The sequence below is a fragment of the Haemorhous mexicanus genome, chromosome 30, assembly GCF_027477595.1.
Source record: "Haemorhous mexicanus isolate bHaeMex1 chromosome 30, bHaeMex1.pri, whole genome shotgun sequence".
NCBI lineage: Eukaryota > Metazoa > Chordata > Aves > Passeriformes > Fringillidae > Haemorhous > Haemorhous mexicanus.
In genome coordinates, this window is record NC_082370.1 from 4,814,748 (window position 1) to 4,922,725 (window position 107,978).

General features: G+C 64.3%; 19 protein-coding genes across 32 annotated transcripts; 9 read left to right on the top strand and 10 right to left on the bottom strand.

Annotated features, from left to right (window-relative positions):
* The first annotated feature begins 323 nt into the window (after positions 1-323).
* ADD2 (adducin 2) lies at positions 324-11,190 on the top strand. Its single transcript, XM_059870465.1, has 14 exons — positions 324-523; positions 1,224-1,362; positions 1,869-2,020; positions 2,457-2,537; positions 2,610-2,759; positions 3,563-3,706; positions 3,780-3,878; positions 4,695-4,880; positions 5,482-5,730; positions 6,326-6,445; positions 6,547-6,636; positions 7,735-7,885; positions 7,964-8,053; positions 8,822-11,190. The coding sequence occupies exons 1-14, from the start codon at positions 350-352 to the stop codon at positions 9,118-9,120; spliced, it is 2,124 nt and encodes a 707-aa protein (XP_059726448.1). The 5' UTR covers positions 324-349; the 3' UTR covers positions 9,121-11,190.
* Positions 11,191-11,628: 438 nt separating this feature from the next.
* On the top strand, positions 11,629-14,387 carry SNRNP27 (small nuclear ribonucleoprotein U4/U6.U5 subunit 27). Of its 3 annotated transcripts, none has more exons than XM_059870520.1 (6): positions 11,629-11,824; positions 11,883-11,992; positions 12,661-12,781; positions 13,117-13,226; positions 13,353-13,432; positions 14,074-14,387. In XM_059870520.1, the coding sequence occupies exons 2-6, from the start codon at positions 11,956-11,958 to the stop codon at positions 14,356-14,358; spliced, it is 633 nt and encodes a 210-aa protein (XP_059726503.1). In that variant the 5' UTR covers positions 11,629-11,824; positions 11,883-11,955; the 3' UTR covers positions 14,359-14,387. The 3 variants fall into 3 exon arrangements, with proteins under 3 accessions (XP_059726503.1, XP_059726502.1, XP_059726504.1); XM_059870519.1 differs by having other exon boundaries at positions 11,629-11,822; positions 11,853-11,992; XM_059870521.1 differs by adding an exon at positions 13,515-13,579 and having other exon boundaries at positions 11,635-11,992.
* A 704-nt stretch (positions 14,388-15,091) lies between these two features.
* MXD1 (MAX dimerization protein 1) lies at positions 15,092-23,688 on the top strand. Of its 4 annotated transcripts, none has more exons than XM_059870513.1 (6): positions 15,092-15,234; positions 15,318-15,414; positions 18,361-18,390; positions 19,370-19,484; positions 20,948-21,107; positions 21,186-23,688. In XM_059870513.1, exons 1-6 carry the CDS (start codon positions 15,162-15,164, stop codon positions 21,371-21,373), a joined length of 663 nt encoding a protein of 220 aa, XP_059726496.1. In that variant the 5' UTR covers positions 15,092-15,161; the 3' UTR covers positions 21,374-23,688. The 4 variants fall into 4 exon arrangements, with proteins under 4 accessions (XP_059726496.1, XP_059726497.1, XP_059726498.1 ...); XM_059870514.1 differs by having other exon boundaries at positions 21,189-23,688; XM_059870515.1 differs by having other exon boundaries at positions 20,951-21,107.
* A 716-nt stretch (positions 23,689-24,404) lies between these two features.
* On the top strand, positions 24,405-28,223 carry SFTPB (surfactant protein B). Its single transcript, XM_059870511.1, has 7 exons — positions 24,405-24,711; positions 25,386-25,531; positions 25,726-25,794; positions 26,373-26,453; positions 27,211-27,585; positions 27,949-28,053; positions 28,137-28,223. The coding sequence occupies exons 1-7, from the start codon at positions 24,663-24,665 to the stop codon at positions 28,170-28,172; spliced, it is 861 nt and encodes a 286-aa protein (XP_059726494.1). The 5' UTR covers positions 24,405-24,662; the 3' UTR covers positions 28,173-28,223.
* Positions 28,224-28,334: 111 nt separating this feature from the next.
* Positions 28,335-34,530, bottom strand: USP39 (ubiquitin specific peptidase 39). Of its 2 annotated transcripts, XM_059870470.1 has the most exons (12): positions 34,196-34,530; positions 34,029-34,098; positions 33,846-33,940; positions 33,341-33,477; positions 33,108-33,260; positions 32,068-32,293; positions 31,805-31,882; positions 31,664-31,731; positions 29,413-29,744; positions 28,839-28,974; positions 28,673-28,759; positions 28,335-28,583 (listed from the first exon to the last, which is right to left on the bottom strand). In XM_059870470.1, the coding sequence occupies exons 1-12, from the start codon at positions 34,527-34,529 to the stop codon at positions 28,536-28,538; spliced, it is 1,764 nt and encodes a 587-aa protein (XP_059726453.1). In that variant the 5' UTR covers position 34,530; the 3' UTR covers positions 28,335-28,535. The 2 variants fall into 2 exon arrangements, with proteins under 2 accessions (XP_059726453.1, XP_059726454.1); XM_059870471.1 differs by lacking the exon at positions 31,805-31,882.
* A 103-nt stretch (positions 34,531-34,633) lies between these two features.
* Positions 34,634-36,783, top strand: C30H2orf68 (chromosome 30 C2orf68 homolog). Its single transcript, XM_059870530.1, has 4 exons — positions 34,634-34,840; positions 34,938-35,056; positions 35,658-35,797; positions 36,580-36,783. The coding sequence occupies exons 1-4, from the start codon at positions 34,728-34,730 to the stop codon at positions 36,700-36,702; spliced, it is 495 nt and encodes a 164-aa protein (XP_059726513.1). The 5' UTR covers positions 34,634-34,727; the 3' UTR covers positions 36,703-36,783.
* A 470-nt stretch (positions 36,784-37,253) lies between these two features.
* LOC132339833 (protein bassoon-like) lies at positions 37,254-40,322 on the bottom strand. The gene is made up of 3 exons (XM_059870351.1): positions 40,047-40,322; positions 39,556-39,687; positions 37,254-38,477 (listed from the first exon to the last, which is right to left on the bottom strand). Exons 1-3 carry the CDS (start codon positions 40,320-40,322, stop codon positions 38,253-38,255), a joined length of 633 nt encoding a protein of 210 aa, XP_059726334.1. The 3' UTR covers positions 37,254-38,252.
* An 867-nt stretch (positions 40,323-41,189) lies between these two features.
* Positions 41,190-42,725, bottom strand: VAMP8 (vesicle associated membrane protein 8). The gene is made up of 3 exons (XM_059870532.1): positions 42,636-42,725; positions 41,919-42,098; positions 41,190-41,395 (listed from the first exon to the last, which is right to left on the bottom strand). The coding sequence occupies exons 1-3, from the start codon at positions 42,636-42,638 to the stop codon at positions 41,252-41,254; spliced, it is 327 nt and encodes a 108-aa protein (XP_059726515.1). The 5' UTR covers positions 42,639-42,725; the 3' UTR covers positions 41,190-41,251.
* GGCX (gamma-glutamyl carboxylase) lies at positions 42,637-50,152 on the top strand. Its single transcript, XM_059870352.1, has 15 exons — positions 42,637-42,643; positions 43,119-43,331; positions 43,892-44,050; positions 44,753-44,918; positions 45,417-45,495; positions 45,569-45,675; positions 46,079-46,242; positions 46,502-46,761; positions 47,001-47,132; positions 47,800-47,951; positions 48,222-48,391; positions 48,652-48,782; positions 49,180-49,327; positions 49,704-49,893; positions 49,961-50,152. The coding sequence occupies exons 1-15, from the start codon at positions 42,637-42,639 to the stop codon at positions 50,115-50,117; spliced, it is 2,235 nt and encodes a 744-aa protein (XP_059726335.1). The 3' UTR covers positions 50,118-50,152.
* Positions 50,153-50,557: 405 nt separating this feature from the next.
* MAT2A (methionine adenosyltransferase 2A) lies at positions 50,558-55,533 on the bottom strand. The gene is made up of 9 exons (XM_059870499.1): positions 55,398-55,533; positions 53,904-53,981; positions 53,704-53,826; positions 53,513-53,625; positions 53,291-53,434; positions 52,996-53,214; positions 52,527-52,709; positions 52,305-52,438; positions 50,558-51,951 (listed from the first exon to the last, which is right to left on the bottom strand). Exons 1-9 carry the CDS (start codon positions 55,486-55,488, stop codon positions 51,849-51,851), a joined length of 1,188 nt encoding a protein of 395 aa, XP_059726482.1. The 5' UTR covers positions 55,489-55,533; the 3' UTR covers positions 50,558-51,848.
* A 1,217-nt stretch (positions 55,534-56,750) lies between these two features.
* LOC132339902 (histone H2A.V) lies at positions 56,751-61,134 on the bottom strand. The gene is made up of 5 exons (XM_059870524.1): positions 60,931-61,134; positions 58,156-58,233; positions 57,485-57,598; positions 57,280-57,409; positions 56,751-57,072 (listed from the first exon to the last, which is right to left on the bottom strand). The coding sequence occupies exons 1-5, from the start codon at positions 61,117-61,119 to the stop codon at positions 57,011-57,013; spliced, it is 573 nt and encodes a 190-aa protein (XP_059726507.1). The 5' UTR covers positions 61,120-61,134; the 3' UTR covers positions 56,751-57,010.
* Positions 61,135-63,526: 2,392 nt separating this feature from the next.
* PURB (purine rich element binding protein B) lies at positions 63,527-68,523 on the bottom strand. The gene has a single exon (XM_059870502.1). The coding sequence runs from the start codon at positions 68,506-68,508 to the stop codon at positions 67,504-67,506; it is 1,005 nt and encodes a 334-aa protein (XP_059726485.1). The 5' UTR covers positions 68,509-68,523; the 3' UTR covers positions 63,527-67,503.
* A 1,354-nt stretch (positions 68,524-69,877) lies between these two features.
* LOC132339906 (cytochrome c oxidase subunit 5B, mitochondrial) lies at positions 69,878-71,373 on the bottom strand. 2 transcript variants are annotated; one of them, XR_009489738.1, is made up of 5 exons: positions 71,218-71,373; positions 71,042-71,115; positions 70,478-70,577; positions 69,996-70,178; positions 69,878-69,941 (listed from the first exon to the last, which is right to left on the bottom strand). XR_009489738.1 is itself a non-coding variant. In XM_059870531.1 (4 exons), the coding sequence occupies exons 1-4, from the start codon at positions 71,309-71,311 to the stop codon at positions 70,066-70,068; spliced, it is 381 nt and encodes a 126-aa protein (XP_059726514.1). In that variant the 5' UTR covers positions 71,312-71,373; the 3' UTR covers positions 69,878-70,065. The 2 variants fall into 2 exon arrangements, 1 of the variants encoding a protein (XP_059726514.1); XM_059870531.1 differs by having other exon boundaries at positions 69,878-70,178.
* Positions 71,374-72,600: 1,227 nt separating this feature from the next.
* KCNIP3 (potassium voltage-gated channel interacting protein 3) lies at positions 72,601-75,529 on the top strand. 2 transcript variants are annotated; one of them, XM_059870516.1, is made up of 8 exons: positions 72,601-72,798; positions 73,691-73,815; positions 73,901-73,970; positions 74,053-74,123; positions 74,363-74,470; positions 74,549-74,653; positions 74,730-74,792; positions 75,099-75,529. In XM_059870516.1, exons 1-8 carry the CDS (start codon positions 72,696-72,698, stop codon positions 75,144-75,146), a joined length of 693 nt encoding a protein of 230 aa, XP_059726499.1. In that variant the 5' UTR covers positions 72,601-72,695; the 3' UTR covers positions 75,147-75,529. The 2 variants fall into 2 exon arrangements, with proteins under 2 accessions (XP_059726499.1, XP_059726500.1); XM_059870517.1 differs by lacking the exon at positions 74,730-74,792.
* A 614-nt stretch (positions 75,530-76,143) lies between these two features.
* On the top strand, positions 76,144-78,451 carry LOC132339896 (fumarylacetoacetate hydrolase domain-containing protein 2-like). 2 transcript variants are annotated; one of them, XM_059870510.1, is made up of 8 exons: positions 76,144-76,211; positions 76,644-76,825; positions 77,246-77,462; positions 77,557-77,616; positions 77,687-77,849; positions 77,986-78,094; positions 78,162-78,249; positions 78,327-78,451. In XM_059870510.1, exons 2-8 carry the CDS (start codon positions 76,647-76,649, stop codon positions 78,387-78,389), a joined length of 879 nt encoding a protein of 292 aa, XP_059726493.1. In that variant the 5' UTR covers positions 76,144-76,211; positions 76,644-76,646; the 3' UTR covers positions 78,390-78,451. The 2 variants fall into 2 exon arrangements, with proteins under 2 accessions (XP_059726493.1, XP_059726491.1); XM_059870508.1 differs by lacking the exon at positions 76,144-76,211 and having other exon boundaries at positions 76,447-76,825.
* On the bottom strand, positions 78,452-85,420 carry GPAT2 (glycerol-3-phosphate acyltransferase 2, mitochondrial). The gene is made up of 22 exons (XM_059870464.1): positions 85,350-85,420; positions 84,754-84,813; positions 84,104-84,220; positions 83,959-84,032; positions 82,989-83,099; positions 82,731-82,859; positions 81,993-82,092; positions 81,788-81,921; positions 81,612-81,711; positions 81,322-81,528; positions 80,999-81,109; positions 80,731-80,813; positions 80,545-80,639; positions 80,366-80,436; positions 80,017-80,260; positions 79,563-79,711; positions 79,391-79,468; positions 79,185-79,310; positions 78,987-79,107; positions 78,835-78,885; positions 78,674-78,729; positions 78,452-78,597 (listed from the first exon to the last, which is right to left on the bottom strand). The coding sequence occupies exons 2-22, from the start codon at positions 84,766-84,768 to the stop codon at positions 78,481-78,483; spliced, it is 2,289 nt and encodes a 762-aa protein (XP_059726447.1). The 5' UTR covers positions 84,769-84,813; positions 85,350-85,420; the 3' UTR covers positions 78,452-78,480.
* Positions 85,421-86,071: 651 nt separating this feature from the next.
* ELMOD3 (ELMO domain containing 3) lies at positions 86,072-91,685 on the bottom strand. 4 transcript variants are annotated; one of them, XM_059870495.1, is made up of 10 exons: positions 91,212-91,667; positions 91,004-91,073; positions 90,649-90,711; positions 90,352-90,443; positions 90,125-90,248; positions 89,425-89,547; positions 88,713-88,843; positions 88,136-88,212; positions 87,512-87,639; positions 86,072-87,024 (listed from the first exon to the last, which is right to left on the bottom strand). In XM_059870495.1, the coding sequence occupies exons 5-10, from the start codon at positions 90,132-90,134 to the stop codon at positions 86,870-86,872; spliced, it is 624 nt and encodes a 207-aa protein (XP_059726478.1). In that variant the 5' UTR covers positions 90,135-90,248; positions 90,352-90,443; positions 90,649-90,711; positions 91,004-91,073; positions 91,212-91,667; the 3' UTR covers positions 86,072-86,869. The 4 variants fall into 4 exon arrangements, with proteins under 4 accessions (XP_059726478.1, XP_059726479.1, XP_059726477.1 ...); XM_059870496.1 differs by having other exon boundaries at positions 90,649-90,742; XM_059870494.1 differs by having other exon boundaries at positions 90,125-90,443; positions 90,649-91,685.
* A 390-nt stretch (positions 91,686-92,075) lies between these two features.
* Positions 92,076-98,328, top strand: RETSAT (retinol saturase). Of its 2 annotated transcripts, XM_059870468.1 has the most exons (11): positions 92,077-92,320; positions 92,709-92,891; positions 93,416-93,660; positions 94,170-94,371; positions 94,685-94,882; positions 94,976-95,095; positions 95,569-95,707; positions 95,853-95,962; positions 96,216-96,382; positions 97,012-97,171; positions 97,558-98,328. In XM_059870468.1, exons 1-11 carry the CDS (start codon positions 92,146-92,148, stop codon positions 97,701-97,703), a joined length of 1,845 nt encoding a protein of 614 aa, XP_059726451.1. In that variant the 5' UTR covers positions 92,077-92,145; the 3' UTR covers positions 97,704-98,328. The 2 variants fall into 2 exon arrangements, with proteins under 2 accessions (XP_059726452.1, XP_059726451.1); XM_059870469.1 differs by lacking the exon at positions 92,709-92,891 and having other exon boundaries at positions 92,076-92,320.
* Positions 98,329-100,958: 2,630 nt separating this feature from the next.
* On the bottom strand, positions 100,959-106,443 carry TGOLN2 (trans-golgi network protein 2). Its single transcript, XM_059870484.1, has 4 exons — positions 106,289-106,443; positions 104,332-105,731; positions 103,727-103,810; positions 100,959-103,207 (listed from the first exon to the last, which is right to left on the bottom strand). Exons 1-4 carry the CDS (start codon positions 106,356-106,358, stop codon positions 103,202-103,204), a joined length of 1,560 nt encoding a protein of 519 aa, XP_059726467.1. The 5' UTR covers positions 106,359-106,443; the 3' UTR covers positions 100,959-103,201.
* Between the last annotated feature and the right edge of the window lie 1,535 nt (positions 106,444-107,978).

The following is a 107,978-nucleotide window of genomic DNA, read 5'->3' on the forward strand; positions in this document are numbered from 1 at the left end:
GGGTCGGTTTGGGGTCCTCCGGGGGTCGGTGGGGCGGGGGGCAGGCTAGAACGTCCCTCCGTGTGGCGGCAGAGTGGGGCCGAGCCCCCCACAGTGGGTGACCCCAATTTGGGGGAGCGCCCATGGGTGCCCTGCGCTGTGCCCGTTCTCAGCCGTGCCGCCCTCACGGCGCTGTCACCCGGCCCGGGCAGTGTCCCCTCCCCGGTGTCCCCAAGCTGTCCCCTCGTCCCGGGCAGGGCGTGTCCCCGCTGCCCTTATCAGCGGGCCGCAGCCGCTCCGTGTTTTCGGTGCTTTCTCCCCAATCTGTTCCCGGGGGTGCCGACGCCGCGTGTCCCCGCGTGTCCCCAGGATGAGCACGGCCGCCAGCCCCGAGCCCCTGCCCGAGCCCCCCGCCCCCGGGCCGCGCTGTCCCCCCCCGGAGGACCCCGAGTTCCTGCGGGCGCGGAGCGGGGCCGGGGACCTGCGCCAGGACTTCAACCTGATGGAGCAGAAGAAGCGGGTGACAATGATCCTGCAGAGCCCGGTGAGTGAGCCCCGGGCCCGCGCTGGCCCTGTCCCCAGCCCCGTCCCGCCTGTCCCCAAGCCCTGCCCTTCGTGTCCCCCCCCGGCCCAAATCCTGTCCCTTCTGTCGCCAAGACCCTCTTGTCGCTGGCCCCTTCCTTTGTTGTCCCCGCCCCATCCTCCTGTCCCCAAGCTCATGGACGTCACCACACGGTGTCCCCACCTGGCAGTGCCACTGCCACCGCGGTGCTGCTGTCACTGATCTGCCAGTGCCACTGCCAGCAAGGCAGCGGTGACACCGACACCAGGATGGCAATGCCACCATCACAGTGCCACCAATCCGGTGGTGCCACCATCACCTCTGTGGCACACAGTGCTGCTGCCACCAAGCTGGTGATGCTGGCACCACCAGTGAGCCACCAAACTGTGGGTACTGCTGATGCCAAGTCAGCAGTGCCACCCTCACCGTGCCACCAAGCTGGTGGTGTCACTATTGCCACATCACCGAGCTGGCAGTGCCACCACTGCCACGCCACCAGGGCAATGCTGTCCCTGACACCAAACTGCCAGTGCCACCTGCACCGTGCCACCATCACTGTGCCACCAAGCTGGCGATGCTGTCCCCACTGCCACCGCCATGTCACCAAGCCCGCCATGCCACCCTCGCCCCGATGTCCCCAGCGGTGCCACCAGCCCGTTGTCACCCTGTCCCCGTGCCGCAGTCCTTCCGGGAGGAGCTGGAGAGCCTGATCCAGGAGCAGATGAAGAAGGGGAACAACTCGTCACACGTGTGGGCGCTGCGGCAGATCGCCGACTTCATGGCCACCACGTCCCCTGCCACCCTGCCCACCTCCCCCATGGGTACGTGGGGCCCTTTGGGGACGAGGGGCGGGGTGGGAAAAGCCCCGAAACCTGGGGGACACCAAATCTTTGCGACTTGGAACCTGCAGATCTCACACAAACCCTTGGGATCTTCAGGGGCCTCAAAGGCTTTGGGACAACCAAACGTCAGGACCTTGAGGACCCCAAAAACCTTTGGGGTCATCAAACCCTTGAGACCACCAAACTTTGGGGGCCCCTGAACTTTTGAGATTCTGGGGACTCCCAAACCTTTGGAATCATCAACTCTTTGGGATCTTGGGGTGCCACCAAACCCCTAGGATCCCCCAAACCCTTTGAGGCCCACCAAATCTTTGGGGCCATCAAACCTGGGGGACCACCAAACCTTTGATGCCCTGGGGACCCCCAGATCTTTTGTGGCCACCAAACCTTGCCAGCCACCAAACCCATCCCCACAACCCTCCACCCCCAGTGAACCCCCCACGATTTGGGGGTCCCACGGCTGACAGGGGGTCCCCAATCCCCAGGGCTGGCGTCGGTCACCCCCATCAATGACCTGCACGGGACAGAGGGGCCAGCCCTGGCCAAGGGCGAGCGGCTGATGCGCTGCAAGGTGGGCAGCATCCACCGGCTGCTGGACCTGTACGGCTGGGCACAGCTGGGACACGCTGCTGTCACCGTGAGCACCCCAAAAATAGGGGGATTTGGGGCTAGTTTGGGGGGATTTGGGGTTGTGTGGGGGGGTTCAGGGAGCTTTTGGTACCTGCTGGACCTGTACGGCTGGGCACAGCTGGGACACGCTGCTGCCACCGTGAGAACCCAAAAAAAACCCAAAAATAGGAAGATTTGGGGCTGGTTTGGGGGGATTTGGGGTTGTTATTTTGGGAGGTCTAAGGGGTTCTGGACATTTGAGGTGGGTTGGGACTTTGAGGGCTTGTGGGTTGTTATTTTGGGGGGATTTGGGAGTTGTTGGATTCCTTCGGGGTTGGTTTGGGGGGACTGTTGGAGGTTTTGTCATGGTTTAGGGGTGGTCAGAGGGGTGTGGGGCCTTCGGGGGATGCTCATTTGGGGATTTTTCCGGGCTGTTTCTCACCCCACCCTGTCCTCCGCGGCAGCTGCGAGTCAGCAAGGAGCAGGAGCACTTCTTGGTGGCCCCGCAGGGGCTGGCGTGCAGCGAGGTGACAGCGGCCAGCCTGGTGAGCCCCCCGCCTCCCTCCCGGGGCTGCCCGGGGTGGGGAGCAGCCCCCTGAGCCCCCCGTGCCCCCCAGGTGAAGGTGAACGTGCTGGGGGCCGTGGTGGAGCAGGGCAGCACCGGCTTCGCCCCCGACGCTCGCAGCTTCAGCCTGCACGCTGCGATCTACGCGGCGCGCCCCGACATCCGCTGCATCGTGCGGCTGCACACCCCGGCCGCGGCCGCCGTACGCGGGGAGCGGGGCCGGGGCGGCGGGGACAGCGGGAGAGGGGGAGAGGGAGGCAGGGGAAGGCGGGGGAGATGGGGTTTGGGGGCATTCAGGGGCTCGGGAGGCAGGGGAATGCGGGGGAGATGGGGTTGGGGGGCATTCAGGGGCTCGGGAGGCAGGGGAATGTGGGGGAGATGGGGTTTGGGGGCATTCAGGGGCTCGGGAGGCAGGGGAATGTGGGGGAGATGGGGTTTGGGGGCATTGAGGGGCTCGGGAGGCAGGGGAATGCGGGGGAGATGGGGTTTGGGGGCATTCAGGGGCTCGGGAGGCAGGGGAAGGCGGGGGAGATGGGGTTTGGGGGCATTCAGGGGCTCGGGAGGCAGGGGAATGCGGGGGCGTTTGGGGGAGAGGGGGTTTGGGGGGATTTGGGAGTTGGGGGAACACGGGGGCTTTCGGGGGAGATGGGGTTTGGGGGGATTTGGGAGGGTGGAGAGCTGTTTTGGAAGGGTTGGGGGATTTGGGGTCTGGGGGGCCGGGGGAGATGGGGGAGGTTGGGTCTGGGGGGATTTGGAGGCTTGGGAGTTAGGGGAACTTGGGGGGGCCCTTGGGGGAGGTTGGGTCTGGGGGGATTTGGGGGCTTGGGGGGGAGGTTGGGTTTGGGGAGAATTTGGGAGGGTGGAAGGGTGTTTTGGAAGGGTCGGTGGGTTTTTGGGGGGCTGACGGTGGTTTTTTTAGTTGTTGGTGTTTTTTGGGGCTGATGGTGGGGTTTTTGGGGGTGTTTGGGGTTCCTCGGCCCCCTGCCCTGTCCCCCCCGTGCCCAGGTGTCGGCCATGCGCTGCGGGCTCCTGCCCATCTCCCGCGCCGCGCTCCTCCTGGGGGATGTCGCCTACTTCGACTTCCGCGGGGAGGTGGAGGACGAGGCCGACCGCGTGGAGCTCCAGAAGTGCCTCGGGCCCACCTGCAAGGTGAGGGGACACCTGGGGGGACGCGGGGGTGGCCCCGCAGTGCCCCGCCCGCCCCGCTGACATCCCGCGGCAGATCCTGGTGCTGCGGAACCACGGCGTGCTGGCGCTGGGGGACACGGCCGAGGAGGCTTTTTACAGCATCTTCCACCTGCAGGCGGCCTGCGAGGTGCAGGTGAGTGCGGGGCTGGGCTGGGCTGGGCTGGGGCCGGACACGCGCTGAGCTGGGCCAGTCTCGGCTCAGCCAGAGTGCCCCAGGGCCACGGCGTGAGCTGTGCCAGGTGTCTGCAGCCAGGCCAGTGACCATGCCCTGAGCTGTGCCAGGTCTGAGCCCCTCATTTCACCCCCTGTGCCCTGAGCTGTGCCAGTCTCAGGTCAGCCAGAGAGCCCCAGGAGCATGGCATGAGCTGTGCCAGCTCTCTGCCCCTCATTTCCATCCCCGTGCCCTGAGCTGTGCCAGCCCTCAGCCCCTCATTTCCTTGCCCACACCCCGAGCTGTGCCAGCTCTCAGCCCCTCATTTCCATGCCCATGCCCCGAGCTGTGCCAGCTCTCTGCCCCTCATTTCGCCCCCTGTGCCCCGAGCTGTGCCAGCTCTCAGCCCCTCATTTCCATCCCCACACCCTGAGCTGTGCCAGCTCTCAGCCCCTCATTTCCATGCCTATGCCCTGAGCTGTGCCAGCCCTCAGCCCCTCATTTCCTTGCCCATGCCCCGAGCTGTGCCAGCTCTCAGCCCCTCATTTCCATCCCTGTGCCCCGAGCTGTGCCAGCTCTCAGCCCCTCATTTCCATCCCTGTGCCCCGAGCTGTGCCAGCTCTCAGCCCCTCATTTCCATGCCCATGCCCCGAGCTGTGCCAGCTCTCAGCCCCTCATTTCCATCCCTGTGCCCCGAGCTGTGCCAGCTCTCTGCCCCGCTCCCCCATGTGCCAGCTCGGGGGTGGCCGCGGGGCTGTCCCGCGCTGTCCCCTGCCCAGCGGTGCCCGGTGCCCGCAGGTGTCGGCGCTGGCGAGCGCGGGCGGCGCGGAGAACCTGATCGTGCTGGAGCGGGGGGCGCAGCAGCAGCGCGGCCCGCAGGGGCTGAGCGCCGTGCGCCGCGCCGGAGCCACCTTCGGGCCCCTGCACAAGAGCCGCCTGGGCGAGCACGAGTTCGAGGCGCTCATGAGGATGCTGGACAACCTGGTGAGCGCCAAAACCCGCCCCAAAAGGGGCGGCGATAAAGCAGATTTAACAGGGCTCGGTTTCTTCGTGCGGGGAAGGCCCCTGCTCTATTCAGAGTATATATAAAAATCTATTTTGTGTATATTAATATAAATATATATATTTATAAATAAATTTATTTATTTAATCAAGATATATTTATATAATTTATATATTTAAATATTTACATTTTATATAAATATATATTTATATATTATATAAATATATATTATATATAAAAATATTTTATATATAAATATCAGAGCGCACTGGGTTGAACCTAACTGGTCAGCACTGCAGTGAAACCCAGTTCAGTGCTTGGTAGGGGCTAGTGAATATAATAATATTTTCTCTTTATGGATATGTTCACATATCTTGTTCACTGCCCTACAGTTCATGCAGGTGCCAAAGGTTCTCTCACTAAAATAGGTTACTGTGCCTGCTGTTTTCTCATTCCTCTAAGTCTTCTTTATGGGAGCTCATAAATCCTTTTCTTTATAACATGCCTACCTGTCTGTGACACAAACGTGCTCCCAGCCCTCTGTCTGCCCCGTGTCTGACTCCCCCCTCTGTGCCTCCCCAGGGCTACCGCACGGGCTACACGTACCGCTACCCCTTCGTGCAGGAGAAGAGCAAGCCCAAGAGCGACGTGCTGATCCCCGCCACCGTCACGGCCTTCGTGTTCGAGGAGGAGCCCGCCGGGCCGCCCGCCCTGCGCCAGCACGCCCACAAGCAGCAGAAGGAGAAGACCCGGTGGCTCAACACCCCCAACACCTACACCAGGGTCAGCCTGGCCGAGGAGGCGCAGGGCAGCCAGAGGACAAAGACCACGGTGAGGGGGCAGGGCGGGCAGCAGGGGCTTGGGGATCGGTGGAGGGGGTCCTGGTATGGACCCCGTGAAAATCTGGGGTGTAGGGAGGCCTGGGCACCACCTGCATCCTGTAATAATGATTATTTTGAAATCCCACCACCCCGTTCTTGTGGGGCCGAGTGCTATTGGCTTTATTGGGGTCTCCCTCTGTGCAAGATGCATTTATTGGGGTCTCCTCATTTACTGAGGCCTTCCTTCTGTGCAAGATACATTTATTGGGGCCTCCCTCTGTGCAAGATGCATTTATTGGGGTGTCCTCATTTATTGGGGTCTGCCTCTATGTCACATTTATTGGGGTCTCTGCTTTATTATCAGAGTCTTCCCTCTACACAAGATGCTTTTTTTGGGGTCTTCCTCTGTTATTGGGGTCCTCCTTCTATGTGTGATGCATTCAGTCAGTTCTTCCTTCCATGCAGGGAGAGTTTATTGGGGTCTCCCTGCATTTATGGTGTTTCCCCTCTACACTGGGGTCTCCCCTCTATACAAGTTGCATTGGTCGGGGTCCCCCTTCCATCCTGGGGGTCTCCTCTTCCCCAAACTGTTCCTGGCTTTGCAGTGGCTGCGGGCAGACGAGGTGGAGAAGGGCAGCAGTGGGACCCCCATCCGCATCGAGAACCCCAACCAGTTCGTGCCGCTCTACACGGACCCGCAGGAGGTGCTGGAGATGCGCAACAAGGTGGGCAGGGCTGGCCTGGCCGGGGGGACAGCGGGGTCTCGGGGGGCTGGGGGGGCTCAGCCCTGTCCCTGGAGGGGATTTAGCCCTGTCCTCCCCCACAGATCCGCGAGCAGAACCGCCAGGACGTGAAGTCAGCCGGGCCGCAGTCACAGCTGCTGGCCAGCGTCATCGCCGAGACCAGCCGCAGCCCTGTATGGCACCGTGTCATCTGTGCCACCCCGTGTCCCCAGCCCTCTGTCACCCCATGTCCCCAGTCACAGCTGCTGGCCAGCGTCATCGCCAAGACCAGCCGCAGCCCTGTATGGCACCTGTGTCACCCTGTGTCCCCAGCCCTGTGCCACCCCATGTCCCCAGCCCTGTGTCACCCCATGTCCCCAGTCACAGCTGCTGGCCAGTGTCATCGCCGAGACCAGCCGCAGCCCTGTATGGCACCTGTGCCACCCCTTGTCCCCAGCCCTGTGTCACCCCATGTCCCCAGTCACAGCTGCTGGCCAGTGTCATCGCCGAGACCAGCCGCAGCCCTGTATGGCACCATGTCACCTGTGCCACCCCGTGTCCCCAGCCCTCTGTCACCCCATGTCCCCAGTCACAGCTGCTGGCCAGCGTCATCGCCGAGACCAGCCGCAGCCCTGTATGGCACCTGTGCCACCCTGTGTCACCCCTTGTCCCCAGCCCTGTGCCACCCTGTGTCCCCAGTCACAGCTGCTGGCCAGCGTCATCGCCGAGACCAGCCGCAGCCCTGTATGGCACCTGTGCCACCTGTGTCATCTGTGTCACCCCTTGTCCCCAGCCCTGTGCCACCCCATGTCCCCAGTCACAGCTGCTGGCCAGCGTCATTACTGAGACCAGCCGCAGCCCTGTATGGCACCTGTGCCACCCTGTGTCACCCCTTGTCCCCAGCCCTGTGCCACCCCATGTCCCCAGTCACAGCTGCTGGCCAGCATCATCACTGACACCAGCTGCAGCCCTGTATGGCACCTGTGCCACCCTGTGCCACCCCTTGTCCCCAGCCCTGTGCCACCCCTTGTCCCCAGCCCTGTGCCACCCCATGTCCCCAGTCACAGCTGCTGGCCAGTGTCATCGCCGAGACCAGCCACAGCCCTGTATGGCACCATGTCACCCTGTGTCACCTGTGCCACCCCGTGTCCCCAGCCCTGCCTCCCCAACCCTATGACACCCCATGTCACCCTGTGACACCCTGTGTCCCCATCTCTCCGGGGGGGTTTGGCACTGCCCCAGGGGGGTGACATTGCCCCAGGGAGGTGACACCCCTCTGGGGTTTGTTTCAGTCCACCGAGAGCCACCTGGGGGACGCAGAGGCCAAGGAGGGCGGGGAGGAGGCTCCCCCCGAGCCAGAGCCCCCCAACCCCTTCAGCCAGCTCACGGACCAGGAGCTGGAGGAGTACAAGCAGGAGGTGGAGAGGAAGAAGCGTCTGCAGGGTAGGAGAGACCCCCAAAGCCCCCCAGAGCCCCGGGTGGCACCGAGGGGACCCGGGCCAGCGTGTCTCTCTGTGGCAGGCGAGAAGGACGCGGCAGCAGAGGAGAGCGGGGCTCCCCCCCCAGAGCCACCCCCTCCGGAGCCCCCGGCGCCCGCGGAGCCCACCGAGGGTGAGTGGGGTGACGAGCACCCCAACACGAGGGCCGGGGTCCCAGTGAGCAGCAGGAGTGGGGGGACAAGGGTGGCTGTGGCCAAACGGCGCTGAGATGCAGCCGGCTGTCACCTCATGTCACCTCGTGCTGTCACCCCGCTCCAGAGGGGCCGAGGGGGAGCGTGGCAGGAGGACGTGAGCTCTGCCTTGGTGGTGGCTTTGTGGGGTGCAGGGGACAGCCCTGTCCCCACGCTCCGTTCCCACTGTTCCGACCCACAGCGGGTGCCGGGGCGCGGCTCGGGGCTGCTGGCTCTGCCATGGTGTCTCGTGGTGTCCGTCTGTCTGTCTGTCTGTCTCCACAACGTCTCCTTTCTCTTTCCTCCCCGTGTGCCTGTCACCCAAGGAGTTATCCCTGAATCCCTGGCGCCGTAGTAAGTACGGAGAGGCCACCCCGGACGAGGGACAGGGGCTCGGGGGGATCTTCGGTCTCCGTGGAAATCCCTTAGGAAACCCCCTGGGGACCCCCTCCCTCCTTGGTGTTGCTTCCTGCTTCTCCTGCTGCCTCCTCCCGGCTCTCCATCCCACATCGCTTGTCCCGCAGGGAGGGGGCGGCTCGGGGGGCTCGGGGGAGCGGTGCCTGCGGCAGGACAGGATCAAATCCCAACCTTCTCCACTCGTGGAGGCCAAATCCTGCTCCTGCCCAGGCCCCCCTGCACATTTGGGGGGATAAACCCCCATAACAGCAGCGCTGCTGCCCCAATTCCCCGTTCCCTCTCCCCTTCCCAAGGTGATAAGAAGGCCGATGGTGGCCGAGCCCCCCCTGATTCCACTGCCAAGAAGGAGCCACCGGCCGTGGTGAACGGGAAGGATGAGGAGCAAAGCACCGAGGAAAACCTTGGAAAGGGGGGGACAGACCGGACAACCACCAACGCCGACCAGGACGCCCCCAAGGAGAAGGAGACAGTGACCAGCAACCCCGTGTCCCCCGACGGTTCACCCTCCAAATCACCCTCCAAAAAGAAGAAGAAATTCCGGACCCCGTCTTTCCTGAAAAAAGGCAAAAAGAAGGAAAAGATCGAGTCCTGAGTGTCCCGAGGCCTCGCGCGTGGCCTCCCCGGGCATCCCCGGGATCGCTGAGACCCTGAGGCCCGGCTGCTTCCCGGGCCCTCCTGGCACGAGGCACCTCGTCCCCCTTGTCACCCGCCTCCGGGGGCTGTCACCGAGCTTAGAGAGACCATGGTCCCCGTCGGGGAAACTCCCGCTGCATCCCCCTCCCCCTCTCCCTCCTGGGCTCCGGCCCCTTCCCACCACCGTGGGCCGAGGCTTGGATTTTCTCCACCAGAGCCCAGATCTGCTTGATTTGAGGAAGAAAAGGGTGTTCCGTGGTTATTTTCTTCACCTTCTGTTTCAAGCTCTGCTGGAATGGCGCTGGCTTCATCCCCAGGGAAAACTGTCCATCGCTTTGCCAGGAGAACGGGATCGAGCTGAAGGCAGGGGATCGCTTTTCCTGAGGGAGGAGCTGAGGTTTTCCCTCCCTGGATTGTAACCTTCCTCTCCGTGGGCTCAAGAACCACTTCACCCCCTTCTCCTGGTACTCCCAGGCCGTGTTTTCCCCACCCAAGGAAGAGCAGCAGGATTTCCCACCGCTGGAAAAGCCCCCACCTCACTGCACGACCCGCACCTGGGAAAATAGGGAAAAACCCCACCCCTCCGGGAATTGTCTGTGTTGTTTAAAACTGAGCAAAACTCACTCACCAAGTGCTACTTCGGGATGAACACACGCTGCCAGCTCACAGCGACCCCGGCCACGCCGGCCCCCTGCTTTTCCCAGCTCTGGAATTCCCAGCACAAGTTCCATCCTTCCTGGCGTTCCCTTCCCTCCCAGAGTTACCTCCTGGCCACCCCCTGCCCTGGGAGAGCCCCAGCCCTGCCCGTGCTCCCCACAGCCCTTCCAGCGCTGGGATTTGGGGATATGTCAGTGGGATCAGCCCCAAATCCTCCCCCTTTCCTGGGGTGCCCGTCCTGAGCCTTGCTGTGTCCATGGAGCCCTGCCCAGGAGGTCTGGAATGGCCCTGAACCCTCAGTTTGGGGTGCCCCCAGCCCAGCAGGGTTTTCCCACGTGCCATCACTGTGGTTTCAAACCCTTTCCCTGCTGTGAGACAGCTCCTGGGGGTTGGATCCCCTCTGGAAGGGCAGGAAGCCCATGGAACGGGGGGTGCAGGAATCAGCAGGGAGAGCTCAGGCAGGGATCTTGCCGGAGCCCCAACCCGAGCCTGGAGTTTGGGAAGAGCCTCTGCCCTGCCCAGTGTCCCCCCAGAGGTCCCCATCCCACTCCTGCAGGGTGGGGGGCACCGAGGGGACACTCTGAGCCCCTAAACCCTGTCACTGGGGGGGCCGTTCCTCACTGCCACTGATTCTGAGGCTCTTTGAGGCCACTTTTGTCACCTGGGTGACTCAGGGTGGCAGAGCCTGCAGAGACAGCCGTGTCACCTCCCTGGGGTAGCACTGTCACCCCTGGGGGCAATTCCTGAATGACAGCACTGCCAGACCCCCAGACCAACCCGGGGGCTCCCCCAGGGGTTTTGTCCCCGCTTTGTCCCTGAAGGTGTGTCCCCAGGGCCTTTGTCACCCCTTTTCTCCCAAGGGTGTGTCCCTGGGGGGCTCTGTCACCCCTTCTCCCAAGGGCCACTGGCTTGGCAGGGGACCCTGGGACTGACCTCCCTATCCATGAAATTCCAGGTAGAAAGGGACGAAGGCTCCAGTGCCACCATCATCACCATGATGGAGGTAAGCAGAGCCAAGATCGCACCCCAGGACCACCCATCGGGTAATCCCCCCAGCCCACCTCCCTGGCTCCCCCTCCCCTCGCTCCAGCAGGGCTCAGGGTGGGGCAGATCCCTGATCCGGGGCCTCCACATCCACACCTCCGCTGGAAAACAGAGGCTGCTCCCACCCTGGCAGCGGGGAAGGGCGAGCCCAGCTGGGCTCAGCACCTCTCCTCGCCCCCGGGGCTGCCGGTGCTGGGAGCGGGTGTTGGAGCCCCGGAATGGCACCGGGAGGAGGCCGGGGTGTGTGGCATGTCCCCCCGCGTGTGACAATCGCGGCCGGGAGCGCGTGGAACGCCGGTGTAAATAAATAAACCCCGTGTTTGGCACCCGGCAGCGCTCGGAGATGGTGTAAGGGGATGGAGGTGGGGATGGGAAGGGGATGATGGGGATGGGACAGGGCGCGAGGTGGGAATGGGACAGGGATGGGGCTGATGATGGCACGGTGCCACGGTTCAGGAGCGGGTCTCCCTGCGGAGCCGCTGGCGCTGGGTGTGCCGGACACCGGGAAGGTTCCAGCAGCTTCTCAGAGAAGCCCCTCGTGAACTCCCTCCACTACCGAACCGGCACAGCCGCAGCGCGCTCGGGAGAGGGCCGGGGCCGGGGCCGGGGCCGGGGCCGGGGCCGGGGCCGGGGCCGGGGCCGGGGCCGGGGCCGGGGCCGGGGCCGGGGCCGGGGCCGGGCAGAGCAAGCAGCGGCCTGCGGAAGGTGACGGCGACGGCCCCGCCTTCCTCCCCTCCTCTTCCTGCCCTCTCCTCTTTCCAGCCCTCCTCTTCCTCCCGGCCGTCCCCTCACACTCCGGCCTGGGCGGGCTCTCGGGGCGAGCGGCGGGACCGGCCCGGTGCGTCCCGATGCGGTGCTGACCGGCCCCGCCGGCCGCCTTCCCTCAGGCCGGCTCCCCTCAGGCCCGATCCCCTCAGCTCGGTCCCCTCAGCTCGGTCCCCTCAGGCCCGATCCCCTCAGGTTCGGTCCCCTCAGGCCCGATCCCCTCAGCTCGGTCCCCTCAGGCCGGCTCCCCTCAGGTCGGTCCGCTCTGGCCGGGTCCCCTCGGGCCGGCGGCGCCGTGGGAGCAGCAGCGCGGGGCTGAGGGGCGGCCATGGGCCGCAGCCGCTCCCGGTCACCGCCGCGGCGGGGTGAGGAGGCACCGGGGCACCGGGGGGAGCCAGGGAGGGACGGGAGCAGCGGGGAGGTCAGGAGGATCCCGGGGGACCGGGCTCGGGGAGATCGGGGTGGAAGGGCCGGGGGTACGGGGGACTGAGACCCTCAGGGCGGGGAGGCCACGGTTCCTCGCTCTGGGGGAGAGCAGGGGCTGCCTCCCTCATCCTCCTCTTCTTCCTCCCCGTCCTTCTCTATTCCTTCTCTTCTTCTTCTCTGCTTCTTTCTCCTCTTCCTCCTCTCCTTTTCTTCCTGCTCCCCATCCTTATCTTCTCCTCTTCTCTTTCTCTTCCTTTCCTGCCACCCCTCTCCACCTTGCTCAGGTTTTGGGGACCATCACCCCCTCCCACCCCTCTCCACCTTGCTCAGGTTTTGGGGACCATCACCCCCTCCCACCCCTCTCCACCTTGCTCAGGTTTTGGGGACCATCCTCCCCTCCTGGCTGATCCCCCTCGGGTGATTCCCCCCGCTCCAGCTGGAGATTTTTCCTGCTGCTCCTTCCCTCCTGGGGGTGCCCAGAGGGGTCCCTGAGCCCAGACCTGTCCCGGCGGGGTGGGAAGGGCAGTCCCGGGTCTGTGCTGGGGTTTTCGGTGGGATTCCCTTTGGGAAGCGGGCAGGGAGCAGCAGCTGAGCCTTCCCCGGGCAGAGCGGCGGCGCTCGCGTTCCACCTCCCGGGACAGGGACAGGCGGCGGCGGGAGCGATCGCGGTCCCGGGACAGGGACAGGAGGAGGAGCCGCTCCCGCTCCCCGCACCGGAGACGATCCAGGTGAGAGCGGGGACCGTCCAGGTGAGGGTGGGGACTATCCAGGTGAGAGCAGGGACGTCCAAGTGAGGATAGGGATCATCCAGGTGATGTTAGGGATGATCCAGGTGAGGGCGGGGATGATCCAAGTGATGGCAGGGACATGCAGGTGATGTCAGGGATGATTCAGGTAAGGGCAGGGACAGCCAGGTGATGGCAGGGATGATCCAGGTGAGGACAGGGACACCAGTATGGGGTGGGCACAGCTAAGTGAGGGCACCCTGGCTGACCTGGGACAGCAGGAGCTGCAGGTAGGGATTCCAGGTGGGGATTGCAGCCCCAGCTCTGTGCCCCAGCAGGTCCCCGCGCCGGCACCGCTCCAGCTCCTCGTCACCAGCACGGCCCAAGGAGCGCCGGGATGAGGAGAAGAAGGAGCTCAAGGACTCCAAGAAGGAGCGGCAGATCACAGGTGAGGGGGGTTTCCCTCCTGGAGCACCCCCAGGTGCCCCCTGGGGACAGGACCAGCCCAGGGACACCTGGATTTCTGGGAATCCCAACATCCATGTTTGCTCAGTCCCCGATTTTCTTCCCTCAGAGGAGGATTTGCAGGGCAAGACAGAGGAGGAGATCGAGATGATGAAGATGATGGGTTTTGCCTCCTTTGATACCACCAAGGTGAGCGCCACTCCAGGGGCTCAGCGGTGTCGCCTGCCCTGTTTGGGGATAATCCATGGGATTTTGGGGCGTTTCTCCTCAGGGGAAGAAGGTGGATGGTGCTGCCAATGCCTATGCCATCAACGTGTCCCAGAAGAGGAAGTACAGGTGTGTCCCCCCTGCCTTGGGATGGAGAGAGGAGTTGGTTTGGTGAGGTAGCTGTGGCTGCAGTCTCACCCTGATCCAGCCTCCAGGCCTGGGGAAAATGGAAATTTGGTGAGGTTTAGACTCAAAAGCAGAGGTGAGAGCTCTCCAGATCCCCCTGGGAATGGGGAAATGAGGAGGATGAGGAGTGAGGAGCAGCTTAGGAACAGCTGGGATGTGCCCAGGGAGGCCTGGACAGGACCAGAGCAGCGGGAGGCGGCGCTGCTCCCCTGGCTTGTCCCCAAAACCACCCAGATTGTCAGTGCTGCTCCCTTTCTGATGGCACCTGGGCTCCTCTGCAGCAGCTCCTCGCTGGGAGCCTTCCTGCCCTCCTTTTGCTCAAATCCCTGGGGAATTGGGTTCCCTGTGGCTGCTGAGCCCCATTCCCAGCCTCCCCTGGGTGTTTTTGTCCCAGTTTCCCCAGATTTGGGGCTGACTCTATCTCCATCCTCGCCCAGGCAATACATGAACAGAAAAGGAGGATTCAACAGGCCCCTGGATTTCATCGCCTGACGCTGGCACAGGCTCCCACCACGGAAGGATTTCTCTTCCCTGCACTCTCCTGGGTGGCTCCCGTGCTGGATTCCAGTGGAATTTGGGTTACTCCCAACAAATCCCACACCCAGAGCCACCATGAATTCTGTTTCCCAGATATTTGTTTGTTTGGTTTTTTTACAACAAAGGTCAGTTTCTGGCTGGGATTTTGCTGTGTTCTCCCTGGTTTTGGTTTGTTTCCCTGTTAATAAAACCCCGGATGTATTTTTTCCTTTAATTTTTATCATTCAGCGATAAAGCAAGGCGTCCATTCCTCCTACCACAAATCCTTGGCGTTGACTCAGATTTTAGGGCAGTGGGATCTGGGGTGCTCCCAGTTTTGGGAGGGGATTTGGGTGCTCTGAGCCCTGCCAGGGGCTGGGGGTGGTTCTTGACTTGGGGGGCCCAAGGTGCTCCCTACAGAGGGACCCTGCCCGGGGCTGTCACTGCCCTGGTGCGGCAGTCCCTCCCAAGGAGCGTGGCTGCTTGGAGGGGCGGGGTGAGGGTCCTGGCTCTGTGGGGGTGTCTGTCCCCATGCTGGGGGTCCCTGTCCCCATCTCGGGGGTCCCTGTCCCTGTCGGTGCTTACGTTGCCCGACGTAGCCGAGGCCCCGCCCCCTCCCCCGTCCGGCCTCGCCATTGGCTGAGCGGCAGGAAGTGAGTCAGGGCAGAGCGTGCGGCAGCGGGGCGGGGCCGGTTGTGTGGGCGGAGCGCCACCCGGGGGGGGGTCGGGCCAATGGCAGGAGGGCGTGGTGCTCTCGTCCAATAACATCGAGCGGGGGGCGTGTCCTCAGGCGCGGCCACGCTCCCTCTCCTCCGCTCGTGGAGGCGCTGGGCGGGGCTTCCCCCTCATGCTCCAATCAGGGGCGGGGCTGGGCGGGGCCGGTCCCGGCCTGGGCCAATGAGCGGCGGCGGGGGCGTGGCGCGCGCGGGGTCTGGCGGAGCGGCGCTCGGGGCGGGCAGAGGCCGCCGCTCCCCCCGCGCCGCCGGTCGCGGCCCGTCCCGGCCCCGCCATGGCCGCCCCCCCGCGCCTCGGCATCCAGATGCTGCTGGAGGCCGCCGAGTTCCTGGAGCGGCGGGAGCGAGGTACCCCCCGCGCCCCCCGCGGTGCCCCCGGCGCCCCCGGCCGGGCCCCGCGGTGACCCGCGCCCGCCGTTGTGTCTCCGCAGAAGCCGAGCACGGTTACGCCTCGCTGTGGCCCAGCGGGAAGGACGGCGAGGCCCCGCGGCGCCGCGCCAAGGCCCGGAGGAGCGGCGGCGGCGGCAGGTGACGGCAGCACCGGGCGGGGCGGGGGGACCGGCCCGGAGGGGCCCGGCCGTTGTGCGGCCCGGCCGGGGCAGCTCCGGCCCCGCGCGGCCCGGCCCGGCCCGGGGAGCCCCCGCTGTCACCGGGCGGGGGGACAGGCCCGCGGGGCTCCATGTCCGGTGAGGCCGCTGCTCCCGGGCCTCCGGCCGGGCCGGGGTCACCGCCCCGCTCCCCGGGCGCTGATGGGGCCCCGCTGTCACCGGGGCTGCGACAGGGCCGGGGCTCCTGTCCCCAGCTGTCCCGGCTCGGGGAGGCCCCGCTGGCACCGGGCCGCGCCGCTTCCCCGGTGCCCGGGCTCTGGTGGGGCCCCCCCGCCGTCCCTAGGGGTGCCACAAAGCCGGAGTCACCCTCCTGTCCCCAGGTGCTCCTCCTGTCGCGGGGTGTGTGACAGACTGGGGACCCTGCTGCCGGCGGGTGCCCCGGCTCAGGGAGGTCCTGTTGTGGCTGGGTGTGTGACAGCGCTGGGTGGGGCTCTGCTGTCACCAAAGTCCACCTGTCAGCGGGTGTGACACCGTGGGTGGCACCTTCCTGTCCCCGGTGAGCGGCCCAGAGAGCTCCTGCTGTCACAGAGCCTGCCAGGGCTGGAGGGGACCCTCCTGTCACCTCCTGAGTTACCCACCCCAAACCCACCGTGTCCCTCTGTGCTTGCTCCCCCCTCCTCGCTGGTTTGAAACCCTGAACCCCCTTTGCTCCCCCCTGAAGAACCCACGCGGAATTCCAGGGGCAAACCCCACGCCTGGAGCCTTCGTTCCACCCCTCCAATCCCCTCCACACCGCCGGCACCCTCGGCTGCTGTGGGCAAGGGCCGTGTCCCCAGCCCGGGGACAGCTCCATCCCCACACGTCCCCAGGTGCCAGGGAGGAGCCAGGTGCTGGTGGCAGCACATCTGTCACCCTTTTCCTGCTCGGGAGCGCTCCCGTCTGCGCGACGCCGCCGCCCCGACCTTTGGCAGCCGCCGGGACGGAGCCGCCCGCGTTTGCGATCCCCCGGTGCCGCGGGGCCGCTCCCACGCCGCCGTTCCGGGGCTCGGGAGCCCCTCGGGGGGCAGGATCGGGCGGGCTCCGGGGCAATCCGGGCGTTTGTCCTGCCCGGACTCACTCTGGGTTTCCTTCTGGGAATATCTGGTTTGCTTTGGGTCAGTCTGTTGGGGTTTTCAGGAATAAAAAAGGAGATTCCGAAGGGAAAGCTGGTGATCAGCTGAGGTTCAGACTGCTGGGAATCCAAACCTCGGGAGAGGATGTGGGAGCCACAGATGGGGGAGCTCCGGGGTGAAGCTCCCTGCCATCCCCTCTGTCCCTGTTTGTTTTATCCAGAATTAAAATCCATCAATTCATTCCTTTTTTCCCTCTAAATATTGGTGATGGTGCATGCAAGTCCTGAAGAGAAAGCAGCTGTTCCAGGAAGGATCCAGGCAGAAAAGAGAATGGATTTGTAATTAGGGGCTGTGCAAGTGATGGGAGCTTCACCCCTGTCTGTACCCATGCTCAGGAAGTGTTTGGATTATTTAGAATTAAGGAAAAACTGATAAAGCTGCAGCCCATGGCAGCCCCTTGGTAAAGGGCTGGGTGTGAAACATTTATCCAGGAAAAATGGAAGGGAGACCCTGCCCAGGAGCCCTGCCAGCGTGCCAGGAGAATCCCTCTGGAGTGGGAAATGTCTCTGCTGGGTTGGCACATTTCTGGGGACATGGGAAATGTGCCCCAAATGCCACTGGAGCAGGGTGATCCAGCAGGAAAGGCTGGGGAAGGGAGGGAGACCTTGGAGAGCATCTCCCACTGCTGTGGCTGTGGTGGTGACAACCCTGGCTTTCCCTTTGGTGACATCCTTCATTTCCCTTTGGTGACATCCCTGTTTTTCCTTTTGGTGACATCCCTGTTTTTCCTTTTGGTGACAACCCTGGCTTTCCCTTTGGTGACATCCTTCATTTTCCTTTTGGGGACATCCCAGCTTTTCCCTTTGGTAACATCCCTGGCTGTCCTTTTGGTGACATCCCTGGCTTTCCCTTTGGTGACATCCCTGTTTTTCCTTTTGGTGACATCCCTGGCTTTCCCTTTGGTGACATCTCTGTTTTTCCTTTTGGTGACATCCCTCATTTTCCCTTTGGTAACATCCCTGTTTTCCCTTTGGTGACATCCCTGTTTTTCCCTTTGGTGACATCCTTGTTTTCCCTTTGGTGACATCCCTGTTTTCCCTTTGGTGACATCCCTGGCTTTCCCTTTTGGTGATATCCTTTATTTTCCCTTTGGTGACATCCCTGTTTTTCCTTTTGGTGACATCCCTGCTTTCCCTTTGGTGACATCCTTGTTTTTCCAGCACTCCCAGACCCCCCAGGGCCACCCCAGTAGAAATCCTCATCCAAACAGCCTCTGGGCTATTCCCAGTTTGTGTTTCCAGGCACAGAACAACGTTTTCCCCCAAACTGGAGGTGTTGGGAAGTCAGGGCAGGGAAGCAGCTCCTCCCTGGGACTGTGGCCTCCTGGGGCTTCCTCCTGCATTTCAGTGGAGGGAAGGCCAGCCCGAGCTTGTTCTCCACCTTTTCCCAGCTCCGTGGAATTTGGGAGCTTCAGGGGGATTTGCTGGGGGTTCCGTGTGTCTGGGCTCTCCTCCAGAGCTGCTCTGTGCTGGTGGACACAGGAAAAGCTTTTTCCATTCTGTGTTCCTGGGCTGAGGGGCAGGGATGGGCTGTGGATCCCAAGCCCAGCTCCAGAACTCGGGTCTCTGGTTTCAAATCCCATTTCATGGTTTTCCTGACCCTTTTGTTGGCACTCACCATCCCGGGTGTGGAGCTCTGGAAGCCCCCCGGGCCTGCAGCTTTTGCAGGGAGCCTTTGCTAATTCCCACATGTTAATCCCAGCTGCTAATCCCTAATCAGCCAGAGGAGTTAATGACTTCTTCCTTCTCTTCCAGGTCGACACACAATGAGATGGAAAAGAACAGGTGAGTGCCAGGGGGTGTCAGGAGCTGGGCTGGGGGAATTATTGCCTTATTGTTTCTCCAGGGGTGTTCCACCACCCTGAGATGGCTTGGCAGGGAAGGAAGGGGATAAAGGACACCAAGGATTAAAGCATTCCCCATCCCTGGTTGTTGGGAATCGTCTCCATCTCCACAGCCCTGCTCATTCAGGAAAATTATCTTTTCACAGGCTCATCTTTGAGCCAGCTGGAGTTTGGGATTTACCCCGAGTAAATCCCACTTTTTCTGGCTGTGTTGCCATCCCGAGGCCCTTTGGGTGAGGAAATCCCTGTTCCCTCCCAGCAGATCCCAAACAAGACCAGCAGGTCGTTGCAAAATCCCTTTGGAGCTGCCCGGGATCAGGTGTTTCAGGGATGGGTGTTCCAACCCCTTCCCAAGGACCTGACCTACATGTTGGGTTGGGAATGGACACAGGGAAACTGGGATCTGCTGCTGTTTTCAGCAGAAAAAGGGATTTCCTCAAGGAGCTGGAGTTTCCCTCTGCATTAACCTGTTAGAGCAGAGAAAACCCAGATGTTACAGGAAGAGGGAGGATTCCTGGAGAACAGCCAGAGCTCCTGCAGGGGTCTGGGGTTTTTGTATCCCAAACCACCCTGTTCCTACTAAAAACAGGGAAAGGAAGCACTCCCAAGGGATTTGCAGCTGGGTGTTAGCCTGGGCAGCTTCAGCTCTCAGCAGGAACCACACAGCCCTCCTGAGAGGGAAGAGAATGACCAAAAGTGGATATTCTCACCCAGAATCCCGAGTCATTGGCATTTTGCTGCCCGGGATCCCCCAGCAGCCAGCAGGGTTTATCCAGGAGCTTTTCCTTTTGCCTGGCTGCAGTTCTCTCCCAGTTTCTGGGAGCCCGTGGGGCTGGAAAGGCTCCTGGTGGGGTTTTTCCCCCGCAGCGGGGTAGGAATGCCCTGCGGGAAGCTGAGCCAGCTGTGTGCTGCCGTTGCAGGCGTGCCCAGCTGCGGCTGTGCCTGGAGAGGCTGAAGGGGCTGGTGCCTCTGGGGGCGGCGGCCGGGCGGCACACCACGCTCAGCCTCCTCACCAGGGCCCGCCTCCACATCCAGGTGAGCCCAAAAATGGGATCCAGCCCCGGGCTGGGAGCTGGGAGCAGCAGCCAGGAGGGGGCATGGCCTGGGAGAGCGCTGGGATGGGGCTGGGATAACTGGGAGAGCGCTGGGATGGGGCTGGGATAACGGGGGAGCGCTGGGATGGGACTGGGATAACTGGGGGAGCGCTGGGATGGGGCTGGGATAACTGGGAGAGCGCTGGGATGGGGCTGGGATAACGGGGGGAGCGCTGGGATGGGGCTGGGATAACTGGGAGAGCGCTGGGATGGGGCTGGGATAACTGGGAGAGCGCTGGGATGGGACTGGGATAACTGGGGGAGCGCTGGGATGGGACTGGGATAACTGGGGAAGCGCTGGGAGGGGCTGGGATAACTGGGGAAGCGCTGGGATGGGACTGGGATAACTGGGGGAGCGCTGGGATGGGGCTGGGATAACTGGGAGAGCGCTGGGATGGGGCTGGGATAACTGGGGGAGCGCTGGGATGGGGCTGGGATAACTGGGGGAGTTCTGAATTGAGCTGGGATGACTGGGAGGGTTGGAATCCCTGCAGCTCCACATCCCAAATGTGCTGAAGGTGGGAGCCCCTTGGGAGCCGGGGTGGATTGGGGGGGATGCCAGTTTGTTCCGAGGCAATCCCGGGCTCAGGGTGCCCTATCCCGGGTGGCTCCGAGGGAATCCCGGGCTCAGGGTGCCGTGTCCCGGGTGGTTCCGAGGGAATGCCGGGCTCAGGGTGCCCTGTCCCGGGTGGTTCCGAGGCAATCCCGGGCTCAGGGTGCCCTGTCCCGGGTGGTTCCGAGGGAATGCCGGGCTCAGGGTGCCCTGTCCCGGGTGGTTCTGAGGCAATCCCGGGTCAGGGTGCCCTGTCCCGGGTGGCTCCGAGGCAATCCCGGGCTCAGGGTGCCCTGTCCCGGGTGGCTCCGAGGCAATCCCGGGCTCAGGGTGCCCTGTCCCGGGTGGCTCCGAGGCAATCCCGGGCTCAGGGTGCCCTGTCCTGGGTGGTTCCGAGGCAATCCCGGGCTCAGGGTGCCGTGTCCCGGGTGGCTCCGAGGGAATCCCGGGCTCAGGGTGCCGTGTCCCGGGTGGCTCCGAGGCAATCCCGGGCTCAGGGTGCCCTGTCCCGGGTGGCTCCGAGGCAATCCCGGGCTCAGGGTGCCGTGTCCCGGGTGGTTCCGAGGCAATCCCGGGCTCAGGGTGCCCTGTCCCGGGTGGCTCCGAGGCAATCCCGGGCTCAGGGTGCCGTGTCCCGGGTGGTTCTGAGGCAATCCCGGGCTCAGGGTGCCGTGTCCCGGGTGGCTCCGAGGCAATCCCGAGCTCAGGGTGCCCTGTCCCGGGTGGCTCCGAGGGAATCCCGGGCTCAGGGTGCCGTGTCCCGGGTGGCTCCGAGGCAATCCCGAGCTCAGGGTGCCCTGTCCCGGGTGGCTCCGAGGCAATCCCGGGCTCAGGGTGCCGTGTCCCCGCAGAAGCTGGAGGACCAGGAGCGCCGTGCCCTGCACCAGATCGAGCAGCTGCAGCGGGAGCAGCGGCACCTGCAGCGGCAGCTGGAGAAGCTGGGCATGGAGCGGGTCAGGATAGACAGCATCGGCTCCAGCCTCTCCTCCGAGCGCTCCGACTCGGACCAAGGTGAGAGCCCGCCCCGGGGCGCGGCCCGAGGCGGGCCTGGCCCTGCCGGAGCCCCAACCCTTCCCGTTGCCCCGGCAGAAGAGATGGACGTGGATGTGGAGAGCACGGACGACCTCCCGGCCGACCTGGACTGGAGCAGCAGCAGCCCCAGCGACTCGGACGAGCGCGGCAGCCTGCAGAGCCTGGGCAGCGACGAGGGCTACTCCAGCTCCGGCGGGACCAGGGCCAAGCTGGCCGGCAGCAGGAAGCTTCCCGTGGGCGTTTAGGGAGCAATTCCCACCGCCGTCCCCTCGGGATCCCGTCAGCCAGCACAGCGACCTCGCCAGCGTTCCCTGCACGGAGCCCCCGCCGGCTCCCGGGGCTCCCGGGGCTCCGCCGCCCTGCTCTGCCCGGCCCTGGAGCACCCGGGAGTGTCCTGGCAATAACAGCGAGCTCAGGAGCCTCCCCTGGCTTCTCCCCAGGCTGTCACTGCCCGGTGTTCCCCATCTCCTCGGCCTCGGCACGCTGCCCGTCCTCAGGAGCCGGAGAGCTGAGGTGTTCCGGGAGCGGTCCCGAGGGAGAGCCGGTGCTCTCTGGGGTTTCCCTCCGTGGGGCCGGGCTGGGAGCGCTTGGGGCACAGGGATCAGCCTCAGTCGGGGCTTCCTTGCCCGACTCTAAACCTTCAGGGACCCCAGGCCAGCCCTGCCTGCCCGGAGCATTCCTGGCTGGCTCAGAGCCGTGCCCACCCTGGGCTCCGAGTGCCCGGCCTTCCAGACTCCTGGAATCCCCCTCCCATCCTCTCGGGGACAGCTTTTTCTACCTCGGAGGGAGCCCAGGGCCTCTCTCCACCCCTTCAGCACAAAGATGATGCCTCTGCTCAGCAATAACCCCGCGGGATTTTCCGTCTCCGTCCGCCCGGGATCGCTCCAGGCTCCTGGAAGGTTCCAGAAGCCACCACAGGGAGGGAGGGCAGCCCGGGGGTTCCCAGTGCACTGGAGGGAGCATTCCCAGCCCTTCTGGAGACGTGGAGAGCTCTGCTTCCAGCACCTTCCTTTTCCCCTGGGGCTGGTCCGAGGGCATTGCCAGCCCCGAGCCTCTGCCGGTGCCGGGAGGCGGCGGGATGCTCCAGGGAGTGCCAGGGCACGGAGGAGCAGCCGGAGCCCACAGTGCTCTGTCCTTTCCTTTGTCCTTTCCCTTTTTCTTTCCCCTTTTTCCTTTCCCCCTTATGCCTTTCCTCCTTTCCTTTCCTTGTTTCCCTTTTTTTTCCTTCTCCTCCTTCTTTTCCTTCCCTTTTCTCCTTTTCTGTTCCCCTTTCTCATTTTCCCCCAGTCCCATTCCTGGCTCACGTGGGGAAGTGGGAATTCACCCACAGGCCCCACAAGTTGCCCAAATCCCCCAGGTTCTGGCTCTTTTTTCCATGTGCTGGCTCATAAGAGAGAAAAAAAAAAAGAACAAAAAACCAAAAAACAAACCAAACCCAAACCACAAGGAATTTTCCTTTAAAGCTGCTGGAATTTTCCACCCTCTGGCATTGTCACAGACCCTGGGCACCTGAGCTCAACCCCTGCACGGCCAAAAAGAGGGAAAAAAAGGCAGAAAGATGGAAAACACAGAGAAAAAAGAGGAATAGCAGCTGCTGGGGGCCCTGGCTCAGGTGGCTTTGCCTTCACCTGGGGAATCCCACCTGTGGGCAGGTGGTTCCCAGCACTGGGAGGGCCCTTCCAGAGGTACCAAACGTTGATTTTCGGGTGGGTTTGGACATTCTGAAGGTCTGGCCTCAGCACAGATGGGGGGTTTTGGCAGGTTTGTGCCTTTCTGAGTTCCCAATGCCTTTTTCCCCCTTTTCCCCCCTCCTAGCCCAGCCTGACCCTTCCCAGCCCTTTGCACTGTGGGGCTGTGCACGGGAGCCCCAGCACTGCCCTGACCTGGAATCCTCCAGCCTTTTCCTGGAATTCACTGATCCACCAGCATTCCTATCAAATAAGCTGCAGGAAGGACTTTTTTATAGGTTGTGACAAAAACTCCAGGGAGTGGGGGGAGTTGGATGGGGCAGGGGCGGGTGGGAACCACAACCTCCCATTTTTGGGGCTGGTTCTCCTTTCTTTTTCCTTTTGGAGTGCAGATCCCAAACCAGCTCCCAGGAAGCACCAAAATGTTCTTTTCACCCTCGGTTTTTCCAGCAGGGTCCCCCGTCTCCACCCAAGCTTTCCTTTGTTGTTCTTTGGGACACCTGGTTTGTGCTTTCTCTCCTTTTCTGTTCGTTCTGCTCCCCAGGCAGTGGCTCCAGCCCAGCCCGGCTCCCTGGGCAGCTGGGAGGGGCTCAGCTCCCCTTTCCAGCCCTTCCTGCTGTAAATACCCCACGCAGGGCTGCACCCGTGGCAAGCCAATAGAATGGTGCTTTTTTCCTTTTTTTTCCCTTTTTTTCCTTTTTTTTTCCTTTTTTTCCTTTTTTTTTCTTTTTTTTTTTTTTTCTTTTATTTTTCTTTTTCTTTTTTTTTTTTTTTTTTTTTTTAGGAATTCCGTGTTTTAGGAGATCTTTGCTGTGTCCATGGATATTTCTGTCTTGTTTGATTGTTAGGAAATAAATTATTTGGTTACGAAAGAGCCGGGAGTGCTGCGGGAGGGGAGGGGACAGCGAGGGTGGAGGTGGCACAAGGACGGGGGTGGCACCGGGGGGACAAGGACAGGGTGGCACTGGGGGTGGCACACGGGGGACAGAGGGACAGCGGGGGCACAGGGTGACAAAGGGGCACCTGGGAGCCATCCCGGTGCCTCACCTGCGCCAGGTGCCCCCCCCGTGGGGCCACACCTGCCCTGAGGGCCCTCGAGGGACAAGTGGGGTCAGGGGGTGACCGGGGAGGGACCTGCCGGGAAGGGGCTGGGGGAGGGGACAGGGGGCACAGCCGGGGGGTGGCAGGGCACAGGGCTGGGGGATGGGTAGGACAGGGGGGGACAGGGGGGTGTGGGGACATGGGGGACACAGGGGACATGGAGGGCACAGGGGACATGGGGGGCACAGGAAAAAGGGAGGACGTGAGGGTTTGGAGCTTTGGGGATTTTGGGGGGACACAGGGGGACATGAAGGGGAGCAGAGGGGGCTGTGGGGGTTGCAGGGTGACAGGAGGGACATGGGGGGAACATTGGGGTGTGGGACCGTGGTGGCACAAAGGGGACACGGCAGAGGGGAGGGGGATGGGATGTGCTGGGGGACAGGGGGTCTGAGGGGGTGTGGGGAGATTGGGGACAGGGGGACAAGGGGGTGTGGGGACTTGGGGACCCAAATGGGAACAGGGGACCCCAACAGGGAACTCAGGGACAGCAGTGGGGACTCAGTGGGGACACGGGGACATTGCAAGGGGTCCCTGCTGGGGACACGGGGCCCTTGAATGGCCCGGGCGTGGGGCCAGCAGCAGAGTGGCAGGGCGGGGGTGGCAGCCCCGCAGTGTCCCCATGGGTGTGACACACCTGTCCCCGTGAGCTGGCACGGCCCCAGCGGCCACATCCCGCCTGCCCCCCGGGGCTTTAAGAGGCCGCGGGCTCGGCCCTGCCAGCGCTGTCCCCAGCCTGTCCCCAACCATGGCCCTGGCGCTGCCGCTGCTCCTCGCTCTGCTCGGGACCACCCCAGGTAGGGCCCGTGCCCCCCACACCTGGGGGAGCCTGGGGCTGGGTGTGCCTGCAGGGCTGGGCACCCCAGAGATGGGTGTCCCCAGAGCTGGGCACCCCCAGGGCTGGGCACCCCAGAGCTGGGCAACTCCAGAGCTGGGCACCCCAGAGCTGGATGTCCCCAGAGCTCGGTGCCCCCAGAGCTGGGTACCCCTAGAGCTGGGCACCCCAGAGCTGGGCACCCCCAGAGCTGGGTTCCCCCAGAGCTCGGTGCCCCCAGAGCTGGGTACCCCTAGAGCTGGGCATCCCCAGAGCTGGGTGCCCCCTTCAAGGACCCTGTGCTGAAGTGACGGGGGCACAGACCCTGGCAAGGGGGGAAGGGGACCCTTGGGTGGGGGTCTGGACCCCCCTTGGGGTATGGGATGGGGTATGGGGGTGTCACTGGGGGGGGGTCCCTTCCACCCGGGTCCCCCCAGGAGGGCGGGAGTGGGGTTTGGGGGTGCTGAGAGGTTTGAGGGGGGCTCACGGTGCCGGGACCCCCGGGATGGGGTACGGGAGGGGGAGGGTTCATTGAGGGGTCCCCCAATCCCGGGTCCCCCCAGGAGGGCTGGTGTTGGGGTGGGGTGACTTGTGGGGGGTGTGCTGGGGGGGTCCTGGGTGGCCGGTCCCCCGGCCGGGTGCTGACCGTGGGCACAGGTTTGGGGGCGCCGGGGGGGGGCTGTGGGGTGCCCCCCTCTGCCTGGTGCCAGGACTGGGTGACGGCGCTGCGCTGCGGGGCCCTGGGGCGCTGCCCCCACCTCAGCCAGGGACCCCCCGACGCGGTGAGAGACCCCTCCAATGAGGTGAGAGACCCCCCCGTGTCCCCATCACCCCTCTGATGTCCCTCCACCCTTCCCTCTGTCCCCCTGGGCCCACAGGGGCCTCAGGCTTCCCTCCATGGTCCCACACCAACGAGTCCACACCCATCCCCCTCGGTCCCCATGTCCCCATTGCCCCGTGTCCCCGTGTCCCCATGTCCCCCTGTCCTCTCCTGCAGGACACCTGTGCCCTGTGCCAGCAGCTCTTTGACCGCCTCCGCCGAATCTCCAACCAATCGGCCGTGGAGGTGCCACCGGGGGTGGGGACAGGTGCCACTGGGGGAGGGGACAGGTGCCACTGGGGGTGTCACCACGGGGGCCACAGGCACAGGTGCCACTGGGTGTCATGGTGGGTGCCAGCAAGTGCCACTGGGCACAGGGAGGTGCCACGGTGGCTGATAAGGTGGTGGGTGTCACTGGGTGTCACTGGGTGTCACTGCGGGTGTCACTGGGTGTCACTGTGTCCCTGTGGGTGTCATGGTGTCACTGCGGGTGTCACTGGGTGTCACTGCGGGTGTCACTGTGGGTGTCCCTGTCGCTGTCGCTGTCGCTGTCGGTGCCCTGGCGCAGGTGGTGTAGATCAGGTGGTGGGGTTGGTTTGCTCTCATCTCCCTCACGCGGAGATCCCGGGCAAGGACCAGGCTGAGCGGATCGTCCATCCCCTCCCCTGTGACATCCAGCGCCTCCAGAGTGGCACTGGGGCACACGGGAGGGGCTTTGGGGACGCTGTGGCCCCCAGGGACACGCGGGGACAGCGGCACAGTGCGGCACCGAGGGCCACCCCGGGGGGCTGGGGGCCAGCTGGGTCACGCTGTGTGCCCCGCAGGAGCCCCAGGTCTGTGCCGAGCTGTGTCCCGGGGAGCCCGGGGCCGCGCCCGCCCTTGAGGGGCCTGGCACCCCCCTGCAGGTACGGGGACACGGGGACAGCAGGGCTGGGTGGCACGGGGCCACCCGGAGTCCCCAGCACCAGCTGCAGTGTCCCCTGTCCCATGAGTGTCCCCTGTCCCCTCCAGTGTCCCCTCTCCCTTGCAGTGTCCCCTGCAGTGTCCCCTGTCCCATGAGTGTCCCCTGTCCCTTGCAGTGTCCCCTGCACTGTCCCCTGTCCCCTGTAGTGTCCCCTCTCCCTTGCAGTGTCCCCTGAGTGTCCCCTGTCCCCTGCAGTGTCCCCTGTCCCATGAGTGTCCCCTGTCCCCTCCAGTGTCCCCTCTCCCTTGCAGTGTCCCCTGCACTGTCCCCTGTCCCCTGTAGTGTCCCCTCTCCCTTGCAGTGTCCCCTGTCCCCCTGCGGTGTCCCTGTCCCCTGCAGTGTCCCCTCTCCCTTGCACTGTCCCCTGTCCCCTGCAGTGTCCCCTCTCCCTTGCACTGTCCCCTGTCCCCTGCAGTGTCCCCTCTCCCCTGCAGTGTCCCCTGTCCCCTGCAGTGTCCCCTTTCCCTTGCAGTGTCCCCTGTCCCCTGCGGTGTCCCCTGTCCCCTGCAGTGTCCCCTCTCCCTTGCACTGTCCCCTGTCCCCTGCAGTGTCCCCTCTCCCTTGCACTGTCCCCTGTCCCCTGCAGTGTCCCCTCTCCCCTGCAGTGTCCCCTGTCCCCTGCAGTGTCCCCTTTCCCTTGCAGTGTCCCCTGTCCCCTGCGGTGTCCCCTGTCCCCTGCAGTGTCCCCTCTCCCGCAGGGCTCCGGGCTGTCCCCGCGGGCGCTGCCGCTGCCGCTGCCGCTGTGCTGGCTGTGTCGCTCGCTGGTGGCGCGGGCCGAGGCCGCTGTCCCCGTGGGCTCGGTGGCGGCGGCGGTGGCCGGGCTGTGCCGGGCGCTGCCGCTGCCGGTGGCCGGGGCCTGCCAGTGCCTGGCCGAGCGTTACGCGGCGCTGGCGCTCGAGGGGCTGCTGGGCCGCCTGGGGCCGCGCCTGCTCTGCCGCCTGTTCCTGGCCTGCCGCAGCGGGGACAGCGGGGACAGCGGGGACAGCGGGGACAGCCAGCACGCGGGGACGCTGCCACCGCCCTGGGTGCTGGAGGCCATCGTGGTGCGGCTGGCCGAGTGTGTCAGGGAGGAGGTGAGGGGGGACACGGCGGGGACAGCGGGGGGGATGGTCCCCAGGAGGTGACAGGGCACCCCAGGGTGACACAACACTGAGGTGACACGTCCGGGAGTGTCACAGCCCCGAGGACACGCCCCTGGGTGTCACGGTCCCCAGGAGCCATGCCAGGGACACAAATGCTGGTGCAGCCCCAAAGGGACACATCCTGAGTGTCACAGTCCTTGGGGACACATCGCAGGCTGTCACAGTCCTGTCCCCAGCCAGTGCCACCCTCCCTCCAGAGGACAGTGCCAGAGCCCACAAGCACACCCTGGGGAGGGGGCTTGAGGGGTCCTGGGGATGGCCCCAGCTTCCCCCTCATGGTTGTGTCCCCCCCAGGACCCCAAAGGTGTCCCTGTCCCTGCGCTGTCCCTGTCCCTGGGCCCCTGTGCCCTGGGCCCCATCTTCTGGTGCTCGGGCCCGGAGGCCGCGCGGCGCTGCCAGGTGAGGGGGGACACGGGGGACACGGGGGGCACGGGGGGCTGCCACCCCCCTGCAGCCCCGCCTGACCCCTGGGCCCCTTGCAGGCCGTGCAGCACTGCCAGGAGCACGTCTGGCTGTAGGGGGGCACCAGGACCCCCCAGCGTTCCCAATAAAGCTTGGATGCAGCTCTGCCTCAGCGTTTGGGGGATTTGGGGCTGGGGGCTCACGGGGTGCTGGGGGTGCCACGGGAAGCAGCAGAAACCAAACCCCCCCCCAAACCCAAAGAAGAGAAGAGGTGAAAATGAGCTACAAAAATAGTGGGTGGCATTTACTGGGATGCACACATCTCCAGGGGGACTGGGGGTGTCCCAGGTGGCACTGGGTGTCCCTGCGAGTCTCTGGGTGGCCATGGGGGAGCTGGGGTGCTCCTAAGGGGGTCTCAGGGTACCCCTGAGGGGGGCTGGGGGTGTCCCCACGGGGGTTTCTGGGCGTCCCCAAGGCTCTCAGGCGCCTTGCTGGTTCGTCTCGTCCTCCTCGCGTCGCTTCCATATCTGCAGGAGAGGAGGAGAGGGTTGGGGGAGTCAGGGGACATTGAGGGGGTCTCAGGGGACGTTCTGGGGGCACCCCCTGCCCCCCTCACCTGGATGTAGGCCTCGGACAGGGTGATCATCTGGGGCAGGATGTCGGTCACCTGCAGGTCCTGCAGCTCGTACCACTTCCCTGTGCCCTGCCAGGACCCGGGAGGGGACGGGGTGACTCCGGGGGTCCCCGTGGCCCCCCGAGCCCCCCGGGGAGGGGCCACTCACGTGGTGCAGGACGTGGATGCGGTAGGAGCCCTCCGAGGGCTTCCCGTCGTGCACGATGTTGGCGATCAGGTCGTAGGTGGTGTGGGAGTGCGCGGCCTGCACCTCCTCCGACAGGTACTCCCGCAGGTCCACGTTCCTGGGCACCCCACGGCACCCTCAGACACCTCCCGGGGCCTCCCGACCCTCCTGCACTGCTGCAGTCCCCCCAGACACCCACCACTCCCCCTCAGGTATTTATGTCCCCCTCCCAGAGGTTACAAACTCCCTGACACCCCCAGAAACGCCCCCCGGGTGCCTTCAAACCCCTTTCTGATGCCTAAAAGCCACTCAAAGCCCACCTGGATACCTACAAAGCCCTCCCAGACGCCCACATACCACCCCAGATACCTTCAGATCCCTGGACCCTTCCACTCCCCTGGCCCAGGTGCTTCCAAAGCTCCTCTGGATGTTTCCAGCACCTCACAGACGTTTACAACCCCCTCGAACTGCTTTCCACCCACCCCCAATCTCCTCTTAGACACATTTAACCCTCCCCAGAAGCTCCCAGCCCCCGAGCCCCCTCCCCAGGGCTCACGTGATGGGGAAGTTGACGATGGTGGGGTTCTTCTCCACGAAGAAGTTGTTCTTGGTGAAGCGCTTGATGCAGAAGATGAGGTAGGGCGGCAGGCGCGTCAGCTGGAAGCGCTTCAGGAAGTTCTCCTTGTAGGTCTTGTACTCCTTCTCGGTGCTGCCGTTGAACTTGGCCAGGATGCTGAACAGGGGCACCTGGGGGATGATGAGCTGCTCCTTCTCGTCCTTGTAGAGCGGCGCCGTGGGCAGGTCCAGGGTCAGGTACAGGAAGGTGGACTCCACCATGCGCTCCTGGTACTCGCTGTTCTGCAGCAGCTGCGCCTTCTCCTCGGCGGGCTGGGGGCACCCCAGCCACCCCCCCGTCTCTCATTTATCACCATCACACTCCTCGTTTGTCCCAAAGCCCCTGTCAGAACTCCACCACTCCCAAACCAGCCCCCACCAGCCCCCACACCCCTTTTTCTGACCCTGCCATTCCCACTGCACCCCAACTCCCCCAGTTCCCCAACTGCCCCCCCAGATCCCACTGGACACTGGCACCCCACACTGCACCCCAACACCCAGCCCTGCCCACCATGCCCTGGCACCCCCCTGCACCCCAACACCCAGCCCTGCCCACCATGCCCTGGCACCCCCCACTGCACCCCAATCCATTCCTGCCCACCATGCCCTGGCACCCCCCCTGCACCCCAACACCCATTCCTGCCCACCATGCCCTGGCACCCCAACACCCATTCCTGCCCACCATGCCCTGGCACTCCCCAATGCACCCCAACACCCAGCCCTGCCCACCATGCCCTGGCACCCCAACACCCAGCCCTGCCCACCATGCCCTGACACCCCAACACCCAGCCCTGCCCACCATGCCCTGACACCCTAACACCCATTCCTGCCCACCATGCCCTGGCACTCCCCAATGCACCCCAACACCCAGCCCTGCCCACCATGCCCTGACACCCCAACACCCAGCCCTGCCCACCATGCCCTGGCACCCCCCTGCACCACAACACCCAGCCCTGCCCACCATGCCCTGGCACCCCCCTGCACCCCAACACCCAGCCCTGCCCACCATGCCCTGGCACCCCAACACCCATTCCTGCCCACCATGCCCTGGCACCCCAACACCCATTCCTGCCCACCATGCCCTGGCACCCCCCTGCACCCCAACACCCATTCCTGCCCACCATGCCCTGGCACCCCACTGCACCCCAACACCCATTCCTGCCCACCATGCCCTGGCACCCCAACACCCAGCCCTGCCCACCATGCCCTGGCACCCCCCTGCACCCCAACACCCAGCCCTGCCCACCATGCCCTGACACCCCAACACCCATTCCTGCCCACCATGCCCTGGCACCCCCCCGCACCCCAACACCCAGCCCTGCCCACCATGCCCTGACACCCCAATCCATTCCTGCCCACCATGCCCTGGCACCCCCCACTGCACCCCAACACCCAGCCCTGCCCACCATGCCCTGGCACCCCCCCGCACCCCAACACCCAGCCCTGCCCACCATGCCCTGACACCCCACTGCACCCCAACACCCATTCCTGCCCACCATGCCCTGGCACCCCCCACTGCACCCCAACACCCATTCCTGCCCACCATGCCCTGGCACCCCCCACTGCACCCCAACACCCAGCCCTGCCCACCATGCCCTGCCCACCATGCCCTGACACCCCAACACCCAGCCCTGCCCACCATGCCCTGGCACCCCCCTGCACCCCAACACCCATTCCTGCCCACCATGCCCTGACACCCCCCACTGCACCCCAACACCCAGCCCTGCCCACCATGCCCTGAGACCCCCCTGCACCCCAACACCCAGCCCTGCCCACCATGCCCTGAGACCCCCCTGCACCCCAACACCCAGCCCTGCCCACCATGCCCTGGCACCCCACTGCACCCCAACACCCATTCCTGCCCACCATGCCCTGGCACTCCCCACTGCACCCCAACACCCAGCCCTGCCCACCATGCCCTGGCACCCCAACCCATTCCTGCCCACCATGCCCTGGCACCCCCCTGCACCCCAACACCCAGCCCTGCCCACCATGCTCTGACACCCCAACACCCATTCCTGCCCACCATGCCCTGCCCACCATGCCCTGGCACCCCAACACCCATTCCTGCCCACCATGCCCTGCCCACCATGCCCTGGCACCCCAACACCCATTCCTGCCCACCATGCCCTGCCCACCATGCCCTGGCACCCCCCTGCACCCCAGCACGTCCCAGTTCCCCCCAGTCCCACCAGGTCAGGGTGTGGCAGCTTCTTGGTGAAGATGCGCATGGAGCCCTGGAACACGTCGGTGACGATGGCTGGGGGGACAAGGGGGGCTCAGAAGGGGCACAGCAGCCCCCGAGGGCCCCCCCAGAACCTCCCTGCACTCACTCTTCTTCTTCCTCTTGGTGCCGCCCAGCGCCGCGTGCAGCGCGTTCAGGAACCAGGACAGGAACTCCACCCCATCCCCTGCGACAGCAGAGCTGGAGCTGAGCCTGGACTGCCCTGCCCCTGAATCCAGAGCCCCCAGGCCCAGCTCTTCCTCTCAAACTGTCCCCCAGACCCAGCCCTGCACCCCCGAACCCAAAGCCCCCAGGCCCAGCTCTTCCCCTCAAACCCAGCACTGCCCCCAGCCCTGCTCCCCAGAAGCCCACCCTGCTTGGTGATCTGGAAGTTCTTCTTGCTGCAGAGCACCACGGCCTGCAGCATCTCGTGGGGGGACACGTGTGCCTTGAAGTTCCGGGGGTTCCAGAGCTTCCTCATGAGCTCCCCGAAGCGCTGCACCAGCAGGAACATGATGTCCCCGGGCGGGCGCTGGATGTGCCGGTAGTTCTCCTCCTCCAGGAAGTAATTCCTCAGGGGAGGCACGTTGGACAGGGCCTGGGGACACAGCAGGGGGGTTCAGCCCCGGGACCCCCCTGGGGGGGATCTGGGGGGGCTTTGGGGCAGACCCTGCACTGCCAAGGGTGCAAAATCCCAGAACAGCCTGAGCTGGAAAGGATCCAGAGATGGGGATGATCCCTGCGGCCCCACAGAAGGGTTTGGGGCAGACCCTGCACTGCCAAGGGTGCAAAATCCCAGAATAGTCAAGAGCAGGAAAGGATCCAGAGGTGGGGATGATCCCTGTGGCCCCACAGAGGGGTTTGGGGCAGACCCTGCACTGCCAGGGGTGAGGAATCCCAGAATAGTCAAGAGCAGGAAAGGATCCAGAGGTGGGGATGATCCCTGTGGCCCCACAGAGGGGTTTGGGGCAGACCCTGCACTGCCAGGGGTGGGGGATCTCAAACAGCCTGATCTGGAAAGGATCCAGAGGTGGGGATGACCCCCATGGCCCCAGAGAGGGGCTTGGGCAGGGTTATGGGGGGGCTTTCACCCTAAAAGGCCAGCTGCACCCCCCTGGTGTAATGCCTGTAGAAGAGAGGGTGGGATTCACCCCCCAGAGTGGGATTTTAAGAGGATTTCAGAGAAGATTCAGCCCAAAATGAAGGCAGCATCCCCCATGTGCACAGGCTGTGGGAAAAGAGGTGGGACTCATCCCTGAGACCCCCAGAGCAGGATTTTGGGAGGGTTTCAGCCCACAATGAAGCCTCAACACCCTCAGCCCATGAGAGGAAAGGTGTGACTGCTCCCTGTGAGACCCTCAGTGATGTTTTGGGGGGTTCACCCCAAAAGGAAGCCTTGACCCTGGAGTCACCTGGAGCACAGCGTTGGCGTAGTCGTTGGCCTTGATGTTGTTGAGCCCCACGATGCCAGGCAGGTACGTGGTGCCATCGTAGGCCCGGGACAGCTTGGCCTGCTTGTCCAGGTGGGCGATGTGCTGGGCTGTGAAGGTGGGCTTCAGCACGTACTGTGGGGGAGAGAGCCCTCAGAGATGGGGACCCCACCCCGACCCCCTCAGCTCCGGGGCAGCCCCCCGGTGCCCCTCACCGTGATGTCCTCGAGGGAGGAGTCGATGATCTCGTAGTTGTCGGGCAGGCAGTAGAACTTGAGCGTGTGCAGGTTGAGGAACACGTGGTGGCTCAGCTGCACGCTGTGGATGTAGGCGTGCGACTTCAGCCCGCGGCCTGCGGGGACACGGGCACCGGGGATGGCACCGGGCACCGGGGATGGCACCGGGCACAGCACCGGGCACGGCACCGGGCCAGAGGCAGGGGCACAGAAAGGATCCCCCGGGCACAGAACGGGGGGCTGTGCCTGCTGCAGGCTCCCCGAGCTTCCCCAGCCGCCCCCCTGCCCCTGGGTGTCCCCATGGTGTCCCTCTCCAGGTGTCTCCTTTGTACCCCCCGACAGCAGCCTGTCCCTGGCTGCTCCCTGTCCCCGGGCTGTTCCACATCACTGCTGGCTGGTCCCATCCTGTCCCCCATCAGTCCTGGCCGTGCCCTGGCTGTCCCTGCTGTCCCCGTGCCCCGGCAGCCCCAGAGGGGGGTCTCACCCTGGAAGTACTTCCCGCAGACGAGGCAGGCGTAGACATTGATGTGGGACAGGGAGATGGAGCAGAGCTTCTCAAAGTCGAAGTCCAGAACACTCCTGGGGGGGAGAGCGGTGTCACGGGGCTGGGGGGCAGCAGGGGGGACCCCCGGGGCCTGGGGCACCCCAAAGCACCCCTGTCACCCACTTGTTGATGGTGTCCAGGTAGGGGCAGTGCCGGCTGCGCTGGTCCTCGGGGTCGAAGCGCCCATAACGCACTGGGGAGGGTGGCAGGGTGTGAAAAAGGGGGCACAGGACCCCACAGCCCCGTGTCCCCTCAGCCCCCCGGTCCCATCCGTTCCTCCCGGTCCCCACCGGCGGGCTCGGGCTCAGGGTCGGAGTCTCCATCCGGCTCCCGCTCCCTCTTCACCCGCACGGGCGCGGCGGGGCCGGCAGTACCGGAGCCCCCCCAGACGCTGCTGCCGGTGCCGGTACCCGGTTCCCGCTTGACGCGCGCGAGATCCACCGGCAGCGCCTCCGCCGCCTCCCGCCGCGCGCGCTCCCGCTCCGCGTCCCGCCGGCCTCGTGGGCGCTCTCCATCGCCGTCGCGGCGGCTGCGGGAGGAGGCGCGGGCGGGGGCGGCGGCGGAGGCCCCGCGGGGCTCCCGGGGCTCCCGGGGGTCGCGGTCCCGCCGCCCGCGGCTCGACATGGCGGCGGCGCGGGAGCTATGCGCATGCGCGGCGCGGGGTCAAACGGTCTGCGTTGCCCCGCGCAGGCGCGGCCGCCGCTCCGGGAAGAGGTGCTAGTGCGCCTGCGCGCTGCGGCGCCCCCTGGCGGCGGCGCGCCGGGCCCGCGGGGCTCTTAAAGGCGCCGCGCCCCGGTACCGACCCCCGCCGCCGGTACCGGGATGGAGGCGGCGGCGGCTACAGCGGCGGCCCCAGGCTGGCGCTGCCGGCCGGGGGGACGGCTGGACATGAGCCACGGCTTCGTGCGGCACATTCGCCGCAACCAGCTCGCCAGGTACCGGCACCGGCCCGCTCCCCCCTCCCCGGGCCCCCCGTCCCCGGTGCCCCGGGTCCCCCTCACCCGCTAACCCCGCTGTCCCGCCGGTGCGCAGGGACGCGTACGACCGCGCGGTGCGGCAGGCGCGGGGCCGAGCGCGGACGCGGCTGACACCGGGCCCGGCGCGGCCCCGGCGGCCCGACCAGCAGGTGTACCGGCCGCACCGGGGCGGCGGTGAGCGGGGACCGGGGGGACCGGGGGGGACCGGGGGGGACCAGCAGGTGTACCGGCCGCACCGGGGCGGCGGTGAGCGGGGACCGGGGCACCGGGGGGACCAGCAGGTGTACCGGCCGCACCGGGGCGGCGGTGAGCGGGGACCGGGGGGACCGGGGGGACCGGGGGGGACCAGCAGGTGTACCGGCCGCACCGGGGCGGCGGTGAGCGGGGACCGGGGGGACCGGGGGGGACCGGGGGGACCAGCAGGTGTACCGGCCGCACCGGGGCGGCGGTGAGCGGGGACCGGGGGGACCGGGGGGGACCGGGGGGACCAGCAGGTGTACCGGCCGCACCGGGGCGGCGGTGAGCGGGGACCGGGGGAACCGGGGGGGACCGGGGGGGACCAGCAGGTGTACCGGCCGCACCGGGGCGGCGGTGAGCGGGGACCGGGGGGACCGGGGGCGGCTGCGGAACGGGGCCGGGAGTGCGGGGGCTCCTGAGGGGCCGGGGCTGGGGGAGCCCGGGGGAGGGGGCGGCAGCCCGGGGGACACCGGGGGTGGCGGACCGAGGGCGGGGATGCGGCCCCCGGTGGCCCCGCTGAGCAGGCCCGGTGCCGCAGGCGGGCCCGGGGGCGATGCCAGCGCGGGATCGCCCCCCGAGAGCCGCGGGGCCCCCCCGGAACCGGCCCGCGGGCCGCGGCTCTTCTGCCTCGAGTACGAGGGGGACGACGGGCGGGTGACGGCCGTGATCGTGCACCAGGTGCGGGAGCGGGCTCCGCCGCTGCCGGGAGGGGGGTGCCCGGGGCGGGGGGGGCCACAGGCCTCGGCTGCCGTGGGGTGCTGCTGGTGGGGGTCCCAGGGGACAGGGGGGTCCTGGGGGGTCCTGGGGGGTCCATGGGACATGGGGGTGCCCTGGGGGGGTCAGTGGGACCGTGGGGGTGTCCCGGGGACAGTGGGGATGCCCTGGGGGGTCTGTGGGACATGGGGGTGCCCTGGGGGGTCCATGGGGCAGTGGGGGTGCCCTGGGGGGTCCATGGGACATGGGGGTGCCCTGGGGGGGTCAGTGGGACATGGGGGTGCCCTGGGGGGGTCAGTGGGACATGGGGGTGCCCTGGGGAGTCCATGGGGCAGTGGGGGTGACATGGGGGGGGGTCCATGGGACAGTGGGAGTGCCCTGGGGGTCCATGGGGTAGTGGGGGTGCCCTGGGGGGGGTCCATGGGGCAGTGGGGGTGACATGGGTGGGTTTGTTGCTCAGTGGGGGTGCCATGGGGGTCCATGGGGCAGTGGGGGTGACATGGGGGGGGTCCATGGGACAGTGGGGGTGCCATGGGGGTCCATGGGGCAGTGGGGGTGCCCTGGGGGGTCCATGGGACATGGGGGTGCCCTGGGGGTCCATGGGGTAGTGGGGGTGACATGGGTGGGTTTGTTGCTCAGTGGGGGTGCCCTGCGGGGTCTCTGGGGCCACCCCGGGGCTCCCCGGGGCGCGGAGCCGCGGCTGGCTCCTTTACCTGGTGACACGGGTGACACGGTGCCACTGGCAGGGGGACAGCGCCGAGGAGGTGACCCGGCGGGTGTGTGCCCGCAGCCCCCTGGAGCCCCCCCTGCGCAGGGCCCTGTGCCAGCGCGTGCAGGACGAGCTCAGCAAGCGCCGGGGCACCGGGTGACCCTGGTGTCACAGCCCCGGACGCTGCCACCCCCCGGGACCGCTGCCGTCCCCCCCGGAGTCAATAAAGGTGCTGCGAGGCTCTGGTGTCCTTCACTGCTCAGGGAAACTGAGGCACGGGGTGGGGGGAAGTGACACAGCTCCTGGCTCCCCAGGTGTCACATTGCCACCTGTCCCCTCCAGCAGCCCAGGTGGGGTGGCCCCGTGCAGTGACACTGGCTGCCAGGTCCCTCCCAGGTGCCACCATGTCCCTCCCTGGAGCGCCCACCCCCTCCTCAGGTGCCATTGTGTCCCCAGGGTCCCCTCTGCGTCCCCTCCTGCCCCCCGCCCAGGTTGGTGGCACCTGAGGCCAAGGCCAGGTGTGCCCAGGGTGTCCCCAGGGCAGGTCCCATGAGCTGTGGGGCGTCCCCAGGGTGGCTTGTGGGGTTTATTTGTTATTTCAGGGCTTTTTGTTGTTGTGGGGTCACCCTGGAGCTCACCCCACTGCTCTGTTCTTGTGGGGTCTTCCCAAAGAGCTCTGGGTGTTTATCTGTTGTAGGGTCATCCCAAAACTGATCCTGGAGTTTATTTATTGCAGGGTCATCCCAAAACTGATCCTGGTGTTTATTTATTGCAGGGTCAGCCCAAAACTGATCCTGGTGTTTATTGCAGGGTCATCCCCAAACAGATCCTGGAGTTTATTTATTGTAGGGTCTCTCCAAAACAGATCCTGGTGTTTATTTATTGCAGGGTCATCCCAAAACAGATCCTGGAGTTTATTTATTGTAGTGTCATCCCAAAACTGATCCTGGAGTTTATTTATTGTAGTGTCATCCCAAAACTGATCCTGGTGTTTATTGCAGGGTCATCCCCAAACAGATCCTGGAGTTTATTTATTGCAGGGTCTCTCCAAAACAGATCCTGGAGTTTATTTATTGCAGGGTCATCCCAAAACTGATCCTGGAGTTTATTTATTGCAGGGTCATCCCCAAACAGATCCTGGAGTTTATTTATTGCAGAGTCATCCTAAAACAGATCCTGGTGTTTATTTATTGCAGGGTCATCCCCAAAGCAGATCCTGGAGTTTATTTATTGCAGGGTCTCTCCAAAACAGATCCTGGTGTTTGTTGTAGGGTCATCCCCAAACAGATCCTGGAGTTTATTTGTTGCAGGGTCTCCCCAAAGTCCATCCTGCTGGTTTGTTACTGTGGGGTGTCTCCATGTCAGATTCTGGATTCTTAGCTCTTGCAGGGTCATCCCAAACCAGACCCTGTTTGCTGTGGGGTCCCCCAAAGTCCACCCTGCTGGTTTGGGATTGCTGGTCTCCCCAGAGAGCTCCTGCTGCTTGCTGTGGTGTTTCCCTCGAGTGGGGCTGGCTGGGTTTTTGCTGTAGGGTCTCTTCAGAGCAGATTTCGCAGTTTATTGGCTGTGGGATTTCCTGGAGGATGTCCCACTGGTTTGTCAGTGTGGTTGCAGGGTGACAATACTGGCCATTGTCATTGCAGGTGTCCCCAAAAGCCCTGGTGTTCATTTGCCATTTCTCTGTTCCTCGTGGTCCCGGGGGCTCTGTCCTCACGGGGTCCCCGCAGTGCTGGGCGGGTGCTTGGTCCCCCCCTGCGGGGTGGGGACAGTGCTGGTGACAGTCCCGGGGGACGACCGTGCCAGGGCCAGCGCCAGTGCCAGCCCCAGGATGAAGAGGAGGAGGAGGCCGAGGCCGAGGGCCACCAGGTGCCACCGCTGGTATCGCCTGCGCTGGCGCCGCGTCACCGAGCGCGTGGTGCGGGTGAAGGCCTCGCTCTGGGGGACAGATGGGGACAGGGGACAGTGCCACGGGCTGCACGGGGGCTGGGGGGACAGGGGACAGTGCCACGGGCTGCATGGGGGCTGGGGGGACAGCAGGGGACAGGGGACAGTGCCACGGGCTGCACGGGGACAGATGGGGACAGGGGACAGTGCCACGGGCTGCACGGGGGCTGGGGGGACAGGGGACAGTGCCACGGGCTGCACAGGGGCTGGGGGGACAGACGGGGACAGGGGACAGTGCCACGGGCTGCACGGGGACAGATGGGGACAGGGGACAGTGCCACGGGCTGCACGGGGGCCAGGGGACAGACAGGGACAGGGGACAGTGCCACGGGCTGCACGGGGACAGACGGGGACAGGGGACAGTGCCACGGGCTGCACGGAGGCTGGGGGGACAGGGGACAGTGCCACGGGCTGCACGGGGACAGACGGGGACAGGGGACAGTGCCACGGGCTGCACGGCGGCTGGGGGGACAGGGGACAGTGCCACGGGCTGCACGGGGACAGACGGGGACAGGGGACAGTGCCACGGGCTGCACGGCGGCTGGGGGGACAGACGGGGACAGGGGACAGTGCCACGGGCTGCACGGGGGCTGGGGGGACAGATGGGGACAGACAGACACCCCCAGCCCTTCTGCAACCTCAGAGCCTCTCCTCCTCAGGCTGGATGTCTCCACAGTGTCCCCAGCCCTGGGTGTCCCCACAGTGTCCCCAGCCCTGGGTGTCCCCCAGCCCTGGGTGTCCCCACAGTGTCCCCAGTCCCTGGGTGTCCCCCAGCCCTGGGTGTCCCCACAGTGTCCCCCAGCACTCTAGGTCACCCCAGGGCTCTATGTCCCAATAATTTGTCCCTCCTGGGGCTCTCTATGTCCCCCACAGGCTCGGTGTCCCTGGACTGTCACCCCAGGCTGTCTGTTCTTTACAGCTCCGCAGTGTCCCCTGGGCTCTGTGTCCCCAGGTTTGCATGTCCCCATAAAGCCCTGCTCCCCCTCCCTGCGGTCCCTGTGTCCCCAGTGTCCCACCGTGTGTCCCCGCAGTGCTACCCCCCGTGTCCCGGGCTGTCCCCGTGTCCCACCGCCTGTCGCAGGTCCTGGGCCCGGCTCTGCAGCTGCTCCAGGTGTCCCTCCCGCTCCAGCGCCTTCGCCACGTTCTGTCGCATCAGCTCCGCCACCTCCTCGGCCTCGCGCTGGCACCGCTCCAGCCCCGCCTGGGGACACGGGGGACAATGTGGGGACACCGTGGGGACACGGGGGGAGCACCGGGGATGTGGGCGCTGCGGCCAAGGGGACGCGGGGACACGGGGACAGGCAGGGACACCGAGGGCATGGGCACCGTGAGGAACGGGGACTGGGGAACGTGGGGACACCAAACCACGGGGACGGGGCCTGCGGGGACCAGGGACACCGGGGACCACCCTGGGGACAAAGCCTGACCGTGGGGACACGGGCAGCGCAGGGACAATGGCACCGCGAGGGGGGCACGCACGGAGCTCGGGAACAGGAAACCGTGGGGACGCGGGCATGGGGCCACCGGAGGATGGGGACCGGCGGGGACACGGGCACGCACGGGGACACCGGGACCGCGGGGCACGGCGGGGAACACGCAGGGCCGGGACACGCAGGGACACGCGGGGACACTCAGGGACACGGGAAGTCCCGCGCGGGCCACCTCCCACCGCCCCGGGGACCGCGTCCCTCCCTTGGGCAGGGAGAGCCCGGGGGGCGGCCCGGCACCGGCACCGGGACAGGCACCGGCACCGGGGGATCCCGAGCCCGGCGGCTCCCGTGGCTCCGAGCAAAAGCGAAAGCGAAAGCGGTGCCAGCGGCGGCCGGGACTCACCATGGTCCCGGTACCGCTGGCCGGGGTCGGGCTCGGTGCCGGTACCGGTGCGCCCGTTCCTGTACCCGTCCCGCCTCGGGCCCCAGCGGCCGCCCCCGCCGGGAGGGACCGGGACCGCCCCCCCCGCCACCCTCGAGTGGCCACAGTCCGGACACCCCGGCCGCGCCCCCGGACGGGGCTCCCCGGGACCCCCACTCCCCCTCCCCGTGTCCCCACGTCCCCCCGACCCCCGGACACGTGTCCTCGGCGCTGGCCTGTCCCCAGGGAAGGGCCCCACAGCCCCACTCGTGTCGGTGTCCCCAGGTCCCCGCAGATATGGGGCCACACCAGGACCCCGTGTCCGAGTCCCTGGGGACCCCCCATGTCCATGTCCCCGCCCCTCCCCGTCTCCCCCCACCTCCCCAGCCTCTGAGGGTGGCAGTGCCACCACAGTGTCCTTTGTCCCTCGGTGCCTGGCACGGCCCCCGCCGCCCTGGCACGGCCCCCACGCATCCCCTCATGCCAGTGTCCCCACACGTGTTCCCCTCGTGACCCCACGTGAGCGTTCCCACATCCCTGGGGCCTGTCCCCGCCGTGTCCCCACGCCCATCTCACCACCTGTGTCCCCCACCACGTCCCCATGTGTCCCCCCCTGTCCCCACACCCATCTCACCATCTGTGTCCCCCCCCATGTCCCCCTGTGTCCCCCCATGTCCCCACACCCATCTCACCACCTGTGTCCCCCCCCATGTCCCCATGTGTCCCCCGTGTCCCCATGTGTCCCACCACGTCCCCCTGTGTCCCCCCATGTCCCCATACCCATCTCACCCCCGTGTCCCCCCCGTGTCCCCCCTGTGTCCCCCACCCCACACACACACACACAAGTCCCTCTGGCTCTCCCCCCATCTGTATTTGGGCCCTGGGGTGGCCGTGTCCCCGTGGGGACAGTGGCTCTAGGTGGGGATGGTGCCGGTGGCCAGGAGGATGATGAGGATGAGGATGATGACGCCCACGAGGCCGAGGATGATGAGCAGCTTCACGTTCTTCCACCAGTAGCGCCGGGCCATCTTCTGCGACGTGGTGCGGAAGTGCTCCGACTGCAGGGACAGTGCTCAGGGACATGGGGACAGCCCTGACACCCTGGGGACAACACTGCCACCCCAGGGACAGCCCTGACACCCCGGGGGCCCTGACACCCTGGGGACAGCCCTGACATCCCAGGGACAGCCCTGACATCCCAGGGACAGCCCTCACACCCTGGGGACAGCCCTGCCACCCCAGGGGCAGCCCTGACACCCTGGGGACAGCCCTGACACCCCAGGGACAGCCCTGACACCCTGGGGACAGCCCTGACACCCCGGGGGCAGCCCTGACACCCTGGGGACAGCCCTGACACCCTGAGGACAGCCCTGCCACCCTGGGGACAGCCCTCACACCCTGGGGACAGCCCTCACACCCCGGGGACAGCCCTGACACCCCGGGGACAGCCCTGCCACCCTGGGGACAATCCTGCCCACCCTGGGGACAACCTGCCCACCCTGATAGCCCTGTGGCCACCCTGGTGACCCCGTGCCCAATGCAGGTACCCGTGTCCCCCTCACGCCCCCCGTGTCCCCTCACCGTGGCCTCCAGGTCCTGGCTCTTGCTGTGCAGCTGCTCCAGGTTCTCCCCCCGGGCCAGGATCCTCTCCAGGTTCTGGCTCATGATGCTGGTGACCCCCTGCACCTCCTGCTGCAGCGCCCGCACGCGCCCCGAGCCCCCCGCGCCGTCTGCCACGGGGGACGCCCCCGGGACCCCCTCCTGTGGCACGGGGCAGGGCTCAGGGGGCACCCCCGAGACCCCGCGTGTACCCTGGACCCCCCTCGGCACCCCATAAACACCCCACGGCTCCGCACAGACACCCCCTGTATGCCCAGGGCACCCAGCACCCTTCAAACACCCCAGCCCACCAAAGGAGCTGCCAAGCCCCCCACGGGCACCCCAAAGGAACCCACCAAGCCCACCACGGCCATCCCGTGGGCGCCCCACATACGCCCCCCGAGCGCTCCCCACAGACACCCTACAGGTACCCCAAAGGTGCCCCCACGGCACCCACCAGGCACCCCAGAAACCCCAAAGAGACCCCCGAGCACCCCAGCGGCGCGCCCACCCCTTACGGACACCCCCTTGCACCCCACGGACACCCGGGACCACCCCCGGCTGCTCCGCCACGCACATCCCGGAGCCCCCACACATCCCGGTACCCCCCGCACCCCACCCGGTGCCCCACCCGTGCCCCCCGTACCCCCCTCCGGTGCCCCCCGCGCCCCCCGGTGCCCCCCGGTGCCCCGGCCCCACCATGGTCCGTCCAGCCCCGCTCGGCTCCGCTCCCGCGGCGGCCCCGGACCCGCCCCGCCCGCCCGGGGCTTCCGGGAGCGGCGGCAGCGCCGGGGGGGCGGGCCCGGGGCGGGCCGGGGGCGCGGCGGGGTCAGGGCGGGGTCAGGGCGGGGCGGGGGTCCCGGGGGCCCGGGGGGTTTGGGGCAGGCCCGGGGGTCCCGGTTCGGGTCCCGGTTCGGGTCCCGGTACGGAGGTCCCGGGGGTCCCGGGGGTGGGGCTTAACGGGGGAGAATGGGCGGGGGTTAACGGGGTGTGGTCACATTGCCCCGCCCTCCTGGCCGCTGATTGGCTGCCGCGGCCGTCACGTGCGGCGGGCGGTGGCGGAGCGGGGCCGCGGCGATGGCGGCGGCGGCGGCGGGTGCGGAGCGGGGCGGGGGGCGCGGGACCCCCGGGGACCCCCGGGAGCCCCGGGAGCCCCGAGCCCTGACCTGTGACCCCCGGCAGGCCCGGCGCGGCGGCGGCGGCCGGAGCGGGGGGAGGCGGCGGAGCCCCCCCCGAGCCCCAGCGCGCCCCCCAAGTCCCCCGGTACCGGGCCCGGGCTGGCGCGGCGGCTGCTGGGCTTCGAGCTGCGGGACCTGACGCGATGGCACCGCTTCGTGCGGCTGCTGCACCGGCCGCAGGACCCCGCCGCGCTCGGCGCTTTCCGCGCAGCCTTCGGTCAGCGGGGACGGGGCCCCGGGGGGTGTTCCGGGGGAACCGGGGCTGGGACGGACCGGGAAGGACCGGGAGGGACCGGGAGGGCCAGAGGTGCTTCGGGGGCACAGGGAGACCGGGGGCTGGGGGGACCGAGGGACTCTGAGGGGCACCGGGACAGGGAGACCGCGCACGGGGGGACACCGGGGGAACACCGGGGGAACACCGGGGGGACGGAGCGAGGAGGGGCTCGGGGAGACCGGGGGCTGGGAGGGCTCGGGAGGGATGGGGGAGCTCCGGAGGGCTCCGCGGTGACTCGGGGGGCTCAGGGAGGCTGGGACTGCGGCGGCTCCGGGGATTCGGGGGCACCGGGATCTTGGGGGGGTCTCGGGGGCACGGGGAGAGGGGCCGGGATCCGGGGGTCCCCATCCCCGGGGGCCCGCGGTGTCCGGCCGTGACACGTCAGCACCGGAGCAAAGGTCCGGCGCTGGCCCGGGCGGGCGGAGCGGTCAGTGCCCGGCCGGGCCGCGGGCGCTGACCGAGTGCCCGCTGACCGCTGTCCCCCGCGCCCCCCGTGCCCCCAGGGCTGCTGATGGCCCTGGACGTGCCGCAGGAGCGCGGGCTGGGCCACCTGGACCAGCGGTACCTGGACGGGCTGGAGGTGTGCCGCTTCCCCCTGCTGCCCTTCCTGGCGCCGCTGCCCCTGGACTGGATGTACCTGCTCTACAGCGTCATGTTCCTGGGTACGGGGCACGGGGGCACGGGGGGCACGGGGGCACGGGGGCAGGGATGGGGATGGCACTGGGACAGGGATGGGGATGGCACTGGGGCAGGGATGGGGATGGCACTGGGACAGGAAAGGGGATGGCACTGGGACAGGGATGGGGATGGCACTGGGACAGGGATGGGGGTGGCACTGGGGCAGGGATGGGGATGGCACTGGGACAGGAAAGGGGATGGCACTGGGACAGGGATGGGGATGGCACTGGGACAGGGATGGGGGTGGCACTGGGGCAGGGATGGGGATGGCACCGGGACAGGGATGGGGATGGCACCGGGACAAGGATGGGGATGGCACCGGGACAAGGATGGGGATGGCACCGGGACAGGGATGGGGGTGGCACTGGGACAGGGATGGGGATGGCACTGGGACAGGGATGGGGATGGCACTGGGACAGGGATGGGGATGGCACTGGGACAGGAAAGGGGATGGCACTGGGACAGGGATGGGGATGGCACTGGGACAGGGATGGGGGTGGCACTGGGGCAGGGATGGAATAGGGGTGACATGGGGTCAGGAATGGGGGTGGCACTGCGGCAGGAACTGCAGCAGGGGCTGGCACTGGGGTCAGGAATGGGCACTGGGACTGGCAGGGGAGCAGAGGGAGGCTGGGGACGGGCAGCAGGAGGGGACAGGGGACACACGGGGGGCGCTGTGCCCGCAGGAGCGCTGGGCATCATGCTGGGCTGCTGCTACCGGCTGAGCTGCGTGGCGTTCCTGTGCCCCTACTGGTACCTGCTGCTGCTGGACAAAACCTCCTGGAACAACCACTCCTACCTCTACGGGCTGCTGGGCTTCCAGCTGGCACTGCTGGGCGCCGACCGCTACGGGTGGGCACCGGGGGGCTGCGGGGACCCCCGGGCACGGGGAGCCTCTGGGGACACGGGGGGACACGGGCTGTGGGGCTCTGCCAGGCAGCAGGAGCAGCAGGGTGGTGACAGGGGGCTGGGGTTCCCGTGGGGTGGCAGAGGTTGTGGGGTCCCTTGTGGCACCGGGGTCCCAGTGGGGCGGCCCAGACCCCAAGGTCCCCATGGCACTGGGTCCTCAGGACCCCCGTGGCAGTGGAGTGGCACAAGCCCTGGCATCCCCTGTGGCTCTGGTGTCTCTAGGCGGTGGCGCAGTTCCCGGGGACCCCTGTGGCCTGGGGTGGCACATGCCATGGTGTCCCCACGGTGCTGTGTCCCCAGGGGACCTCCCTGTGCCGCTCTGTACCCACCTGTGGGACAGGTCCTGCTGCCAGGCCTGGCTCTCTGTCCCCAGTGTGTCCCCAGGGCTGTGGCAGTGGTGACACACTGGGGACAGTGGCAGTGTCCCCCCGTGTCCCCCAGCTCTGTGGACGGGCTCTTCCGGCCCCAGAAGCGGAACGCCCACGTGCCTCTGTGGAACTACACTCTGCTGCGTGCCCAGGTGGGTGTCCCTGCCCCGGGACCCCCCGGGACCCCCCGGGACCCCCCGGGACCCCCTGACCCTGCCCCCCCAGGTGTTCATCGTGTACTTCATCGCGGGGCTGAAGAAGCTGGACGCCGACTGGGTCGGGGGCTTCTCCATGGGGACCCTCGCCCGGCACTGGCTCTTTGCACCCTTCAGGTCAGGGCAGGGCAGGGGGCACGGGGGTGGGTGAGGGGTGAGGATGAGGAGGGTGAAGGGCGTCGATGAGGGTGCAGCGGAATTGAGGGGTCCAAGGTGAGGATGGGGAGGGGGCACAGTGAGGAGGGTGAGGATGAAGGTGGGGCTGGGATGGGATGGGATTGGGATGGGAAGGGTTATGGGGTTGGAGGATGAGGTTAAGGAGGTTTGATGATGATGATGGGGAAGGGAGGGGTCTGCTGGGCTGGGTTAGCCTGGGGATGGGATGAGGAGGGGTCCAGGGGATGGGTTTGGGTTGAGGAGGAAGGTGAGGGCGGTGATGGGGTTGAGGAGGAGGAGGGGCAGGGCGAGGCTGAGGGCGGCGCTGGGGCGGGGCCGATGCCGAGGAAGGCTCCGTGGCCAGGCTGGTGCTGTCGGAGGAGCTGACCAGCCGGCTGGTGGTGCACGGCGGGGGGCTGGTGCTCGACCTCTCCGCCGGCTTCCTGCTCTTCTTCGACGCCACGCGGCCCCTGGCCCTCATCTTCGTCACCTACTTCCACTGCATGAACTCCCAGCTCTTCAGCATCGGTGAGGGGGGGCAAGGCACCCCCAGACCCCTCCAGTGTGCCCAGGGCACCCCAGAGCATCTCCAACCTGGACATGGCACCCCTGGGCACCTCCAACCACGCTGATCTCCCCCCTCCACAGCCCCCAACCCCCCCAGTCCTGAACAGGGGTGCCCGACACCCCAAAACACCCTGGCCCTGTGCAGGGACCCCCCCAGTCCCAGACAGGGGCACCCACCCGCCCCGGGTGTGGTGGGGGTCCCTAAGAGTCCTCCCCCCAGGCATGTTCTCCTACACCATGCTGGCCACCAACGGGCTCTTCTGCCGGCCCGAGTGGCCCCGGGGGCTCGTGGCCCGCTGCCCCCCCCGGCTGCAGGCCTGGCTGCCCAGCACAAAGCCCCCCCAGCCCAGCCCCGACTGCCTCTACGGGGGCCGGAGGGGCCGGGGGGGCCTTCGGCCTCGCCAGCACTTGGCCGCAGCCTTCACCATCCTCTACGTGCTGGAGCAGCTCTTCCTGCCCTACTCCCACTTCATCACCCAGGTGGGCACGGGGAGGGACTGGGGACATGCTCTGGGGACACCTGAGGAGGGTGAGGAGGAGTTTGGGAGGCACAGGAGGGGACTGGGGGATGTGGAGGGCATTTGGGGGGCAGTTTGGGGGATGGGGGGGCATTTGGGGCAGTAAAAGGGGAATGGGGGTAGGTTTGGGGTGCCTGTCGCCTCCTTGTCCCCTGGGGTGGGCACAGCCCTGTGCTCTGTGACCCTCCCACGTCTCCCCAGGGCTACAACAACTGGACCAACGGGCTCTACGGCTACTCGTGGGACATGATGGTGCACTCCCGCTTCCACCAGCACGTCAAGATCACCTACAGGGACGGGCTCACCGGGGAGGTGGGCTACCTCAAACCAGGGGTGAGTGCCCCCAGAGCACCCAAACGTGGGGGCTTCCCCCGTGGGCCTCAGTTTCCCTGCCCCTCACTGCCTCAATTTCCCCGCGGTGCTGCCCAGTCCCTCAGTGTCCCCGTGCCCCAACTGTCCCCATCCCTCAGTGTCCCCGTGCCCTCAGTGTCCCCGTGCCTCGCTGTCCCCATCCCTCACTGTCCCCATCCCTCAGTGTCCCCGTGCCCTCAGTGTCCCTGTGCCCCAGTGTCCCCGTGCCCCGCTGTCCCCATCCCTCACTGTCCCCGTGCCCCAGTGTCCCTGTCCCTCAGTGTCCCCGTGCCCCGCTGTCCCCGTGCCCCGCTGTCCCCGTCCCTGAGTGTCCCCATGCCCCACTGTCCCCATCCCTCAGTGTCCCTGTCCCTCAGTGTCCCTGTGCCCCACTGTCCCCATCCCTCAGTGTCCCTGTGCCCCACTGTCCCCATCCCTCAGTGTCCCCGTGCCCCGCTGTCCCCGTCCCTGAGTGTCCCCATGCCGCAGTGTCCCTGTCCCTGAGTGTCCCCGTCCCTCAGTGTCCCCGTCCCTGAGTGTCCCAGTGCCCCGCTGTCCCCGTCCCTGAATGTCCCCGTGCCCCGCTGTCCCCGTCCCTGAGTGTCCCCGTGCCCCGCTGTCCCCGTCCCTGAGTGTCCCCGTGCCGCAGGCGTTCACGCAGAGCCGGCGCTGGCGGGACCACGCCGACATGCTGAAGCAGTACTCGGCCTGCCTGAGCCGGCTGCTGCCGCGCTACAACGTCAGCCAGCCCCAGATCTACTTCGACGTCTGGGTGTCCATCAACGAGCGCTTCCAGCAGAGGTGGCACACTCGGGGGACAGGGGACACGGGGGACAGGGCTGTGGGGGACCCGCCGGTGGGTCTGGGCTGCTGCTGCTCCTTTCAGCTGACATTGGGGAGGGGGAGGACACAGGGCTTGGGGGAACACAGGGACATGTGGGGGTGTCCCCGCAGCTGGACCCCACGTGCTGTTTACGGTCCCCAGTGCTGTGAGCAGTCACTGCAGCAGTGGTTTGGGGGCACACGAGGGATCTGGGGGCACTGCGGGGTCATGAGCCCTTGTCCCCTCAGGCTTGTGGACCCCCGTGTGGACCTGGTGCGTGCCCCCTGGTCCCCGTGGACCCCCACGCCGTGGCTGCTGCCGCTGCTCGTGGATCTGTCGCCGTGGCGCCAGCGGCTGCAGGAGCTGGAGGCGCAGCTGGACGGACACACGGACACCGTGTTCATCGCAGACTTCCCGGGTACAGCCCGGGGGTCCTGGGGGGCACAGGGGTCACGGGGCATGGAGGGGTCAGTGGGGACACAGGGGTTCAGGGGCTGGGTACAGGGCGTGGGGGAATCCTGAGGTTGAGGGGGGCTTTGGGGTACAGGGGGGTCCCTGCAGTCACAGTGGGAGGGTGGAGCAGAGGACACGGGGGGTACCTGAGGGCTTGGAGGGATGTGGGGGCACAGGGGGGTCCCAGGGGTCTGGGGTGGGGGTACAGAGCCAGCTGTGTTCCAGGCCTGCACCTGGAGAACTTCGTGAGCGAGGACCTGGGGAACACGAGCCTGCGGGTGCTGCGGGGGCAGGTGCTGGTGGAGCTGGTGGAGCAGCAGCAGAACCACTCTCTGCAGGAGGGTCAGGGGATGCAGGTGAGGCTGGGGGAGCAGCAGAACCACTCTCTGCAGGAGGGTCAGGGGATGCAGGTGAGGCTGGGGGGAACAGCAGAACCACTCTCTGCAGGAGGGTCAGGGGATGCAGGTGAGGCTGGAGGAGCAGCAGAACCACTCTCTGCAGGAGGGTCAGGGGATGCAGGTGAGGCTGGGGGGGAACAGCAGAACCACTCTCTGCAGGAGGGTCAGGGCATGCAGGTGAGGCTGGGGGGGAACAGCAGAACCACTCTCTGCAGGAGGGTCAGGGCATGCAGGTGAGGCTGGGGGGGGAGCAGCAGAACCACTCTCTGCAGGAGGGTCAGGGCATGCAGGTGAGGCTGGGGGGGACCCCGGGGGGTTTGGGGGTGCCCGGGGTGCCGATGCCCTGCTCCCCCAGCTGCCGGCGGGGCAGTACCACAAGGTGCACACGGTGTCCCCCGAGCCCTCGTGCTACATGTACCTGTACGTGAACACCACGGCGCTGGAGCTGGAGCAGAACCTGACGCGGCTGCAGGAGCTGCGGGAGCGCGTGCGCAACGGCACCGGTGAGACCGGGGGACCCCCAGACACCCCTGGCACCTCAAAATCCTTGAGGCCTTGCTTCCTGGGACCCCAAAATCCCCATCACCTCACGCCCTGGGTAGCACCGGGGCACCCCAAAAGCTCCATCAGCTCTGAGGGGACCATGGAAGACCCCAGACAGTGTCACTGGGGTGGGGGGACAGCAGGGGCCCCAAATTGCAGCCACCTCATTCTCTGGCGTGCAATAGCATGGGAGGATGACAGGGACAGCCAGGCTAGGGTGGGGAGATCACGGCACCATCCCCAGTTCCCATCAGCAGACCGGGGGGATCACGGGGACCCCCAGAATCCCTGGGGGGATCACAGGCACCCCACAACCCCGCTGCCTCTGCCCCCCAGAAGAGGCCCCGCTGCCCCCCGAGCTGCGGCCCCTGCTGGGGGAGCCCCTGCCCGCGGGGGCCCCTCTGGACCCGCTGGTGTCGCTGTTCCTGCGGCGGGAGCAGCGCCAGCAGCGCAAGGAGCGCCAAGCCAGCCTGGCCCAGCGCCTGCGCCGCTTCCTCCGCAGGAAGTTCTTCCTCTTCCGCCGCAGGTCAGTCCCACGCCCCCGTCCCCTCGTGTCCCCCTGTCCCCCCTGGTGCCCACGGCTGTCCCCACAGTGCCCTGATGACGCTGATCGCCCTGCGGAACCTGGCGCTGGGCCGCCCGGCCCCGGAGCGCCTGGCACAGGAGGTGGCCTTCGCCAGCTGGCGCGGGGAGGAGGAGGAGGCTCGGCCCGAGACCGACGGGGGGGCCCCAAGGGGCCCCGAGCTCTGAACACCCCAAATAAATGCAGTTTTGTAAGCCAGAAATCCTCCTGTGCCTCAGTTTCCCCCAGTGCCCTAGATTCTCCCCACAACCATCCTCCCTTGCCCTGCGCCCCTTTCCCTCCATCCCTCAGCTCCCAGCCACATTCCCATCCTGGTTCCTCCATCCCCTCTCCCCCATACCCCAGTTCCCCCAAATCTGTTTCCCCATTCCTCATTATTTCCCCCAGAGCCATTGCCCCAGTGCTCACTGCTGCCTTGCACTCCACTTCCCCCACTCATACCTGTTCCCCACACCTTTTCTCCCTGTTCCCCACACCTTTTCTCCCTGTCTCCTCCCCCTATCCCACTTTCCCTCGCACCCTAATTTCTCCTCCCTCTCCAGTGCCTCAGTTCCCAAAATCCCTGAGCTGCCCCCTGCCCCTGTGTCCCCCACACACTCGAGGTGGCTCCGTCTAACCCATCGCTTTTATTGAGATTCTTTTTTTTTTTTTTTTGAATTCATTTTTGGATTCAGTGGATCAAAACATTCGGACGAAACCTCCCGAAAATAGTAAAACCAAGAAGAAAAAAAAAAATATATATCCTCAAGGGCAGGAGAAAGCCCCCCCTGCCCCCCCCCAAGGCACTCTGGGGGCCGGAGCCCGGGCGGGCAGTAAACAAGCCGGCTTCTCTGTACCACACCGGCCACCAGCGCCACGCCCGGGCACCCCCGGCGCTCCAACAAACCCAATCCCGCCCCGTTTCACCCCAAATCGCTGGGGGGCTGGGGGGAGGGCGGGGGGAGGGGAAGGGGGGGCTTTCAGGGATCAGGAGCTGCCGGCTGAGCGCGGGGACTTCTCTGTACTCACGCCCCCGCCTCGGCGCACAATAAATACACCAAACCTTCAAGTATCAAGCGCCAAATGCCCCCCCTTTCCCCCAAAATCCGGACAAAGTTGGGGGGTGGAGGGGTTGTGCAGTTGGGGAGTTGCTTCAGCTTTTGGATTAAAACCACAAAAAAAAAAAAAAAAAAAAAAGAATGTAAAATGTTTTCCTCTGGTACCGAACCCTCAGGGGGGGTTTGGGGGTCGGTTTTAGCGTGTCCCCCCTGAAATGTGCATTTTTGGAACAAAAAGAGGTTAAAAATGAGGGTTAAGAACCAAACCCAGCACCAGCGAGGTCCCAGGGGGGTGGGGAGGTGGAATGGGAAGTGTCTTCCCCACCAGCGGGACTGGGGGAGCCAAAATGAGTATCCTCCCAGTGGAATGGGGACTGGGGGGACACACGGGGAGCCAGAACGGGGGGTTTGTGTGTCCCCCCCTGCAGCAGGATGGGGGGACAGCAGGAGCCAAAATGGGGGGTCCCCCTGATGTAGTGGAATTTGGAGAACAAGGGAGTGATAAAACGGGGTATCCCCCCACAGAAGGACTGCTGGGACCCAGAAGGGAGTGGCCCTTGCCACAGAGGGACTGTGGGGGCCTGGGGAGGGTGAGAGAGGGCACTTGGGCCTCCTTCCCCATCTCACAGCTCGGAGTGAAGAGAGATTTGTTAAAAACCATCCAGAGGGAACTGGGGGGGCACGAGGGGGGGCTCCAGGAGAGGCACGTGGTCCCCACACAACCAAAACGATGGTGAGAGACAATGGGGGGGCCGGGGAGCCTGGGGGGGCCGGGAGCTCTTTCCCCCAGAGCCCACGGGCTTCTCTGTAACCTACGCCCGCGGGAGTGGGGGGAAAAGCCCTAACAATGCTCTTTTCTCCTCAGTATTTTAGCTTTTTGGGCACTTCCCAAGGGAAACTGTCCCTACCAAAGTGGCCATAGGCTGCGGTCCTCTGATAGAGGGGCTTCTTCAGATCCAGATCCCTGGAATACACAATTCCCGACTCAGTGAGGCGGCCCCGGGCTCCTGCCTTCGCCCCTTCCTTCCCTGCCTGGCCGGGGGTTCCGCAGCGGCGCCTCCGCCCCCTCCCCGCCCCGCGGGGCGGTTGGAGCTTCCCCGGCCGCACCCCCGGAGCACCGGGCAGCTCCCGCGGGAGCCGGGGAAGCTCCAAGCGCTCGGCTCCGGCGGATACTTACCCTGTCCGCGCCCCGAGCGCGCCTTCTCCGTCCGGCCGAGCGGCTCCGCGCCGGGTCCAGGCGCCAGGCGGTCCCCGGGCTGCTCCGGGAGGGACCCCCGCCCGCCCCCGCCCCCCGGCACAGCCACCCGCGCCCGTTACCTGACGATGACCCCGGGGCGCAGGTCGAAGTTCTTCTTGACGATCTCCAGCAGCTCGCGCTCGCTCTTCTGCGAGGTGCCGTAGTGGAAGATGGAGATGGACAGGGGGTGCGAGACCCCGATGGCGTACGACACCTGCGGGGGGGACAGGGCTGCCGTGAGGCCGGACCCCAAGAGCCCGAGAGGGGGCCCGGCGCCCGCCCGGACCCAGAGCTGCACCCACCTGGACCAGCACCCTGCGGCACAGCCCGGCCCTCACCAGGGACTTGGCCACCCAGCGCGCGGCGTAGGCGGCCGAGCGATCCACCTTGGTGTAGTCCTTGCCCGAGAAGGCGCCGCCGCCGTGCGCGCCCCAGCCCCCGTACGTGTCCACGATGATCTTGCGGCCGGTGAGCCCCGCGTCACCCTGGTGGGGACAGCAGCGTCACGACCCTGTCCACGCTGTCACCAGTGCCATCGCTACCAAACTGGGACCACTGCCATGTTACCACTGCCACCATAACCACGCCACCTCTGTGCCATTCTCACCACCACTGTGCCACCGTAAGTGTCAGCATCACCACATCAGCACTGTCGCCACATTTGTCACCAGCCCTCAACACTGCACCATCACCGTGCTGCCACCACCACCATGCCATCACGCTGTCACCACCACAGTGTCACTGCTGCCCCCACAGTGCCCCGGGCTGCACCTGGGGCCCGCCGATGACGAAGCGGCCGCTGGGCTGCAGGTGGTAGATGGTGTCATCATCCAGGTACTTGGGGGGCACGACGGCCTTGATGACCTTCTCCTTGAGAGCATCACGCATCTCGTCCAGGCACACGTCCTCGTCATGCTGCACCGAGATCACGATGGTGTGCACTCGGATGGGGATCACGGCCCCGCGGTCCTGCATGTACTGCACTGTCACCTGCGGGGGACACCCGTCAGAGGCCAGGTGGGGACACGGGGCTCCCGAGGGCTCTGTGGGGCCACCAGTTCCTCACCTGCGTCTTGGAGTCGGGGCGCAGCCAGGGCAGGGCTCCGCTGCGGCGCAGCTCGGCCAGCTTGGCGTTGAGCTTGTGTGCCAGGACGATGGTGAGGGGCATGCACTCCTCTGTCTCGTCCGTGGCGTAGCCAAACATCAGCCCCTGTGGCATAGGGACAAGGGGGTCACACCTCGCCCAGCCCTGGTCACGCCACAGCGAGCCCACGGCCCCGGGGCTCACCTGGTCGCCAGCACCAATGTCCTCCTCGCTGCGGTCCAGGTGCACGCCCTGGGCGATGTCCGGGGACTGCTGCTCCAGGGCCACCAGCACATTGCACGTCTTGTAGTCAAAACCTGGGGGGACAAAGGTGGCTCTGGTGAGCCCGGTGCCAGCCTGTGGTGTCACTAAGGCTGTGGCAGCCCGGGACACACCTTTGGAAGAGTCGTCGTAGCCGATGTGCCGGATGGTGTCCCGGACCACCTTCTGGTAGTCCACGTTGGCCCGAGAGGTGATCTCCCCCGCCAGCAGGATCATCCCGGTTTTGGCCACCGTCTCTGTGGGGACAAGGGTGACGTCAGCACAGCGTCACCGCCACGTCACCCACCAGCTGTCCCCTGGTGCCCTTACTCACCACAGGCCACCTTGGCATCAGGGTCCTGCTTGAGGTGGGCATCCAGGACAGCATCACTGATCTGGTCACAGATTTTATCTGGGGACACGGAGAGCAGGAGACGTCACGGTGGCGTGGCACAGCCCAAGAGAGCACAGCCCTTCCTTCCGGAGCCTCCAGCACAGGGATCGGAGCCCCATAACCCAGGAGCCCCCTAGGGTACACCCAGCCATCGCCTTGTCCCCAGTCTGGAATTCCAAGCATGTCCCAGTTAAGCTCCAGCTCCAACTAAGGCTGAGCCCTGTGGCACCACTGAGGGGATAAGACCCGTGTGCCAGCTTCCCAAATCTGCAGCACACCAGGTCCCAGCAGCTCTGCCTCCAGCCAAAGCTGCTCCTGCCATACCCCACCAGACACCAGCTCCCTCCTGCTCCCGGGGTGTTTTGTGTGGGTGGAGGGTGTCCCAAGGGCCACCCACGTTCCCAGGACTGCGGGTGTCCTTGGCAGCGACCTTCCGGGCAGGATCTGGACGAGGACAAGGCAGCGCCCAGCTGGGTGAACGGAGGAGAATCCCCCGGATGCTTTTTGGTGGGAAAGAGGGAGGAATCGGATCTCCCAGCCTCCTCCCTCAGGCAGCGTGGGGAGAGCCCCAGAGCAGGCACAGGTTGTGCCATCGGGCTGGGGGTGCTCAAGCCAGACGGAGCAGTGCTGTGGGGCCCGAGTGGGATCCGGAGCGGATGGGAACTCGGGAGCTGCTGAGCATGCTCTGGGTGCCAGACTGGCTGGAGCTGAGATGGTTGGTTCAGGGGTACTGGGTGTGCCCAGGCAGCGGGCACTGGGCGTTGGCAGCCGCCTCCGCAGATTAACGGTCATGTGCCCCAAAACGGAGAGGAGAAAGACCGGGAGAGACTGGCACCGGTTGGTACCGAGCTTGAGGGGCTCCAACCACCGCCCCGCTGCGGCGGGAGGGCCCATCCGGTGAGACCCACGGGGCTTCATCACCGGCCAAGGCACGTCGGCGGGACCCTCGGGGGGCGCGGGGTGGGCTGAGGGCGACACTCCGGCCCTCCGGGGTGGGGGGGGCGGTGTGTGTGTGTGTCGGGGTCACCGGGCCTGTCATACCGCCGGCATCCACGCGGGGACGGAGCCCACGGCGAGGGTCCCGTGGGGTGCGGGGGCACCGGGAGCTGCTTAGTCACGGCTGAGTCACGGCGGCACCGGTTCTCCCCCCCCGCTCCCGCCCCACCGTCACCCCCGTGTCCCGCCCCACGCGGGCCGCACGTGCGCGCCGGGCCCGCAATGCGGCGAGCGCGCGCCCGCCTCACACTGCGCGCGCGCCCGACCGCGTCACCGCCCGCCCCTTCCCCCCTCCCCACCCTCATTCCCCTCCATCCTTATCCTCATTTCCTTCACCTTCATCTTCATCCCCACCATCCTCCTCCTCTTCCTCTCCCCCTCCCGCCCCCGGCCGCGCCTGCGCGATCGCCGCCCCGCCCAGCCCCGCTCGGCCCGCACCTGGGTGCCCCTCGCCCACGGATTCGGAGGTGAAGAGGAAGGTGCCCTCCTCGATGAACACCTCGTGGAAACCGTTCAGTTGCCCGTTCATGGCGGCGCGATGGGCGGCGACAGGCGGAAGAGGAGAGCGGGAAAGGACTGGAGCAGCAAAATCCAAGCGTTGCGGCGATAGACTGAACGCGGCCCCTGTCGCGCCGCCTCTAGTTATAGACTCCTCGCCCCGCCCCGCTGCTGCTCTAGCCAATGGCGAACGTCATACGAGCCAGGGGGCGGGAGGCCAGAACCACTGCAGTCGAGCAGGGGGAGAGTGTTACGTAACGCGGAGTTTGAGCTCAATCTCCGGGGCAGCCCGTAGCACCTCACTGCCTGCTGGGCACTTACCGGAGTTAAACCGCCGGTCAGTCCGTCTCCTCTGCCCCACACGGCGCAATGTTGCGGTCGGATACCGATGCCCCCGCCGTACTCCCCCGTGGTGTCCGCATGGTGCCTCCCGCGCGCCCCGGCAGCTTGATGCGCGCGGCGGCGCACGCATGCGCCCGGAGACGGCACGGAGCGCGAATGCGCAGTGCTCGGCCCGCGGGCAGCGAGGACGGCCCCGCCCCCCGCCGCCATCTTGCGCAGACCGGCGTCGCCATTGTGCGACCTCGGGCCCGCCGGCACCGACCCCGGCCCGGCCCGGCCCCGCCTTGGCTCCTGCCCCCGGTCACAACCGGTCCCGCGGCTACCCCAGGCGCTGCGGTCCGGCGGGACGGGCCTGAGCCCGGGTACGGCCCTGACGGTGCCCTCGGCCGTCAGGGCCACTTGACGCCTGATGCAACCGGCGCCCGGTGTTGCCAGTGCAGGAGCCGGCCCCGCTGCGGCTCCCACCGCCTCCGGGCCCGGCTCGGAGCACCCCCGTACCCAGCTGCTACATCCGGGGCTCGGCCGCAGCTTGGGCAGGACCCATGTGGCCAGGACAGAGGGACGCCCAGGACTGACGGAGCCTGGCAGTCACAGACAGACTGACAGACAGCCCGGAGGGATGGACATGATGCCCCCACACAGCCAGATCTGTCTGACAAACACGCACACTCCCATTTGCTGCCCGCTGGCACCCCGGCCCAGGGACAGATGGACACCCTGTGGGCAGGACGGACACAAAAACACTCCTGTGCTGGGCCAGGACACACAGACACCTCCATGGCTGGACAGACAGAGCCGGCCATGTGCTCCCGGGAGGCGGGGGCTTGGGGAACGCCCCACCCATCGAAGATTTGCATAGTGGGCGGTGCTTGTCCCTCTCCGGTATACCGGGGAGGTCCCGACGCCCCCTCCCAAACCCCCCTCCCCTCCCACCACTGGAGACGGTCTGGATTTTTGTAAAAAATGGTTTATGGGTTCCATTTTTGTATAAAACTTGGGGGCAGCCGAGCCACTCACCCACCCCCAGCTGCCGCCCCACAGCCCACGGTGTGTCCTACTCAGAATCTAAACCCATCCCAATGCTTCCTCTACAGTCAATCCTCTATGCTCTTCCCTTCAACTATTCCTTAAAAAAAAATCCCTCGTATCCCCGAGATGTTCCTGTGCCCAGGTACAGTACGATGACGGGGGGATCCGGTGCTGCACTCCCTCTACGCCGTTTTCTGCTGTCCCTTCTTTCCAATCAGAGACTTGTGGATGTGGGGAATGACACCTGCAGAGAGAGGGGGAGAAATCCTGTGAAGCCACCTGCAGAATTCCCAAGAAAACCCTCAATTCCCCATTTTGTCAATGTCAGGCAGATCCCCCTCGGTGACAATCGAGGGAAGCAGCGAGCCCAGGTGCTCATGCCAAATTCCTGTCTGGTTTCCCACATTCCCCTCCTTGCCCCAGTGCCCAGCCCAGGCAGGACAGGGCTCACCTCCTCCAGCGATGGTGGCTTTGATCAGCGAGTCCAGCTCCTCATCGCCGCGGATGGCCAGCTGCAGGTGCCGGGGCGTGATCCGCTTCACTTTGAGATCCTTGGACGCGTTCCCGGCCAGCTCCAGCACCTGCGGGAGGGCAGGAGGAGCTGGGAATGCCCAGGCCGGGGCAGGGCAGGGGGCTGCAGAGGGAGGGGGCCCTACCTCAGCGGTCAGGTACTCGAGGATGGCCGCGCTGTACACGGCTGCCGTGGCTCCCACGCGCCCGTGGCTGGTGGTCCGAGTCTTCAGGTGCCTGTGGATGCGGCCCACTGGGAACTGGGGGGCAATTAGCAACCTCGTTAACACCCACAGCCCCCACAATGTGCATATTTACAGCCTGCACTGCTGGTCTGGGCTGCAACTCTCCAAACAGATCACTATCCAATTTATTGATTACTAGTTAATAGCTAATATTAACGTGTTATAATAACACGAGATATTGTCATGACGTATATTGTGTATCATAAAAATATAAATTGGGAAAACGTACTTGTATCTTGTATAGCATAAAATAATTGTATTTAAATCATAATAATTAAAATATAATAAGGTATATAATAAAATATTATAATACTGTATTATAACCTATTATAATAAAATACTATGATAAAATATATGTATTATAATATAAAATAATATAATAAAATACTATGATAAAATATATATATTATAATATAAAATATAATAATATAATACATGTCCCAATTAACCCTCCCATGCCCTCTGTCCCAGCTGACAGCAAACCCCCCATGACTCCACACCCTCCCAGTGCCAAAGCCCGCCGTTCTGACCCCAGAGCAGAGGTGTGGGGGTGCCCAGCCCCCCGGCCATACCTGCAGCCCCGCCCTCTGGGAGCGTGACACGGCCTTGGCCTTGGCCTTGCCGCTGTCCTTGCCCGCCTTGCCGCCAGCCTGGGGGAGAAAGGGGCCCGTTAATTCATCTAATCACTCCCTGAATCCAAACCATCTCGCTAATTCTAAGCCAGAGGGACCTGCTGCAGGATAAGCTGGCAGCTCCCTGGCAACTCAGGGCCTCTCAAACCACGCGGATTCAAGGGGATAAACAAGGGAGGTTTTCAGGGTGCAGCAGCTGCTCCCTCACCCAGGGGTCTCATCCTGCTGCCACTATTCCCAGTATTTTCCAAAAAACGCCAAATGGGGGAGAAACAGCCCAAAATCCCATGGTTGAGATTTTTTTTCCAGCAGCTGTGAGCCCAGTTTGTTTTCAGATTCGATTTCTCCACACACTGACACCGGGCAGAGCACTGTTCCAGCACATGGGAATGTGAATCCTGTGGGATTCAGGGGTAATTCCCCCTGGGAAATCACCAGGAGACCCAGAAATGGGGGATTTAATGAAAACCACGTTGGAAGGGGTGGAAATGCCAAAGCCAAGAGTTTGGGAGTTGCTGAGGAACAAGGAAGAGAGAACACGGGCTCTCCCATCCGCTGTCAGGAAATCCACGGATTCCAGGGATACGGGAAGACCCTATGACGTCATTAATCACTAATGAGAGCTGTTCCTAATGAAGGTGAGAGCCCTGGGTGACGCAGGAAGGCAGAGGGAGCTGCACCCTCCCCGTGGGAAAGACGTCAGCAACCCAAAATCTGCTCCAGGTAAAAAAAACAGGGATAAGAATCCCCAAAAACAAGTTTTCCAGCCCACAGAAAGACAAAGGAGCCTGTAAACACTCTGGATAGTCACAATCCCTGTTTTTCCAGAATATATTGATCTCACAATCCCCATCCCCTCTAAAAAGGAGGAATTTTGGCTTATGGAGAGGGAGCTGAAAGGATTCAGACACGCCAGGAGAGCACGTGGAGCACGTTAATCCTTAAAACAAGATGCTGGTTAACCTGGGCATGTCCAAGATCTGGGTCCCATCCCAGCCAGGTGGGAGTTAACACAAGGTTAAGTTCAAACATTGGAAAAAAAAATTAGTCACAAGGGGGCATTAATTAATCCCGAGGTGATTAAAGCAAGCAGAGGGCACCGGGTGAGGCCATGGGGGACCCAGCAAATCCCCTCTGTAGGCGTTACTTTCATCAGGAGAAAACATTGCTCCAGCAAACTGCTGGACCCAAGGAGGGCGTTTTGGGGGGTGGATTCGAGGGGTGGAAAGGGAGATTCATGGGAAAGGAAGGGGGAGGCAAGGGGGATTTGTGGATATTTCCTTGCTCTAGGAATAACAAGCAGCATTGGGAAAAGCACTGGCTGTTCCCACTGCTTTTATCAGCCAGCTGTGAACTCTCCCACTGCCCCAGCAGGTTTTCCAGCTCCGAGCTGCCTGCCTGAGACGTCTTCACGGGGGGGCTGACTACGAAGAGCAAGGAAGGTCTGGCCGTGGAAATCCCGAGGTTTGCCCCGATGGGAAGTTCCCCCAGCCCAGGTTCCTCCGGCTCCCTATGGGAGATATCCCACTCGTGCTGGGAGTGCGGGCTCCTGGACTCCGCCCTCCCGAGGGGGCAATCCCCAGGAATTCTCTCCTCGCCCTCTGGGTTGGGACAATCCTTGTGGCATCTCCATCCCTCCTCTCCACCACAGCCCCTCACTTGGGAGCACATTCCCGTGCTAAATCCTCCGTGGCTCTGACCCGCTGGCTTCTTCACGGCAGGCAAATTTTTTTTTTTTCTTTTCTTATTGCTTCAAACAGGATAAAACCCCTGCAAGCAGCAACTTCTTATCTCGTGCCGCACATTCCCAGACATCCCCGAGCACAAGTTCTTGGCGGCAGCAGGAGTTGCATAACCCAGCGGTGTTTCCATTACCGCGGAGGGATCGGGGCCCTCACCGTCGGCTCCGGACCCCCGCACTGAACCCCCCGAGCCCACCTGTGGATCCCCAGAACCCCCCCCCAAGCCCCCTGCGGACCCACGGAGCCTCTCCCGTGGATCTTCGGAGAACGACAGAACCCCCGCGGCTGCACAGAACCGCCCGAACCCCTACAAACCCACAGAACCTGCCTATGGAACCACAGAACGCTCCCGCCGAGCCGCGGAACCCCCTCAGCGATCCTGCCGACCCACGAAAGCCTGTAACCCACATCCCCCTGCCCGCCTTCGCTGACAGCTCCAGAGCCGGCTGGCCCCATTCCCCCTACGGGCCCACAGGAACGGGGCACCGGGCAGAGGCCCCCGTTTCTCTCCCCCGGAGCGGGCCGTTTCCCCGGGAAGCGGGCTGAGATGTATCCGCGTAACCCCGGAGGAGGCGCCGGGCGGTTGACAGAGCCAGCTCAGGCCCCTCGATCGACGTTTCCCCCACGACAGCCGCTTCCTCCCGTCCAACCGACCCGCAACTGGCACAAACCGCGGCCGAGGAGACACCGGCCGACACCGCGCCGCTCTGACAGCGCGGGAGGGCACCGGCGGGGCCGGGCTTGGAGGGCAGGACAAACCCCCTGCCCGGGAACCAGGCGACAGCGGGCACGGAGCACCGGGGGAGCGCCGGGCCGGACCCAAGGTCACGGACCGGGGCCCGGCCCCCTCCCCCCGTCCGGCCTGCGCTGACAGCGGCGCCCATTGGCGGCCCCACGGGGCCCAGCTCTGCCCGGCCGCGCTGTCCTGGCCGGCCCCCCGAGTCCCGAGCCACACTGCTGCCCCTGCCCTCACCATGGTACCGCCGCCGCCGTCCGAACCCCAAAGCCACCGCCGCGCCCGACCCGCCTCAGGAGCCGCCAGACAATGACCCGCCCGGGCGGGGGCGACGGGCCGCGCCGCGTCGGCACCAATCACCGCCTCCCATACTAGTTTGAACATCCCGCGGTGCCCAATGGGCGAGCCGCTTCTTTTCCCGTCCATCACTGGCTCCGCCCCGCGGCTCGTTTAACGGCTGTGTTGCCTTTGCACACGGCACACAGCGGGGTGAGGGCGGGTCGCGCTCGCGTCGGTGACATCACCGCCCGGCGAATAGCAATAACGAGCGCCGCCGTGGGAGGCGGGGTTATAATGATGAACAGCTGACTGAGTCAATCGAAAGGGGGTACTGTTTCCCGCCCATTCCATGGCTCCGCCCCGGGTCGTGTTTGTGTGAGGGAGCCGGGGGTGGGGGGCGGGCCGTGAAGGGAGCGCGGGGGTCTGGAGGCTCCGGGGGCTTCGCTCCTGTGGTGGCCCGCCGCTGCTCGGGGCTGAGAGAGGACAGCCAGGCCTCCGGTGCCTCTGACCCTCCGTGTGTGTCTCTGGGGCACTACACACATAGCCCAGCGCTGCCCCGTAGGATGAGTGAGGAGGGCAGCGGTCGTGAGGTAACACGGACCCCGCCGCCCCGGGCCGGACTGGGGGCTGGGGCGGACCCTGAGAGGCCGGAGGGTCTGCCGGTGGTGACAGCAGCGGTCAAGTGTGGCCAAAAAGCCCAAAAAGTCACAGCACTGTTGGGGGGAAGCGGGCCCCTTTTCTGAGCAAACATGTCACAGCGAATAAAACCTCAGTTCCTCATGACGGGCCCCGTTCAGTGCCAAATGGAACCTGACTGTGGGGCGAGCTGAGCTCGTAAATGGAACCGGGGATTCGCCACCGAGGATCGGTGACAGGGAGCGGCTCGGAGCTGGTGGGCCCCGCACAGTGCAGCCCTGCCCGGGCCGGGGCCGGAGCCCGGGCCCCTCGGCCCGGCTGCCCCCGGCGCGGCCGCTGTCCCCACGGCCATGCGCTGTCCTGCCGGCCGGGCCTCAGCTTCCCTCCAGCAGCGGGCGGGGCGGAGGGCCCTGCACTGTGCCCGCTCCTCGCCGCACTGCCGGGGGGCTGCGGGCGGCCCCGCCCTGCTCCGGCCCGGGGAAGGCGGCACCTGTTCCTGGTGCCCCGGCTGTCCGGGGCTCGGTGCCAGTTTCCCTGCACGGAGCAGCGGCGAGGTGGCCCGTGCGGCCCGCGCCCTCGCTGCAGCTGCCGGGGGGCTCAGGGCGATCCCAGTCCCCCTCCCTGCCCCGGCTGCACCGTGGCCGAGCCACGGGCTGGGAGGAGCAGGAAGGCAAGGAGGAAGAGGAGGATGACGAAGGCCTTTCCCGGGGTGCCTGCCCTGCCCCGTCAGTTTTCCCCCGGCACCGGGCAGGGGGGCACCGCGCATCCCCCGGCCCTCGCTGCAGCTGCCGGGGAGGCTCAGGGTGCGCCCACCCCTCCTGCCGCAGCTGCTCCCGGCACCCCGGGAGTGCCGCACCTGCCCCGGGCAGCAACTGCCGCGGGCTGCGCCCCCCCGGGCTCCATCCCGGGGCCCCCCGGGGCCCCTCCAGCTGTCCCCAGCTCCGCCGACCCCCGGGGCCAGCCGGGGGGGCCGGAGCAGCTGCGGGGTGCGATGGGGCCGGGGATGGGGCCGGAGGAGCCGCTCCCCCGGCCCCGGGGATATGCGGGACGCGGGCTCGGCGCGAGGAGGAGCCGCGGGGCGGTCGGGGGTCGCAGCGGGCCCCGGTGGCGGTGACAGTGATGGCGGTGACGGCGGCTCATGCGCAGGCGGTCCCCGCGTGTCCTCAGATGAGCCCGAGCCCGCAGGGAGCCGCAGCGCGGGGGGCGGGGGCTGCGGCACCGCCGGTGGGGACACGGCACGGGCACAGCGGGGACACGGTACACCGCCCTGGGCACGGCACCATGCCTGTGCACACGCCTGCACGCGTGACACAGCCGTGCGATGGCACACGCACCTGACACACAGCACGCAGTCGTGTGCGTGGCGTGCAACGCTTTCACATCTGCGCACACACACCTGCGCATGCACCTGCCTGAGCCCCGGCACACACACCACACACGGGCCACGCCAAACCCTGCCAGCCTTACACCCGCACACAGCAGGCAGCCATGTGGTGGCACACACGCCTTACACACACTTTACACACACACACCCACAGCAGGCAGCCATGTGACGGCACAATGCCGTATACTCACTTTACACACACCTTACACACGGAGCCGTGTGGTGGCACGCACACCTCACACACACCCACACACACGTTTTACTGTGCACACGCCAGCCTGAGCTGTGACACACAATGCCTACGCCATGCCAAACCTCCTCCCTCCCACCGTGCTGGTACCTCACACCCCCAGCTCCCCTGAGTCAGGCGATCCCCTCAGGACACCCCACGTTCCGTTTGTGCCTTCAGGACATCCTGCATGTACCTGTAATGCTGCAGGGTGACCACCCCACCCCTCACCACAACGGTGGCACCAGCTCCACCCTGCAGGGCCCCCCACCGCACCCCCAAGGAGCAAGTCGGGCCCGGGCTGGTTTTCATTCACTTTTCCGCATACTTTATTTGTTACAAACATACAATTCTTTAAATATAGACTGTAAAACTCCATTTGCAAAAATCTGCTACGTCAGGAGTGCTCGGAGCAGGAGGAGTTCGTTGCGTCGGCCTCGTCTGCGCTAGTGGTAACACCCAGGACCTGCCTCCGGCCCCTGGAGCCGCCCCGCCGGCCGCAGGGAAGGGACACGGGGGCCCCGGCCCCCCCGGCCGCCTAAAGTGCAGGTTTGCTTTAGTTTTTGTTTTTCTTTCATTAAAAAAATAACAGGAATAAAACTTTCTTTTTTTTTCTCTTTTCGGCAAAGGGACGTCATGGCGAGCGCTCGGGGAGGGAGGCGGCGCTCCCGGGATCTGCTGCTCCGAGGAGGATCCGGTGCTCGGAGGAGGATCCAACATTCATAGGATCCAGTTCTCAGAGGATCCAGCTCTCCGAGGAGGATCTGCTGCTTGAGAAGAACCCAGCTCGAAGAGGAGGGTCTAGTGTTTGGAGGATCCAACTCTCAGAGGATTCAGCTCTTGGAGGATCCAACTTGGAGGAGGATCTAGCACTCAGAGAAGGATCTGGTGCTCAGAGGACCCAGCTCTTGGAGGATCCAGTTCTTGAAGGATCCAGCTCTCGAAGGAGAATTGGGCACTCAGAGGATGCAATTCTTGGAGGACCCAGCTGTCAGCGAATCCAACTCTGGGAGCACCTGGCTCTTGGAGGAGGATCCAGTGCTCTCCCCACCGACGCTGTCCCAGCCCCGTGGCTGGGCTGCCCTGTTTGGAGCTGCTCTCAGCCGCTGCTCTGAGGCCAGAGCCCCCGGGGTGGGATGGGGCTCCAGGCCGTGCCGTGCTCCTCCCCGGCCGTCCCGCCCGGATCTGGCTGCTCCCGCCAACGCCCAGCCCCGGCTCCGCGTGGCTTGGCCCCGGCGCCGCTGGCTCTACCGGCTCCGCGAGGATGAGGAGGGCGATGGCCTCGCCCTGCAGGAACATCTGGGAGCATCCACGGAGCCCACGGGATTTCCCACTGGGAATACCTGCTGAGCTCCGTGGTGCACCACCCTGCATACCCCCAGTGCTCCCTCAGCTGCTCTTTTAAAATATTTTCCAGTTTTTTTGCAATTTTTTTCCACATTTTGCTTTTTTTACGAGGCCAGTGAGGGGTTGGGTTGGTTTTGTCACCAACATGAGGAGCTGTCACTGGCACAGCTCCCCAAACCATCCCCCACTGCCCCCAAGTCACCTGGAAACAAGGCAGGAGAATCCGAATTTTCTTCTGAATTTTTTAGGGCAAAAAGAACTGAAGCTGTTTGAACTTGCCCTGGAAGCACCACCCGCTCCAGACCCAGCCATTTGGGGTAATTTCCAGTGGGTTTTGGGGCACTGTACAAGACTTCCAACATTCTGTCTGTACAGCCATCATCGCGTTCTCCATCAGCCCCTCTGGGGCAGCAAAGCTGGAAGTACCAGGAATTTGGGATATTTTCCCCCCTATTTGTGGTTTAAAAATAAAAATTAAAAAAAAAAAAAAGCAATTTGCCCATTTTCTACAGAATTCAACCCAAAACCCAACCGAATCTGAGCTATGTACACACAGCCATGTCTATACACACAGAGATGGGAAGGGGGTTCCGGGGAGATGCCGGCGTTGTCCCGCTTTCCTGGGAAACACCCAACTCCTCCTGGGGGGCTCCAAGAGAAAAAAACCCCCAAAACTGCCCCCCAGGATCCCCTCTCCCATGGCCGCTCCCCTCGCTCCAGCTGGCACCTCAAATCCCCTTTTTTCCCTATTTTATCTCATTTTGGCTGTTTTTTCCGCTGTCATCCTCCGACGTGCTTTGCTCTTCCCACCCAAATGGAGCTGTGGGAGGTTGTGTACATGGATCCAGCGCTGCTCTGGCCAGGAAAGGCTCCCTGGGCCAACGCCGGGAACTGCTTTTTTGGGTTTATTACTGGATTTTGGTGGTTTTGCCTTTTTTTTCTTTCCTCTTCCATGTATTTCTAGCCAGCTCCTCAGAGCTGGGCCGGGCCGGCAGCAATTCCGCCGCTCTCCCAGAGTAGAAATAAGGCTAAATCACCGCAATTCAGCCAAAAGAAAGAAACCCAAAGGAATATATATATATTTTTATATATATATATATATATATATATATATCTCATCCTCTTCAAAAATAAAAGGAGAGGTCCCGCGGCTGGACGCCGGTGAGTCCCGCGGAGCTGGGAGCGTTTTTCCCCCAAATCTGTCGTCGCCGTCGTGGTTTATGGATTTTCTCCGTGGCAAAGAACACAGGACCAGGAGGATGGGTGGATACAGCAGGAATTCACCGGAAAGAGCTGCCTGAGGGTACAAAATACAGTACAGGACACATCGGCCATCGAGGAAGGACTATTGCTCCCGAGTGAGTGAGTGAAGGATCCGGGTCCTTTGCGACGGAGAAGGCTTAAAAACCGGATAAACGGAAGAAATTGGCTTTAAAAATCCCTTTAAAAAGAGCGACGGCAGCGGGAGCGCCGGGAGCAGCGGGATGGGGCCGGGGGCCGGACGGACGGACGGATGGACAGCGGCGTGGGGGGTCCCCCAGGGGTCTGCGGCTGTTCCTCACTTCCCAATAAATATGGAGAGAGGGAGATGCCGGATCCGTGGTAATAAATTAAGGAGGCAGCTGACTGGGCTCCCAAAAATGGATTAAAAGGAAAAAAAAAAAAAAAGAAGAGTCCTAGAAGTGGTGAAACCGTTGGAGAAGAAGAGGCAAAACTTTGGAATGAGAGCGATGGAGTTCAGAGTTATGGGAAAACGGGGTGAAAAACCGGAATTCTGTACAGGGCAGGACTGAGCCGAGGGAGTGAAAAAGAATTTAAAAAAAAAGACTATTTGAAGAGTGGAAAAATGTGTTTAATAGGAGGTGGCTGGAGGGACCAGGCGGTGCCAGGGCCGGGCCCAGGGGGGCAAAAAAAGACAAAAGGAGGCAAAAAATAACAATAAACCTCCAAAATCCACCCCCAAGGTGCCGGGCCGGGCGTGGCCACGGATTTGGGGTAGGAAAATCCAATTTGGGTGAAGCCAAGGGGCGGATTCCGGCGGGTCCTGGTGAAACGGGGCCGGAGGCGCCTTATTTGGAGAGAAGGGGAAGATGGTTTGCCCCGTCGAGTTTTTCCTTGTGCTTTGTGCCGGCGCCTCCCCCTTCCCGGCGGGAAACGGGGAGGGGGGAAAAACGGTCAGAAATCGGCAAAACCGAGGAAATCTTCCCTAATTGTCAGGGAGCCGCCACCTCGGGGCGGGTTCCAGTTCGGGCGCCTGGAGTTTGCATCCCGGAAAAAAAAAAAAAAAAAAAAAAACACAACCATAAAACCAAAAAGAAACCCCCCCATTAAAAAAAAAAAAACCACAACCAAAAAACGTGGAAAGAGGAGGAAAGGGAAAAAAAAAAAAAAGGAAAATTAAGGGAAAATCACAAGCCGAGGGAACGGCCGTTGGTCCAAGGTGCCTCCGCTGCCCCCCCCGCCCCCGGCGCTGCCGCCGCCGCTCGGCTCCGGGGCCCTCGCGTGCTGGTTTTGATGGGGGGGGCACCGGGAGCGGAGGGGCTGCGGGTGACCCCCGTCCCCCCCCAAAGCAGCGAGTCCTGGGGTCCGGGGGTCCCGTGGTGGGAGCCGGGGAGGGGGCGGGGGGCCGCGGGCAGCGGCACGGTCAGGCCGGTTTCTCTCTCTCCGGTGGCGGCAGGAGGGGGGGCTCGGGGGCTCGGGGACCCCCGCGCCCCACCGCTGCTGGGGGGGGACTCGGGGACCCCTTCGTCCCGTTGCTGGGAGTGGGGACTCGGGGGGTTTGGGGACCCCTTCACCCCGTCGCTGGGAGGGGGAAGGGGGGTTCAGGGACCCCTCTGCCCCGTCGCTGGGAGGGGGGATTGGGGACCCGTTCGCCCCGGGCTCGGGGGGGGGTGGTGGGGGGCCGGCGTCGGGGTCGAGGGCTGGGGGGATCGGCTCAGTCGTCGTCCACGTCGTCGCCGTCGGAGTCGTCACCGGCGCCGCTGCCGCTGCCGGGTCCCGGCGGGCCGGCGCGCCGGTCGTAGAGCTTGTCCCGCTGGCGCTCCTGGATGTCGCGCATCTCCTCGGCGTAGCGGCAGAAGGCGCCGCCGAACTTGGCCCAGGCCTTGTAGGGGACGGTGATGGCGTTGCGGTAGGACGGCTTCACCTCGCTGACCCGCAGGAACACCCCGTACTTGTTGCAGCCCACGTCGAAGAAGAAGCGCTTGGAGTCCACGGTGATGGACGTGCCCTCGGGCAGCTCCCCGTAGAGCCCCCCGCCGCCCGGGCCGCCGCCGCCGGGGCCGCCCAGCTCGTCCTCCTCGCCGCCGTAGTCGTCGATGAGCTTGGCCAGGGCGTCGCGGAACTCGATGAGGCCCTGGGCGGGCAGCGCGATGGTCTGGCCGCTCTGCAGCCCGGGGGGGCCTCCCGCGAACCCCCCCGGGCCGCCGGGGCCGCGGTTCACGGTCTGGCGGATGCGCAGGAAGCGCCCGCGCTGGTTCTCCTTCAGGTCCAGGTAGTACTTGCGGTTCTCCCGCACCAGGAACTCGCTCTTGAGGGCGCGGCGGGGCCCGGCGCCGTCCTCGCCCGGCGGCCCCGCGGCCTGGGCCAGCTGCTCGGGGCTGGACGGGCCCAGCTGCGCGTAGTGCTCGATGAAGTCGCCCAGATAGTCGCGGAACTCGGCGGCCACGGCCATGGAGAGCGTGAGGCGGCTCTTGGAGCCGCCCGCGCCCACCTCGGCGATCTTGAGGAAGCGGCCCTTGGCGTTCTGCTTCACGTCCAGGTAGAAGCGCTTGTTCTGGATGTCCAGCCGCTTGGACGCCAGCTCCTGCGTCTCCTGCTCAGGGCCGGCCGCGCCGCTGCCGCCGGGCCCCGCGGCCGGGCCGGCCCCCCCCGCCCCGCCGCGGGCGGTCCCGAACCCGCCGCCGCCGCCGCGCTCGCTGCCGCTGTCCCCGTCCGCCATCTTGTCCGCCCGCCCCGCGCGCCGCCCGCTTCCGGCCCCGCTGCGACACCGCTGACGTCACCGCCGCACCGCCGCCGTCACGTGCGCTGGGGGCCCCGCCCGCCGCGTCCCCACGCGCCCCCGGTGAAGCTCCGCCCCCTCCAGGCCCCGCCCAGAAACCCCCTCCCCTCCAATTCCATCGCTCCGAGTCCTGCCCCAGCTGTCAGTCACAAGGGCCACGCCTCCCATTGGTCGCTGTGCCCGGGCCCCGCCCCGCAGCCCCCTCCCCTCCATTGAGCGCAGCGCTCTGCTGCCCGGCTGTCAGTCACGGCCACCGCTGGCTCCTGTTGGTCAATGCGGCCCATGGCTCCGCCCTACGGGCTGTCAGTCACCGGCGCTAGCCACTCCTATTGGTTCCTGAAGCCACGCCTCCAGCTCCTCCCTTCATTGAGCACAGATTCCCGCCTTCCCTGCTGTCAGTCACAGCCTCCCGCGGTCCCCATTGGCCTGTGGTGCCCAAAGTCCCACCCCCAGCTGTCTCTCACCGTTACCACAGCTCCCATTGGCCAGCAAGGCTCTCAGCTCCGCCCCGGGATGCATGATGTCATGGCCAGTCAGCATGACATCATCGATGACATCACGGCTGGTCAGTGGCACTGGGGCCACACTTCGGATGGGCAGACTCCAACCTCTGCCCCGAGCCAGGTGTGAAGGGCAGAACCCGCCAGAACCCACCCTGCCCCAGGTCGGGGTGAGCTGCCCAGGGGGAGTCCTCAAGTCCAGTCCATGGCCACCCCTAAGGGACACCCTGGGACCACGCAGCGTCTCTGGGGATTGCCTGGGAACCGTCAGGGACCTCCTGAGGTCCTGTGTGGATCACCTGGGAACCTCTGGGGACCTCCTGAGGCCACCTGGGGATCTCCTGGCCCCTGGTGGGTTCTCTCAGGGCCCCCCCAGGAAGACGCAGCCCCCAGTGCCCAGCAGGATGGGTGCCCTGGGACCCTTCCAGCCCTCAGGGATGACACCCGTGGGACAGGCCAGCACACATCCAAGGGGACAAACGGCCCCAGGGGGCACTGGGGGGTCCCCTGTGTGTGTGGGGAGGGGGCTGTGATCTGTCCAGGGACTGTGGGACACCCAGGAGGGTGTGGGACCCACCCAGCCCCCCTCAGTGCTCAGGGGCACCTTTGGGAGCCCAAAGGGGACAAAGCCACCACAGGACGCACTCAGGGTCCCCCCCCCAGTCCCAGGGCAGAGGGACAATGAGACAGGGTCCCCCCACCCCAAACACTTCCCCTAGGCCACGGTGTCCCCCTCAGACCCCCCTGTCCCCTCCCCACCCACGGTGACATCCCCACAGCCCGACCCCCCAGCACAGACAGAGCCAGGCTCTCCACACAACCTCTTTATGGGGGGATCCGGGGGGGCCAACAGAGCCCCAGGGAGGGGAGGGAGGGGTCCCCCAGCCCCTCAGTGGGGCAGCTCGTGGGGGATCAGTTTGGGGGGTGGGGGTCCCCCAGCCCCTCAGTGGGGCAGCTCGTGGGGGATCAGTTTGGGGGGTGGGGGTCCCCCCGCCCCTCAGTGGGGCAGCTCGTGGGGGATCAGTTTGTAGTGGGCGCCGCAGGAGGGGCAGCGCTGGGCCTCGCCCTTGTGCAGCCAGAACCAAACCACGTAGCTGTTGTCCTCCTCACCTGGGGGGACAGTGACAGCGTGGGATGGCGGGACACGGGACAGAGGGACAGGGTGGGATGGGGACAGAGGGACACGGGACAGCCGGACACGCATGGGGGAGAGGGACACGGGCAGCATGGGATGGGGACAGTGTGGGACAGAGCACAAGGACAGAAGGGGACGGACAAATGGACAAGGGACAGGAACGGACACACGAACACCGTAGACAGGCACGGGTGGGAGGATGGACATACAGACACAGGGATGGTCAGTCACACGGGGGGCAGGACAGACACACGGACGGGCTGGGGGCACTCACAGACGCAGCCCACGATGCGCTTGCTGGACACGGAGGGCACGAGGTTGGGGTCCTCCTTGGTGCCCGCGTAGCGCTTGGGCCGGAACATGCTGTACGGGTCCTGCGGGCAGGGGAGGGCACCCCAGGCTGTGAGACCCCCAGAACCCCCCCAGAACCCCCCCCGAGGACAGCCTGGCCCCAAGAACCCCAAACCGACCACCCCAAGATGCCCTGTGCCTGAGACTCCCCACATCTGGGACCCCAGACCCTGCAGCCCTCCAAGGGCACCAAAACTGGAACATCCCCCCGAGATGACCCCCGCCACCACCCGAGCACCCCCCAAACCCCCGGGACCCCCAGATCTCCTCACTCCCGACCCCTCTGACCCCACCCCTGCCAAAGGCACCGGAACCCTGAAATAACCCGAGCTCCTCGCCACCCCCAGAACACCGACCCGCCAATCTCTGCCCCGCCAAGGCCAGCCGAATCCCGAAATCGCCCCGAAGCCCCCCGGCATCCCTTGAGCCACCCCCACCCTCCGGCTGACCCCGACCCCAGCCCCACCGCGGGCTCCCCCGCACTCACCAGCCCCTTGTTCACGGCCTCCATCACCTTCCGCTCCATCCCGGTCGCCTGCTCCTCATCGCTGGCCAGGTTCCCTGCGGGGCGCCGTCACACCGGGGCTGCACGCCCCCCGCCCCGCTCCACCCCGCTCCTCCCCGCTGTCCCCCCCGCTCCCCCGCTCCCCCGTCCCCGCTCACCGGGCACGCCGAGGTGGCGGGCGGGCGCGGCGCGGGCAGAGGCCGCGGGCAGGAGCCGCAGGGCCGCGCTCACCCGCAGTAACCTTGAGGCCATGGCGGCGAGACTGGCGGCACTTCCGGCACGGGCGGAAGCGGAAGTTACGTTGGGCGGGACGGCGGGACCGCCAGATGCGGTGGCGCGCCGGCACCGGAGCCACGCCCACAGACACCGAGCCCCGCCCCCTTGTGTGAGACCCCGCCCCTGTGGATGACCCCGCCCTCGTGTTGGCCGCGCCCCGTAGAGGCCACGCCCTTGTGCGGGCCCGGTGGTCCCGGGGGGCGGGGCTGAGATTTTGGATGGGAGATGAGACCCCCGAGGGGACAGGGACAGCCCTGGGAACAGGGACAGCCCTGGGGGACAGGGACACTCTGGGGACAGGGACAGCCCTGGGGGACAGGGACAGCCCTGAGGACAGGGACACTCTGGGGACAGGGACAGCCCTGGGGGACAGGGACAGCCCTGGGGGACAGGGACACTCTGGGGACAGGGACAGCCCTGGGGGACAGGGACAGCCCTGAGGACAGGGACACTCTGGGGACAGGGACAGCCCTGGGGGACAGGGACACTCTGGGGACAGGGACAGCCCTGGGGGACAGGGACAGCCCTGGGGGACAGGGACACTCTGGGGACAGGGACACTCTGGGGACAGGGACACTGTGGGGACAGGGACACTGTGGGGACAGGGAAAGCCGTGGGGGACAGGGACAGCCCTGGGGGACAGGGACACTCTGGGGACAGGGACACTGTGGGGACAGGGACAGCCCTGGGGGACAGGGACACTCTGGGGACAGGGACACTGTGGGGACAGGGACAGCCCCGGGGGACAGGGACAGCCCTGGGGGAAAGGGACACTCTGGGGACAGGGACACTGTGGGGGACAGGGACAGCCGTGGGGGACAGGGACAGCCCTGGGGACAGGGGCACCCCAAGGGGCACAGGGCCGATGTCCCCAGGGCTGCGGGACCCCCAGCGAGGGGTGGGGACAGCTGCGGGGAGCGTTCCAGCCCCGCCGCCCTCCGTGCCTCAGTTTCCCCTCCCCTCGCTGCTTACTCATCGCCATCGATCCCATCGATCCCCCGGGGCCGGGGGGGCACCAAAGGACCTTTTTTTCCCCCCCAGTTTCGAGGCCCGCCCCGGTGGGACCCTCCCGGCGGTGACCCCAACACCCGGGGGTGCTGCGGGCAGCGGGAGAAGCGCCCCTGGACCCCCTCCCCAAAAAACCCCAAACTTTCTTTGGGAACGCGCAAAAACCGCGGGAGAGCGGCGGGGGGGGGGGGGGGAACGGGTGCCAGGGGAGGAGGAGGAGGAGGAGGAGGAGGAGGAGGAGGGGGGCCGGACGGGCCGGCGGGCACGGGCAGCACCCGCCCCGCGCTGCCGCAGCTCCGGCGGAGCCCCGCAGGCTCTGGGGGGACCCCGGCGCCCCCCGTGCCCCGGGGCCATGGGCATCCAGGGCATGGAGCTGTGCGCCGTGGCCGTGGTCATCCTCCTCTTCATCGCCGTGCTCAAGCAGTTCGGCATCCTGGAGCCCATCTCTGCCGAAGGTACCCCCCGAGCCCCAATTAACCCTCATTAATGAATTAATGAGGTCCCAGCCCGGCTGTTCCCCGAGCAGAACCGGGTTTGGGTCTGGGGTCCCCTCGGGAGGGTTTGGGGGGAAGGATGAGGATTTGGGACTGGGGGGGAGAGGGCAGGACCCCCAAACTCCCATGCAGGGCCACGGCCCAGCCGTGCCATGGCCTGGGGGGACCCCCAGAGCCTCCCCAAACACCCGGGATGGGGACCCCCACCCCAAACACCCGGGGGGAAGGGGACCCCCACCCCAGAGCCCTCCCCCTGCCCCGTTAACCCCCAGGAGGGGGCAATGGGGACCCCCAGTGACCCCCAAACCTTCCCAAGGAGGGCCGGGAGGGCTCTGAGTTGGCGCTGACCCCAACAAGCCCCCCGAGATGGGGGTCACGACCCCACAGTGACCCCCAAAACCCCCTGAGGATGGACACAGGGTCCCCCAAGACCCCCCAAGTCCCCTGAGACCCCTCACACCCCGAGCTCGGGGTTCCCCCCTCTGACAGCGCCTGGCAACGTTCCGGGCTCCCAACCCCATCCCAAAATTGCTGAAGGGCCCCCCAGGGGCTTCCCGGGCTGGAATTATTAATGAAACATCATTTATTAATTACCTTCCGCTGGGCCGGGCGGGAGCAGCGGCGGCCAAGAGGCGGCTCGGGAACGTTCGGAGCCTCGGGAATGCGGGGAAACCCCCGGGACGCGACACCCGGGCAGCTCCGGGAACCCGGGGAGCTCCGGGGCCGCGGGTTTGGGGCGGTGGGGGAGGGTTTGGGGGGGAAGGGGTGTCTCTAAGGCGGGGTCCTTGCCCGGCGTGGGTTTGGGGTGCAGGGGGGGTCCCTAAGGGGTCTTTGCCCGGGGTCTCCCCCGCAGACAGCGGCGATGCCGACGTGGAGCTGCCGACGGCCCGGCACCAGCCCGAGGAGCTGGAGCAGCTGCTGGCTCGCACCAAGTTCACCAAGACGGAGCTCCAGTCCCTCTACCGCGGCTTCAAGAACGTGAGTGCGGGAGACCGACCCCCGACTCCCCAAATCCGCGCGTCCCAGCTTCCCTCGGGGTCACCGGCGCCGCTCCCCCCGCCAGGAATGTCCCAGCGGCCTCGTGGACGAGGAGACCTTCACGCTCATCTACTCGCGGTTCTTCCCGCGAGGCGGTGAGTCGGGGGTCCCCGAACCCCCGGGGGGCCGGGGCAGCTCCCGGGCGCGGTACCGGGAGTCACCGGCCGGTCCCCGCAGACGCCAGCTCCTACGCCCACTTCTTGTTCGACGCCTTCGACGCGGACCGCAACGGCGCTCTGTGCTTCCAGGTGGGAATTCCGGGTGGGAACGGCCGTGCCAGCACCGTGATTCATCACATCCTCCCCCCCCCCCTCCTCCTCCTCCTCCTCTCCCCTCCCGGCTGTGGCCGAGCTCTCCCCGGCGGGTGCCGGGTAAAAATAACGGGATCAATAGGGCTGAAATCCCCGGGGCGCCCCGGGATCGATGTGGCAGCGGCGGGGAGGGGGCGAGGGCCGGGGTGAGGGTCCCTCCCGCCGCCCCCCGGCAGGATTTCGCCGTGGGGCTCTCGGTGCTGCTGCGGGGCACGGAGCAGCAGAAGCTGAAGTGGACGTTTGACCTCTACGACGTGAACAAGGACGGCTACGTCAGCAAGGAGGTGACAGTGGGGGACACCGGGGGGGTGGCGGGGTGGGGACAGGCAGAGGGGGGGCTGCCAGCGCCCTGTGTCCCCCAGGACATGCTGGAGATCATGAAGTCCATCTATGCCATGATGGGCCGCTGCACCGAGGCCGCCCCGGGGGCCAGCGCGCCCGCCCAGCACGTGGAGCTCTTCTTCCAGGTGAGAATGTGCCCAAGGTGTCCCCAGGGCCACCTCCGGGGCCCCGCCCCGCTGAGCCCCGGCCGCTCCCTTGCAGAAGATGGACAGGAACGGGGACGGCGTGGTGACCTTCGAGGAGTTCCTGGCCACGTGCCAGGAGGTGAGGGGCTCTGGGGGGCCTGGGGGCACCGTCCTCATCCTCCTCCTCCTCGTTCTGTCCCCAAATGATGCGCCGGGGCCATCAGGAGAGAGAGGGACATGGTGGGAGGGGTGGGAGTGGGACAGGAGAGGAGGGACAGGAGGAGAGGCACGGGAGTTGGGGCTGGGAGAAGGATTTGGGGAGGCAGGAGGGTTGGGATGGGAAGTGCGGGACGCTGGGGACAGGAGGGGACAGGAGGGGACAGGAGGCAGATGGCAAAAGGGGGCTCAGGAGGGGGCTGCGGGGTCTCTGCTCTCTCCTCCCCAGGACAAGGACATCATGAGCTCCATGCAGATCTTCCACAACGTGCTCTAGACCCTGCTCCCCCCGGAGTTTTTCTGCTGTTTCAGACGAAGAAGAGGCAGGAGAAGTCCAGCATGTGGCTCCCAGAGACAGGACAGGACAAGGACAAGGACGACGTTGCCACCAGAGCCCCCCGGGCACGGTGCTGCCACCCGCCAGACAGACCCATTTTGGGGGGCTGAGCCCCCCTCGACACGGACCCCCCCCCGGCGGGGCAGGGACAGCACAAACCCGACCCCAGGGACTTGGGGACCCTCGAGATGGGACCCCGGGTGTGGGGGGTCTCCACATGGCAGCCGTGAGATGGAGCCCCCAAACACCGACCCAAAGCACAGCCCCTCCTCCCCCAGCAGCTTGGGGAGGGAGGATTTTATAAATAAACCAAACGGTGACGATTTAGGGGCAAAATGGAGTCAAGGGGGATGTGACAGATGCGCAGTGTCCCGGTGGTCCCTGTCCTGCTCTCGGGCCCTGCCCGTGGCCCGGTCCCTTCTCTCATTCCCAGTCCCTGCCCCGCTCCCAGTCCCATTCCCGTGCCTCTTCCAGTCCCTGCCCTTTTCCAGCTACCCGTGCCTCTCCCATTCCAGGTCCCGTTCCCAGTCCCTTCCCCGTTCCCATTCCCAGCCCCGTTCCTGTTCCCATTCCCTTTCCCGCTCCTATTCCGGGTTCTTGTCCCGGTCTCGGTCTCGTTCCCATTCCCATTCCCGGTCCCGTTCCCGTTCCCAGTCCCATCCCCGTTCCCAGTCCCATTCCCATTCCCTGTCCCGTTCCCATTCCCTTTCTCGTTCCCGCTCCCATTCCGGGTTCTTGTCCCGGTCCCGGTCTCGTTCCCGTTCCCATTCCCGGTCCCGTTCCCGTTCCCATTCCCGGTCCCGGTCCCGCGGCCCCGCCCCTCGGCCCTCTCTTCTCATTGGCTCTCATTGAAAATGAGGCCCCGCCTCCTGTGCCCTCCCATTGGGCGGACCGAAGGGGCGGGGTCTCGGCGCGGTGACCTTCAGGGGCGGGCGGCCCGTGACGTAACACGGGGCGGGGCCGGGGCCCGCAGCGCCCCCTGGCGGAGCGGGGGAGCAGCCGTGTGTGAGACCCCCGGGACGGGGGGGCCGGGAACGGGGGGGATCCCTAAAAACGGGGGAATGCCCGGGATCGGGGGGGGGATCCCTGGGAACGGGGGCATTCCCGGGCTCAGGGCTGTGTGGGAATGGGGGGGATAGCCCCTGGATCGGGGGCATTCCCGGGATCGGGGCTGTGCGGGATAAATGGCGGATCCCGGGATCCGGGCTGTGCGGGACTCGGGGCTGGGGGCGTTGTGGGGTCGGTGGAGAATCCCTTGGGACCAGACTGGGGATCCCCCGGGTCCGGGTTTGGGCAGGACCAGGGGGATCCTTGGGATTCAGCGGGATCGGGGCGGGGGGAACGTCCAGGGACCGGGAGCGTTTCCCCAGGGCTGCGGGGATTCCGGGTTGTGGGGGATCCCCGGGGCCGGGGCTCACCCCGAGCCCGGTGCCGCAGGGGATGCGCGGGGCGCTGCGGCTGGTGCGGTTCCGGGGGGCCGCGGGCGGGGGGCCCCGGCTCGGGCTGGAGGAGGCGCCCGGGGGGGACCTGGTGGATCTGAGCGCGGCGGAGCCGGAGCTGCCCCGATCCATGCGGGAATTCCTGGAGATCGGTCCCCGCGGGCTGGCGCTCGCCCAGAGGTGCGTGAGGCCAAGGGCGAGCCCCAGAGAAGGTGGGGGACCCCCAAAGGTGGGCGCTGCAAAAGCCGGCTCCCTCCCAGCGGTGGGGGAGCCACCAAAAGGAGAGGGAGCCCCAAAAGCGGGGATGTCCTCATGGATCCCCACAGGAGTGGCCACCCAAATCTGCGTGCTGCTTCGGATGGCCCCAAAGTGGGGTACCCCCAACAGCTGGCCCCCTAAAAGGTGGGGGGCACTCCAAATCACGGGTGACACCCCCTGATGTGTGACCTCCAAGAGAGCCTGACCCCAAAGAGTGGCTCCCAGAGGAGAGTCCCTAAAACACAGCTGACGCTCCTGAAGGCCCCCAGAAGCGTGTCCCCCGAGAAGGGGGTGCCCCCAGCGTCCCCCCTCGGTGCTGCCCGCGCGGCCGTGTCCCCGCAGGGCGCTGCAGTCGGGGCAGCACCGCGTGCCCCGGGCGGCCGCTCGGCTGCTGGCCCCCCTGGGGGACCCCCAGAAGGTGATCTGTGTGGGGCTCAACTACCACGACCACTGCCGGGAGCAGGCTGCCAAGGTCCCCAGGGAGCCCCTCATCTTCAGCAAGTTCCCCAGCGCCATCGCGGGGCCCTTCGATGACATCGTGCACCCCCAGGACACCAGCGTGGGTACCCCGGTGTCCCCACGGGGACAGCCCCCCGGTGTCCCCACGGGACAGCCCCCCGGGGATGGCTCTCCCAGCCCCTCTGTCCCCGCAGGAGCTGGACTGGGAGGTGGAGCTGGCTGCCGTCATCGGGAAGAGGGGACGGTACATCGAGGTACCCCCAGCCCCTCCCCGCCGCCGGGGCTCCCTGGGAGGTCCCCTGTGACTGTCCCCGCTGTCCCCAGGAGGCGGCGGCGCTGGAGCACGTGCTGGGCTTCACGGTGGCCAACGACGTGAGCGCCCGGGACTGGCAGATGCGGCGCAACGGGCGACAGTGGCTGCTGGGGAAAACCTTCGACACCTTCTGTCCCCTGGGGCCGGCCATTGTCACCAGGGAGGCGGTGCCAGGTGGGACAGGGATGGGACCGTCACCCTTTCTCAGCTGGCGCTGGTGCCATCATCGCCCCGTGCTCCCCGTTCGCCCGTGTTTCCCCCACGCTGGGGTCACGGTGGCACTGTCCCCGTGTCCCCGTGTCACCTGCAGATGTGCACAACCTGTGGATCCGCTGCAGCGTCAACGGGCAGCGCATGCAGGACAGCAACACCCGGCACCTCATCTTCGGGGTGCCCGCCCTCGTCGCCTGGGTGTCCCGGTAGGAGGGGGGGCCTGGGGACCCCCAAAGCCCAGGGGGCCGTGGCTGACACCCCCTGTGCCCCCAGGTTTGTGACACTGGTCCCTGGGGACATCCTGCTGACGGGGACCCCTGCGGGAGTGGGGGTCTTTCGGAAACCGCCCGTTTTCCTTAAGGTGAGGGGAAATGGGGGCTCGGGGGGGGACACGGGGGACCCCAGTGGGGACAGGTGCCATTGTGTCCTCCCTCGCAGCCCGGTGACGAGGTGCAGTGTGAGATTGAGGAGCTGGGCACCATCTGCAACAGGGTGGTGTGACGGTGCAGAGGTGCCCCAGGTCCCACCTCCCCCCGGGGTCAATAAATCCAAGAGCCACTGGGTCTCTGTGCACCGTTTATGGGTCTGGGGGCTACAGCTGGGTGAACTGCTGGATGAAGGCTGCCAGCTTCTCCCGGTTGGAGGCAGACTGGAAAGGCTGGGAGAGCTGCAGGGCGGGTCCTGTGGGGGTCTGCAGCTCCTCCAGCACCTGGGGGGGCACAGGGAGGTCAGGAGGGGAGGGAGGGGGCAGCAAAATGTTGGGGGGCTGGGGGAGCTGTGCTTACCCCCATGTCCTTGAAACTCTGCAGGGAGCTCAGGGCCAGGCTTCTGTCGGGATACCCTGTGGGGAGAGAGATCCCCGGGGAACCCCCAAATGCCACCTCTCAAGAACCCTCAGCCTGGCTCGGGGGTCACTAAAAGCAAGACCCCCCCCAGTTTGACTCACCATCCTCATCCTGGGCCAGGAATTCCAGCAGTGCCTCCACGTAGGCTGCCTCTGCAGTGGGGAGGGGTCTCAGATCCCACCCCCTGGGGCTGCAGCTGTGCCTCAGTGGCCCCAGGGAGTCCCAAGGGGTTCCCCACGCTGGGGGGTCCTACCGAGCTGGGGCCAGGGGGGCGTCTCCAGGAACTGCACGGCGCGGCCGTAGCTCCGCAGCACGGGGCTCAGCAGGCGGCACAGGAACGGGAGGAAGCCGGGGAAGCCCTGGGGCTCGCGGAGCTGGGGGGGCACACAGCCACGTCTGGGGGACACCAGCCTCCCCCCAGCCCGGGGGGCAGTGGGGGGACCCCCAGTACCTTGTAGCACTGCTTGGGGACGCCGTGCTCGCTGTCACTGTCGCTGTCATCGGTGAAGAACCCCAAGGACTGTCCCCGGCCGAAGCGCCGCGGGGCCACGTCACAGCCCAAGCACTCACCCTCTGCCTGCGGGGACAGCAGCTGCCACCTCACCTCGCAGCCACCCTGCCCCTGTGCCCCAGGAGAGGTCCTGGGGTGTCACCCACCTCCTCCTCCTCCAGCAGCCCCCCAAGGATGAGCTTGTCCAGGATGTCCAGGCTGTGGCAGTCAGGAGGCCGGCAGGGCTGGGGACACAGCAAAGGGGTGACAGGCCAGCCCCGTGTGCCCACCTGGAGCCCCAGCAGGGCTGGGGATGACAGGCCAGCCCCGTGTGCCCACCTGGAGCCCCAGCAGGGTGGGGGGCAGCAGCTGCAGCAGCTCCAGGATCTTGTGGAGCAGCTCGTCCCGGCTCAGCATGACCCCAGTGAGGCTGGAGGGCGGCCCCAGGACTGGCAGTATCTCCAGCAGCAGGGCACGGATGGCACAGGCTGAGGGGACAGGGGTGTCACCCGTCCTAGAGTCACTGAACACCCCAGTGTCCCCTGGCAGCCCCAATCCCCCTATCCCCATTCCCAATCTCCCCAGAGCCCCTTACCCTGGTGACACTGAATCCCCCAATATCACCAATCTCCCTGGCATCACCAATCCCTGCTGTCCCAAATCCCAGTGTCACTGACAACAGAAACAACACCCCTGGTGTTCCCCAGACTGCAGCCACGGCCCCTTCCCGGCGTCACCCATCCCCACAGCCCCCCTGCTCCCTGGTGGCCCCGGTGTCACTGTCCCCACTCACCGCCCACGGCCTCCCCGGCCAGGTGGTGCAGGACCCCCCCTGCCAGCCAGCCCAGCCGTGCCCGGGCCGGGGCCGGGGGGGGCCCCAGGGCAGCTCTGGGGGGGCCCAGGGGGGGCTGCAGCAGCCGCAGGCTGTGCCCCAGCAGCGCCCGCAGCTGCCCCAAGAAGCACACGGCCCGGCCCCGCAGCAGGAGCTGCTCCAGCAGCTTCGAGAAATCCCACATCAGCCGGGGCAGCAGCACCACCTGCGGACACAGGGGATTCCCACTGGGAATGCTGCTCCAGGGGAGAGGGGATTCCCGCTGGGAATGCTGCCCTGAGGGCACGGAGGGGTGGAACCCTCCTCCCACCTCCTGGTGCCTGTGGAGCAGCAGCGCCGCGGTGATTCCCACAGCTGTGACAGCAGAGCAGGCTCTGGAATCTGCAGTGGGAGAGGGGCACTCGTCATCCAGGGGGGATTAACCTCTCCCCATTCCCGAGCAGGGAATGCCATCCCAAGGGAGGCAGGGACCCCCCCGGCCCCCCTCACCACTCAGTGCATGCAGCCCCAGCGCCATCACCAAAATCTCCTCTTCAGTCCCCAAAGTGGGAGCCGAAGTCCCCAGGTTCCCCACACCCAGCGGGCTGGAAGTCAGGATGGGAGGGGTGAGGAGAGAGCTGGGAGCAGAGATCCAAGGGGAAAGGGGATCACTGCCCCCAGGGCTGGGCTCCTCACCTGCCCAGGATGGTGGGAAGCAGCAGCTGCTCCGGGCGATTCCCTGAGAGGACTGGCCCCACCAGGTTGCTGTCCACAAATTCCTGGCAATGAGGATGGAGGAGCCCGTGGCTGCTCACAGCCCTCAGCACCAGGAGCTCACCCTGGGTCCCCAGGGCTGGGAGGAGCACACATCTCCCCAGGATGGATTCTAGATCCCCCCCACCATCCCAGGAAGGGTCTCCCAGTGCTGGGATGGAAGCAGGGGATGGATCTGCAGCTGGCATACCTGCAAGGAGAAGGGCTGAGAGAAATCCACCTGGGCACAGCCACGGTGCCCGCAGCACAGGGCCTGGAACGCTGCCCGGAGACACGAGCCCAGCCCGAGGGGCCCAGGGGGCTGCCAGGACATGGCATCGAGAGGTTAGTGGCAGACTGGGGGGATGCCACTCCCCAGCGATGCTCCCACAGATCTGGGCTATGCCTCTCCCCAGGGATCTTCCCAGGGATTGAGGGGAACAGAGCTTCCCAGAGGTTTTGGGGAACGCTGATCCCCAGGGACACTGCCAGCGAGTGGGGGGAGCACTCCTGACCCCCCTGAGCCCCTCTCACCGCTCCAGCCTGCTCCACCCTGCCAGGAGCCACGTCATAGGCGATTCCCACCGGGACCAGCAGGACGTCGGGCACGGCCCCGTCCCGCAGCGCCCGGAGCAGGCGGAGCAGCCAGCGCCGGGCGGGGTCTGCCAGCCGCACGAAGGCCGAGGGCTCCTCCAGGAACAGCACGAGGGGCTGGCGGCTCCGCAGCACCTCCTGGACGTACTGGGGAGACACTGCGGCTACTGGGAGCTGCCAGCACCTCCCCGAGCGCTCCAGAGGGATTCTTCAGCCCAAACTGCACCTACCGCGTCCAGCACAGCGCCCGGGAGCCCCTCACCCCGATCACTCCAGGTCGGTGCCACTCCTGCAGGCAGGAAAATCCCTCCCAGGCGCTGGAGCAGGGACCTGGCGAGGGAAGGACACCGTGGGCACCCCTGCACGGCCCTGGATCCCCCGGGAGCCCCCCAGGGCGCTGCCTTACCGCAGGCCAGGGCTGGTGCCAGTGCTCACAGCCACCCTGGGCAGCCCGATGCCCTGGGACAGGAGCAGGAAGGACAGCAGTGGCCCGTCCACCGGGGACTGGTGGCTGCACAGGAACACCAGCGGCACCTCGGGCTGCAAGGGAGGCATCCTGGGCTGAGTTCCTGGCGTTGCAGGGGCGGGGAGGGCCTGGCTGGGCTCCCTACCGTCCTGGCAGCTCGCAGCACCATCTCCAGCTGCCCCAGGTGCAGCCGCACGCCCAGGAACACACGGGTCAGGAGCTTGGGGAGCAGCCAGTGGCACAGCCTGGGGAAAACTGGGAATGAGGAACTCTGCCAGGGACAGGGCTTCCCCAAAGCCACAAACCTCTCCTTCCCTAATCCCTGCTCAAAAGTCCCACTTTTATCACACGTGAAAGGCTGTGTGTGATGAGACATCCTCTTTTCCACTGGCAACCAGAGCTGCCACTGGGAATCCTGCATTCCCTCCATCTTCCTGTCCCACTCTGGGATCCCCAAATGCTCTCATTCCCAGGGGAATGCCTGCCCTTTAACAGCTCCAAAGTACTCTATTCCCAGTGGATCAGACAAAAAATGAAACCCCGGATTCCCAGCTGTCAGTGATGGGATGGGAAAGGGAAAAGAAAAGTTTTCTCTGCTTCCCTCCCTCCTGAGGGGTTTGGATTTTCTGGATCCTCAGAAGGAATTGGGGGAATGGCTCCAGGAGCTACAGAGGACCCCGAGGGCAGCCAGCCAAAGGATCCCAAAATATCCCCTGAAATATGCCAGCACATCCCCCAAAAGGATCCCAGAGGATTCATGTGCATTCCCCCAAAATCCCAGAACACCCCAAAAAGGATGCCAGGAACCACCCAACGGATCCATGTGCATCCCCCAGCAGGATCTGTATCCACCCCCAGAGAATTTCCCCACAAGCCCCCTGACCTCAGCAGCAGAGGGGAGAGCGGGGCCTGGATTTCCCCCAGGATCTGGCAGATCTCCTCCTTCCAGCGCCGCTGGGACCCCTCATCCCCTCTGGAGCCAGGCTCCGGGCTGGAGGCAGCATCCTGCACCCTGGGGAGAGCAGGGCAGGGGGAGCACCCAGCACCAGTGCTGGGGGGCAGGGAGCCTGGCTGGGCTCCAAAAGGATGCCCAGGACTGGGGGCCAGCCCCTCCTGGATGGCCCCAGCTGCTCCCACCCACCTCCTGCTGCTGCAGATCCGCTCCAGGAGCTCCCCAGGGCTCTCTGCTGGAATTTTCCACTCCCAGGCTGCGAGGAATCCACAGACCCTCCTGACCAGCCAGCCCCGGAACCTGGAGGGGACACACAGTGACATCCTGGCCAGTGGGGGCTGTTCCACCAGGATCAGAGCCCCCCCAGCCTGCCTCTCTGCCAGATTCAGGACATTTCTCCCCATTTCACAGCTGGAAATGTTGAGGCACTGGTGAACTGATGCTTCAGGCTGCCCAGCAGGAAGGAAAACTGGGATTCAAACCTGCGAATTACGGAAATTTCCCAATCTCTCCCCAAATCTGCGCTGAGGGCAGGGTGGGAGGGAACTTTGGGACATCCCAGAGCATGCAGGAAGGGCTGGCGTGGGACAGGAGAACTGCATTCCCTGTGATCCCAATGGATTCTTCCAAACGTTCCAAAGCTGAAGCTGGGAACATTTGGAACTGAATGGAGGATAATGACCCAACTCGGGAAGGAGAAAAGCAAAAAATTGATAATCCAGGGATCATTCCCTAAAGGGGAGTGGAGCTAAAGCAATCTGGCACCTCAAAAATGAAAAACCTGGAAATGGCTCTGTGGCAGCTCCTGCCCAGAGGAAAACGGGGGATAACCACAATTTTACCTTTCCTGCTATTTCTCCTTCTAGGGGGAAGTGGGGGAAGCGTTTTCCCTTTTCCCTGTGAGCCAGAGAGAAGAACAACCCTCCACCTCCCCACTCCTCCCACCAAGGCACGACCCCAAATCCCCAATCCCACGACTGCAGCACAGCCCAGACCCTTGGAGCCACCACCTCCAGCCTCCCAAAACTCATTAACGAGCTCAGTTTGTGATAACGAGGAACGGGGAGGATGGAGAGGGGCTCCCACAGGCATTTTGGTGAAACATGGGGGGAAAAGTGTTTGTGCAGGTGTGTTGTGCACAGAGCTCCTCCCTCCTCACCGCGTGTCCGCCTCCGTCAGGCGGCTGGCGTCGCGGAACCCCAGAGCCTCCAGGTTCTCGGGGTAGAATCCATCCTGGCAGGAAGAGCGGAATCAGCCCCTGCAGGAGCAGACCCCCGGTGCCCCAGGACCCCAGACTCTCCTACCCAGCTCCTGGGGGTGCAGGTCTGGCAGCAGCGCCCCGAAACTGGCCGGTGGTACTTGCCCAGGAAGGGGATGCACACATCCAGCTTCGGGTCCGAGGGGCTGATCCACGGTTGAATCTGAGCGGGGAAAGAAAAATGGGAAGGGGCACCTGGGAATGCCAAATGTGGGGGATGCGCCCCAAAACGCACTTGTGATGAGGGGGGGTTCAGTAATGGCAAGGAATAAAGGAATTTCAGCTGGGACAAGCTGGTGGCACTTTTTGGTGACTGTGTGGACCTGGATCAACCTGGACGCAGGGGAATTAATCTGGTTCTGGGGGATCAGCACCCTGGCACTGGGTTTTCCCTCCCTCAGAGACACAGATCCAGTGGGATCAACTGGGAAATATGGGCCAGAGGGCTCAGTGGGATCTGGGGAGACCGCAGACCCCTCATCAGCCCTTCCCATCCCCACCTCCAGAGTCAGGGGTCACCCTGGAACACTGGGAGTCCAATTCCTTGGCCTCCAAATTGGGATCCCCCTTCCCTTTCTGAGGGGTGGAGCTAACAAATTTTATTTCATAAAAAAAAAGGGAAAATGAGGAGAGCCTGGTATGATTTGGGGGGGATTCATGAGGGGCAGGCTGGTGGCACGGTGTGGTGTCACATACCCTGGGGGGTGTCATGGCTGCTCGAGGTCCTGGGTCTGCTCGAGGGTCCTGGGAAAAATCCTGCAGACACAAACAAACTCCTATGGAATTGGGGGTGTTTGAGGGGTTACACACCCCACACTCCCTACAGGGAATTTGGGGGGTTACACACCCCACACTCCCTACAGGATTTAAGGGGTTTCACACCCCACACTCCCGACAGGGAATTTGGGGGGTTTCACACCCCACACTCCCGACAGGATTTAAGGGGTTTCACACCCTACATTCCCTACCGGATCTGGGGGGTTACTCAACCCACATCCCCTAGAGGGTTTGGGGGGTTACACATCCCACACTGACACCCCACATTCCCACCTCACACTCCCCACAGGATTTGAGGATTTGCCCCGGCCCACCCTCACGGCCCGCCAGGCCCAGGTGTGGGGGCAGCTCCCCCGCACAGCCCCGGCCCGGCCCCGCGCAGCCCGGGGGGCTCAGCCCGGCCCCGGGGGGCTCAGCCCGGCCCCGGGGGGCTCAGCCCGGCCCGGGGGGCTCAGCCCGGCCCCGGGGGGCTCAGCCCGGCCCGGGGGGCTCAGCCCGGCCCCAGCCCCGCTCACCGCAGGCCCCGCGCTCCGGCCCGGCCCCGCTCCGCCCCCGGGCGGCCCGGCCGGAACCGGGCCCGGCCCCGGCGGAACCGGCCCGGGACAGCCCCCGGGTCCCCGTCACCCCCGGCTCCCAAACACCGCTGGGGTCCCCGGCCCGTCCCGCTCCCCCCAGGGCCGGTCGCCGCCACCCCGAGGCCACCAGCCCCGGCCGGTCCCCAGCTGTGTCCGCCCCACGCCTCCGAACCCACGGGGCTGCAGCGGCCGGGAGAGGCCAAGACGGCCCCGGTGCACCTGCGGAGGGGCGGGGGCCTCGCACCTCCGGGACCACGCCTGGAAAAGGGGGGAAAATAAAGGGGAGGAGAGGGGGGAAAAGAGGAAAAAAGCAAACAAACAAACCAACAAACTAGGAAAAGGGTGGTGGAGCCTCTTTCCCTTCTTGTCTCTTTTCTCCTCATCTTTTTCTTCTCCTTTTTTCCTTCTCCTTTCTATTTCTTTCTTACTTTTTTCCCCCCCTCCTTTTTTCTTCTCTTTTCTTTTATTATCCTTTTACACCATCCTTTTCCCCTTTTCTCTCGTGTTTTCTAGCCCCCCCATCCCACATCTCTACCACTCCCTAATGTGTTCCCACAGGTGCAAGACTCCCCTGACCCCCCACCACATCTCTGTTCCCCCAAAACACCTGAAAAGGATTCCCGCTCCCATTTCCACAATAACTCAAGAGCAGGACAACAAACTCCAAGCTGCTTTTGCTCAATTTATTTTTTTTTTTTTCCATCCAGGAGCATTCCCAGCCCCCAGGAATCATCACCCTCTCAGGGGGGCTGGGGCCACAATGTTCCATTCTCCCCCAGCTCCCACTTCTCCAACCCCCTCATTTCTCTCCAGATTTGGGCTTTGGGGGCTGCTTTCCCCCATTTTAAGGGGCCTGGGGACATTCCCAGAGGGAATAACCCTTGCCCTCCTCCTCGGAGCTCTCAACCCTGGTTTCTCTCCTCCAGAACACCTTTTTCACCCCAAAGTGGACTCTGGGCACCCCAGCTCGCCTTTCCTTGCCCCAGACACGGAGCCCAGTGAAAAACCCAAAACCCTCTTTCCCAGCAGATCCCTCATCTCCCCCTTTAAGAACTTCTTTGGGTGCTGACAGCCCACAGTGACCCTGGGCTCTGACACAGCCCCCAAAGTGGGGCTTACCCGTTCCAGGCGCTGCTGGGGCCGGGGTGGGAGCCAGGAACCCAGCACCACCTTCCAGCTCCACTGGGGAGGGTGAGGACCCAGGGGGGACCCTGGATTTGGGGTGGAGACAGGGACTATCCCAGCACCAGGCTGGGCAGCTCACGGAATCCCCTGCTCTACCACCTCCTCCTCCTCCTTTGCTTCCAGAAAGTTCCACCTGGAGCAGGCAAAATCCCGGCTCTGTGACCTCTCCTGGCCCTTCCTGAGCCCCCAAACCAGGGGAACACCGGTGTGTGTCCCTCCAAGGGCTGATCCACCAGCAGAATTCCCTGTGCAGTTCCCACTCCGTGTCAGAGCAGTCACGAATCTCCCTCCAGCTCCACCCCAGGGTCACAGATGCTGGTGAAGTGGACCTGGGAGGAGGGAGGGGAGGGAGGCCGAAGGCCACGGCTCAGGTAGGCTTCCAGGGATTTCAGCAGCTGCCTTGGCTTCTTTTTGGTGGATAATTCCAGCTCTAGAAAGATCAGAGGGGGAAAAGGTTGAGGAGAGCAGGCCTGGATGGTGTCAAGGGTCCAATCCACCCGGTGTCCTGACATTTTCCCTTGGGAAAGGGCATGCTCGTGCTTTCCCTGGGATGAGGGAGCAGAGTGCCAGCCTGAGCACCCTAAAACTGGAGTGCAGGGAAGATGGGGTGAAGCTGGAGCCCAGCAGTGCCAGCTGGACCCTGATTTTTGTGGGATACACTAGTCCCACCGACAGCATTCCTCTCTGGACTAAGTAATTCACAGACAAGGGTAAAGCTATGGCTCCCTGCCTGTGGAGCAGGGCATGTCCCCAACTGCCACCCACCTCGAGCATCCCCCTGGGGTGGAAAATGTGAGGAAAAACACCCCTGGGATAGGGAAAAAACAGTGGAAAAACCTCAGTGTGGGGATTAAACCGGGAATGTTTGGACTTCCCCGTGTCACTGGGCTGGGGAGGGAGAAGCTGTGAAGACAAACCCTTGAGGAAGAAGCCCGCGTTGGCCACGGTGCCGTGCTGCTGCTCCCAGAGGCGGGAGAGGCGCAGGAAGGCGGCGGCGTAGAGGTCGTTGAGCACCCCGATCACCTGCTGCCGCCGGTTGCACTCCCTGCAGGGGGAGGACAGACATCACTGACAGTTCAAATTACTGCCAAGGTAATAAAAAATCTGGTTTAGGCCCTGCTAGTCTAGCTAGGCTAGGAATAGGTTGGAAGTTCCCATGCGGAACGATGTTGGGAGTGAAGAGTCTGTGAGCAGGACACCTATCTTGGAGAGAAATATAAATCTGCACTTCCATAGCAATAGGTCTGTCCCGTGAGAATCCACTAAGGAAATGTGTAAACACTTGTAAATGGAGAGAGTCTTACACACACTGGCACTTTTAAACCAAGGAATTGATTGGCAAGGAAACTACCAGCCAGTTGGAGTTACACACGAGGTCTGTGAAAACTGCATAAAATGAGTTATGTGAATAAAGAATTGGCTCTTCTGCATGAAGAAACTGAGTCCCCTCTGATTATGAGAGCAGGAGAGGGCTCAGCCACCTTCTGGGCAGGGGAACAAGCTGGGATGCAGCTCGAGAGCCCAAACCCAAGCCTGCTCACCGGGAGAGCCGCTCCTCCTGCAGCGCCTGGATGACGATCCGGGTGATGTTCACAGACATGATGCAGAAGGGAAAATTCTGGAAAACAACAACAATTCCAGCATTGAGGAAGCTCAGATCGAAAACCCTCCTCCCCTCTGGCACCTCTGGCCCTTTGACACTACACCCATGCATTCACAAATCCACGGGACGGACCCATGGGATCCACGCACGGGGATAACAGCCCTACAGACCCGGGCTTGGATGGATGCTGAGGGGTGAGCCTATCTTGTACCCAGGCTTAAACCCGGACTCTAATGTCTCTACTCACTCCCATTTTCCTGTTGCCCAACTCTCCAGGCAGTTTATCCCCCTCCGAGGCAGTACCAGATCCCTAAATTCCCGTTCCCAGCATAAATGCAGCACTTGGAGCTCTGCTCCAGCCTGGATCAGGGCTCTTGGGCACCACCTTCATCCCCTCACGAGCACGAGGTGGTTCAGCATCCCAAAAAAACTCAGAAGCTTTTTGTTCTTCCCTCTCCCAGAGCAGGGGAATTCCAAGGGAGACCCCCTGGCAGGGAGGAGGGGGAAGGTCATGCCTGGGTTTCATGCTGGGAGAGCTGGAAAATCTCCCGTGCCAGCGGCAGCGTCCGGGAATCCAGGACAAAGAACAGGATCTGCATCAGCCCCAGCATTCCTGTCCCACGCAGGTCAGTCCCAGGATCTGCACCTGGGAAGGTGAGAGACAGCCTGGAGTCACCCCCTGCCACCTTCCCAGCTCCACGGGCTGTTTATTCCCTGTACTCCCTGTCACTGCCCTTCCAGAGCCCAACAATCCTGGGATTCCCTTTCCTGAGGGAAAGCTTTCAGGACACTTCCCTAATGGGGCCATCACCTCGCTCATCGGGGCATTAACCAGCCCCTGCTCCCCAACCCCACCACTCCCACTCCCACACCTTTCCAGGAGTTACCAGCTTTTGTAGGAATGGGGTACTGGGATGACCCAGCCAGCCAGTCCAGATGTCATACTGGGGCCAGTTTGGTTTAATTCTTCTATGGACAAAGGGACTGAGAGTGCCCTGGGAATTTTGTAGGGATATGGAGAGGAGGATTGGGGTGATCAAAGCCTGGGATCAGTTTTGGGGTCCAAGGAGGACACTGAGGTGCTGGAGCATGCCCAAGGGAGGCCGTGGAGCTGGCTCTGGAGCACGGGGAGCGGCTGAGGGAGCTGGGATGGAACAGGGAGGCTGCAGGGGAGGTTTGAATGGATTTTGGGGATGCCCCCAGGCAGAGGGCTGCTCCCTGTGCTACCCTGGAAGCCCAGCTCTTCCCAGTGTGCCCCGTAGCGCGGGCAGCCCAGCCTGGAGCGTGTCAGCTGCCGGTAGATGGTCTGCAGGATCCGCATGTGCACCCACTCCGAGTCATCCAGGGCACCTGCAGGGAGGGAGCCAGCACCCAGCTGCTCACAACACCCCTGGCGTCTGAAAAACAGCCCTCAGTGCCCCAAGAACACCCCCTGGCCCCCAAAAACATTCCTTGGCACCTAAAAAAACACCTCACGTCCTCCAAAAAATCTACTTGTTACCTAAAAACGCCCCTTGGCATTGTAAAACCCTCAGCAGCCAAACCCTAACCCTAACCCTGTTTTTCAAAAACACCCCTCAGCACCCAAAAGATGCCTCTTGGTGCTCAAAAGACCCCAAACTCACCCCTCAATACCCTAAAAAGCCCACAGTGCCCAGAAAATGTCTCTCAGTGCCCAAAACCAAACCCACACCCTCACAGCACCTAAAAATCACAGCTTGGCACCTTAAAAACCCCCTCGGCGCCCAGAAAAGGCCACTCGTCCCCCAGGGTTTCCATTTGCGTGTGCCCCCCTCATGCCAAGGGACTGGGTGATTCCCACCCCATTCCCCCCGGGGCAGAAGGGCCGTGGAGCCAGAGCCGTGCCGGGAGCTGTGCCAGCAGAGAGCAGGGCTGGCATCCAGCAGGGCACCCCGGGGTCACTCACACTGTGCCATGGCCAGCGCCAGCTCCTGCTCTCCGCGGAGCTGCGGGCGGAGCCGGGGGAGCCCGCGGAGGCGGCGGAGCAGGGCAGCCAGGATGCCGCGGCGCCCCGGAGCGCGGGCCTTGCCCTGCAGGAGAAAGAGCCCGGAGCGCTCAGGGAGCGCGGCCGCGGGCGGGGCAGGGGCTGGTGCCCCCCGCCCGGCAGGGAGCGGAGCCGGAGCCCGGCCGTACCCGGCTCGAGGGGAGCTCCGCGCTCTGGAAGTGCTGCAGCGCCTCCGTGAAGGAAATCGGAGGCGGGGCCGCGCCCGAGGTGTCCCCCAAGCCTGCAGGGAGGCAGGGAGCGGGTCAGACCCCCACGGAGCCCTGACTGGCCCCGAATGATCCCCGCTTCCAGGAGAACGAAGCCAAGGGGAACAAGGGGAGAAAGGAACCGGCCGCCCTCTCCCTCCCCTCCAGCCCAAATAATCCCCCTAGCTTCACCCCCACCCGCCCGCGGCTCCTTTCCCCCTTCCCTGTCAGTCCCAGTACCTGACTGGATCTCTTCCAGAGCCTCCCACTCCTCCCGGGCCTGGCGCTGCTCCTCGCTGATCCCTGCCCGAGGGAAGGGGTACCGGAGTCAGATCTGGGGGGCAGACACGGAGTGGGGGGCTGCCTCCAGCCCCCAGCCCTGCTCAGTACACCCTGCGGCTGCGTTTCCTCTTTTCCAAGGAAAATCCCAATCGGAGCCACCCCACAAGGTTTGTCTTGGGTGAGTTTGGGGAATGATATGGGGCCAGACGGATTGGACTGAGACATCCCCCCCTGCTTGATCCCTGGGGGCTCGCAGGTGACTTTCCCACCAGGAAACGCCACGGCTGATCCAAGGGAAGCAGCAAAAGCTCACCAGGCTCTGGGGGCTGCCCCTCTCCGAGCACCAGCTCCTGCAGGACACCTCCCTGCCCCAGAGCAGGAATCTGAGGGGGACAGAGGGAACAAACAGAGCGTCACCCCCCCGGCAGACCCCAAACTCCAGCTTACCCCCAATCCCAAGCTTTCCCCCCAGGGAACAGCCCCGGGAAGGCGGCTCAGGCCCCTTCAGGGAGGGTCTGTACCCTCAGGAGGATTTCACGTGGTTGTAACGGTAGGAATGGAGCAATGGGGGGAAGTGGGGGGCTGGCACCCCTGAGATGGGGCCCCCGCGGGTCTCGGCTGGGGGGGGCTCCGGCCGGACACGCTCGGGACGGGACTTGCCGGGGGCACAAGGCGCCGCCGCTCCTCCGGCCGCTCCTCCGGCCGCTCCGAGCCCCCGGCGCCGCTCATGGCCTGCGGGAGAGAAGGCTGGTGGGAATGGGGGCGTCCCGGCGGCTGACAGCCCCTCAGGAGCCTCCTGCTGCCCTCAGCGCCCGCAGCCCCTCAGGAGCCCGTCCCGGCCCCTCAGACCCCTCTGACCCTCAGCTCCCCCAGCCCGAGGCCGCCGCACTACGCAGGCGCAGCCGCGCTGCACGCCGGCAGCTGTAGTCCGCACCTCCGCCCGCTAGGGAGGACACGCGGGACTACAATTCCCGGCGTGCACCGCGCGACACAGAGGCGTGGTTATGTGGGCGTGACAAAAAAAGGGGGCGTGACAAAAAAGGGGCGTGGCGAAAGGGGTGGGGCAGGGCGGGGCCCAAGCGGCGGAGCTGGAACGAGGCCGGTGCCCGGAACGGGACTCGGGGCTTCCGGAGCCTGCAGAGGGGCGACCAGTCCTGGCGACACCAGTGCCAGCTGCCAGTGCCAGCTCCCATATCCCAGTGCCACCTCCCGGTGTCGCCAGCTCCCAGTGCCAGCTCCTGGTGCCCAGCGTCAGCTCTCACTTCCCTGTCCAGCTCCCAGTGCCCAGGACCAGCCCCCGGTGCCCAGGACCAGCTCCCGGTGCCCAATGCCAATTCCCAGTCCCAGCTCCAAGTGCCCGCCCCCGCTCCTCCCCGCGGTCCCCCCGCCCCGTGCCGGAGCCACCCCCGTGCCCGCTGTTGCCGGCTCCCGGAACGGCGCGGCTCCCACGGCACCATGTGGCTGCAGGCGCTGCTCTTCCTCGCCCCCCTTCTCCTCCTCCTCCTCGTCCTCCTCTCCTTCATGCTCCTGAGGGGCTCGGGCAGCCGCAACCCCTTCGCCACCGACAGCCGCCGCCCGCCCGCCCCGCTTGTCACCGACAAGGCTGTGCGCAGGACCGTCGTCAAGACAGGTACGGGACCCCTGGGGCCACCAACCACCCCGGAGGGATTAGACCGGGGATGGCATCGCCCCCAGGGTGGATCATCCCCGGGACAGCACCACCCCGGGCTGCCATTAACTCCCCGGAGCGACATCCCCCCGGGGTGGCACCATCCCGGGCTGTGACGGACACCCCCGGGATGGCATTGTCACCCGCAGGGTGGCACCACCCCGGGCTGTGACGGACCCCCCTGGGGTGGCATTGTTCCCCCCCAGTGTCACCCCCGCGGTTCCACCCCGGGTGTCACGGACCCCCCCGGGACGGCATTGTCACCCCCGCGGTGCCACCCTCTCACGGCGGTTCCGGGGGTCCTCCGTGCCGTGGGGAGCCCCCCCGGTGATGCCCCCGTTGCCCGCAGTGTTCTCGGCAGACAAGGTGCCCGCGGAGCTCGATGCCATCGTGGTGGGCAGCGGCATCGGCGGGCTGGCGGCCGCGGCGCTGCTGGCCAAGGCGGGCTGGCGTGTGCTGGTGCTGGAGCAGCACGGCAAGCTGGGGGGCTGCTGCCACACCTTCAGCGAGAAGGGCTTCGAGTTTGACACCGGTACCGTTCGGGGCCCCAGTTCCCCCCGGAGCCCAGGGAGGGGCGTGGGATACCCTCAGGGTGGGAGCTCCCCTGCACACAGCTCCTGCTACACAAACCATTCTCCTGCTCTTCACCCCAAAACCCTCTGGGCGCAGGATACCAAACCCCCCAGGTTCCCCACAGCCAGCCCCCGTGTGCTTCCCGGCGGGGGGGATGTCACCTCAGGACACACCTTGCTGGAAAACTTCCTGTGGCGAGACAAAGTCCGGCTCTGTGTGTTCCCGAGTCGCTGGGATTGATTATTTACAGCAGAGATGGATAGCAAAATGTAACAAAACTCAAAAAACTACCAGCTAAAAACAGTGTCATTCACCCCAGCTGGGAGGCGGGTGTATCCCAGATCTTCCCTTTCCCTTCCACATGGAGCTGATGGGGTAGGGATGCTGGGTTTGGTGTGTCCTGGGGTGGGAAAATGAAAGGAAAAAATAGGTGAAAATAAGAGGAAAAAAGAGGAAGATAAAGGAAAAAAATGTCTATTTTAGGGATCCACTATGTGGGGAATATTCAGGAGGGCTCCCTGATGCGGTTCCTGGTGGACCAGCTGACAGATGGGCAGCTGGAGTGGGCCCCCCTGCCGCCCACCTACGACGCCGTGGTTTTGGGGGACCCCCAGGGCGCTGGCAAGACCTTCCACATCCATGCTGGGGAGAGGGAATATTTCCGGAGGCTGAAGGAGCAGTTCCCCGGGGAGGCGGCGGCCATCGACGAGTTCCAGCGGTTGGTGAAGGTGGGGTAACACCAGGGGAGCCTGGATCTGGGGGTCACACAACGAGGGGAGCCCCCCTGGCACCTGGGTGCTGGGCACCCCCAGGGAATGATGGCATCACCCCAAAAGCGTTGGGAAACACACCACTCAGCAAAATCGGGCAAATTGCCCCTTTCTGCCTCAAAAATGCAGCATCACGGATGTTTTGGGGGAGGTGTCTTTACAGAAGAAGTTCTTTAAGGAGTTGGGGTGGAGGTCTTTAAGGACGTTTTTCTCAAGAACCACAGAACCACTTTTCTGGGTGCAACTTTTTGGGGAAGTTTTTTGGGAGGAGCTCTCTGGAGGAGTTTCGATGGGGAAGCTTTTTGGCAGAAGCTTCTCTTAAAGGTTTTTGGGGGAAGGTTCTTGAGGGAAGGTTTTTGAGGGACCCAGTACTCCCCTTGCCCACGGCTCCCCAGCAGTGAATTTAAGGGGAAAAACTGCTTTGGAGCACCTCTGGGGCGTGTCTGAGCCCCTGGCTCTCCCTGCAGAGTGCTGGCCGTGGGGCTGTGCTGCTGGGGCTCCTGAAGATGCTCCCGAGGTTCCTGGCCAGGCTCCTGGTGTGCTCCAGGCTGCTTCCACGCCTCTGCTCCTTCTCCCACCTGGCCTCACGCAGCCTCAAGGAGGTGGTGGATGGTCTCACCCCCAACCCCGAGCTCCGGGCTGTCCTCAGCTACATCTTCCCCACCTATGGTAGGTGACCAGGAGGCCCTGGGATGATGTTAAACCCTTTAGAAACAGAAAAAAGGTAAGAACCCCCTTTTTTGGAATGTTTGCAGGAATGTTCTGTGGATGCTTCACCAGCATCCTTGTCCCCAAGTCACTGGCAGGTGACATGTCCCCATTGCTCCTCTCCATCTCTTTCCCTCTGCGTTCTTCATCTTCCCCGTGGGGTGACATCATTCCTGTACAAGGGGATGTACAAAGTGTTCTTCATCCTAAACATTTAGGATAAGCTCCAAACCTGCGATTTGCCCAAAGCCACCTTGGCCACCCCTTTTCCCAGGTGTGCGCCCCTCCAAGGCCAGCTTCTCCATGCACAGCATCCTGGTGAACCACTTCCTCCACGGCGCCTGGTACCCCAAGGGCGGGGCGGGGGAAATCGCCTTCCACATCATCCCCGTGATCCGGAGGGCCGGAGGCAACGTCTTTGGGAAGGCGCCGGTGCAGAGGATCCTGCTGGACACCCAGGGCAGAGCCTGCGGTGAGCAGCGGGCACGGGGCTGCTCCCAGCCGGGAGGGTCCTTGTTCCTTTCACCAGCACCTCATTCTTCCCCCTCTGCATTCCCCCTGCCAGGTGTGAGCGTCAGAAAAGGCCAGGACTCGGTGGATATCTTGGCGCCCGTGATCATTTCGGATGCCGGGATCTTCAACACCTACGAGAGGCTGCTGCCGGCGGAGGCGCGGGCTCTGCCGGGTGCGGCGCTAATCCCGCCCTGAGCCTCGGGGGAAAGCCGATTTACCAATTAGCACTGGCAAACCCCCTGTCGCTCCTGTGCACAGCCCTCAAAACCCAGCCCTGGCCCGCTCCTTTCTTCAGGGCGGTTTCATTCAGCTTAAATTAATTGGCCCAAATTGGCTGTGCTTGGGGAAAGTCCTGGTTTGGTGCGAGGATTCCCTAAAAACACACGGTGCAGGGCCCCGAAATTCGTGGGAGTTGGTGGAATGTCCTAGAAAATCTTCTGGGGCGAGGATGGGGAGAAGGGGACAGAGGTGCTTAGGAAGGGTCACATCTGGGTGGAAGGGAGATGGTTTGTGTGGGTGGGAAGGGTCAGGGCTTGGTGGGAAAGGAGCAGGATTGGAGAAACCACTTCTTTGTATCTGAGGAGCCTAGAAAAGCCTGATTTCCCCCAGAACAGACTAAGTGCCCTTTTTCCCTCCACGCTGCAGAGATCCAGTCCCAGCTCCACATGCTGGCCCCTGGTGAGGGGGGCTTCACCGTCTTCGTCGGCCTCAGCGGCTCGAGGGAGGAGCTGGGGCTGGAGCCCACCAACTACTTCATGTTCCCAGGGAGCGACCTGGATGGAATGTAGGTCTGGCTTCACCTTGGATGTGCTTGGTTGAGCGTAAGGAGATGGATTCCTGGGCAGTGACTCAGCCAAGGGGGGTTTGGCCAAAGGAGGGTTCAGGGGGGCTGTGCCCTGGACCCAGCTCAGCCTTTCCCTCTCGTGCAGCATGCAGCGCTACCTGGCTTCGTCCAGAGAAGAAGCTGCCAGCAACATCCCTTTCCTCTTTGTCACCTCGCCATCAGCCAAGGACCCCACCTGGGAAATGAGGCACCCAGGTGAGGCTGACACCACAAATGCTTGTGAGGGGTTTCAAAACTCCTGCTGGGGTTTGGTGATCCCAAAGAAGGAGTTCCCACTCAGCTATCCTTGGCCAAAGCTGGGCAGGGCTCATGGAATGCAGTCTTTGGGACACCTGGATGAAGGACATGGAACCCCAAAGATCTGGGGACATCCCCCGGGTTTGGGGCAGCGACAGGGTGGGATGAGGGCGGGCAGAGGGACAAGCACCCCAGCCTTGTCCTCCTGCAGGTAAATCCACGATGGCCATCGTCACCTTCGCCAGGTACGAGTGGTTCGAGGAGTGGAAGGACAAGCAGGTCCACAAGCGGGGGGATGACTATGAGGACCTGAAGAAGGCTTTTGTGGATGCCATCATGCAGACTGTCTCCAAGCTCTACCCTCGCATCGAGGGCCGGGTGAGGAAACTCGGGGTTCAGGGGTCCTAAACTCGGGGTTCAGGGGTCCTAAACTCGGGGTTCAGGGGTCCTCCAGCTCCTCTCTACCTACCTGATGACCGTGGAGTCATGGAATGGTTTGGGCTGGAAAAGACCTTAAAGCTCATTCAGTTCCACCCCGTCATGAGCAGGGACACCCTCCACCAGACCAGCTTGCTCCAATCCCCATCTAGCCTGGCCAGACCTGGATGACCATCCCACGATGATCCTCCAGAACCATCCTGGGACAAAACCTGGCCAGAACCACCAGCCCAGGCTCTGCCAGGAAACCCATCCCAGGCTGTACCCCCATAGCCCACAGCCAGGTTCCTGCAGAGGCCCCCCCGTGCTGCTGCCCCTGCAGACCTGCCAGGTGGCACTCCCCTCACCAACCAGCACCCGCCCTGTCCCTGTCCCCCACAGATCGAGTACCTGTCGGGTGGCACTCCCCTCACCAACCAGCACCCACCCTGTCCCCCCACAGATCGAGTACCTGTCGGGTGGCACTCCCCTCACCAACCAGCACCCACCCTGTCCCCCACAGATCGAGTACCTGTCGGGTGGCACTCCCCTCACCAACCAGCACCCACCCTGTCCCTGTCCCCCCACAGATCGAGTACCTGTCGGGTGGCACTCCCCTCACCAACCAGCACTACATTGCCAGTCCCCACGGCGAGTTCTACGGCGCTGACCACGGCATGCCCCGCCTGCAGGCCGAGGCCATTGCCACCCTGCGGGCAGACACGGCCGTGCCCAACCTCTACCTGACAGGTGACAGGGCCACCAGCGTCCTCAGAGCAGGACAGCTCCGGGGGAGCAGGATGGGGCAGGGAAAAGCTGCAATCCTGAAATGGAATTAAGGGAAGAGCCGCTGTGGGGCAATGGGATAACACCGGGAAAAGCAGAGCTCTGTGGTCCCAGGGGAGGAGGGAAGGGCTGTGCTCCCCCAGCTCTGGGAGGCTGTCTCCCTGCCCAGGACACGGGGGGGATTTCCTGCTGGAGACAAGGGAAGGTCAGATGGGGAGGGGGCTGTGGGCTCAGACCCCAGGGATGGTGCGGGGGCAGCTGGAAGGTGATGCCCAAACCACCACTGATGGTTGGAGTGGGGACTGAGGGCTGCTCACAGGTTGACCTCATCTGCTGCTCCCTCCTTTCAGGGCAGGATTTGTGCGTGGGGGGTTTCATGGGAGCCCTGCAAGGAGCCATCATCTGCGCCAGCACCATCCTCAAGCGCAACCTCTACGCGGACGTGGCGTGGCTGAAGATGTGCTTGCAGGCCACCAACTCCAAGAAGGGAGACTAAAGGCTGCCATCCCACCAGCAGGGACCCCTGCTCCCAGCACACCACCCCACCTCACTCTCAGCTGTCACACACCTGCAGCAGACCTGTCTCTATGCCAAGCTGAGGGATTTCATCCAGGACGATGCTGTTCCCATTCCCAGACAGATTGTGTTGGACCTCACCCCGCCTAAAAAAATGCATCCCCTTCCACCATCATGTCCAGTGCTGGTTCCTGGCCATGAAGGGAGTCCCCAGGAGCTGTTGGGACCAGGAGAGAAGTCAAGATAACCCCAAAACAGGTGCCACCAGCAGCTCCCGTGGCTGCCTGATCCCATCAGGATCACTGACCCCAGCCAAAGCCCACCTCCACCTGCAGCCCCAGAGCTGTCTGAGAGCTTGCTGGCTGTCCAGTGCTTCCAGAGTCATTCCTGGGAGCAGCAGGACCCCAGCCCCCCCCAATTCCCAGTGTTTGGGTGCTGCTCTCCCCCCCTGTTGCCCCAAGGCATCCGTGGCACAAGCTCACAGTCCTTCAGCAGCAACAAAGTCCTTCTGTCTGCTGGTAAAAAAGCGTGGGAACAGGATGAAAGTCCTCTCCAGATGGGAAGGGAAGCACGTGAAACTGGAAGTAATAAAAGAGTGACCATGATCCTGGGATTTGTGCCTCATGATGGGTCAGTGGGCTGGGGGTTGTGAGGGAGAAGGGGAAGGGAAAGCAGTCTGGAACGTGCTGATGGAGCAGGCAAAAAGCAGAGGCCAGAGCCAGCTGCTGAGCAGGGAGCAGTGTGGCCGTGCTGGAAAGGAGCCCTGGAAAGAGGCTTGAAGGCTGATCTGGCAAAGAGGATTAGATCACTGAGCAGAGAGATAATTCGGTGATGGGATGGAATTTGCAGAGAAGGTGAGCTCTGCCAGGAGAGATCACACAGAGGTGATCTCAGCCCCTTGAGGAGTCCAGGGGCACAGCAGGGAACTGGAGGGGCTGCTCTGGCACCTCCAGCCCAGGTGAGACCCCACCTGCAGAGCTTCCCCCAGCTCTGGCTCCAACACCTGAGGGATGTGGAGCTTCTGGAGCAAGTCCAGAGGAGGCCATGGAGCTGCTCCAGGGCTGGAGCCCCTCTGCCATGGAGCCAGGATGGGAAAAATGGGGGTGCTCACATGGAGAAGGCTCCAGGCAGAGCTCAGAGCCCCTTCAGGGCCTGAAGGGGCTCCAGGAGAGCTGCAGAGGGACTGGGGACAAGGATGGAGGGACAGGACCCAGGGAACGGCTCCCAGTGCCAGAGGGCAGGGCTGGGTGGGATATTGGGAATGAGGAATTGTTCCCTGGCAGGGTGGGCAGAGCAGCTGGGGCTGCCCCTGGATCCCTGGCAGAAGAGCCAGGTCCTCTTCCCAGGGACCCTCTGGAGAGCAGAAACGTCTGATTTAGGCCCAGAACAGTGCAGTGACATCCAGCCTTCACCCAACCTTCCCCCAGCAGCTCCAAGGAGACCCAAACCTGCCTCTACTCCTGCTTTTCTCACCCCAAAGAGCTCCAACCCTGCAAATGCCATCTCAGTCATGCTGGTGTTTTTTTAATCCAAACAAACAGTCCCAGGCCATGGAATCTGTCGTGCAGAGGCAAAGCTGATGTGTTTGCTTGGCTGGTGCCCTGCCCATAAGGAAAATACCTGCTGTGAGATCAGCTCAGGTTCACCTGTTTGCTCAGGAGGCCGTGCAGGACTCAAAGCTTTCAGGAGAAGAAGATGAGATCAAACAAACCCGGGGAGGTGAATGGGGTTTGCAGGCTGAGCTCGCTGGGGGCCAGAGGGGAGGTCAGGGAGGGGCTGCAGCAGCATTTCACAGAGCCCTGGAACCATCTGGGCTGGGAAAGCCCCGAGACCACCAAGTCCAACTGCCAAGGCCACCACTGACCCATGTCCCCAGGTGCCACATCCACACAGCTGCTAAATCCCCCTGGGGATGGGGTCTCCACCCCTGCTCAGGGCCTGGACTGCTGTTTCCATAGGGGAATCTCCCCAAAATCCAAGCTGAACCTCTCCTGGCATAGCTTGAGGCCATTTCCTCTCATCCTGTCCCCTGTTAGCAGAGCCCAGCCCCAGCTGGGGAAGAGCTGCACTCTCCAGAGCAGCAGGAGGGTTAGAAGGCCCAGCCCCAGCCCCGTGCCCAGTTTCACCCAGCTTCTCATGCATGAAAGCTCCTCCACCCTCAGGGCCTCTCTGCTGAACTGCCTCTATCAGAATGTCTCAATCCTGCCCCGATAAGCAGAGCCCAACCCAGCTGGCAAAGCATTTCTGATTTCATCTGGCATTATTTCCACTCATGGACTCGGACTCAGGGCAGTCACCCCCACATGACCCCATGGGCACTCCCCACCCCCGGGATGCCCACGGCGCTTCCTGCACCAGGGACAGGACCTGCCCTGCCTGCCAAAGGCTTCTGGGGCCTTTCCAGCCCTCTCAGATCAGGGTGGGAGCAGGCAGGGGGCTCATGAGCTCTGGAGGCACAATGCAGTGGGTTTTTGGGAAATCACCCTAAGGAGACAGAGCAGAGCAGTGCTTTGAGCCCCTGGCAGCAAGGCTGGGAACTGGGGGGGTCTGTAAGGTCTCTGCCAACCTCACATCCCCATGGGAATCTTCCTTTGATCCCACATTTTCACCCTTTTCTCCTCCTGCAAGCTGTGAGCAGCCCATCCCCAGGAAAACCATTTCCCACTCCCAGCCCGGGGGGAGGAGAGGGTGGAAGGTGGGATTTCCTCCTGGGAGGGAAAGGAGGGACTTTCTTCCATTCCTGGCAGGAAACCCTCCCCAGAGTGCCCTCAGCATGCACGGGGCACCTTCCTCTGCCCGTTCCACACCTCTCCTTCCCAGCCTCCCAGCTGCTGCTGCTGCTGCTCCAGCCAGCTGGGACATCCTGGCACTGCCCTCTGGGGCTCTCTGCAGCACGAAGAAGAAATCCAAGAGGAAAGCTCACCACTAAGCTGTGTCCAGAGCAGTTTAATCTCCTCTTGGGCCCTGACCTCACAGCACCCAGTGGAGCTGGGCTGGTACTGGGCCCTGGAAAGCAGACTGGAAACTTCAAATCCGCTCTGGCCCGGGCCTGTCTGGGCTCCTTCCGGCTGCACATGAGCTCTGAGCACAAACAGCCCCACAAAACCAGGGCCTGCAATCAAAATCAAAGTGGTTTTGCATAAAGACGAGCCACCCTGCACCTTTGGTGCCAGGTGTCAATGAAAACCATGCAAAGAACGTGTTAAAAAAAAAAAACCAAGAGAGAAGTGAAAACTCACCCTTTTGTGTCTTTTTTAATCCATTTACTGATTTCACCGCACAGAAAATAAAAAAACAGTACAAAGAACTGTAAAAAATTCTGATCCTTCCAAGCAAGGTGCATTGCACTGCAGCAGAAAACAAACCACGTGCTGGTTTGAGCCTAAAAAGTAGGAATATTTGGCAAAAACCCCCTGTACCAACAGACAGCATCCATGGAAAACACGTGTGTCCAAAGGGAAAAGGTTCTTGTGCACCTTGATCCCTCTGGGACACGTTGCATAAACAGCATAAAACTCAACCAGCTGGGAGCAGTCCCAGAGGTCTGGGGCAGCCCAGTCTGATGGCAGAACACAGCAGCCTCGGGGAGTGCTGGTGGGGAGATTTTGGGGGAAAACCCCACAATTCAGGCTGCTGGGAGCCCTGCCTCTCCCCAGACCCGTGAGGTGTGTCCCCATCACCCTAAGGAATGCTTGGCTCAGCCTGGGATCCAGGTGCTTGAGGTCCAAAATGTTCCCTCCCTGCTGGCAGCAGGGTGGGATCCCACAGCCTGGGGCAAGAGAGGCTTTGAAACAGCTCCCAGGATAGAAAAGTAAGTAGATGGTGAAAAAATAAAAAGCCTTTCTAAATTATTATTCAATTTAAAAAAAGACAAACCAGGACAAAGCCAGCGTAGAGCACTCACACCCCAAAAAGCACACACACTCCAAAACCCCTGGCCAGAGCAGCACACAGAATCCCACACACTGCAACAGGGCTGCCCTCCCTGCTGTGCCCAAAAAGGCAGAAGTGTCCCCCTCCCCAGCAGCCCCCAGCCTGGCTGACCCCTCAGGGGCTCTGCAGCAGGGTGGGCTGGGCAGGAGGTTCCACCCTTTGTCCCCAGAGCTGCATTCCCAGCCCTGTTTCCCCTTCCCCTCCCTCCACCCTCCTGTTCTCCAAACAACTCCTGGAAGTCCCTTCAGCATCCGAGATGTTTCCTAGGGAAACCCTGAGAACTCTTGAAAGCCAAGAGGGACCCTGATGCTTGCCAAGAGCCAGCAAAAAGGGAGAGGATGGTTCTAGGGTTTGGAGAAGGCCAAACCCTCTCTCCCCTCTTGGAATAAACCATTAGGAAATCAAAACTAGAGCTGCAGCTTTCACAGTGACCAGGAAACAGCTCTGCCCTTGTCCAAGGTGACCACAGGGCAAGGAGCTGATTGTCCCCAAGCCTGGCAGGGCCAGAAAAAGCCCCCAGAAGGGAACTTAACCATCCTGGGACTCCTCCCATGCAGTCAGGGCAGGACTGGCACACGCCTGGCACCTGATGTGGTGCAGCTGGGTGCCCACGTGAGGAGCTCTGGGCTCCTCCAATCTTTTCTTTTTTCAGGAAAAATCCAAAGCAGGAGCCAAGCAGGTACTTTGTGCCCTCTCCAGAAACATCCCAGCTTGAAGAAACCTCTGGGGAGTGGAGGTGCAGGAATGAAAACCACCTCACAGGTGGAAGTGGGGCACCAACCCTCGGGCTGACCAGTACCAGTCCAGCACTGGAGGGACTGGGAGCCTCCCTCATCCCAAACTCCTCAGGGATTTACATTCCTTCCTTCCTACACCTGACAAGGGCAGGAAGCAATCTTCCCATCTGAATCCCTGACCCAACAGGGCATGGATTCCCCAGCCTGACCCCCTCCTGCACACCCCACCACTACCAACACACACAGTGCAAACGGCTGAACTGGGAGCACTGGGAGGGAAGAGACCTGCATGGAGCACAAAGGGTTTGAGCTACAAAAACTGCTTCAGCATGGCCAAAGCTGTGTGTGGAAAAGGGAATCTGGGTGTGAGACTGATCAGGGAGAGAAAACCCAAATCTGAGTCTGTGCTGGGTCAATTCCAAACGAGAGATCTCAGGTGCTCCCAACCTGAGCATCCAAACCCTGCAGGTGGAGAAGGAGGGGCAGGAGGAGACCAAGGCAGCATCGTTCCCAGGCAAGGGACAGTCCCATGGCTCATTGTGCAGCAGATCCTTAATGTCCCCCCAGGAGGAGGGGTCAGTCCAGCAGATGGCAAACTCCATTGCATTGGGACACACAAGTCCTGGGTCTGGCTTTTCCAGCAGCCAGACGCCCAGGGGGAAAACAAGGCAGCTGGGAAAGGAGCAATTTAGGGAAGTGAGAGGTTTTATCAAGGTGCAGGTGCAAAACAAAAAGCGCTTCCGCCCTTCCCGTGGACTGGAATCCAACTGTGGCAGCACTGCATCCCCGCCATCATCTGAGGAGGAATCTAGATCTGGAAAGGCAAAAGGAAAGGTTGGGACTGCCCCACAGCTCAGAATTACTCTGCTGCTCTGTCCAGGCTTGAGTGGGCTGAGAAGCTCCCAAAGCAAGCAGGAGCTCTTGCCTTTGCTTTCCTAACTTTCCTCTTCCTGTGGCAGAAGATAATTACAGGCACATCTGCCCTGAAGGGCAAGAGGTGGAACAAGGTTTCAAGGGACAGAAGAAAGGGATTTCTCCACAAATCCAACCCTTCTCCCTCTAAAATCCTCTCTGACAAGTCATTTGGATCGGTGACAAAGTCATCCAGCACAGCCCAGCTGGGGACTGTCCCATCTGTGCCCCGGGGCAGCTCTGCCAGCACTCCTCGGCCTCACTTTCTCCATTTCCTGGCAAAACCCTGCTTCCACACCAAACTGTGCTTTCCAAACTGCCTGAGCTGGGCCTTTGGGACCCTTCCTAATGCAAAGGGACAATATCTTGTATTTCCAACACACACCAGGCACACCAACCCCCACTTTGGGCTGGCTCTCACCTTCTGATCCAGTCTCTGATAATCACCAGATTTGGGCCGTCGACCTGTTTTCGATCTTTTTCCTTCCAGAGCAAAAGCAATGATCTTTGGAGAGAGAAAAATGGAGAGAGGGTGAGTGGAACAGCAGCTTCCAACACAGGCTCACCTCTGGATTTTCATTTTCCTGCTCCCACAACCCTTTCCTGAAACATGTAAATGCCAGTACTCAACCATTCCTAAGATGGATAATGAGGTTTGCTCAACAAGCAGAAAACAGTAAGAATGTTCTCTTTTGTTGTCCTCCCTCAAAACCAGCTTTATGTGAGGAAAGACAACCCCAATCTTCTGATGCTGCTATAGAAAACTGTCAGTAGGAAACTGTCAGAGGTAAGATGGAGGGATCCACACCCCTTTGTGGTTTCGCCTCTCAGGTGAAAACCAGCAGCAGAGCTGACAACACCCAGTTCCCACCAGCTCCAACCCCTTTCCTGGTCCCAACCCTCCCGCTGCTGTGGGACCACAGGAACGTGGACCAGACTGGGAGATGCTGGTGAGAAAGCAGTCAGGAGGAGGGGACAGGGCTGGCAGGTGCCAGCCCACCCTGGGGGCTCGAGCAGGGCGCTCACCTTGCGTTTGTTGTGGTAGGCCACGTACAGGGCTGCCACAATGACAGCCGTGGTCACCAGGTAGGCAAAGAAGTGGCTGCTCTCCGAGCGGGCCCTGGGCAGGGAGGGAACACTCCTGTCCCTGTCCTGCTGCAGGGAGGTGTCACTGCCCTCCTCAGCCTTGGCCACGTCCTCCACGGCGCTCTCCTCATTCTCCAAGGAGCTGTCACCCTCCCCAGCGGGGGCAGCCGAGTGGGACACAGGGCTCTGCTCCTCCTGGGAGTTCTGAGCACTGTCCTGCCCGTGAGGCTGCTCGCCAGCAGCACTGCCCTGGCTCTCAGCCTGGGTCTGCTGCCCCCCTGGGCTGCTGGCCCCGTTGCCCTGGTTGGTGCCACCCTGGGTGTTGCCCTGGTCCTGGTTGGTGCTGTCCTGGGTGTTGCTGTTCTGCGCGTTGATGTTGGGGTTGTTGCTGTCCTGGTTGGTGCCCTGGTCCTTGTTGCTGTTGTCCTGGTTGCTGCTGCCCTGGTCCTTGCTGCTATTGTCCTGGTTGTTGCTGTCCTGGTTGGTGCCCTGGTCCTTGCTGCTATTGTCCTGGTCGTTGCTGTTCTGCTTGTTGCCCTGGTCTTTGTTCGTGCTGTCCTGGTCGTTGCTGTTCTGGTCGTTGCTCTGGTTGGTACTGCCATTTGTGTTCTTGCTGTTCTTGTCACTGCTGCTCTTGGTCTTGTCATCTGTGCTGCCCCCGTTCTCGTTGCCCTCTGCCTGGCTGCCACCCTGGCCGTTCTTGCTGACACTGCTCTGCTGATTGTTGTTGTTCTGGCTGCCACTGTCACCATTAGTGCTGGCCCCTGCAGTGCCCTGGCTACCAGTGCCACTGCTTTGGTTGCCCGTGTCTGCAGTGCTGGAGTCTTTACCACCCTGGCCATCAGTGCCACTGCCTGCATTGCCCTGGCTAACACTGCTGGTCCCTGCAGTGCCCTGGCTACCAGTGCCACTGCTTTGGTTGCCCTGGCTACCAGGGGCACTGCCTGTGTTGTCCTGCCCATCACTGCCTGTCTTGCCTGTGTTACCACTGCTGCTGTTCTGGCCTTCGCCTCCTTGTTCCCCACCTCCTCCATCGCTGCTTCCACCATTGCCATCTGCACCTTGGCCCCCCTGAGCAGCCCCTGTGCCCTTGCCTTTCTGCGACTCCTTATTCTCCTTCTCGTCCTTGCTGCCGTTTACAGTCGGATTGTTGTCCTGCTGTTCGTTTTCCGCGTTGGTCCCGCTGCTCGTGTCTGTTTTGGGGTTGCCGTTGTTGGAGTTACCATGGTCCGTCTGCTCGTTTCCGTTCCCTGCGTGTGTGTTCGTGTGCTCCCCGTTGTCACCTGCTCCGGTTCCCTCAGACACCGCCTGAGATCCGCCGGACACCGTTTGCGATCCGTCTGCAGCGGCAAACACGGGGAGCCCGGTCAGTGGGCACCGGGGGGACGGGGGGAGACCCCCAGAGGGGCGGCGGGACCCCTGCGGGAGAGGGGACACGCCACAGGAGCGGGGAGCCCAGCCGGGACAGAGGGGGAGCTCGGGAGAGCGGGGGCTACCGAGGGCGGAGGGGGAACCCCGGTGAGTCCCCGGTGAACCTCGGGGGAGCGGGGGTGGCAAGGGCGGAGGGGGCACCCCCGGTGAACCTCGGGGGAGCGGGGGTGGCAAGGGCGGAGGGGGCACCCCCGGTGAACCTCGGGGGAGCGGGGGTGGCAAGGGCGGAGGGGGCACCCCCGGTGAACCTCGGGGGAGCGGGGGTGGCAAGGGCGGAGGGGGCACCCCCGGTGAACCTCGGGGGAGCGGGGGTGGCAAGGGCGGAGGGGGCACCCCCGGTGACCGAACGCGGCAGAACCCCAAGGGCAGAGGAGGCCCCCAAACCAAGCGCGGTGCCTGACCCCCCCCGGCCCAAGGGCTTAGATTCCCTCTCCCGCCCCCGCCGCAGTGCCCCGGCCCGGCGTACCGGCGGCGCAGAGCCCCAGGAGCAGCAGCAGCAGCAGGAGCAGCAGCGGCAGCGCCCGCGGGGCCTCCATGGCGGGCGGCCCTCAGCGCCGGCTCGGCCGCTTCCGGGCGCGGCTCTCGCGAGAGCGGGGAGGCAGCGGGAACGGCGCCGAGGGGGCGGAGACAGAAGTGAATTTGAATTTTTGGGCGGGTCTATGTGCTCGGGGCGGGGCTTGACAAAGGGCGGGGCTGTGGGCGTGTTCGCGGATGGGGCGGAGCTTGTTCCTGCTGGGGGCGGGGCTTGGGAGCCCTTTGGGAGGCAGTTGGCGCCCCCTGGCGGGCGCAGCTCAGCCCTGGGCGGTCACGGCCGAATTTTGGGGTAAAACCCGAGGATTTGGGGTGAAACCCGCCGGTTCGGGGTCTCTTTCCCGGCCCTGAGAGCCTGGGGCAGTGAGGACGGCAGCGACTGAAGCCCCAAGCGGGCGCTGGGAGTGCACTCCCGGCTCTGGAGTGGGCGAGGCTGGGGGACAGCCGGCAGGAAATCACGGCTGCTTTCTTTTCCCTTTCCTTTCCTTTGCTCCAGGACAGCTCTGGAGAACCTACTGGTTTTGGATAACCCGCTAGTTTTAGGGTATTCTTTTTATTTTTTTAATACCCTATTGTTTTTTGGATTTTAAAAATTTTTTGGATACCTGTTATTTTTCAGATGCTGCTTCGTTTTTTGGTTAACCTGTTGCTTTTCTTTTTTGGCCCAAGCAGGCACGTCCTGTTGCACAGCAGCGATTCCCAGTGGAGCAGGAAACTGGCTGTGCGTGTCAGCAGGCACCCAGGACTGTTCACTTCTTTCACTTTATCTGGTTTAGACTGTTAAATCTCCCTTCTCCGGGCTGAATATCCAGGAATGTGTCTCCAGCAGGAATCACAATCTTCCATGGGCCCATGGCCCGCTCCATTTAACCCTAAAACGCAGGAAAAACAGCACATTTAAACCAACACAGCGACTGGGGAACAACCCTGCCTTGGAGTGTGCCGAAGATGTGGCTGAAATTCTCCTCTGGTGGTTTCTTTTTCCCGGTCCCTGGGGAATCTCAGCTCCATTCAGCACATTCCAGCGGTCCCTGCTGCTCGGCTCTGCCCGTGCCAGCCTTTCCAGGGAGACCAGAGCAGTTGGCCCAGCGCTTTCCTGGGATTCAAACAGAAAACCGAGGCTGTTTCTCATGCTCGGCTTCCACCCACCCCCTGGAGGTCAAGAGTGACGGAGCAGAGGCCAAGTTTGTGCCCCGGGAACGGAGCCGTGCCCGCGGCACCGCGGCTGAGGCTGGCAGCAGCCCGTGGCCAGCCCAGGACCCAGCGCTCCTGCCGGCACCAGCGAGCTCCCCTCCCTCGGGCCGAGGGCAGCTGCTGCTCCTGGCCGTGGATCACGGAATCCCCCGGGCTGGGAGGGACCCCCGGCACCGCGGGTGCAGCTCCTGCACACCCCAGCACCTGAGCCCGCTCTCACCTGAGCACAGCTGCACCCCAGGCTCGGTCTTGGGGCGCTCCGGGTGCCTCTGCTCTCAGCAGTCCCTGCAATTCTCGGTTTGGGGATGGCTCTTTCCGAGAGCAGGCTGGACGCACAGACCTGGCCTTAATTAACGCTAATTGGGGTGCTTTCGCGCGCTGTCCCGCGGTCGGGTGTCAGGATAATAAAGTCCTCACCTCCCCGCCACGTC

Coding starts and splice junctions, on each gene's coding strand:
- ADD2 (XM_059870465.1), top strand. CDS start 350: ATGAGCACGGCCGCCAGCCCCGAGCCCCTGCCCGAGCCCCCCGCCCCC. Junction 3,879..4,694: donor AGGCGGCCTGCGAGGTGCAG/GTGAGTGCGGGG, acceptor CGGTGCCCGCAG/GTGTCGGCGCTGGCGAGCGC. Junction 5,731..6,325: donor GCCAGAGGACAAAGACCACG/GTGAGGGGGCAG, acceptor CTGGCTTTGCAG/TGGCTGCGGGCAGACGAGGT.
- SNRNP27 (XM_059870520.1), top strand. CDS start 11,956: ATGGGCCGCAGCCGCTCCCGGTCACCGCCGCGGCGGG. Junction 13,227..13,352: donor GAAGGAGCGGCAGATCACAG/GTGAGGGGGGTT, acceptor TTCTTCCCTCAG/AGGAGGATTTGCAGGGCAAG. Junction 13,433..14,073: donor CCTCCTTTGATACCACCAAG/GTGAGCGCCACT, acceptor ATCCTCGCCCAG/GCAATACATGAACAGAAAAG.
- MXD1 (XM_059870512.1), top strand. CDS start 15,162: ATGGCCGCCCCCCCGCGCCTCGGCATCCAGATGCTGCTGGAGGCCGCC. Junction 15,415..18,360: donor AGGAGCGGCGGCGGCGGCAG/GTGACGGCAGCA, acceptor CTTCTCTTCCAG/GTCGACACACAATGAGATGG. Junction 18,391..19,369: donor AATGAGATGGAAAAGAACAG/GTGAGTGCCAGG, acceptor CTGCCGTTGCAG/GCGTGCCCAGCTGCGGCTGT.
- SFTPB (XM_059870511.1), top strand. CDS start 24,663: ATGGCCCTGGCGCTGCCGCTGCTCCTCGCTCTGCTCGGGACCACCCCA. Junction 24,712..25,385: donor TCTGCTCGGGACCACCCCAG/GTAGGGCCCGTG, acceptor CCGTGGGCACAG/GTTTGGGGGCGCCGGGGGGG. Junction 25,532..25,725: donor TGAGAGACCCCTCCAATGAG/GTGAGAGACCCC, acceptor CCTCTCCTGCAG/GACACCTGTGCCCTGTGCCA.
- USP39 (XM_059870470.1), bottom strand. CDS start 34,529: ATGTCGAGCCGCGGGCGGCGGGACCGCGACCCCCGGGAGCCCCGGGAG. Junction 31,883..32,067: donor CTTCCAGATCACCAAGCAGG/GTGGGCTTCTGG, acceptor CTGCTGTCGCAG/GGGATGGGGTGGAGTTCCTG. Junction 29,745..31,663: donor AGCTGCCACACCCTGACCTG/GTGGGACTGGGG, acceptor GGGTGCCCCCAG/CCCGCCGAGGAGAAGGCGCA.
- C30H2orf68 (XM_059870530.1), top strand. CDS start 34,728: ATGGAGGCGGCGGCGGCTACAGCGGCGGCCCCAGGCTGGCGCTGCCGG. Junction 34,841..34,937: donor CGCCGCAACCAGCTCGCCAG/GTACCGGCACCG, acceptor GCCGGTGCGCAG/GGACGCGTACGACCGCGCGG. Junction 35,798..36,579: donor CGGCCGTGATCGTGCACCAG/GTGCGGGAGCGG, acceptor TGCCACTGGCAG/GGGGACAGCGCCGAGGAGGT.
- LOC132339833 (XM_059870351.1), bottom strand. CDS start 40,322: ATGGTGAGTCCCGGCCGCCGCTGGCACCGCTTTCGCTTTCGCTTTTGC. Junction 39,688..40,046: donor CCCGCGGTCCCGGTGTCCCC/GTGCGTGCCCGT, acceptor CCGTGTCCCCAG/GCGGGGCTGGAGCGGTGCCA. Junction 38,478..39,555: donor CCCAGGACCTGCGACAGGCG/GTGGGACACGGG, acceptor TCTGTCCCCCAG/AGCGAGGCCTTCACCCGCAC.
- GGCX (XM_059870352.1), top strand. Junction 43,332..43,891: donor CGCTTTCCGCGCAGCCTTCG/GTCAGCGGGGAC, acceptor CCGTGCCCCCAG/GGCTGCTGATGGCCCTGGAC. Junction 44,051..44,752: donor CTACAGCGTCATGTTCCTGG/GTACGGGGCACG, acceptor CTGTGCCCGCAG/GAGCGCTGGGCATCATGCTG.
- VAMP8 (XM_059870532.1), bottom strand. Junction 41,396..41,918: donor GCCAGGACCTGGAGGCCACG/GTGAGGGGACAC, acceptor CTGTCCCTGCAG/TCGGAGCACTTCCGCACCAC.
- MAT2A (XM_059870499.1), bottom strand. CDS start 55,488: ATGAACGGGCAACTGAACGGTTTCCACGAGGTGTTCATCGAGGAGGGC. Junction 53,215..53,290: donor GCCCCGACTCCAAGACGCAG/GTGAGGAACTGG, acceptor TGTCCCCCGCAG/GTGACAGTGCAGTACATGCA. Junction 52,439..52,526: donor GCCGCAGGGTGCTGGTCCAG/GTGGGTGCAGCT, acceptor TCCCCCCCGCAG/GTGTCGTACGCCATCGGGGT.
- LOC132339902 (XM_059870524.1), bottom strand. CDS start 61,119: ATGGACGGGAAAAGAAGCGGCTCGCCCATTGGGCACCGCGGGATGTTC. Junction 57,599..58,155: donor CCCAGAGGGCGGGGCTGCAG/GTATGGCCGGGG, acceptor ATTGCCCCCCAG/TTCCCAGTGGGCCGCATCCA. Junction 57,410..57,484: donor TCGAGTACCTGACCGCTGAG/GTAGGGCCCCCT, acceptor GCCCTCCCGCAG/GTGCTGGAGCTGGCCGGGAA.
- PURB (XM_059870502.1), bottom strand. CDS start 68,508: ATGGCGGACGGGGACAGCGGCAGCGAGCGCGGCGGCGGCGGCGGGTTC.
- LOC132339906 (XM_059870531.1), bottom strand. CDS start 71,311: ATGGCCTCAAGGTTACTGCGGGTGAGCGCGGCCCTGCGGCTCCTGCCC. Junction 71,116..71,217: donor CCGCCACCTCGGCGTGCCCG/GTGAGCGGGGAC, acceptor GGCGCCCCGCAG/GGAACCTGGCCAGCGATGAG. Junction 70,179..70,477: donor GCGCATCGTGGGCTGCGTCT/GTGAGTGCCCCC, acceptor CTGTCCCCCCAG/GTGAGGAGGACAACAGCTAC.
- KCNIP3 (XM_059870516.1), top strand. CDS start 72,696: ATGGGCATCCAGGGCATGGAGCTGTGCGCCGTGGCCGTGGTCATCCTC. Junction 72,799..73,690: donor GGAGCCCATCTCTGCCGAAG/GTACCCCCCGAG, acceptor TCTCCCCCGCAG/ACAGCGGCGATGCCGACGTG. Junction 74,654..74,729: donor ACGTGGAGCTCTTCTTCCAG/GTGAGAATGTGC, acceptor GCTCCCTTGCAG/AAGATGGACAGGAACGGGGA.
- LOC132339896 (XM_059870510.1), top strand. CDS start 76,647: ATGCGCGGGGCGCTGCGGCTGGTGCGGTTCCGGGGGGCCGCGGGCGGG. Junction 77,850..77,985: donor CACCAGGGAGGCGGTGCCAG/GTGGGACAGGGA, acceptor TGTCACCTGCAG/ATGTGCACAACCTGTGGATC. Junction 78,250..78,326: donor AACCGCCCGTTTTCCTTAAG/GTGAGGGGAAAT, acceptor CCTCCCTCGCAG/CCCGGTGACGAGGTGCAGTG.
- GPAT2 (XM_059870464.1), bottom strand. Junction 82,860..82,988: donor CGGATCTGCAGCAGCAGGAG/GTGGGTGGGAGC, acceptor TGCTCTCCCCAG/GGTGCAGGATGCTGCCTCCA. Junction 80,437..80,544: donor GGGGCTGCATGCACTGAGTG/GTGAGGGGGGCC, acceptor CTCCCACTGCAG/ATTCCAGAGCCTGCTCTGCT.
- ELMOD3 (XM_059870494.1), bottom strand. CDS start 90,915: ATGTCTCAGTCCAATCCGTCTGGCCCCATATCATTCCCCAAACTCACC. Junction 88,844..89,424: donor GGAAGAGCTGGGCTTCCAGG/GTAGCACAGGGA, acceptor TCACCTTCCCAG/GTGCAGATCCTGGGACTGAC. Junction 88,213..88,712: donor TCTCCCAGCATGAAACCCAG/GCATGACCTTCC, acceptor GTTGTTTTCCAG/AATTTTCCCTTCTGCATCAT.
- RETSAT (XM_059870468.1), top strand. CDS start 92,146: ATGTGGCTGCAGGCGCTGCTCTTCCTCGCCCCCCTTCTCCTCCTCCTC. Junction 96,383..97,011: donor ACCCTCGCATCGAGGGCCGG/GTGAGGAAACTC, acceptor GTCCCCCCACAG/ATCGAGTACCTGTCGGGTGG. Junction 97,172..97,557: donor GCCCAACCTCTACCTGACAG/GTGACAGGGCCA, acceptor CCCTCCTTTCAG/GGCAGGATTTGTGCGTGGGG.
- TGOLN2 (XM_059870484.1), bottom strand. CDS start 106,358: ATGGAGGCCCCGCGGGCGCTGCCGCTGCTGCTCCTGCTGCTGCTGCTG. Junction 105,732..106,288: donor CCTGGGGCTCTGCGCCGCCG/GTACGCCGGGCC, acceptor TTGCCGCTGCAG/ACGGATCGCAAACGGTGTCC. Junction 103,811..104,331: donor CCTACCACAACAAACGCAAG/GTGAGCGCCCTG, acceptor CTCTCTCCAAAG/ATCATTGCTTTTGCTCTGGA.